The following is a 144179-nucleotide window of genomic DNA, read 5'->3' as shown; positions in this document are numbered from 1 at the left end:
CCCTGGAATGTTGATGAGTTCCTGAAGTGACATCACCCTTAAAAGCATTGTACAACATGTTTTGCAGGCTGGTTTCTAAATGCAGCATCCTTTCAGACTTGTGGTATGTTGGTAACATTTCTGCCACTTTATGCTTGTACCGAGGGTCTAGTAGAGTCGCGACCCAGTACAGGTCCTTCTCCTTAAGCCTCTTGATACGGGGGTCCTTCAACAGGCATGACAGCATGAAAGACCCCATTCTCACAAGGTTGGATGCAGAGGTATCCATCTCCGCTTCCTCGTTATCAAGGACTGCATCATCCACGGTCTCCTCCCCCCAGCCACGTACAAGACCAGGGGTCCCCAAAAGGTCACCACTAGCCCCCTGGGAAGCCTGCTCCTGTTGGTCCTCCTCCTCCACAAAGCCACCTTCCTCCTCTGACTCCACTTCTGACACCTCTCCCTGCGTTGCAGCAGGTGCCTGGGTTCGTTCTGGTGATTCCGACCAGAAATCGTGCGCTTCCTGCTCCTCGTCACGCTGGTCTACAGCCTCATCTGTCACTCGTCGCACGGCACGCTCCAGGAAGAAAGCGAAGGGTATTAGGTCGCTGATGGTGCCTTCGGTGCGACTGACCATATTTGTAACCTCTTCAAAAGGGCGCATGAGCCTGCAGGCATCGCGCATAAGCACCCAGTAACGGGGTAAAAAAATCCCCAGCTCTGCAGATCCAGTCCTACCACCCAGTTCAAACAGGTATTCGTTGACGGCTCTTTGTTGTTGCAGCAGACGTTCCAACATGAGGAGCGTTGAATTCCAGCGAGTCTGGCTGTCGCAAATCAAACGCCTGACTGGCATTTTGTACCGCTGCTGAATGTCAGCAAGGCGTGCCATGGCTGTGTAGGACCGTCTGAAATGGGCCGACACCTTCCTGGACTGCCTGAGAACGTCCTGGAATCCTGGGTACTTTGAGACAAAACGTTGTACTATTAAATTCAGAACATGTGCCATGCAGGGCACATGTGTTAAATTGCCCAGTCTCAGTGCTGCCAACAGATTGCTTCCATTGTCACACACCACTTTTCCGATCTTCAGTTGGTGTGGGGTCAGCCACCGATCGGCCTGTGACTGCAGAGATGACAGGAGTACAGATCCGGTATGGTTTTTGCTTTCCAGGCACGTCATCCCCAAGACAGCATGACAACGGCGTACCTGGCACGTCGAATAGCCTAGGGGGAGCTGGGGGTGCACAGGTGTGGAGGAGGAGGACCCAGCAGCAGAGGACGAAGAAGAGGAAGAAGACGAGGTAGAGAGCGAAGGAGGAGTAGAGGTGGTGGCAGAACCGCGTGCAATCCGTGGCGGTGACACCAACTCCACTGTCGTTGTTGAGCTACACATTCCCTGCTTCCCAGCCATTACCAAGTTCACCCAGTGGGCAGTGTAGGTGACATACCTGCCCTGACCATGCTTGGAGGACCATGCGTCAGTAGTCATATGGACCTTTGGCCCAACACTAAGTGACAGAGATGCGGTGACTTGGCTCTGCACATGGTGGTACAGGTGTGGTATTCCCTTTTTTGAAAAAAAATTGCGGCTGGGTACCTTCCACTGCGGTGTCCCAATTGCTACAAATTTGCGGAAGGCCTCAGAGTCCACCAGCTGGTATGGTAAAAGCTGGCGGGCTAAGAGTGCGGACAAGCCAGCTGTCAGACGCCGGGCAAGGGGGTGACTAGCAGACATTGGCTTCTTACGCTCAAACATGGCCCTCACAGAAACTTGGCTGGGGGCAGATGACTGGGAATGGGAACTGGTGGTCAAGGTGGAAGGCGGAGTGGAGGGTGGTTCAGACGGGTGAAGGACAGCAGAGGTAGAGCAGTAAGATGCTGGACCAGAAGGAGGGTGGCTTTTAGTTTGCCTGTTGCCTTTGAGGTGTTGCTCCCAAAGTGCTTTGTGCTTGCCGTTCATGTGCCTTCGCATAGAAGTTGTACCTATGTGGCTGTTGGGCTTCCCAAGACTCAGTTTCTGACTGCACTCATTGCAAATGACAACGCTTTTGTCAGAGGCACACACATTAAAAAAATCCCACACTGCTGACCTTTTTGAGGCTGGCAATCTGGCGGTAACAGTAGAAGTCGGCGGCGTTGGCGGCAATGGCGGGTGCGTTGGCCGGCTGACCATGCCGATACATGTTGTTGCCCTACTGTTCCCTGCGAGCTGTCCTCCCTGCTTCTTCTAAGTCTTATTCTCCTCCTGCCTCTCTGACTCTCCGTCTCTCCATCTGAACTATCCTCCTCTTCCTCTCTTCTACTGGGCACCCATAAAACATCAATCTCCTCATCCTCATTCTCCTCAGATGCATCAATTTCTTCTAAGAGCTCACAGAAGGAAGCAGCAGCGGGGACCTCCTCGTCATCACTCATTATGTCCATCTCTGTTGTGTTCTCTGCCAGAATTAAATCTGGTGTAACGTCCTCATCTCCTTCATCTTCTTCTGCCAATAATGGTTGCGCATCACTCAGTTCAAGAAACTCATGTGAAAATAACTCCTCTGACTCCAGTGAAGAAGGGGCGCCGGTGGTGGAGGAAGTGTTACGTGGGGTGCCCATAGCAGTGGAGGATGAGGATGTTGTGGTAAAGTTAGAAACGGTAGAGGATGGGGTGTGCTGTGTAAGCCAGTCAACTACCTCTTCAGCATTTTGGGAGTTCAGGGTCATTGCCTTTTTAAAACTGGGCAATTTCCTAGGGCCACAGGATAGCATAGCAGCACGGCCCCTTGTGCCTCTGCGTGGCGGCCTGCCTTTGCCTGGCATTATTTTTAAAACAACAACAACAACAACTCAGGTGGTGTTTCTAGAGACGGTATTATTATTGATATTTAGACAGAATGTGAACAAGCTCACACAGCTAGATGGGAGTTGTTTTGCTGCCTGAAAAACGTCACTCGGGTGGTGTTTCTAGAGACGGTATTATTATTGATATTTAGACAGAATGTGAAAAAGCTCACACAGCTAAGTGGCAGTGGTTTGAAAATGAAGAAGAAGAACACACTGGGCAAACAAGGCCTACAAGGTCAACGTATACACTACTACAGCAGTGGATACGGAATATATTATTGCTGCCTGAAAAACGTCACTCGGGTGGTGTTTCTAGAGACGGTATTATTATTGATATTTAGACAGAATGTGAAAAAGCTCACACAGCTAAGTGGCAGTGGTTTGAAAATGAAGAAGAAGAACACACTGGGCAAACAAGGCCTACAAGGTCAACGTATACACTACTACAGCAGTGGATACGGAATATATTATTGCTGCCTGAAAAACGTCACTCGGGTGGTGTTGCTAGAGACGGTATTATTATTGATATTTAGACAGAATGTGAACAAGCTCACACAACCAGATGGTTGTTGTTTGAAAATGAAGAAGAAGAACACACTGGGCAAACAAGGCCTACAAGGTCAACGTATACACTACTACAGCAGTGGATACGGAATATATTATTGCTGCCTGAAAAACGTCACTCGGGTGGTGTTTCTAGAGACGGTATTATTATTGATATTTAGACAGAATGTGAAAAAGCTCACACAGCTAAGTGGCAGTGGTTTGAAAATGAAGAAGAAGAACACACTGGGCAAACAAGGCCTACAAGGTCAACGTATACACTACTACAGCAGTGGATACGGAATATATTATTGCTGCCTGAAAAACGTCACTCGGGTGGTGTTTCTAGAGACGGTATTATTATTGATATTTAGACAGAATGTGAAAAAGCTCACACAGCTAGATGGTTGTTGTTTGAAAATGAAGAACACACTGAGCAAATAATGCCTACAAGGTTAACGTATACACTACTACAGCAGTGGATACGATATATATGATTGCTGCCTGAAAAACGTCACTCGGGTGGTGTTTCTAGAGACGGTATTATTATTGATATTTAGACAGAATGTGAACAAGCTCACACAGCTAGATGGTTGTTGTTTGAAAATGAAGAACACACTGAGCAAATAATGCCTACAAGGTTAACGTATACACTACTACAGCAGTGGATACGGAATATATTATTGCTGCCTGAAAAACGTCACTCGGGTGGTGTTTCTAGAGACGGTATTATTATTGATATTTAGACAGAATGTGAAAAAGCTCACACAGCTAAGTGGCAGTGGTTTGAAAATGAAGAAGAAGAACACACTGGGCAAACAAGGCCTACAAGGTCAACGTATACACTACTACAGCAGTGGATACGGAATATATTATTGCTGCCTGAAAAACGTCACTCGGGTGGTGTTTCTAGAGACGGTATTATTATTGATATTTAGACAGAATGTGAACAAGCTCACACAGCTAGATGGTTGTTGTTTGAAAATGAAGAACACACTGAGCAAATAATGCCTACAAGGTTAACGTATACACTACTACAGCAGTGGATACGATATATATGATTGCTGCCTGAAAAACGTCACTCGGGTGGTGTTTCTAGAGACGGTATTATTATTGATATTTAGACAGAATGTGAACAAGCTCACACAGCTAGATGGTTGTTGTTTGAAAATGAAGAACACACTGAGCAAATAATGCCTACAAGGTTAACGTATACACTACTACAGCAGTGGATACGGAATATATTATTGCTGCCTGAAAAACGTCACTCGGGTGGTGTTTCTAGAGACGGTATTATTATTGATATTTAGACAGAATGTGAACAAGCTCACACAGCTAGATGGTTGTTGTTTGAAAATGAAGAACACACTGAGCAAATAATGCCTGCAAGTGCACTACTATTGGTGCACTACTATGAAGAACAGCAACAGCACTGTACACGTTAAAGAACAGTAAGATAAGTAAAAGAAAAAAAAATATATGTATATTAAAAAAAATATTTTTCTCGGGTTGGTGCTGCTGAACTACTAGGAGCAGCACAGTAGCACACCAGTCCCACTCCCCAACACTGCTAGACTAATAGCACTGGGCTTATAGTAGCAACTAGCAAAGTAAAAAAACAAAAAAGAAAATAAAAGCAGTCCTTACAAGGACTATTGGGTTATTACAGCAGTCAGCAGATGAGATCAGAAGAGATCAGTGCCCACAGCAGGCAGCTACATACAGAGCACTGCAGTAGAAGGTAGATTACTAGCCAGCAAAGCTACCCTAAAATGTCCCTCAAATCCCTGCAGACTTCTATCCCTCCAATACAGAGCAGTATCAAGTAGATTACTAGCCAGCAAACTTACTATCAACTGTCCCTCAAAGAAATCAGTGAAATCAGTAACAGCTCTCTCCCTACACTAGCTCTTGCAAGCACACACAGGCAGAATGAAAAAACGCTGCAGGGCTTCAGTTTATATATGGAAGGGGAGTGGTCCAGGGGGTGTGGGGGTGGTCCAGGAGGGAGAGCTTCCTGATTGGCTGCCATGTATCTGCTGGTCTGGGGTGAGAGGTCAAAAAAAAGCGCCAGGTAAGGCGAACCCAAAATGGCGAACGTCGCGCGACGTTCGCGAACATTCGGCGAGCGCGAACAGCCGATGTTCGCGCGAACAAGTTCGCCGGCGAACAGTCCGCGACATCCCTAGCGGTGTTCCAGACTATTTTTGTTTAGTGGAAGAGGGGGCAAAATGGCTCTTTTGATAGTAAAGGTTGCTGACCCCTGTGGTATTCGGTTTCAGACCTTTGGAAAACCCATCTTGAAGAAACTGAAGAATAGAAGAAATTTGTACCATCTTCACATCTATTTTCTTCCCTAAACACCATCTCTGAAAAACTTTCCATACTCTGGAATATATTTTAGAAGTAGACGATTTTCTTGAACAAAGTAAGGTACTAATCACTTCTTCTGAAATGATCACTTGATCTAAAAGGATCTCCTTGTCAAGTTCCATGCTGTGAGATTCAATCTGTTGGGATCTGGATGTTTCATTCTCCCTTGAAGTAGAATGTCCTCTCTGATTGGAAGCTTCCAAAAGACCCCCTTCGACAGGTCCATCAGATCGGAGAACCATGTCCTCCTGGGCCAAAAGGAGCAATCACAATAATCGATGCTTGCTCCTGCCTGATTTTCCTCAATACCCTCTGGATCATGGGAATTGGTGGGAAAATGTAGGCCAGATTGAAAGTCCATGGGATTGACATCGCATCCAAGAAGGTCGGTTTGTCTTATCTCCTCAGAGAACCGAATATTGGAAGTTTCTTGTTTTGACTTGAGGTCATCAAATCTACTTGAGGAACTCCCCACTTCTTGAAAATCTGAGGATGAAGCTCCCATTCTCCTTGATCTAAAGTCTTGTGGCTGAGAGAATCTGCCAAGGAGTTGTTCACTCCCTTGATATGAACAGCATTTAGGATAGATAAATTGTTCTCTGCCCAGTGCATTATCTTCCAATACTCCTTCATCAGAAGACCGGATCTGGTACCCCCTTGTCGATTCAAGTAGGATACAGTCACTATATTGTCCGATTGTATAAGGACCTCTCGATTTTTATCGAACAAGCAAATTTTAGAAGCATCAGACAAACTGCTCTGAGCTCTCGGAAATTTGACGATTGGATCCTCTCCCAGTGTGACCGCTTGCCTTGAACCACTCGTTCCGATAAATGACCTCCCCACCCCGGGGCTGATGCATCTGAGGTTAGTATTACAAACTGAGCAGGCCGAAAAGAGTTCCCCACTGATAAAACTCCTGGTTTCAACCACCAGCTGATCTCTTTTTTCAGCCTGACAGTCACCCCTAATTTTAAAGTGTCAATAGCCACATCACATAAGAAATCCGTGGCCAACTTAATCGGATACATCATGTCTAACAAATCGTCTCTTGATGTACCAGCATCTATTTCTTCTTCTAAAGAATTACACCAGTACTTTAGAGACCTTGAAACAGACACTGCAGATAATGCTGGTTTACAAATATTTGAACCTGCAACGTAAGAGCTCCTGAAGGCACACTCAGCTCTTCGATCCATATTATCTTTTATAGCAGTCTCTTCTACTGGAATGGTAGTTCTTTTTGAAAGTCTGGCTATTGACACATCCACCTTTGGCGGGTTTTCCCAGACTTGAGCATTTCCTGCTTATCTTTTTAGTCATTAGAAGTCTTTCCTTCACCAATAATTCTCTTAATTTCCTTTATAAGCTTTGACACTTTCTCGACTGGAGAAAGAAAATAATCTTCCTTTGATTTATTATGAGCGGAAGAATCGGAAGACGTCGACATACAATCATCTGAATCAGATTTTTCAACCCTGCTTGAACCACCAGCTAAGGAAGGGTTAATTGAAGACTTAATTTCTTCAAAGGATTTAGACAGCATGTTTTTAAACCAGTCCATAAACTCTTCCTCCTTATTTGCAGAATTAGAGGTTCTAGAGCATAAAGAACAGGCTGTTCACAATTAACACACATATTGTGCCTAGATTTTCTTTTTCTTTTGCCCATTCTGACATTATCAGTTATCTAGGGAGACAAGAGAATAATATTGAAATTAATCACTATTTATAATGATTAAAAAAGCTGGCAAGGGATACCAATATGTACCTTAGCAGCCTCAAACACTTTCAACAGCCTGTCAGCACAGCAGCAGGAACTATTGAATGCAGGCAAACAAACTTCCTTCCATGGGAATAAATAGGCAGCTGTTAATAAAATCGCACCTCCCATAAGGTATAAAAAAAACATTTCCTTACCGGTTCTCCCCTTTTCAGCTGCCATTCCGCTCACAACACTCTGCTGGAACGCGACTGCGTTCCAAGCCGAAGTGATGTCATCAGCCTGCGCCTGCCAACAACGCAGCAGAAAGGATCCGACTTCAGGCTGCCACCAAAGCTCGTTTGTGGTGCCTGAAACTGCAGCATACCTAAGGGGCTCGTCTTCTCCATGCCCCCGGAGTGACCCACGCTGACGTGGTCAACCCCTACGGTCTTCGAGTCCTAGGTCCCTGATTTCAGACTAGTAAGTCCTCCACACTGTCACTACCTGTTTGAGGACAGCAAAAAACACAAGGGGCAGTCTGGAGGGGGAGGTTTTATGCTCAAAAAAATGAATCAAGATTTTTTTCTGTTCTATCAGGTTTAGGTGTGGGAATGCTATTACCCATAGAGGTGCTGCCTGTAGGACGCAAAGAAAAAAACAAAAAAAAAGACGTACAAGTGTACAAATCTGACAGCATCCTGCACACCCGGATATATACTAAAGATACTGACAGAAATACGTTGCTACACTATACGAGTCATCACCCTAAACATCTCTTGAATTCACTCCCTAAGTCTCAAATGATAAGGGTAGTTCACATAGACAGCAATCCTAAACAAAAAGAGGAGGATCTAGTAAAAATGGGTAAAAAGTTTTTGGACAGGGGTTACCCACATACGTTGATTAGGGAAACCATAGATTTGACCATGTCCTTAGATCGTAAGCAACTAAAACAAAGGGATGATCAAGTGGTAAGGAACAATATGGGTGATATGTACTGTGTGAGTAAGTACAATCCTTACAGTAGCAACACGAAGAGGTCAGTACTGGGAGATAGTGGCTAATGATGATATTCTATGTGACAAAATCCCAGGCAAGCCTAGACTCAGTTACAATAGGAACACCAACCTTAAAGAACATCTTAGCCCATCGGACCCGGTAGAAAAATATACACCATCACCGGCTACACATTTTCTAACACCACGTCCCAGGGTACACAGATGTACTGGGTGTGTGGTATGCAAAACCCTTATCTTGGGATCAGAGTTCAGGCACCCTAGGACGGGTAGGAAATATACCACAGACACAGGATGTCATGTACCTCTACCATGGTGGTGTATGTGATTAAATGCCCTTGTGGTCTTATCTATTGCGGTGAGACAACTCAAGGAAAGGATCAATATGCACAGGGCCAGCATTAGGGCAGCACTGGACCCAGACAGGAAAGTAGAACCTGACAAACAGGACATTGCCCAACAACCGGGTGCTAGACACTGGCACGAGGCTAGGCATGATCCTTCCCAGTTTAAGTATATGCCCATTGACCACATACCGAAGTCTCCTAGGGGTGGTGACATTGAGAAACTATTGTTGAAACAGGAAGCTTTCTGGATTTATGAACTGGTCTGTGTAGCCCCCAAAGGGATAAATGGGCAGCTACAATTGAACTGTTTTCCGACTTAGTATTGCAGGCTATCTTTATGCATAGTTCTTTAGTTGTAACGCCTGATTCAGGAGCTTAAACCTACCAGGGCCGGAACTAGGGGTAGGCAGATTAGGCACGTGCCTAGGGTGCAAAGCTGGGGGGGCGCCAGGCATGTACCGCCTCTGTCACCTACCTCTAGTCCGGTTCCCTTCTCTGTCCAACTATCTGTGGCTTTTTAGCATTTTTTCGCTTGTGCGCATGTGCAAGAACTCTAATCAGCGCATGCGCACGTGATCGGCCATTCGCGCATGCGCACGCTAAGCCGGCGCCGCGACTGGCCGGCTTGCCTAGGGCGCCTGGCCAGTGCGGCCCGACTCCACTGAAACCTACTATTGTTTCACTTCACAGAATCACATTGAATTGAATACTCTTTCATCCCTGTAAGTAAATGTTGCCTTTCTTTGTTCTACATGCAGTAAGAAGTATCCAAACCAGTTTTTTTAATACAAACCAGTTTTTAAGATAAAATGTTTCTTTCATTTGATGGACACTATTCATCAGTGTGAACACTGATACCTGGTGGTGCAATTGCGAAATTACACACAAATTTCCAAAGGAGAATGGAAAAAGAAAAAAAGCTTTGATTGGACACTTCTAATTGGACTTATGATGTCAACTTGGTGCCAGTATTCACTGATGGAGGGTGGGTATTTAAGGGTTACATTATTAACACACAATATCCTTGAGAAAGGTCCCCATGTGGGACCGAAACAGATGATATAGGTTTTTAAAGTTATTTGTAAATATAAAAATCTGTTACAAGTAGTATCTGCCTCTGAACTCCTTGTAACAATATCACAGCCAGCTGATTAACAGGCCTGGGGGAGAATTGACTCGTTACATTTTAAGTCAGACCCTGAGAACAAAAATGAGTTAACAATGCTTGCAACTCCAATTACAGTTGCAGATAACTTAAATACAAATTAATATGTCCAATTTATATTGGAAAGTTTTGTATAATTACACAGATTTTTTTATTTAAAAAAAAAGCAAGAGTTTATGGGTGGAGGGTTCCTATTCTTATTGCTGGTGATGGTGAGGCGCAGTTATCATTTTAATTGTTTTTAATGTTTTAGTGAGCAACATGTTGCTTTTAGCCACTGCTTGGGGACCACTGATCTAGTCAAAAACACAGATGGAGAAAATACCAGTGTACTCTGATTTAAGTGCACCTGCCAGGTTAACAACTTACACCAGCCAATATCTCAGCAATGCAGAAGCCCCAAATTGTCCCTTTTGTGGTACATTCATTATGGTGTCACCTGTCAGTGCACAACCAGGGTGGATTTTGGCACAAAAAATTGTTATTCCATGTGTCTTTAGCCTAAAGCTGGTCATACACATGAAGATTCATTGTATCATAACTTTCCCCCAACATGCCCATACTGAGCTGCCGAAATTGAACTGATGAAATTCATGCTTTATGTTTTTTCATTTAATACATTTTACAGGATTACAGGAGGCATGTTGTTATTGTTGAACAGTATCTGATTCCAAGTTCTGGTCAGCACTCCAAAATGATATCTTCATATGCCTTTATTTAATTGGCACAGACCATTATGTCAGCAACGTTTAAGGTCCACATTGACACTTTGTCAAATTAACCATATGACCGTATGGTCATTCACATAATGACCTTTTAACCATATAAAGATATAATTTTGAAATGCTGGCCAGAATTTGGAAGCTTTATGACCTTTGGGTGAACACAGTGGGATGTGTACCCATAATAAAAGGGATCTGGTGTGGTGCTGACTGCCAACTTTAATACAGAACAGTATCTGATGCCAAATATAATTTTTCAAGTTAAGTAAGTATTCCATATTTGCCCTTTTATCTCTGGCTGTAGCTAACATACAATATAGATTACACATTTCCTCAGGTATCAGACTCACAGTAGTCAACGATCACCTTATTTTTTATTCTGTAAACTGTGATCAAGGAATGTTAAATAGCAGCCAATGTTTATACAGCAAACTGAGCCCTTATAACACAATGTATAAGACCCAAAGCTATTTATCAACATCTGTTGACTAGTTTTCAACTGTTTAGTATATGGCTTACAAAAATATACATTTTATGTTTATTCCATTACAGATTTTACCACTGTAAGACTTTTTGTCTAGGCTCTTTTAAAGCGACTGTTACACATTTTTCAGGAATGTTTCATTACTCCAGAGTCACTTCTCCAGTCCATAATGAACATTGCCACCAGGCTTATACACCTCAGCAACCTCTCCTCCTCTGCCATGCCTCTCTGCAAATCCCTGCACTGTTTAACTAATGGCACCCTAAATCCAGAACCCAAGCTAAGCTCCCTGGTCTAGGCTCTCACTTCTGCCTATAACTGCCGCCTTTCACCTAGGGAGGAGCCCTCGGCTAATTGGATGCCGCCAGGTCTTATTTGAGAGTGGAGGAGCAAAGCAAACGGTTCTGGACGAGTAAAGGGGCATAATCGTTTTACCAGGATGGAGGAACGCCACTTGGAACAGGCAGGCCGGGCCAGCACAAGCAGAGAATAGTCAGATAGGCTGGAATCAGGGTTGGAGAGCATAGAATAGTCAGTGGACAGCAAATGGTCAGGATTGGAGAGTTCGGAGTTAACAGACAGGCAAGGGTCAGGGCTGGAGAGATCAGAATAGTCGAGTAGGCAAGCAAGGGTCAATACACAGAAGATCAAATAGGATTCACTAAGAATATACACCCAGAAACTTTACTAATAGAACCTAACAACGGGCAATCTGCAGTAGACTGAATTCCCCTTTTATACTATTTGAATTTCAGCCATTGCGTGTGACGTCATCACGCCAGCGCATAAACCCAGAAGCGTGCGGGCACGCACGCCATAGGGAAACTGGCGCAGCAAGGGGAAGCGGCAACGCGGCGGGCCTCCACTCCGAAGGAGTGGCGGTGGACCCCGCTGCCCACTAGACCATCAGGGTGAGTCCTTACACACTGGCTTCCACTATCTTTCGGAATAAAATTCAAACCAATGACACAGACATTCAAAGCACTTCATAACTCTGGCCCATCCTACATCTCTGAACTCATATCTAGATACTCGCCCAACCGCTTACTACACTCCTCTACTGACCTGCTCCTCAATGATTTTCTCTTTACCTCCTCACATGCTCGCATTCAAGACTTTGCAAGGACTGCATTCCTCCTCTGGAACTCTCTCCCACAGTCAGTCTTACTTTATCCCAACCTTTCAAAAAATCTCTTAAAATTTTTTTTAGATGCCCAAAAGAAAGGAACTGCCAGAAAAGTTATTAGTTTAACCCTAATAACTCTTCTGGCAGTTCCTTTCTTTTGGGCATCTGAAAAGATATTCATGGAGTCATTAGCAAGTCCATAATTCTTGGACTTATAATTGTCAATGGTGATGTGTTAGGAGGTGCGTATAACATAAGCATTGTATACTCTCTTACAACACACTTATTTAGAGAAGCCTAATCTTACTCTGTTTAGTTACCAAATGCAATACCATATGCTACATCTCTCACCTGCTTATTTCTGATCTTGCCCACTCCCATGCCTTTAGGGAAGGGAATCGGCTTCAACTATGCATGCACAAATTGACGTTAAGTTAAGCGCCAGAAGATGGGGTTTAGTTCTCCTTTAAAGGAGACATAAAAGACAAGTAAAAAAAACTAATACTGTGGCAATAATGAGTAATATATGGGGCTGGCTTTACTTTTGGCTAAAAAATAATATGTCTTTAAAAAAATTCCCCCTTTATTTGAGTTCCCTATAGATTTGCTACATTCCCTGTCTGCATTTCAAATGAAAGGTGAGCGTGTTCTAAAGGTCCCTGGCAGAAGCACAGTAGGAGGTGGACAGCCATTCACAGCCCTGCAGTCCAAGCACAGCCCAAGCAAAGAAAGGTCAGCCTAGCTGCTGATTGGGTCCTATCCTACAGTGCAGTCAGTGTGCTGAGTGCTGCAGGCTCCCCTGCACAGCCTGGGAAAGGAGGCAATTGGATTAGTAAGGATTTTGCAGAAATTGTAATAAATCAGCCGAAACACTACTTATTTTAGCACATTTCTTCTATATATAATAGAGTATAATGCACTGGACATTCTTGTTTTTAACGCAATGGAGGTCATTTATAAACACTGAGCAAATTTGCACCTGGGCAGTAACCCATAGCAAACAATCAGCTGCTTTTTAACCTGCAGCTGGCTAAAAAAAAGCTAATCACTAATTTGTTGCTAAGGGTTACTCCCCAGGTAACTGGACCATGGATGCATTAAATGAGATGGTTAATGAAGCAAATGGGTCACACGAGACTATACAGCTTACGGTTGAAATGTCCGATAAGGAGTTACACTTCCTAGATGTTCAACTCACTATTTGTAATGGGGCGATTAGTACTAACTTGTATAGAAAAGGAACGGATAGAAATAACTTACTCCATGCCCAGAGTTTTCATAACCCAAGTACCGTTAAAGCAATCCCTAAGGGTCAGTTTCTAAGGGCCAAAAGGATTGCCTCTACAGATGATGATTATAGAAGGGCTGGCCAGTCCTTAAGTGAGCGGTTTGTACAAAGGGGATATGAGTCTAAGCATGTCAAAAAAGTAATGGAGGAAGTAAAGTCTATACCAAGGAAAGAACTGTTACAAAAAAGTCGGCATGTTAGACAGAAGGATAACCGGAGTATGTTTGTGTCCAAATTCGTTAGACATAGTAAAAATATAGAAAAGGTTATAAAGAAATATTGGCCTGTTCTCCAACGAGATAAGACTTTTGGGAAGTTATTTAAGGATCCCCCACGGTTCTGTTACAGGAAGGGAATGAGTATTAGGGACATGCTATGCCCTTCAGAGTTACCTATAGAAAAGAAACAGATGTTCCTGGGAATACAGAAGAAGGGTACCTTTCCGTGCTTGAATTGTGTCTGTTGCGCCTCGATAATAAAAGGGTCAAGCATTAATCACCCCACTAAAGGCAATAAACTGAATTTGAATGACTATGCCACATGTGAATCGAAAGGGGTCATATACATGTTGAAGTGCCCATGTGGCCTAGTCTATGTGGGGCAAACAATGTGAAATGTAAAAACTAGGATTAAAGAGCATAAAGGGGACATAAGGAATTATAAACCAGGATCTCAGACAGATACGACTGTAGCCCGACATTTTAATGAGGCAAAACATAGCCACGGGCAATTGAAATGGGTGGTCCTCGAAGTAGTACAACCATTAAGTCGAGGTGGTAACTTTAAGCAAAAGATGCTACAACTTGAAGCCAAATGGATTTCTAAATTGAATTCACTAGCCCCAGTTGGGCTTAATGATGCCTGGAGTTTGAAATGCTTTTTATTAGAATTGTAATATTGTACTCTTATTTATTTCAGATATTAAGTGGTGCCTATCCTCTCAGCTGGGGGTAAGGTAAGGGAGAAGCGATTGCTTTAAGACATAAATCGTATTGTAAAGTGTAATAGTCTAATACAGTGATCCCCAACCAGTAGCTCGCGAGCAACATGTTGCTCTCCAACCCCTTGGATGTTGCTCCCAGTGGCCTCAGAGCAGGAGCTTATTTTTGAATTACAGCCTTGGAGGCAAGTTTTATTGCATTAAAACCAGGTGTACAGCCAAACAGAGCCTTAATGTAGGTTCACATTCCACATAGGGGCTACTAAATGGTCAATCACAGCCCTTACTTGGCACCCAGGAACATTTTTCATGCTTGTGTTGCTCCCAAACTCCTTTTACTTCTAAATGTTGCTCACGGGTTGTAAAGGTTGGGGATCCCTGGTCTAATATGAATGTATCTCTAGAATAATTGTGGAAAAGCACAGTTATGCATGTATTCTTGGATTGTCAGGACAGGTAGATCCAAAAAAAGGATAGTACCACCTTTCTTATGTGAATATTTATTTTAAATGTTTTTAAATTAAATAGCGGTTGTCCATTTTTAGTGGACTAAGGTGATGTGGGTTTTTTGGATTTTTTGTCTTTATTATAGAGTGTACCTGAAGATATTGAACTTTGGCACTTGGACACTACATGTTCACTGGAGATCACTGGGACTTTTAAACGTTTTATACGTTTTATGTTTTCTACCTGTTTTACACTTTTACTCTGGACTAATGAGTTAATTGGTGGGAGGAGGAGCACTGTTTGGCAATTAAGGTTATAAGATGTGGTTTGATCATGTGATTGTTACACTTGAGAAAGGGTCCATGTGACTCGAAACATGTCGTGTGTACAATAAAGCACTAACGCAGCAGAGCTCTGCAGTCTATGGCATCCTTTCACTATTCTTTTGTTGATGCTAATTGAGGTCTATACGGTGTGACCTTTGAAAGGAGTGCCTGCTATTGCAAAGATTGGGGATAAGCTGGTAATTCGTTTGTTGGAGATCGTAGAATCTACTTTCTGTGGCAAAGTAACTTGAAATGCCACAGATCGTAGATTCTACGTTCTGCAGCATTTGCAGGTTCGGGAACGGAGAAGCGGCTTGTAAAGCCGCTCGCTCCATTCCAACTTGTTGCCCAGCCCCTAGGCAACGAGCCTAGACGGGGAACAAGTGGCCCCTGGGTTGCAATCGCCCAGGGGCCCCAAGGCAGCAGCAGGCACATGCAGCACATGTACCCTGCTGCTGCCTGCACTTTCAGAACGGAGGAGTGGCTTTACAAGCCGCTCGCTCCGTTCTTAGTGTTCCCAGCAGGAAACCCCAGCCCCTAGGCAACGAGCTTATGCGGGGAAAATTGGACCCCTGGGTCGCGATCGCCCAGGGGCCCCAATGCAGCAGCAGGTATGCGAAATGTACGTGCTGCTGCCTGCATTTTCTGAACGGAGGTGCGGCTTGTAAAGCCACCCGCTCCGTTCCAACTCATCCCCCAGCCCCTAGGCAATGAGCAGAAGTGGGGAACGAGTGGCCCCTGGGGCGCGATTGCCCAGGGGCCCCAAGGCAGCAACAGGCAAGGAAAATCTAGGTGCCCTGCTGCTGCCTGTGCTTCCTGATCCTCAAGCTCCGCCCACTCACCAGTGCCAAAAAAGAAGACGGTCTCCAACTGTTCCAACTCTGCCTCCAGCCCTCCTGGACTACCTACAGCCTGCAACCCCAGGTTAGTGCCCCCCCACACAAACACACACTTGTTGTACTAATAGACTTACATTCACACACACACATTCAATTTTGGGGGATCAGGGGGGGTCACACATATTCACAGCATTTACACACACTTGCACACGCATACAACCCACATACAACACACAATTTGCCTATTGTACACACACATACACTATTTTGTGGGTTTTTTTCTTTTATTGCATTGTCTGTTTTTTCTGCCTGTAAAAACTCTTTTATTGCCATTTCGAATAGCGTATTTGCTAATTGCACTGCACAATACCTTTTGTATGTTATTTTGATGACTATATTGCAATTTCAGTGATATTGGTGCATTTTTAGACATTTTATTGCATGTTTAGCCATTTTATTTCAATTTTAGTTTTGCAGAGAAGCAAAAAAGGTTAAGTTGTTCGCTTAACCTATTTAGCCATGCTAAAATAATCAAACTTTGATTCTGACTGCTAATTACATAGGCTAAAAAAAAAAACATTGATTTTTGTGGTTTTGTTGGATTTTACTGATTTTATACCATTTGGCTCAGTTCTTTGTTACTTCATTTTGCCCATGGAAATTTTGTCTGCTATCTATTCATTTGGGGGTCTCTGTGCGCAACATAGTTTGGTTTATCTATGCATATCAGGCATCAACCTGTTCAATAGACCCCTGGCGTTCATACTGGATGCCTTTTGCTGGTACGTTACAAAATGTGGGGTATATAATGGGGTAAAATGCAAGCTTTGTGACTATTTTTAGAAATTTCATAAAAACCATTATGTTTAGCATAGTTTTGCTTTAGATTACCTGCTTTAGATTCTTCAGAAAGTGTACATTTGGAAAATGTATAGTTTTCTAGGGTCTCCATACTGTTAGGGGGTCTTATTGTGCATAATACACATACCGGGTGCTTGTATTGTAGCAGTAGAGTGTCATACATGAAAATTCATATGTACTATTTTCATTTGGGGGTCTCTGGTAAATCTTTTCATATCAGGCATCAAACTGTTCAGTACACCCCTGAATTCATATTCAGGATGCCTTTTGCTGGTACGTTACAAAATGTGGGGTATATAATGGGGTAAAATGCTAACTTTGTAACTATTTTCAGAAATTTTAAAAAAAAGCGTTATGTTTAGCATAGCTTTGCGGTTTGGTAGTTTGCAGTAGAAAGATGTCATTACCTGCTTTAGATTCATCAGAATGTATACTTTCGAAATATATATGGTTTTCTAGGGTCTCCATACTGGTAGGAGGTCTCATGGCACATAATACACATACTGGGTGCTTATATTGTAGTAGCCAGAGTGTCATACATGAAAATTCATACACCCTATTTGGATTTGGGGGTCTCTGTATGCAACATAGTTTTGTAAATCTATGCATATTGGGCATCAAACTGTTTAGTAGACCCTCTGCATTCGTATTTAGGATGTTTTATGCTGGTAATGATACATGCACAATACGATGCTGGAAAGTTGAAGCTTTGAGGCAATTTTCAGGTATTTCACCAAAGCCACCAATTTTGGGAAAGCCTTGCGACTCAGTAGTTTGGAACAGAAAGGCATGGGGACCCATTTTAGATTCGGTAGAATGTGTACTTTCCAAAAATATAAAGTTTTGGTGGGTAAACATATATTTCTGTGTTTTTACCCCACAAAAAATGCAGTCAATGTGTTGATTTTTCATTAGCTGAAATTACCCACAGGATTATTTGTATGTGCTAACTTCATTTTGGGGCCTCTAAATGCCTGATACTTTGGTAAACCTATGCACCATGGGCACCAAACTGTTCAGTGGACCCCTGGAAATAATATTTAGGGTGTGTTTTCTTGGTAAGTAATGATTCATGGGTGATATAGTGCTGGAAAGTTGAAGCTTTGAGTCAATTTTCAGATATTTCACCAAAACTGACAATTTTAGGAAAGCCTTGCGACTCTGTAGTTTGGAGCAGAATAGGCATGGGTACCCATTTTAGATTCGGTAGAATGTTTACTTTCCAAAAATATATGGTTTTGGGGGGTAAACATATATTTCTGTGTTTTTACCCCACAAAAAATGCAGTCAATGTGTTGATTTTTCATTAGCTGGTTACCCACAGGACTATTTGTACGCGCTAACTTAATTTTGGGGTCTCTAAATGCCAGATACTTTGCTAAACCTATGCACATTGGGCACCAAACTGTTTAGTGGACCCCTGGCAATCATATTTAGGGTGCTTTTTCTTGGTACGTAATGATTCAAGGGCAATATAGTGCTGGAAATTTGATGCTTTGAGGCAATTTTCAGATATTTCAACAAAACCGACAATTTTGGAAAAGCCTTGCGACTTGGTAGTTTGGAGCAGAAAGGCATGGGTACCCATTTTAGATTCGGTAGAATGTGTACTTTCCAAAAATATATGGTTTTGGGGGGGGGGGTAAACATATATACAGTGGTGTGAAAAACTATTTGCCCCCTTCCTGATTTCTTATTCTTTTGCATGTTTGTCACACAAAATGTTTCTGATCATCAAACACATTTAACTATTATTCAAAGATAACACAAGTAAACACAAAATGCAGTTTTTAAATGAGGGTTTTTATTATTTAGGGAGAAAAGAAATCCAAACCTGTGTGAAAAAGTAATTGCCCCCTGAACCTAATAACTGGTTGGGCCACCCTTAGCAGCAATAACTGCAATCAAGCGTTTGCGATAACTTGCAACGAGTCTTTTACAGCGCTCTGGAGGAATTTTGGCCCACTCATCTTTGCAGAATTGTTGTAATTCAGCTTTATTTGAGGGTTTTCTAGCATGAACCGCCTTTTTAAGGTCATGCCACAACATCTCAATAGGATTCAGGTCAGGACTTTGACTAGGCCACTCCAAAGTCTTCATTTTGTTTTTCTTCAGCCATTCAGAGGTGGATTTGCTGGTGTGTTTTGGGTCATTGTCCTGCTGCAGCACCCAAGATCGCTTCAGCTTGAGTTGACGAACAGATGGCCGGACATTCTCCTTCAGGATTTTTTGGTAGACAGTAGAATTCATGGTTCCATCTATCACAGCAAGTCTTCCAGGTCCTGAAGCAGCAAAACAACCCCAGACCATCACACTACCACCACCATATTTTACTGTTGGTATGATGTTCTTTTTCTGAAATGCTGTGTTACTTTTACGCCAGATGTAACGGGACGCGCACCTTCCAAAAAGTTCAACTTTTGTCTCGTCGGTCCACAAGGTATTTTCCCAAAAGTCTTGGCAATCATTGAGATGTTTTTTAGCAAATTGAGACGAGCCTTAATGTTCTTTTTGCTTAAAAGTGGTTTGCGCCTTGGAAATCTGCCATGCAGGCCGTTTTTGCCCAGTCTCTTTCTTATGGTGGAGTCGTGAACACTGACCTTAATTGAGGCAAGTGAGGCCTGCAGTTCTTTAGATGTTGTCCTGGGGTCTTTTGTGGCCTCTCGGATGAGTTGTCTCTGCGCTCTTGGGGTAATTTTGGTCGGCCGGCCACTCCTGGGAAGGTTCACCACTGTTCCATGTTTTTGCCATTTGTGGATAATGGCTCTCACTGTGGTTCGCTGGAGTCCCAAAGCTTTAGAAATGGCTTTATAACCTTTGAAATTGAACTCAGGTGTGATAAACCACAGTTAAGTTATTTTTTAACAAGGGGGGCAATCACTTTTTCACACAGGCCCATGTAGATTTGGAGTTTTTTTTCTCCCTTAATAACGTAAACCTTCATTTAAAAACTGCATTTTGTGTTCAATTATGTTATCTTTGATGAGCAGAAACATTTAAGTGTGACAAACATGCAAAAGAATAAGAAATCAGGAAGGGGGCAAATAGTTTTCACACCACTGTATTTATGTGTTTTTACCCCACAGAAAAATGCAGTCAACGTGCTGATTTTTCAGTAGCTGAAGTAAAGTCCTGAACAATTTGGATGTGCTAACTTCATATTGGGGTCTCTAAATGCCAGATAAATTGGTAAACCTATGCACAATGGGCAGCAAACTGTTCAGTTCATATTCAGGGTGCTTTTTCTTGGTACCTATTACAGTGTGGGATATGCGGAGCAGCAAAATAAAACCTTTGAAGTGATTTTTCAGAATTTTGATATATTTTTATAAAAACTACTACATTCAGCAAGCTTTGATGTTTGGTAGTTAGGAGTAGAGAAAAATAGTTGGAATCAGCAGAATGTGTACTTTTCAAAAATATATATACTTTTCTGGGGTAAATCTAATGTTTCAGGATTTTGTGGCCTTGGAATCTAAAGTATGCCGTTTTCTGCCTTCTGCTTTCAAAATTCGGTAATATACTGCCAGGAGTTTTTGCTGTACAGAAGTCCTAAATTTGCCTAAAACTATACATATTGGGTATTGGATTTTCATGCGTAAAATTAAATATTTTTCTGGTATAAATGATATATTGTGAAAAATAGAAATTTTTCATTTTTTTTGTATTTAGCGCTATAAATCTTTTTGCAGAGGTGGAAAAACATGAAAACTCAGTCAGATTTAGAAAGCTCAGTTTCTCCCGAAAAAAACAATGTATAGTTTTCCTAGGTAAACTATAGGTTTCCCCTCAGAAAATGCCCCTAAAGTGAGAGAGCACAAATGTTTAAAAAATGGCTGGCATTTGTGAAATTCTGCTGGCACTTAAAGGGTTAAGTGCCACATAGAATTTACAATCTGTAGGTAAAAGGACTCAAGTGCCACAGATCATAGATTCTACAATCTACAGCTTGGGGAGCGTATTTACAAGCTGCTCTCTCTGTCCCCTCTCATTCCCCAGCCCCTAGGCAAAGAGCAGAAGAAGGAAACCAGTAGCCCATGGGGTGCCATCGCCCAGGGGACCCAAGGCAGCTTCAGGCAATGAGGAATCCACATATCCTGCTGCTGCCCGCACTTCCTGGACATCCACCCCCCACTGGATCCAACGCAGAAAACGGTCTCTCCCAGTTCCTGTACCCTCTCCAGCTCTCCTGGATGGATCCTCAGCCTGCCATCCTGGGTTAGTGTCCCACACACACAATTATTACACTACTACACACTTACATTCACACTTACATTCACACATGCATACATTTTTGGGTGATTGGGGGTCACACACATTCACAGCACACATACACTTGCCCATGCACACACAGACACATAACATGCAATTTGCCAAGTGAAGACACAATTGCACACACACAATTTTGAACCTTTTTTATTGCCATTTCGAAAGCGTTTCACTAACTGCACTGTGCAATACCTTTTTTATGTTATTTCTGTGATTATATTGTAATTTTGGTGATATTGGTGCATTTTTAGCCGTTTTCTTGAAATTTTTAACCAGTTTGTTGCATTTTTAGCTCTGCATGGGTGTTGTTCAAGTATTTCTGTCCATATTTGGCTAAGCTAAATATTCAAAATGTGATTCTGACTGCTAATTACACTAGGTAAAAAAAACACATAAATTTTTGTGGTTTTGTTAGGTTTTGTTTTGCCCGTGGGAATTTTGTCTGCTATATATCCATTTGTTGGGTCTCTGTGCGCCACATTGTTTGGTATATCTATGCATATTGGGCATCAAATACTAAAATACAAGCTTTGTGAATATTTTCATAAACTTCATAAAAACTGCTATGTTCAGCATTGCTTTGCAGTTTGGTAGTTTGCAGTAGAAAGACTTATTTAGCCATTTTGTTAGAATGTGTACTTTTCAAAAATATATGGTTTTCTCAGGTCTCCGTACTGTAAGGGGATCTTATAGCACATAATACACATACCGGGTGCTTATATTGCAGCAGCCATATTGTCAGCAGGGAAAATTCATATTCATGCCACATAATTTGGGAAATCTATGCATATTGGGCATCAAACTTTTCAGTAGATCCCTGGAGTTCATATTTAGGATGTTTTATGCTGATACTTTACTAAATGTGGGGAATATAATGGGCTAAAATGCAAGCTTTGTGACAATTTTCAGAAATTTCATAAAAATCGCTACGTTCAGCTTAGCTTTACAGATTGGTAGTTTGCAGTAGAAAAAAGTATTTACCCATTTTAGATGTTAGAATGTGTACTTTCCGAAAATATATGGTTTTCTATGGTCTCTGTACTGTTAGGGGGTCCTATGGCACATAATATACACTGGGTGTATATTGCAGAGTGTCAGCCGTGAAAATTTATATGCATTATTTGCATTTGGGGGTCTCTGTACACAACATAAGTTTAGCAAATCTACGCATACTGGGCATTATACCGTTCGTTAGACCTCTTTATTATATACTGGTTCTTATATTGCAGCACCCACAGTATCAGCCATGAGAATTAATATGAACTATTTAATATGAACTATTTTAATTTGGGTGCATATTGGGCATCAAAGTGTTCAGTAGACCCATGGCATTCATATTTAGGATGTTTTATGCTATGTTATGAAATGTGGGGCATATAAAGGGCCAAAATGCAAGCTGTGTGACTATTTTTAAGAAATTTCATAAAAACTGTTACATTCAGCATTGCTTTGCAGCTCAGTAGTTAGCAGTAGAAAGACGTATTTACTCATTTTAGATTTGTCGTGTGTATTTTTTTAAACATATATGGTTTTCTGGGTTCTCCGTACTGTTAGGTGGTCTTATGGCACATAATACACACACTGGGTGCTTATATTGCAAAGTGTCAGTCGTGAAAATGTATATGAATTATTTGCATTTGGGGGTCTCTGTACACCACATAGTTCGGTAAATCTATGCATACTGGGCATCAAACTGTTAAGTAGACCTCTAGCATTAATATTTAGGGTGTTTTTTTCTTGGTACCTAATGCTAAGTGGGAGATAAGATGCTAGAAAGTGGAAGCTTTTAGGCAATTTTTAGCTATTTTCTCAAAACTTAAAATTCAGGGAAAGTATTGTGAAAGTCATGGTTATCCAGTTTGGATTTGTCTGAATGTGTACTAAAAATATATGGTTTTGGGGGGGTCAATGTATTATTTTGTGTTTTTACCTTGCAAAAAATGTAGTAAATGTGTTGTTTCAAGTGACTTCCAGGACAATTTGAATGTGCTAACTTCATTTTGGAGTCTCTAAACCATTACTTTGGTAATCCTATGCACAATGGGCATCAAACTGTAAAGTGGACCCCTGGAGTTCATATTTAGGATGTTTTTTCTTGGTACCTAATGCTATGTGTGAAATAAGATGCTAGAAAGTGGAAGCTGAGTCGATTTTCAAGTATTTCATCAAAACACTTTTGGGAAAGCATTGTGACTCAGTAGTTTGAAGTAGAAAGAAATAGATTTTTGATTTACATGAATGTGTTTATTCAGTAGCTGATGTGTCTTCCAGGACAAAATGTATGCATTAGCTTCATTTTGGGGTCTCTAAATGCCAGATAATTTGATAATCCAATGCACAATGGGCATCAAACTGTTCAGTCGACCGCTGGTATCCATATTTAGAATGTTTTTTCTAGGTACCCAATGCTATGTGGAAGATACAAATTTACAAAGGTAAAGTTTTGAGGTGATTTCTCCCAAGTTTTCATACATTTTTATAGAAATCATGAAATTCAGAAACACTTTGATGTTCGGTAATTAGGAGTAGAAAGACATGGTTACCCATTTTGGATTTGACAGACTCTGTACTTTTCAAAAATATATGGTTTCCTGGGGTAAACCTACTGTTACAGGATGTATTGGTTTTGGAATCCATAGTAAACCATATTCTATTGTAGTGCTTTGAAATTCTGTAATTTACTGCTGGGTGTTTTTGATCTATAGAAGTCTGGAATCTTCATAAAACTATACATATCTGGAATTGACACATTCAAGACACTTGAGGCTTTCCAAATCAATTCAACTTTTGTGCATAAAATTAAATATTTTTCTGTTTTTTGGTGAAAATTTCAATTTTCAGAAGTGGAAACACACAAAACTTCAGGCAGATTTAGAAGCTCAGGTTCTTCTTCCCCAAAATGTATAGGTAAATTAAAAATCCTCCCCCCCCAGGAAATGTCCCTAAAATTAGAGAGCACAAAATCTTCAAAAAACATCTGGTACTGAGTGCAAATGAAATGCAAAATTCTGCTGGCACTTGAAGGGTTAAAAAGAAATAAAGAAGGAAGGGTTTCTGAAAGGTGTCTATGAACTGTTGGCTAGCAGGCATTTCTCTTTGCTCAAAATTGTACGTTGAGGATAGAAAGTGTAACAACTTTATTATTAAGCAGGTCATGAAGGGGTGGTATAGGAAGGCAGTGTCAAAGGTTTACAAAAGGGAACCAATTAGAGAGAAGATATCATTGTTGTAATGCCAAGGTTTGCAAAAAATAGCTAATTTCTCTTTTGCCGACGCACCCCAAAACTTTGCGAAATGGTCAGGGAACCGGAAACCCTTCAGTTAGCACGAGATTTTAGTCATCTACTAAATTATCCTTTGTTCTGTCCATAAATGACCTTGTTCACACAAAAAACACTAGCAGGCTCTGATGCCTGAAACGAGCCTAATACACAAATTTCGAAATACATTTTTTTAAAAACAGCACCAGTCCTCACAGATGCACTTTTTGGACCCTGGACCCCCTTTCTGCTGTAGAAGTGTCAGGGAACATGCAAACTTCAGTTAGGACCAGAGTAATTTCACCCATTGTCTACTGCCAAATTTACTCCAAATTATGAAAAATCTGTCCCTAGTTGGCTCATAGGGGCAAATTCAGTAACCTCTGAAAATTTGCCAGTGCCGGCTTCGCTCACATCACAACAATTCGCCAGGTGTAGATTCGACAGGACAACGCCAATTCACTAAAATCCGATTTTGCATCCAGGGCGCGAACTTTGGCAAAGTTGCGCTAGCATTACTGCGCCACGTGAAGCGAAGTTGCGCTAGCCTTGGCTAATTGGCATAAGGCTGGAAGTAAAAGTTGAATGGACATATACTGTATGTTGCAGCAAATACATTACACTACACAAGCCCAGGGAACCTTAATAAAATAAAATAGAGTTGTTATATTGCCCTACACATGTGGCCAGTATATAGTTTATGTGCCATATGTTTGGAAATGTATGGGGGTACCCAAAAAAAATTTACGATCTTTTGCAGCCTATCACCCTGAAAAAGTAAAAGACGTCAGCGTTTTTTGGGACTTAGAAAATTTTTTAACTAAAAATTGAAGAAGCCCTATACATTCCATTGCACTTCGCCTGGTCTGAGCTGGCAGAGGCAAGTCTGGCGGAACAGGTAACGTTGAGTAAAAGGCGCATCTTAGTGAATTTGCAAAGTAACGCTCATTCGCCAGAGCGAAACTTTGCCTGGCGTAAGAGTGCGATATAGCGATAGAGTCTATCTCCTTCGCTAGCGAAGTTACGCCTGTGCCCGTTCGGTGAAGTCCCGAAATTACTTCACACTTGCGAATTTTCGCTAACGTTAGTCACTTCCCCCTTTAGTGAATTTCCCCCATAATCTCTTCCCTTTTTGGTCAGATTGGGAGACAGAGCTCTGGTCGCTGCATGTGCAGTCTGAAACCATTAAAAAAGTTTTTATTTTTTTGTTTCTGGGAAGAAATAGAAACTGTGGGCACACATGATGAACTATTGGCAGCAGAGACTCTAGGGGTCACTATCAACACAGGCTGCCGCCTGTTTCTACCAGCTTGCCCTTCAACAACAACAAGCTCAATTCCTTCCTCAAAAGCAGCTACGTGCAACGTCACTGCGCTTACATACGTGGAGTGTCTGCACAGTCTCGCGAGAAGAGGCTTGTGACATCTGGATTAGCTGTCCGGAAGGATTCGAGGAACTAAATGTGAACGGCGCTGCGGTACTTTTAACCAGTGATTTGGGCAGTGGGCTGTATTAAAAATATCGGGACTGTCGAGCGGTATGATTTAGAGTAAGTAGGAATTGGGTTAAAAAAGAATGCCGCACTAGAATATAATCACCTTCATCATATGAACAACAACAACAGCATATTTGGCACCACTGGTTTGTATTCCTTCGACTTTTCTGCAGGTCATGATTGGGGCTGCTGACTGACACCCTGCTGGGCTAATAATGATGCTGATGATAACTACTCAGCAGTCCAAAAAGAGCCCATCTGTATAAATAAACCTGTATGTATAGATAAACCCCATTCTTCTCTTCTGTAGCTTGATTGGCTGTATATAGAGTGCTTGTCACTGTTGCTGATTTGTTTTGATTGGACTCATAGGGATCAGGAAGTAGAATGTGACTTTAGGTTCAGATTTTACCCTGTTTAGTGCAAGAAATAACAAAATCCATACATATTTGCTAAAATAAAAAAAAAAAAGGCAGTTTAGCTGAAAACCTGTTTTTTGAAGGAGGCTACTGCCCCTTTAAAGGAGAAACAACTACCCCCTATCCCATATAGACCCCCCCCTCCTCAACCCCAGCCTAGCTGCTACCCCCGGCAAATGCCCCTAACGTTTTACTTACACCTCAGTGCAGATTCAGGGATCGGAGTTTACGGCAGCTATCTTCCGGGTCTTTGCGTCTTTTTCCGCTGCTTCAGCAATGTCTGTCCATTTTGGCCCATGCGCAGTTGTCGCCACTCCACCGGTCTCATTCTCAGATTACTGAAGACACGGAACTGGCTGCCGTGAACTCCGGTAAAAATACCCGTGAGTGGATGTTTTTTTATTTGGTCTTAGAAATAGCATGTCTTGGTGTTTTAATGAACCTGTTGTTTAACAAATTGAAGCTATAACATCTTGAAAGAGAGCAACTCGACTAAGAATATTTGTTTTATCATAAAATGTTTATTTTATTTGCCTTTTTCTTCTGACTCTTTCCAGCTTTGAAATGGGAGTCACTGTCCCCATCTAAAACCAAATGCTCTGTAAGCCTACACATTTAGTGTTATTGTTACTTTGTATTCCTCATATTTTTATTTAGACCATCCCCTAATTATATTCCTGTCTCTTATTCAAATCAATGCATGGTTGCTTGGGGAATTTGAACCCTAGCAACTAGATGGCTGAAATAGCAAACTGGAGAGCTCCTGAATAAAAAGCGAAGTAATGCAAAAACCACAAATAAAAAACTAAAACAAATAACAAATTGTCTCAGAATATTACTCTCTACATCAAGTATATTTACTCTCTTTTTTTTTTTCAACATAAATCTAATGGTCTTGATTTAGAAAACGAGCTAAAGCTGTGTTTTTGACTGTGACAGATTATATCTTAATGTCTGTTTTACAGTCCAGGATTTGGCTTAGAAAGGATACTGTGTCTCATGTTAATTGTTTTCTATGATTCGGTTTAGTATGTTAAAAATGAAAATCATTTCAAGGTAAAACTTTTTTTAAGGATAGGTTTAAGAAATAAGAATTGCCAGCTTTCTAACTTCAAACAGGTAATGCTAACAACTACATCTAGGGAGTTATTTACTAAAATCCGAACTTCTCATTTTTTTTTTATCAAGCAAAGCTTGACCAAACTCCCATCCAGGATTTTGCCTTATTTATTATTAAAATAACTTGAATAAAACAGATTGGGGAAAAACTTGATAAAATCGTGAGAAATCCCAAATCTTACGCATTTTTTCGAACATTTCTCCTGAATTGCTTGATTTTTTCGGGTTATGCGCCAAAAACGCTGAATTTTTCGTATTATCAGGCTAAACCCATCCCAAACCACTTTATCTTCAAATTGAGATAGGGATATCAACCGTTGACTTATACGTGACATTGACAGGTTTGAGATCTTGGATTTTCAGATTTGAGGCTTTCAAGGTTTTTTTTTTCCACAAAACAATTAGAATTTTTGCCCCAAAAAACCTGACTAGAAAAATTTGAGTTTTAGTAAATAACCCCCCTAGTATGCTTTATGAAAATGACCAAAATAAAAACTTACAATGATCTTTTCTAAAGCTGTAATACTATGTTGCAGAATGTTTTAGGATGAAACAAATTTTCTTAGCCCATGTTCTCTTCCTTGTCCAGTTTTGCTAATTCTGGCAGCTCAGAGACTTGCTCATCAGTTTAGAAAGTGAAACAATTAATGAATTCACAGTGTGTGGGGACTTATTACAGATTGGATCCCTTGCTAATGCATTTAAAGGGGACAGTATACCTATTTTTCAACATGAGTTAAGTTTTAGTTAAGACTTGTGTTAAACATACTTTTTGCCTATTGATTTAACCATATGCAATCTATAGATTTTGTTATTTCGTAAACTAAACAAGGAAATTGAAGCTGGTCCATGTTTGGTCCTAGCAAATTAAATTGTCCATGTACCAATCCTGCTGTACAATGAGCTTCTGAAAACAAAACCGTTTCAGCAAAGGGTGAAGGGAGCAAGGCATTATTAATTCTAACTTAATTATATACCTCACAGAACCAATTTTTTGGCATGCGTAAATACGATGCGGTCAGCCGCAGTGCGAACTGTGCCAAAAACACTTCACATATGCGCACGTGTGTCCATAGCCTTACGAACAAGACATCCAAAAGCAGTGCAGTTCTTACTCAGTGGGATTTTCCAGCATACTCAAATAATATCTGATCTGTTTATTAGATATTGATCAGCAATACAATTGTATTAGATCCAAACACAGGCCAATTGTCAGGTCAGCAGCCAAAATTTTCCCTTATATGATCTGATTTATTTGGAAATATGTATATATACATTTTATAATTCACTTTGTAGGTTTTACTGCATATATGTTTATGCATTGATTAAGTGTATTTATATTCTAATTTTCAGGTTAAGAATTTTTACTCCTCCCTCTTTCCAGAAGAGTACAAGGAATCAGTTTAACTTGCATTTCCTGATCCTATCCTAGACATTAATTCAATGGCCACTTGCAAGCCGTTGTCATCAGGGCAGGAAAGTGCCCCGTCCAGCAACAGCAACAGCAACAGCAGCAGCAGTAGCAGAGGAGAAGCCGATGATTTGGAACTTACTGAATTGGGTCCTCTCCTGGAAACCGGAAGAGACAGAATCGGACAGACCTCTTCTAGTGTATGTATTAAAAATAAGTTTTGATTTGTCTATTTCAGCACAAAATCAATTACTTTTTTTATTAAAATTCATGAGCATTTCACAACTTTGCCTCCGTTATGCATATGTACAAGGTATTAGTAAGCCAACAATGTATGTGTAAAAAAATAAACTCATGTTTTTCTGCTGATTTGTAACATGATAATAATAAAACAAGTGAATATTGAGTGACTCGCTAAAACATATGTGGGTCCCATCATTTCAGCAAAGGCAGTGGAACGCAACCAGGAATAAGAGGCAGGCACATAGCTAGACACATTAGCCACTTGGTGAAAGTTGGTTGTACTAAATCAAGTGGCCCAGCTTTGTCCTTGCCTCTGCACCTGTTCCTGTTTTGTAGCCTCAGCAAAGTGGAATGTTGGAACATATCACATGTGGCAGTAAACTAACAATTTTTTAAAAAAGCTCTATATTTTGTACAGGCACCTTAGTTCTTTGAGCTGAATCTGCTTATGCTTTTTTTTTTCTTTACGTCTTCAATCCTATCACACATTTGTAACCCACAAATGTATAGTCTGTATTAACAGAAAGTTAGTTGATAGTTTGTAACATTTAGTTGCTTTACATTGGTGATACACTGGTATTTCATGCTGTGATCTGTAGGGAGATGATAATCAAGCAGGAAAAGTGTCTCAGGAAGATGAGGAAGAGGAAGAAGTGAGGGTTTTGACTTTGCCTCTTCAAGCCCATCATGCCATGGAAAAGATGGAAGAATTTGTGTACAAGGTAAGGAAACATATTGGCCTTTTTGTTTTGTATGTCTCAATATTATTTGTTCATGGTAAAACAGTTAGTGAGGGGTATTACCTACTGTCCCTTGTTGTGATCGTGTTATCAGCCCTTATTTCTTTGTACAAAGTGCTTTGAACCTCACCTTAGGCAGCGTTCCTGCAGAGCCAGGAAACGTTGCTCACACTCCAAAGGGATGCAGAAGAAATGTAATTGCTTTTTATGAGAAGTGTAAGCACTTTAAGAGCAGATTTATCAGATTTTAAGAATTTTTCTTTCTGGATATAGCCACACACACACAAGTAGCCTTAATTGCTTAAAGAACCATTTTATATGTTTATTATTACACTTCTTTTCCAGAGAGTCTAAAATTGTAACGGAAAAAGATATCTTGAAGATTTCAATGACATTTTTTTAAACTTTCTATCATGCAATCCATGGCAGGTAGCAGGTGTTTTCAGATAAGATCTGTTAACCCTGTGCAACTGTAAGAGCTGTAAAACATAAAGTATTTTATTAGTGTTGATCAGCTAGACCAAATGTAGGTATATTTACAGGTTGATTCCCTGACATCAATAGAATGATCTATGAGTTGCTATTGGAAGGTAATTGTAACCTAAGAAAATGGATAACCACATAGGAATTTGTCTAAGAAATTGCCCTATTAGAATAGTGTATTCAAACAGGCACCGAATAGATTTATCAACCTATGTGCTACCTTAAATTAAGTACTGATAATATTGTTATTATCTTTATTGATGTACTGCTGACCAGTTACTTAGCAGTTTGCAGAGCTTGTCTATCACAACTGCACAAACCACATACACAAATAGTAGGGTCAAGTTCATCTGTACCCATTTAACCTGCCTGTATGTTTTTATAGTATATAAGGAAACAGAGTACCTAGAGTAAATTCTTTGCAGTTATTGCCCAGATTCAGGACAATGCAAGGCAGCAATGCTAGCCTTTCTGCAGCCCAATGTTATAGAATTATGTAGAATACATTTAGTAGCAGTTGTAATGGAAGTACAGAAAACAGGAAATATAAATGTACTCTATATTGAATCGAGTTGGTCAACTACTCTCTAAGGCCAGGAGGAAAGCACTGAGCATAGCAGAGGCAACCACATAATTTCCAATGATAAACACACATATCTTCTCCTATTACCATGCTAAGAGCTAAAGTACGGCATGCCCTAGTGGATATGGACTGGAACAATGATTTAGATGATTTCTTACTAGCCAAAAATATCACTTCCAGAGCTATTGCAGGAGCCTATAAGATTCACAATGGCATCACAATAGCAAATGAAACTCACCACCCTAACCATACCTGAAATCTTGAAGACAACACGAGACACAACTTCTTCCATAAAAGTGGCCGCTTACACTAAAATGATTCTGAAAAATCTTCACAGGGGTTATCTGTTCCCACATCGTAGACCCCTAATATATCTTAATATCAACTTAACTTGCCAAAGTGCACAACACAGAAGCCACACTTGTTCCACTGCCTATGGGACTGCCCACTCATAAAAACTTTTTGGACAAAAAGAGATTGGGCCACGAATGCTCTAGTGAACTATTTTCCACTGTCTCCTGAATGGGCAATATTTAATTCTTATACCCAGTAGCAATTAACAAAAGGCAGTAAAAAACTTCTGACAATTATATTAGAAGCAGCAAAAACAAAAAAATAATTCTACAATGGAAACGCACCAGCCCACCTCCGTTCACATTTTTCCAGAAAAGTTTGAGAAAGTTTTATAAGACCCACCAATTAATTTACTTGCAGACTAAAGGGGAGTGCGGGATGAGAAGTTTGGATCCAGGTCCTGGCCTATTTTCTTCCTCTGAGGGAGCAGATCAAAGCCGTGTGGTAGTAGAGCAGGCACTCAAAGAGCAGTCTTCCAGACAGACATGTTGAAAGATTGTAGTTTATTAGGTAAACATGGAAATAGCCTTAGCTTGCCTATGATTAAAGGGGAACTCTGGCTTCCAAACACAGAAGCCCCTAATATACCCATCACAGTTCCCTAATTATATCTTAGTTTGGATCAAGTACAAGGTACTGTTTTATTATTACAGAGAAAAAGGAAATCATTTTTAAATGTGGATTATTTAGATAAAATGTAGTCTATGGAAGATGGCCTTTCCATAAGATAGACTTTCTGGATAACGGGTTTTTGGATAACTGATCCCATGGCTGTAAAATATATATATATTTATATAATTTATATAAAATGTGCTCGAGTCGCAGTAGCAAGACTGCAACATATATTGTAGCCATTTCCTTATCCCCCGCATATGTTTTTTTAATAAAAAAAGTTCCTCTGTTGGGGGATCGGGCACGCCAATGAGGCTTCCATTTTTGCCTCATCATATCCTAAATTGGCAAGGCAAGAAGGCAGCTTTAAAGAACCTTGCCAATCTCTGGTTGTAATACTGGGAAACATTTTCTCCACTGTAAAAAATAATGTTAACTCAAATACATTTGAATAGATTGTGCAGTTTGGTATAGGATCAGTGTAAAGGGTGACCATACTGAGCATGCACAGTCCTGCAAAATCAATACATCTTGTTTAGGTAAACTATCCCTTCAAAGCAAGTATCAACTTTTGTTTCAAAACAAAAAGAGGGCACATAGAGGAGGAGTTAATTGTTTATAGTAATAAAAGTGTAAAATGCCTCTGGCAACTTTGTGTTTATAAACATGCAAAGTAGCAGTTTGCGAATCTCATGGCTTTATTCTGACAGTTTTTTTTAGACTTGTAAGTCCAGTTCTGAATTACATTTTTTTTTTTTTTACTCCTCTTCAACAATTGCTTAGAAAATTGCCTGCAGTTCTAGTTCGTCATATTATGTTACTCAGTATAAATGATTGTTCAGCTGCTGTATTCATACAGGGCCCAGGTATTGCACAGTGGATTCCCAAGGGATAATATTTTAAAGTTCTGAATACATTGATACATTTATTACTTCTCAGTTATAAATAAAAAAATATTTCCATTTAATACCCTTTACCTTCAGGTGTTTTTTGTGTGCTGGCGCTTGCTCACACATTATCTGACAGAGAAAGTAGAATTCTGTGTAACGGAAAGAAGTAAGGCCGCTGGCAGATGGGAGCTATTCCTTGAGATTCTCCAGAATCAGCAGATCCACTGGCCTCTGCTCCCTCCTGTGTACTCATTTCCACACCAAAATCTGCTCTGTGTGTCTGCCTCCAAGCCGACGCAGTCCCTCTAAGTGTATTTTTATAAAGACCTGCAATCAATGTTCAGGGCTTCAGTTTCCCTGTGGTTAATCTTATATAGATTAGTTCTTTACACAAGCAGTCATTCCACATTTGGGAAGCATTATATATGTAAAAATAGCTGCAAGCAGAAATTTGATCATTAAATTCATTAAATGCGTTACCAAGTAATGTCTTGTGAAAAAGTCAGAAATAGATAGGATTTCCCTCATTTTACTCTGGTATGAATTATATATAAAAAAAATTTTTTTTTTTATATCCATAATTAGTCTCAGTTATATAGCTTTGTCAAACATCTCAAAAACTGAATGGGTCCTTTTAGTAAACCATTTAGTAAATTTAGTAAACCATTATTAATAAAATTTTCAGCATGTACAATCGCAGGAAAGCTACAAATGACAGGGAATGCATAATTCCGATCATATTCGTACATTATACTATACATTTCAGTGGTTTGCTGCAGATGGTCCATTTATGCAGTGTTCACTGTATAACTTACCATGAGCGTACCAGACCATCAAGGGGGTTTTCAATGTTTGGTATCACATTTTTGGTACCTTTTGGTGACCATTTTCCTTACTGAATTTGGTGGCAGATACTGATCTTTCTATTCAAACAAGGCATATGGACAAATTTAGAGGGCACTGTAAAATAACATTCTTATCACTTATAAGTAAACAGTGTCTCTTTTTTTCCCCTTGATTAGGTGTGGGAAGGTCGCTGGAGGGTCATCCCATATGATGTGCTTCCTGACTGGCTGAAAGATAATGACTACCTTTTACATGGACACCGTCCTCCAATGCCATCTTTCAGAGCATGTTTCAGAAGCATTTTCCGTATACACACAGAGACTGGAAACATATGGACTCATTTGCTAGGTATGAAATTGCCAAGACATTTACCCATAAGCAAACTGAAACCACATGAACAGCATGTTAGCGTGAGACGTGTATTCAGAGGGCTGGTATCCCGGGAAGCAACAAGTTTGATTATCATTGAATAGATTGAAGCTCACTCACTCACTCCCAAGACTGCTGATTAGACAACTTGGGTTTAAAAGCACAATCAAATACATTCTTCTTTCTATATTGTGTCAAACGGTGGTTCAGTAGTATTCCCTGTATTCCCATATTCCTGTTAAGATTGAGAATGTCTGGACTATATAGTCTAGTCCAGTACTTGAAATGTGTATCTTTTTTGCATGCAGTTCATCTTTTGCTGCTATGTAACTTCCATGTAGTGACAAATAACATACACTAATTTGAACTTGTCATTATAACAATGTTTTGTGCAGAAGTAATTTTTTTCCTTCTTGCGTGTGAACTGTAATGGAAACTTGTCTTCCCTGCAGGTTTTGTACTTTTTCTTTTCCTGGGTGTTCTAACTATGCTCCGACCCAACATGTACTTCATGGCTCCTTTGCAAGAGAAGGTTGTATTTGGAATGTTCTTTCTAGGTGCTGTATTGTGCCTCAGCTTCTCTTGGCTTTTTCACACAGTATATTGTCACTCTGAGAAAGTATCTCGCACCTTCTCAAAGTAAGTGGAGGTAGAAAATGGGTTCCAGAACTTGCCAAATAGATTTGTATTATGAGTGGCAATATATAATTCATGTCTTAAAACTATTATTTCTTGTGTGGTTACTACATCTCTGGTGGCTACCAGCCCAACACAGAGTATAGCTACCAGCCCAACACAGAGTATAGGCTTAATAATAATAATAATAATGATATTAATAACAAGTATAAGAAATGTGTAAGGCCAATAGTCTAGGCACCCCCAGTTAATAGAATCAACACATTTTTATCCCTGGGCCGGTCCTCCTTTTTGGAAAAAAAAATGCACCAATCCTGGGGGAAAACGCTATTTTCAGATGCAAGAGTCTGATAAAGAGCCATGGGAAAGTTGAGTAAAATGGCAGCTACACCCCCCTGCTGATTCCTTTTTTAATCAAGCTTAGTGACTGGGGGGAATGCCTAACATTCCCCCCAGTGAATCTGAGTTTCTTTTTCCTTTATATTGCAAAGTTGCACCCACTATAGGCATGCATTAAGTGCAGAGGACATCTTTATGCGTTGTGCTGAATATTAAATGCAAGATAGTAAGAGTGTTCTGCACATGTTATGTGTACAGGGGCAGATGCTATGTGCATCTTGGTGCTGCATCAGTTGTGTCACCATGGTAAAAAAACCCTTGTGTCTCAACAGCTGCAGGGAAATGTATATCTTATGCTTAATTTAAAGCGTATGCGTTTCTTGCATGATCTGTAGAGATATTACTTCTTTTATTTTATGTCTTTAATTCCATTTCCTGGTATTTATAACTGACCACATCCCCATTTACATGATATCCTGGCCGCATCACTATTTATATTATACCCCAACCTTAGCAAGAGAAAGTGCAGTGAAAGGTCCTTTATTGGAAATGCCTTCTTGCAGGGGCATTTCAGGCCCCTATGCTGAGGCAGCCAAGACGATGGTGCCCCCCTCGCTTAATCTTTTCGTTTTGGAGCAGGTAGCATCACTAGTGCATATAGTGCAAATTCCAATTTAAATATTGGAATTTTCACTCTTTAAGTTGCCATTTTGTGGGCTGCTGCTGCCCGAGGCAAGTTGCTCAACTTACCTCATTGTCACAGCACCCTTGCCTTCTTGACCAGAACCTGTATTTTTTATTCTTTTGTATTGGCCATTTAAAGTTGACATGGGTCGAGCCACAACACCACATACTGTTACTGAACATGTCCCTGATCTGGCCAAAAATGACTAAGCTCCCTTCCTTTGTGGCACCCAAACTTGTCTGTCAGGACAGTCACCTGTCGCCCCCCCCCCCTTGATTCTGATCCTAACCCCAATTCATTTATTATAGATCTCTTAATAAAGCTCATATTGTCTGTTTGTTTCACTTATTGCAAGCAAGAATGTGATAATGAATTTCTGTTCTGTAGGTTGGATTATTCAGGGATTGCTCTGTTAATCATGGGAAGCTTTGTGCCATGGCTCTATTACTCCTTCTACTGCTCTCCACAGCCACGTCTCATCTATCTGTCTATAGTCTGTGTGCTGGGCATTAGTGCAATTATTGTAGCACAGTGGGATCGTTTTTCAACACCTAAGCACAGGCCAACAAGAGCAGGTAATGTGTTTCCTGAACAGCTTCATAAAGCCCAGCATTAGGATTATTTGTGTCCGCTGTCATGCTCTCTACTCATGTACTTATGTCATGTGTACGCGTGTATTAGTGGGTGTTGATATCCTGTTGTAATGAAAGATGTCTATATTGCTTCATAGTAACATGTTTTGTCCTGCAATTATAGGTGTGTTCTTGGGGCTTGGCCTCAGCGGCATTGTGCCAACCCTTCATTTTACAATTGCAGAAGGTTTTGTGAAGGCTACAACAGTGGGTCAGATGGGCTGGTTCTTTCTAATGGCTGTCATGTATATAACAGGAGCTGGACTTTATGCAGCACGAATCCCTGAACGTTTCTTTCCTGGCAAATTTGACATCTGGGTGTGTATGGAGATTTTCAGAATACCATTTAGTGTGTTATCTTACAGGGCTAGTACATTTAACATTTCTTTAAAAAAAAAAAAAAAAAAAAAGTCATCACTGCGGTCCTAACCTCAATGGCCGGTATCCTCATTGTTGTGATCCAATCGTTTGGCAATGTTGGGGGAAAGATCTGCTTGTTAGGCAACCTCACCAAACAAGTCAATCTTCCAATATATGACCAGCTTCAGGTCTGGGTGTTGACTATGCTAATATATGTGGCCTGGGTGGGAGATACTTAAAGGAAAACTATACCACCCAAACAATGTAGATCTCTATTAAAAGATACTGAGTAAAACAGCTCATGTGTAAAACCCTGCTTCATGTAAATGAACCATTATCATAATAATATACTTTTTTAGTAGTATGTGCCATTGGGTAATCATAAATAGAAAATTGCCATTTTAAAAAATAAGGGCCGCCCCCTGAGATTGTAAGATTCACTGTGTACACATGCAAACCACATGTAAGGTCACATGAGCCAATTAACAGACAGAGTTCTGCCTTTTGCTTCCTCACTTCTTCCTGTTACAGTTAGTGTTGTGCTATTTCTGGTCAGGTGATAGAGTCACGAAATGCTGGTTCAAGGCGAGAGATGTAAAAGGGCAATATTTATGTAAATATATATTCTAGTTTGGTAAGATTCTTTAATATGTCATTCAATTTGATATAAACTATCTGTTGCTTGAGTATTCATTTTGGGGGTATAGTTTTCCTTTAACTACCCATAACCAACCAATATTACAGGCTTTTTGTTGTCCGTGATTAATCTTGGGTTCAGCGGCGTCAAAATGTCCCCCAACCAATATTATAGGATATTTTGTTGTCCATGATTAATCTCTGGTGCATTGAGTGTCAAAACGTCCCCTGTTTCCACTCTAGCAGCTTACATGGGAATTGGCAGTGGGGAAACATATGTGCCACAAAGTTGCCCAAATTTTCTTTGTAAGGAAACTTCAGGCTACTTCGCTCCACATATGTTTCCCCAGTGATTGCCATGGTTGCCTCTGGAGTGGAAAACAGGGAAGTTTAACCTGCTGTAACAGAGATTGCGAGCTGCAAAAAATTCTGTCATTACTCTTAAACATCACCCACCATATTTCATGAGAAAATTAGCTTTAATGGTTCCAACCAAGCCTTATAAATATGTATTCCATAAATTGCTCATAAAGGAGTGGGTATGTTAACATTTTTTCTCCTTTCTCCACAGTTCCAGTCCCACCAAATATTCCATGTCCTGGTTGTGGCAGCAGCATTTATTCATTTATATGGCATTTCCAACCTTCAAGAATTTCGATATGCATTAGAGGGTGGTTGCACAGATGATTCACTTTTATAAACAGCAGTAACAGATTGAGACATACTACATCTGGTGACCTACAGTGGTTGTACACAAAGTGAGCAAGACTGATCCACTAGCCACCTCTTTTTAGATCAATATACAGTATGCCCTTAAAGGTCATTATCTCTGCTATCTCCTTGTTTACAGTAGGAAGGTGCCTAATGTAAATAAGAAAAGAGGAGTAAAGAGCTGGGATTTTTTTGTACATCAGTGAAATACCTCTTGGGACAAAAGAGATGCCATAAGCACTTGTTGTATATCTTGGTCTCTGGTCAAAAATTACAAAATGTAAATTCCACAAATATAAGCTAAACAGCTTGGAGTCGCATTTGAATGGAACAAAATCTTTGGTAAGCTGCTAGACATGCACATTACCCCTTATACAATTCAGTGGCTTTACACAAGTCACCAAAATGATTAGATTTAGACATTCATCATAATATATTGGTATATTGAAAATGATGTTCTGGAATACATTTTCTTTCTTCCTAGCTTAAAATGTTTCAGAACTAGGAATATGTGGTTGGTGCGGTGGATGTATATAGGGTATAAAAGTACCATAAAATGTGATGCCTTAGTTGTTTATTATAATGGCTTAATGGCTTGTTATGGTATATTTAGTAGCATAAATAACTTTAGAACTAGGGCTGATGATTTCTATTCACTGTTTTTAGTTTTTTCCGGATTTGGTTTCATTTCCATTCTTTCTAATATGAAACACATATTACACAGTATTTCTTATATAAGCAGCTATAAATTGGGCTTACAGCTTTCTTTGGCATGTTCTCTGAAAGTATAGTTAGGTTGTATATTAATGAGGAGTATCTTAGTATATGGAGTAAACATCTTGCACTTTATAATAACAAGTATTTTTATACATTGGTAAATATATACACAATTGGTCTGGACACTGATACTGAACCAACAAAATTCTAACCAACCATTCTTTAATGGCGGAGATCCTTTTCTGTAGCTATACAGAGTTTTTCAGTAAACACCATACCACCACTCCAGTATGTGACTGCACTGCAAATTTCTGTTCTCTTACAGTGAAAATGTTAATATTTTATATAATTAAGTATTATAGTGATTCAATTCATTTTTACGTTTATATTTATAGTATTTAGACAGTACTATAATATGGAAGTGGTGCCCCATGCAACGATAGCTATAAAATCTCCATGGTCCCAAAACTGGTTCTGGATTTCCTTTATAATCTAATTTTGAAATCAAAGTAAATGCCCCATTACCTAATTTTCTATTATAATGTCTTGTTTGAAAAAAACACCAGTCTGTTTATATGAAAACTGTATTCAGCAAAAAAAAATCCAAACAGTGACATTGAAATCTAGCATCTACTAACAACGTAGAGGAAACATTTTGGCTGTACCATTTAAAGGTACAGGATAATGAACAAATGGGTAAGTTGAAGCAAAGAAATTGTGTGTTTGGGGGGGGGGGTAATAGGCTCAGTGGTTGTTTTATGCGGATAAATCTTAGTAAAGGTCAAAAACTGCTGCTTTCATTCATTACAAAATATGTGTTATAAAGGTATTATGGGATGACTTATCTACTGCTGTATATTGCTCACTGTTACGGTTTGTCCTTTTTTATCATAAGGTATTGCCTTTATTCTGTCATGGGGTTATTTCATCCAGCATTACGGGTTCAATGCCCAATACTCAGGACTAGTTTAATAAACAGACAACAAAAACTAAAGGGACCACCATCAATTATTTTATTTGTAATCATGATTGAAGTATCCTTTACTAAAGGCTATCCTTTACTAAAGACTCATTAAGAGCTCCACACTGCAGAGTAGTCTATCATTTCAGGTGCACCACATGGGACCAACTTTGTCCATGCAAGGCCTGGTAAAATGAATACATACTGCATATATATAATAATTGAAATATTTCTTTCAATTTCATATTTCCCTCAAGGACTTCCTGCTCTCTCTACTAAAAAAAATGCATGGTGGGTGTTTAAATAAATAATGATAAAATGCTTAAAACAATATAGATTCTGAACAGAGTGATGTTCTCTTTCTTCAGGTTGTCCTTTATTACAATCTTCCAAAAGAAAGGCACACACTTCACTGACTTCCGGACAGCGATGCAGTTTAAAACAGCTTTATTTCACTAATACATTTCTTGACGCGTTTTGTGTGCCAATACACTTAGTCATAAGTACCTATGACTACATGTGGGGGCACACGAAACGGGTCAGGAAATGTATTAGTGAAATAAAGCTGTTTTAAACTGCATCGCTGTTCATGAAGTGTGTGCCTTTCTTTTGGAAGATTGTCTGGTTTCCCCCTTACTGCAGGTTCGGGGTGTTGCACCCGGACCACCAACCTGGAGTGGTGAGTGACTCACAATACACAGTTATTTGTTGGAAAGTGAGAGGTTACAAACCGACTTATGAACATGGTAAGCACAAATTAAGGGGTGCAAAAATTGTTAATGTTGGCTATTTGCATCTGAAGTATAGCATCTCTGTTGAGTGTATTAGTAATTGTCCTTTATTACACATGCATTTTCTAGCAGAGCACCCTGATATATACAGCTGTCTCCAGCATGTAAATGTGTGTATGTTAAAAAAAAGAGGTGAGTTGTAGAGTGCGAGCTGCAGGGCCCACCACGTATGAGGTGAAACCACTTGCCTTCATTTATGAATGCTGGGCAACATAAACAGCAAGCCAATGAGTGATTAACATTTTCTGCAGACTGTAGGTATAACATTGAAATAAAACCTTTGATTATGGTTGCCATGGGTTACTATTCAGATGCAAATTTGCCTTGTGTTAGTAAACGACTTCAGTGGTATAGACTTGTAGCTTTTTCCCTATTGTTTTAATCTCAAAAATATTTCTTTGTTTTTCCTTGAGCTAAACAGGTAGACTGATTTAGATTTTAGAATTAGGTTACATGGTGGAACAGATGTCCATTATGCAGGAGGATTACCTGTGCTCTGGTAATCTCATTATCTACTTTGCAAGGACCAAGAATAGAGTAGATTTCTGTTTCCCCTGTTTAGTTTAAGAAATAACAACAAAAAAACCCATAGTTTCTATGTTGTGTGATTAAAATAGTAGGCAAAAATATGAACGTTATAGTGCTATAAAGGCATCTAAAAATGAAAATCTTGTTTCACCCAAGATGCTGCTGCATCAGTAATGTTGGGGGTGGGGCAAACATCCAATTGGTTGGATACACAGTTTATCAAGTCTCACGTTTAATTAAAACAACTTTTTTTTTGCACAGTTGCATTTGTACTACTCTTGAGAAAAGCAGCCACATTCTACTTTTATTGTTTACTTTTAATTTAGGTTAAGAAACATTGTAAAACATTTTCTAGCTACAGAATTGGACCAGAAATGCCATATTCCCAAGTAATTAAACCAATAAACGTTTAGTTTGAGCATGTCATTTCTTCTTAATGTCTTTTTTTTTTTTAAGATTAAAGGGATACTGTGGTGGGAAAGCATTTTTCTTTTCAAAACGCACCAGTTAATAGTGCTGCTCCGACTGAATTCTGTACTGAAATTTTAATTTTGAAATTTGGCATGGGGCTAGACATATTGTCAGTTTCCCAGAAGCCCTCAGGTCATATGACTTGTGCTCTGATAAACTTCAGTCACTCTTTACTGCTAAACTGCAAGTTGGAGTGATATCACCCCCTCCCCAGCAACCTATCAACAGATCAATGGGCAGGTAACCAGATAGCGGCTATTTGACACCTCTGCTGAAGGATTTGTTTGCATTATTAAAATCCCTAGTGGTAGACATAAGAATAGCACCAAAGCAAAAAAAACCCTGCTTTTTTTCTGCTAACACAACCCATGTTATGGTATATTCTGTACCATTGGAGAGCTTCCCCACCAATATATGCAGTGATTGTCCATCACAATCTTAAAGGAGAACTAAATCCTAAAAATTAATATGACCAAAAACACCATATTCTATAAATGGCAAACATCAAGTTCCTTGATGAAGGCCAAAACATTGGGTACACGAGTGATGTTTCAATAAATCGGTGATTTAAAAATTGGAGTGCTGGTCCATTTTGAAGATTGTACATAACATTTGACAAATCACCCACATGTGGATCAAAGTGTAAGATTACGGGTACTTTCAGAACAATTATATATATAGAGAGAGATATTAGGTGCACACCATAGACAGTTGTTTCAGCTGGGTGCCCAAGCTAGGAAACAACACAAGCAATGCAGAAGAACGGCACTCACAGGACTTGCTGAATCAATCTTCCAAAGGTTTATTTGGGTCTCCGGAACTAATTCGAAAAGTGCAGCACAGCCAGGCCCCCCTTTAGACCCAGGATTGTACCCCCTGTGCCCCCCTGATTGCAGCCCTTTTTTTAAGGGTACCCCAGTGTCAATAGGTGAACTTAAGTACAATTTGCAACACTAGGCAGGACATATGCCAGTCACAACTATGTTGAAGTCCAAGGAGTGAATTTGGATTCAAGTACTTTTAATGCCATTCATTGAAATACTGTCACTTTTTGTGTGACCTGAACGGAACGGCCCACCTATGGCAGGTAATTGTCTGTATAAAGGGACAAATAATATAACATGTCAACTGCACCCCCAGTTCCTTAATATGCAGACACAAAACCTAAGCCAGGACCAATGGTGGTCCAATAAAGTAATATAAAACTGTGCTCATATAATGTCAAGGCCTTGCTGCTAGAGACCAAAAGGGTTAACATCAGTTGGAACATGAGATAGAATTGTAGCTACTAGGGATGCACCGAATCCAGGATTCGGCCTTTTTCAACATGATTTGGATTTGGCCAAATCCTTCTGCCTGACCAATCCGAAACCTCATTTGCATATGCAAATTAGGGTTGGGAAAGGAAATTGTGTGACTTTTTGTCAAAAAAACAAGGAAGCAAAATTTGTTTCCCCTTCCCCACCCTAATTTGCATCTGCAAATTAGGATTCGGTTCAGTATTCGGCCGAATCTTTCACAAAGGATTCGGGGGTTCGGCCGAATCTAAAACAGTGGATTCGGTGCATCCCTAGTAGCTACAAAACTGCATATATACACCCTGTCTGCAGATGGCAGATATAGACCACAATGCTTGCACCATTCGTGCCTGGGAAACTGATTGAGAAATACGCATTCCAGCAACTGTGCACTAGCCCTGTTACAAGAAGTGTTTTTCCATTTATGGAAATCCATATACCCCCTTTTAACGGTAAATGCCCTGTAAAAGGTATAAAAACTTGGTTCTAGTAAGCAAATTACCAACAGACCTTATCTGCAATTATCAATAATTGAGCCCTATAAAGTTTAGGTAATTCAATCAGGATTGAAAAATCAATTGATTTTTTAACAAGTAGACATTTAAGAGAAAATTAGGCATGAATACTGGCCCTTGTAAACAATTATGCAACCAAATGGGCAAAATAATACTTGGAATTGATACACATACCGTTGCTCCAAAGTCTGGGGGGAAAAGTAATAAGACACTAAAATCAGTAGCTCTTATTTTCTTATCTCCTTTTTTGTTTTGTAAACATCAGCATGTTGATGTGGTGTGAAATAACAAAATGCCACCGGCATTTGGACTCTACTTGCATACCTCTCAACATTTGAAAAATGTTTTGGCCACTCCTGGTTTATAGTTTAATTACCATGTCCATTTTTACAAAATTTGACAGGTTATAAAAGTTTGAATACATTTCTGGGAGTTTTGGTGCAATGTTTTATGTATTATGTTTTCCTAATGAAAGTGAATTGCCCTTTAAGCTGTAAGTCTCGGTTCTCCAAAGAGACCTGACTGCAGCTGCTGACTGTTCTAGGCACTCTGACAAAAAGCCTCTTATTTTAATTGCGTTTCAGAAACTTTGTCTCTTTTTCTGGCTGTTCAGTGCAGGAGATCAAAGCGAAATAAATTTTTCTCAGTGCTACTCTGTGTTGCTCCCATGTATAGTGTTATCTAGGGATGCACTGAGAATTCGGTTTGGGATTCTGCCAGGATTCACCCTTTTTCAGCACGATTCAGATTCGGTCGAATCCTTGTGCCTGGCTGAACCGAATCTGAATCCTAATTTACATATATAAATTTATATATATATTCAATTTTATATAAACATTTACAGTATATCATTGAAACTATAAAGTCTAGACAAACATTTTGCCAATTTATAACTTTTTACAATCATTACAAAGTTATGGCACATTATTGAAGGAGCCTCCCATTCCCCACTCCCCAGAATCTCTGGCTTCCTGGGTGGTGTCAGTGAGAAAGGTTTGAGTGACAGAGCAGAGTGATAGCTGATTTGCTGTGGCGTGCCATGGGCCCCCCAACAGCAACATGTACCAGAGGAAGTAAAGGAATGGAACCAGGCTGGGCTGGGTGCTGATGAAATTGCACTTGTACATATAACAGTAAAGAGACTTGCTCTATACCAGTGACAGTAACACATCTCATACTCATCAATTCTTACACCTTCTAAAAGCCCAGGACAGCTTAAACTTTGTTTTCTCTTTATTATGACTATTGCAGGATTTATAATATCTTTGAAAACTCACTTACTTATAACTAGGAGTATTGAAATGAATAACACATTGCAACAACATTTCTGAGGTAGTATGGCAGCTCCCACAGAGTGTCGAGACAGCAGATGTCTCTTAAAGAAAAACAGTTTTATTTCAGCCAGCAGCAACAGGTTGAAAACCAAAGTTTTCCCGCATAAACAGATCAAAACAAAACAATAGCTTTCAGCAGCAATAGCAGTTCAATGGTGTGTGTGTGTACAGGCACATAGACTCTGTTTGTTGGGTTCACAGACACCTCTCTATGTCTCAATTAGAGCTCTTCTGTAGACTGACTAATCAGGCTTGATTAGGCAACTGAGGCTAATCAGGCCCAGATTGTCAGCGTGTATTTACTCTGCTTCAGGGAGGGATTTCTGCCCAGCCCATTAGGCCTTGGGAGAGGCTTAACTGTGCTGGACATTAAATAAAAGCAAATCAAAGAAACCTTTGCACAAACACGTTATTCCTTACTAGACATGCTGACTTGCATAAGCAAAATGACTGATGTCTGTCAAGAATGGCTGGACCACTACTCTCTGCTCAGAACACAAGCTGTTTGTCAGTACTGGGCCAAGTTAAGCAGATTCCCATTCATGATAGTTCCCCTTTAACTTGAATATTTCAGAAACAGTTCAGAATCTTTAATTGACTATATTTAGAAAACGTCTTTTTTCAGTATGACGTTTTAAATTTAAATTTTTGCGACAGTTCCCCTTTAAATAAAAAAATCCTAAAGCAGTAAGATTGCTAGCTCTCAAATGTAATTGAAGTCAATTGGATATAAAACATATCACGCAATATTTACACACAGTATAGCTTTGCATATACTTCAATACATCAAACCTATTGTTTCTTCAGAATGTATAAAGAAACATATGAAACAATTGTATAATATACTTAATATTTAGGTGTGTGTAATATATATGTATATGGTATATAGATAATATAAATATTCACTGAGAACATGGATACCATTTCTGTACAATTTTATCTTAGGTGTCAAATGAATGTTTCACATTCTAATTAATAGACAAAGCAGTTGTCTTCTTGATATCCTAGTAAGCTGAGGTTTGGTTTACAAGCCAGTTGAATCATGGTGGGAGGACCACAGAGTAAAATGAAGACATCATCAGCTGGTTGTGGGAGATGTGCTTGAATCATCTCACAGTTAATAAAACCTTCACTGTACTCCCAACCTTAGTAACAACATAAAAAAGTTGTAAGAGATTAAGTATATGGAATTTGTATTGTATTTCACATAAATGCATTTATAAATTTGTTGTTCTATTAGGTGCTATTCTTTTTCATGAGTAGTCTTATTGGAATATTCCCCTTGAGAAGAATCCCTTAGATTTTTAAAGAAAATATGAGAAAGACCTGCTTATGATGGAGACCCATGCCTAACCCGGCCACACCCAATTACGTGCTTTCTTATCCTTATTCATCTCAACCCAACCCACGACCCACTCCCCCACGTAGACCAGAATTGACATTACATGAACTGGAAGTGGTGTCACATACTGAAGGAAACAAGTATATTTTCATTTTCCCCCAAAACTGGTAGCCTGTAGCCCACCCCACTGCAGTGGGTACCCCTTGGACATCAATAAGCTGAGGATGTCAGTGAGAAGGGGTATGATCTTTAGACATTTCTAAAGACCTCAGGTATTCCAGTATGGCTAAGGTGGGGTGAAAATACTAGATCCTCACAAGCATGTAAGACTTAATTTCCCCATATAATTTATAAATGATAATCCACCATATCCTTGCATACACCATAATGCTTAGTTCCTGTTATATTCAGCTATGCTCCCGGTCTGTGCCCATCCCTCTATATTTTTAATAAATTTCATGAATTTGGACATTCTGGCATAAGGAGAGAAATTTGAAGGTATTGACATTATATAAAGTTAAAACTCAATTTTTCAGGGAACCATGGACATTACCTACATTTAGGGGGTCATTTATTAAAGTCCAAATGCCAAAAACTCAAAAAATTCAAGATTTATTATACCCCAAGGATGAAAAATGTCCGACCTACCGAGGTTGTATATACAGTAAGTCAATGGGAGAGGTCCCTATCCTATTTGGAAGTTTCTGTGGTCTGAGCTGGAATTAGCCCGAAAATCTGACTATTTCAGACTTTTTGGGAAAAAATTCTAAAAAATCGGGGTTTTCAAGAAAAGACCTGAAAAAATCGAGTGATTTCTGAAAAAACTCAAAAAAATTGTACAATACGGATTTCCCTTGATTTTTTCTTGTTTGTCCCCCATCTGATTAAATAGTGTTTTTTTCTATATAATAAATAAGGTAAAATCGTGTATTCTTGTTTGGTCTGACTTTTTTATTTAAATAGTCAGAAAAATTCAGATTTTTATAAATAAGGCCCTAAAAATGGAAGATGGCAATGATTCAACATCCTGCCACTTGTTTTGCTAACATTTTTGACACAAACAAGTACGATTTGTATAGAAATATGGTAGTTTACAGTCTCCATTTTCTAATTTCTTTATGGCTGCATTGATAATTAAAAGTATGTATGCCTTTTAAAAATATTACCCAGCCTACATGCAAATTAACAGGATCCACAATAAGCATGAGCTAACCTACCACTATTTCCTATAGTAAAATTGAATCTAATTAAAATATAATTACTACCTAAGCTTAGGTAATAATCTGTGGATTCCAGAAACTTCATTTGAAAATATCACACGCAGCATATTAAAGGGACTGATTTTCAGGTATGGCATACAAGATATGTCCTGCCAATGCCTGACCTGGTGAACATCTCAAATGTGCAAAACCAGTAAGGCAAAAGATGATAAAGGTTGTAGTGGGATTAAATCAGATATTTAAAAAACATCCATATTACAACAAAGCATGATTGGGAAATGAAAGTTTCACTGTCAGGATAGCTTTATAATTCTTGTCAGGTTTAAAAAAAGTTTTTTGGAAATTTTTATAAAAAAAATCCAGCATCAATTCTGCAAAAGATGCTGCTTCATGCTTTGCACATCTAAGGTCTACCATCATGGGACAACATCTTTTAAGGCAATTTAATAGAAGGAGCTAGGTTTGCCCAGGTTTAGTAGCCCACTGGATGTTTGTTTTCAAACAGCTGACCAGTACTGATGATTTATATGGGTTACTATACAAGTAGCAAATGATGCACCTTTTAACACACAATCTGATTTGTCTCATTTAGTTGGCAGCTGTGCAGCAGTATAGAATAATATTTTGTAAGTAGACTGCTTTGACTAATAGTTGGACCCAACCTACATCTCATATAAACTGTTAATATAATGTGAATATTGTATTTCTGTTGTGGTACTAATAAGAGTGAGAAACAGCTAGTGTAAGCAAGGGTGATGCGCCCATGGTGCGAGTTGAGAAACTCAATTCAGGTAGCAGAGCCCCACTGGTTACCAGGGGTGGCAAAAATGAGTGTTAATCAGTTAAAAGTCAAATCAACCTTACTGAAGCTTTTACTGAATATCTTTTTACAGGTGGTGATGTATCGGAATAAACACCTTTAAGGATAGCCACATAGACATAACGCTACTGTATATGCAGGCACACCAAGACATTAGGTAAGAGTAGTAAAATATAACTTATAAGCCTTGTATGTTGTATGCTTCTCTCATTATGGGATTTAGAGGCAGATTTATCAAGGGTCGAAGTACAAAAAACTTCGAAATTCAACCATCGAATTCGAAGTTCTTTCAACAAATTTGACAATCCTACGATCTAATAAAAATCGTTCGAATCGAACGATTTATAGCGATCGATCGAAGGATTTCTATTCAACCAAAAAAAACTTAGAAAAGTGCTCTGGAAGGTCCCCATAGGCTAACATTGCACTTTGGTAGCTTTAATTTGGCGAAGTATGAAGTCAAAGTTTAAAGAGACAGCACTTCGATTATCGAATGGTCGAATAGTCGAATGATTTTTACTTTGAATCATTCGAATCAAAGTCAAATGGTCGAATATAGCCTATTCGATGGTCAAAGTACCCAAAAATTTACTTCGAAATTCGAACTTTTTGAAATTCGAACCATCACTCGAGCTTAGTAAATCTGCCCCTTAATGTACACTATGGTAACTTGTAATTGTCTTAGTTAATTGTGGGAATAAAAAACTTTTATGTCCATAAGTTACCAGAGTCCTTTATATGTTATATGCTGGTCCATAGCAAGGGAAAGTCTGACAGGTTACAGTCGCAAACCCGGTATCTAGAGCGGGGGGGTTTATATAGTGGTTCATGGTCAAGGAAAGTCAGACAGTTTAGAGTCGCAAACCCGGTATTTAAAGGGGCTTTTTACATCACCTTTTGATAACTACGACCCAATGCATGTAGTTCTTTCTTTTATGGTCTTAAAATATTTATTGTATTACAGCTTTGTAATATATTAGTGGATACTTTACAAATATGTTCATTCACAATATACTTCTATTTTGAGGAGGCCAAAGCCATTTGGCTTTTTATTAGAATGGACTTTTATGTTTTGAAATTACATGAATACTACTATCTATTTTTGATGCCAGGCTACAATATATGGCAATTTCTCCATTAAAACTGTTCATTGGTTGCATCCACATACAGGTCCTCCAGATGAACAAGCTGGCCTATAGTAGCTAGTAGCTAAGGAAACTGTCACTTGTTCTTATGTATACAGCTATTCTAAAAAAAATTATATAATCATACTGTACCTTCAGGAGCATTTTCCACAGCAAACCAGACTTTAAAGCGGCCAGAGTGTTTACGCTCCAGCTCCTGGAGTTCTTCGCGAAGAATAATATCATTCTCTGACTAAAAAAAGAATCAAATTGATATAACAAAAAAAAGGCAAGAGATCAAAACACAATTATGTGACTAGCAGGGGTGCTTCGCCAATGAGGCGAGTTGAGGCTGTCACCTCAGGCGGCAGCACCCCACTAGGTACCAGGGGCAGCAAAAATGCTGCTCCTGGTACTTTAAGAGCGAATTTCCGGGGGAGGGGGGGCAGCAGCAACTGCTGCTGCTTCAGGCGGCACAGGGGCCAGGATCGCCCCTGGTGACTAGGTGTTAAACATTGTTCCAGTGGACACACGACTTTAAATTATTGAATCTGTGCCGTTTCGCCGAAAAATTTGTGATACGCATTGAAGTCAGTGGGCATCAAAACGATTTTGATGCGAGCAACAATTTTTTATTTGTTGCGGCAGATTTTTCGCCGGCAGTTTCGCAAATTTATTCACTGGAAGCAAACACAGAAATTCACCACGAATTAGTGCCTGCCGGATTTATTCGCCTATCACTACTTTAAATGTATAATTATTAAACTAACCTTGTTGGCAAACAGTAGGGAGCATTCAGTCAGATCATCAGGGTCTTTAAGTATTGTCTGTATCAGCTGCACCATGGGGGTGATACCTGCAAGCACATGAAAAATATAAGGAACTTGATTGCTATTTGACTTTTTTCTTACCATACAACAGGATTCAAAGATATTGTCGCCAATTTCAGAATTCCTCAGATGATTTTTTTAGGTTTGGGAATTTTCAAACAAATGCGAATCCACAGAACTGGATGATTCCATCGGCTAGCAGCTTCTCATTCTTAAATGGATACATTACATGCAGAAAAATGAATGTTGCACTGGCTATTAGAATAATAATAATATAATAATATATAATAATTAGAAAACAAAGGTGAGAACTGTTGAGTTCCTGTTGTACAGTGACACTTTTTTTTACCTGAAACGGTAAAGTCAAATAGTACTATTAGTATTTTGGTTGCAGTGTTTTCATCACAGTATGAGAATTGCTTTTAAATGTTCTTATGTTTACAATGTTATCTTTTAGTACAGATTATTAAACATGGATGAAATGCAGTATGGTGTTCCTATCCCTTGGAACTCTGGTTTTTGCAGTTTTCAATTACTATGTTAATCGTCAATACTGATAATTTTCATTTGCTACACATGATATGAACAAATTACTGTTTATCCCTTAGGCTTGACACAGGATTTATTCTATATTTTATGTATGTGTAAGTATTGTTATGACATGGTATCAACTGTTCATTGAGCACTGTGGGTAAGGACTGCAATGTTAAGGTGGCCATACACGGGCAGATTAACTGGCCAAAAATCGGCCAGATATCGATTGGTCAAGTTAGATTTTTCGTACGATCTAGGACCGAATCTGCTAGTTGATGCAGTCCTGCGACCCGTCGTAGCCCATTCGTAGTATTGTAATCCGATCGTTCGGCCCCAGGGCCGAATGTTTGGATTCATCCGATATTGCCCAGCCATTAGTGGGCATATCGGGTTAAGATCCGCTCGTTTGGTGACCTTGCCAAATGATTGGATCTTATATTGTATGGCCACCTTTAGTGTAGAGTAATGTCTCCCATTCCTGAGATTTCCATATTACTTATAGTGTTCCAGTTTGCATTTTCCAGATACTGGGGTCTTTAGAAGGGTTACAATTCATACCTGTTCCTCCTGCAATCATTCCAACCTGGCGTGCAAATTTCTTCTCAGCAGCAGATTTCTTGTTTGTTTGAATTTCAAACTGACCTGATAAGCACAATACAACCTGTTGGAGATCAATACTAAAATACTATAATGTACATAGTTGGTACCATAAATGTATCTGCCTGCATCAGCAAATCAGCAGCCTATTGTTCCAAGTATGGTCCCAAAGTGGTGCCCTCATCTACAGAATTCTGATTGGGGCTTGCTCCCCAATATACAAATATACAATAAATGTATAAATGTATATAAAGACAATTTTTCACCTTCCACTTCATAGCCAATACCCACAACAACCAATTTAGTCTGGAGGAGTATGTCGGTTGCTAAATTCAGCTGTTTTTGGCCAGTTTAAGATTGTTGATAAACTTGCTATATGTTGTTTAAAGGGATACTGTAACAGAAAACAGTTTTTTTTGCAAAACTTAATAGTGCTGCAGAATTTTGCATTGAAATCTGTTTTTGTGCAAATAGTTTTTTTAAAATTTAATTTTGAAAGTTGGCATGGGGCTAGACATGATGACCATTTCCTAGGAGCTGCCAACCATGTGACTGCTACACTGCAAATTGGAGTGTCGGATGACTGGTGAAACGTCTTCAAGAAAAACACAGCAAGTCCAGTTGATCTGACTTATTTCTACAGATACCATGACTTGAATGAATCAGAATCTTCAACATATAGCCCCTCCCCCCCAGCAATCAGCAGCCTTTCAACAGAATAATGAGCAGCTATCCAGATAGCAGCTACCTGACACCTGTGCTAAGAGCTTCACGAGGAAACTTCAGGTGACTTCGGAAACCGAATCACCTCAAGCACATTGCTGCAGGCGATTTTTCATTTTAGCAGGCGGAAGGCCGGGGGCAGGCAGATCGGGGAGATTGTCGCCCCAAAGAAGAGGCGATTAGTCGCCAGGCGACTAAATCTCCCCGAATCTGCCCGTGTGCTAAAGCCCTAAAGGATTTGTTTGCTTTTTCCTGATTGGGTGCTGTTCTCCTGTGTACCACTAGGTGGTACAACTTATTACAAATGATAAGGGGAGAAACAATAGCTGTCTCAAAGCAGTTCCATCCTGAACTGCTGGCTCCTTCTCAAAGCTCAGAATCAGGCACAATGCACTGAGATGGCTGCCTCCACACCAATATTCATTTGTTGGTTTAAGAACAACATTTTAAATGGTAGAGTGAATTATTTGAAATGTAAACAGTGTAATTTAGAAATAAAAAGTAAACCACAAAATTCATGACCGAATCCCTTTAATGTGTACCAAAATTGGCCATCATCATCATCATCATTTATTTATATAGCGCTGTCAAGATACGCAGTGCTTTACTGCAGTTATAGCAAACAGGGAATAAATAGTGGATAACAGACAAGGATTACAGAGTACAATAGGGTTTACAAACTAAAAGGTAAGGGTACAATTGAGACATTAGGATTGTATAAACACTTTATGATTAGTTAAGGTACATCGAATAGGCCTCTTTAAACAGATGGGTCTTTAAGGAGCGCTTGAAAGTTTGGAAAGAAGGAGAAAGTCTGACAGCTTGTGGCAGAGAGTTCCAGAGAAAAGCAGAAGCCCGAGAGAAGTCTTGTAGACGAGAATGGGCAGAAGTGACCAGAGGAGAAGTGAGGCGAAGATCAGAAGCAGAGCGTAGGTTTCGTGAAGGAGTGTATTTGGAGATTAGAGATGAAATATAGGGAGGGGTTTCATTATTAAGGGCCTTGAATGTGAGTGTAAGTAATTTGAATTTGATTCTAGAAGAGATTGGGAGCCAGTGAAGGGACATACATATGGGAGCAGCTGATGTTGAGCGGCGAGCTAGATGAATGAGTCTAGCGGCCGCGTTTAGAATAGATTGGAGTTGTGAAAGGTGACTTTTTGGAATACCTGTGAGGAGTAAGTTGCAGTAATCAAGGCGGGAGATGATGAGAGACTGAATCAGTGTTTTAGTTGATTCTGAACAGAGATATGGTCGTATTCGAGCAATGTTGCGCAGTTGAATACGGCAAGATTTTGCAAGTGTTTGAATGTGTGGTGAAAAAGACAGATGAGAGTCTAAGATGACTCCTAGGCAGCGTGCCTGTGTGGTGGAATGAAAGGTGGTGTTGTTTACGGTGAGTGATATCTGAGGGACAGGGGAAGATCTTGGAGGAAATATGATGAGTTCTGTTTTAGAAAGGTTCAGTTTCAGGTGGCGCTGTGACATCCAGGAGGAGACAGCAGAGAGACAGTCTGTGACTTGGGAAAGGACAGAATTAGAAAGATCAGGAGTAGACAAGTAGAGTTGGGTGTCATCAGCATAAAGGTGATACTGAAGTCCAAATGACTGAATGAGTTTTCCTAGTGAAGTTGTATAGAGCGAGAACAGCAGGGGGCCAAGAACAGAGCCTTGAGGAACTCCAACAGAGAGTGGGAAAGTAGTAGAAGTAGAGTTAGAGAAGGAAACTTTAAAGGAACGGTCAGACAGATAAGATGTAAACCATGAAAGAGCAGTGTCCCGAATGCCAGATGAGTGTAGAATGTCAAGGAGGAGTGTGTGGTCAACTGTGTCAAAGGCTGCAGAGAGATCTAGAAGGATTAGAATGGAATAATGACCTTTAGACTTTGCCAATAGAAGATCATTGGTTACTTTGGTGAGTGCAGTTTCAGTCGAGTGTGATGGGCGGAAGCCAGATTGCAATGGGTCGAGAAGCCATATATGGAGCACTATGCAGGTGCTATCTAGTCAGTGTTTTGGCCCCTTGGGTGACACTCAGTCAGTTAAAAAATCCTGATTACTCCCTGCAACTAATTCAGACCTGGCAAGAAACCAACTCTGTTATAAACTTTTTTATTAAAATGAATATGTTAATGGGGTATCCCCAGAAATACTATAATTTAAAACTCACACTTTAATCAGTCCACATTAACCATATTTCGCAGTGAATCCAAATATTTCTCCAGGAAATAAATTGTATATACATATATACATAAAATTATTTAAAGGGGTTGTTCAATTTTTAGTATGTTTTAGAATGGCCTTTTCTAAACAACGTTTCCAGTGGTCTTTATTTTTTTGCTATAGTTTTATAATTATGAGCTTTTTTCTTCTGCTGTTTCCAATTATAAAATGGGGGTCACTGAACTCGACAGCCAAAAAACCATTGCTCTGTCAGGCTGGAATGTTATTGGAACTTTTTATTATTTATCTTTTGATTCAGACCCTCTGCCATTCATCTTTCAGTCTCTCATTCAAACCACTCACAGGTTAGAGCAGGGGTCAGCAACCTTTACTATCAAAAGAGCCACCTCTTCCACTAAATGAAAATATTCTGGAGCCGCAAAACATGACACAGCTTATAAACTTTTAAAACTATTAACCTTTTTTTAATTTTAACTATTACAACAATAGAATACAACAAACAGTAGCGTAGTGTGTATGTGTGCGAGGTCTGTATAGACGACGTGACAGGCAAAGCTGCAAGAACAGCAAGCAGAATGAAGAGCCGCATGAGGCTCTAGAGCCGCGGGTTGCCTACCCCTGGGTTAGAGTAAATTGGACCCTAGCAACCAGATATCTGCGGAAATTCCAAACTGGAGAACTGCTGAACGAAGAACTAAATTTTCAAAAACCACAAAAAATAAAAAATGCAGACATTGCAAATTGTCTTAAAATGTTACTTTCTACTTCATACTAAAAGTTAATTTGAAGATGAACTACCCATTTAGGGGCAGATTTATCAAAGGTCGAGTGATAGAGTATCTTTTACCTCAAATGAACTTGAATGACCTTGAATGACCTCAAAACTCATATGGTTTCTTATTTAAGAAACAACTCGAACGTCTAAAATTTGAACGAATATAACTGACCCAAAAACTCGAATCGAATTCGAATGGAACTCGATTCAAATTTTTACTTGAACGTCAGGAAGGCTATTAACATCTTCAAATGGGTCAACGGATCTCTGCCATTGACTTCTACGTGAACTCGGCAGGTTTTAGGGGGCATCGAATCGAGGGTCGAGGTAGGCTAAATCTCGAATTCAAATTAGAGTTTGGATTTTTCCCAACTCAAATTTGTGAATTCAACTCGAAAATTCTAATTCAAATTTAACATTCAAAGCTGCCCCATATGTATTATCTACTTATATTCCCTATTCAGGAGTAGAATTAATGTTACTGTTCTGTAAATGTTTAGTAACATAAATTGGATACTAATTTATCTTCATTTTTATTTTTATTCAGTGGAATCAGCCGTGTTGCTCTGAAGCAGAAACATTATCCAAAACATTTATTACTCTCTAAATTCATAATTTGAATCAGCAAAGTTATTGCATAAAAACCTTATTGGAATAATGTAATCATTTAGTACATTTTTAATAGCCCAGTGCAACCAATCAGCAATAAGCATTTACTGGTCACCTGCTTGTAAGAAAACAGCTAATTGATTCTTGTGGGTTACTAAGGGCTCTTACAGACGAGCGTTTTTAGCTGCGCTCCCCTGCGTTCCGTTTTTATGTGTTCAGCCGCAGGGGAGCGCAGGAATAGATGCATTACATTTTTTCCAATGGGGCTGTACCCACACCGGCAGGTGTAGGCACCGAACACAGGAAAAATGCAGCATGTTGCGTCTCAACCTGAGTTTGGCGCCTACACGCGCCTGTGTGAGTACAGCCCCATTGGAAAAAATGTAATGCGTCTATTCCTGCGCTCCCCAGCGGCTGAACGCAGAAAAACGGAACGCAGGGGAGCGCAGGTAAATACGCTCGTCTGTAAGAGCCCTTAAACAGATTAACTTTGCCCCCTCAGATCAGATATGCCTTGTCTTGTCTTGGCAAGTGTACCAAAAAACTCATAAGATGTTAATAGCATATTGCTAAAATATTAAATTACCTTGTAAAACTAAATCCTTTAAATGAGTGACATTATTAATCATGATTATGATTAACTGTTTTTATTTGGTAAAGAACACGTTGTTACCTTTTCCGTTATATGCAAGAAGCCCTCTTGGACCTTGGAATTCAATTACATCTCCTATGGAAAGATTATCCAGGTATTGCGACATCTTGCCTCCTTCTGGGAATGTGGGATTTTCACCTCTGTAATATATCTTTAAAATATAATCAAAATTAGCTAAAAATATTCCCCAGTTTTCTGCTACCTCAGTTTTTTCAGCCAGTACCCTCTGGGAAGCCCGTAACCCTGTGATCAGAGGTCTGCTTATTCAAATTGGCTGCATTGAAGGAAAGCTAATTTGCATGGATTTAATACCCATACTTAAACAGTGCCGGGCCAGCCTGGCCAGGTGCCCCAGGCACATAACCTGCTTGCACATGCACTAAGAACACTTGTGCATGCTCGAAAAACCGTGCACATATGGTGGTACATATTGTAACAACTTCTCCACAGCTTACAGAGAGCATGCAGGAACTACATAACCCACAATGCATTGCACTATGATATTCTGATCCTTATTGAAATCACACGTGCAGGTAATTTTGGGGTTTGGAGGATGCAGTCTAAGGAGAGCTGGCTGTTGATACAAAGTAACAGAAGTCAGCCAGCTCAGCATAGTAGTCAGACAGATCAGCATTCAGCAGAAAAGCAGGGGTTAGGCTTAGGGAACTGCAGAAATCATGAAAAGTCTGCATATTGTTTAATTGATGTACTGTATATTGCAAAGTTGCTTGAAATTATGTTTACTTATCAAAAAGCTCATGTTATGATTTTGTGGAGTTCCCCTTTAACAATAAATAATCTGTAGGAGACAGACCATTCTTACTACGGTTTCTGTTTTTGAGATCAGTTTTCTAGTGGTTTTTTTTAGCATTCAGTTTTAGTTTTAATTTTACAGTTGCCTTGGTATTTCATTGCTGCAATAGCTTAATAGAATTGTTTTCTTTTTTGTGATAATACAACCTTTTATGATATGAATATAAAATATATATATATATATATATATATATATATATATATATATATATATATATATATATATATATATATATATATATATATATATATATATATATATATATATATTGTAGAAGCTGGGGGGGATATATTGTAGATGACCGGTATATATCCCCATTCTTTAGGTTTTAAAATTACCTCTTTAAAAGACACCATGGGGTTAACCAGCCAGAGGTGGGCTGGACATCCAAGGGGTGTTTAATGGAGGTGAGCAGCAGGTGAGAGGGGGTGTGGAAACTCGCTGCTGTGTTAAACTGAAAAGTTTGGTTTTCATGTGTGGCTACTCACTGTGGAGTTGGAGAAAGTTCCTTTCTAAAAGACTAGGGAGTTCACTCCCGGCAGACTGGACACTGCAAGTTTTCGTGGCAAGTACTTGGCTCTTTTGTTGGGACTTATTTTGTTGCTGAACTGAAGCTGTTTTGATTTTTATGCCACTGCTTGTCTGTGAGAGATTTATTTGAACTGAAGAAAATAAAGTAAATGTTTCCCTTAACGTGGAGTGGCCTGCATGTTTGGTGAAAAAACCCCGCTGTGATCCCCCAAACATCACAACTGGTGCTCGGATGCGGGCAGGCACTACCGAAGGGTAAAGACATTTTTTTTTCTCTCTGACTGACATTTAAAGAGCCAGTAACCCATTTTGCTAAGATGGAGGAACTGTTGCAGCAACAGGCTCGAGCTACAGTTCAGCTACAGCAGAGCATGGTCGTGCAGCAGCAGGCTACAGATGCTCAGCAAAAGAGTTTGGAGGCCCAGCTATCGGCCATGGTGTCTCAACAGCACTCCACAGATGCTCAGTTGCTTGCTTTGCGAGAGTCTGTAACTTTACAAGCCACCGCCTTACACAATGCTACAGTTGCCCAAGCCAGGGCATTGGCTGAGGCTGTAAAGCAGTGTGCTCCAGGACGGGAGACCGTTGCCGTGGCTCAGGAGAACCAGGTAACCACCCGAGCAACTCATTTTCTCCAAAAGTTGAGTCCCACGGATGATGTGGAGGCCTTTCTTACCACGTTTGAGAGGACTGCAGAGCGAGAAGGGTGGCCCCGAGATAAATGGGCTGGCCTAATAGCTCCATTTCTGTCTGGCGATCCACAGAAGGCGTATTATGATCTTAACCCAGATGACGCCATGAGTTATGATCGGCTAAAGGCAGATATCCTGGCCCGCTTAGGGGTGACCACTGCAGTCAGAGCCCAAAGGGTACACAGGTGGAAATATCAAACCAACCTACCACCTAGGTCACAGATGCACGACCTTATCCATTTGGCCACCAAGTGGCTGCAACCCGAAGATCTGAATGGACCCCAGATTGTGGAGCGAGTTGTGACAGACCAGTACCTTCGGTCCCTCCCCGTTGACCTACAGCGTTGGGTGAGTCATGGGGACCCCAAAACAGCGGATCAGCTGGTCGAGATGGTTGAGAGGTACACGGCTACCGAGGAACTACTTGCTCCCAACCGTCAGCGACCATTCGCCAGTTCACGTCCGGAGAAATCTACACCGGCCAGGAAAACTTCCCCGCAGAGTCCTAGGCTTAGTGTGAAAGAAAGTGGAGAAGTGCCATCACCGGCCCAACAAGGGGCACCAACAGATACCTCTTCACCCTGGAAAGGGGGGAACGTGCAGTGTTGGAAGTGCCAAGCCTGGGGGCACACTAGAGAACAGTGCCCGTGGAAAGACGAGACCATGGAGTGTGGGGCTCTCACCCAGCTTTCTTGTTATGTACAGAAAGTTTACACTGCATGCCCTGACTTGTTTGAGGGGCAATTTGAGTGTGATGTTTACATCAATCAGGTTCCTGTCAAGGCTCTCCTAGATTCGGGGAGTATGGTAACCCTGGTACTAGACAGTGTTATTGGAGAATTCGAACCAGCAGCCAAATCACTCCGGGTAATTTGTATCCATGGGGATATCCGGTCCTACCCGCTAGTCCCAGTGACCATCACTATTGCCGGTGAATCCATTGTGCATGAAATTGGGGTGGTGAGTAAACTGTTGCACCCCGCTATTTTGGGACGTGACTTTCCAAAGTTCTGGGACTTGTGGGAAAGTGTGGGGAAGGAAACCACTGACTTGAGGGTGGGATTGGGTCCCCAAAACCCAAGGGATGTGATAATTGATATACCCAGTGATATTGAAAATGATGTGATGTATGATTTTCAAAATGATGATGTGTCACTGCCCCAAACTCAGGAGAAAAGTAATAAGGCAATAGAGGATCCCAGTCAGAAGACCGAACTGTCCTCTGAGGGGGGGATTTCTCTCCATTACAGGTAATGCTAGGGGAGGATGATGAGAATGATTCATCAAATCCCGTATCTCCTGATCTGGATGTGTCAAGGGGAGCCTTTAGCACGGCCCAGATGCAGGATCCCACCTTAGTTAATGCTAGAGAGCAGGTGGTGGTGATAAATGGTGTTCCCCAAGAACCAGGTGCAGATAACCGATGGCCACACTTTGCTGTAAATAGTGATCTGCTTTATAGAGTCACCAAGGTCCGTGAGGAGGTTGTTGAACAATTGTTAGTTCCCCGGCCATACAGACGAATGGTACTTGACCTAGCGCATAATGATGCCCTGGGTGGTCACTTGGGGGCAGAGAAGACCGAAGCAAGAATCACAGACCGGTTTTTCTGGCCAGGTTTAAAGTCTGAAGTAAAAACCTACTGTGCGTCCTGTCCCACCTGCCAGTTAACAGCCCCGGCTTCCCATTTTCGTAGCCCCTTGGTGCCCTTACCCATTATCGAAGTACCATTTGAACGTATAGCCATGGACTACTCCTTGGCTATACTCCCCACAAAAGTGTTTTGGAATATGTCTCTCAAATGAGGGAAAGAATTGCAGGAGTGATGCCACTGGTTAAGGAACACATGCAAAGTGCCCAAGAGGCTCAGTGCCGGGTATACAACCGGTCCGTTAAAGTGAGGCAATTCCAGGTGGGAGATAGAGTAGCAGTGTTGATTCCCACTGTAGAGAGCAAATTCTTGGCCAGGTGGCAGGGCCCATTTGAAATTGTAGAAAAAGTGGGTGAGGTGAACTATAAGGTTCACCAACTTGGTAAGAGAAAGCCCTACCAAATCTATCACATAAATTTGTTAAAGCATTGGAGGGATAGAGAACCAGTTTCGGCACTGGCTAGTGGGAAACTTGAGTCTCAGGTTGGTGCTGACAGTGTCCGCGTGGCAACAGCATTGTCAAAAGCTCAGACCCAGCAAGTCAGGGAGTTTCTGCAGAGAAACAAAGATATTTTTTCTGATTTGCCTGGGATCACTAATGTCATAGAGCATGACGTAATTACAGAGCCGGGAGTAAAGGTGTGTCTCAAGCCTTACCATATTCCAGAGGCTTGCCGGAAGGCTGTCTCAGAGGAGGTAAAAAAAATGTTGGAATTAGGAGTTATTGAAGAGTCACAGAGTGAATGGTCGAGTCCTATTGTGTTGGTACCCAAGCCCAACGGTACTCTGCGATTCTGCAATGATTTCCGAAAGCTCAACGAAATTTCCAAATTTGATGCCTATCCCATGCCCCGGGTAGACGAACTTATAGAGAGGTTGGGTCCTGCCCGGTATATCACCACTTTGGACCTCACGAAAGGGTATTGGCAAATACCCCTAAATAAGGCAGCAAGGGAGAAAACTGCATTTTCCACTCCAGATGGCCATTTTCAATATAGGAGAATGCCCTTTGGTTTACAAACAGCACCCGCTACGTTCCAAAGGGCAATGGACAAGCTTTTGAGGTCCCATCACAGGTACACCTCCGTTTACCTGGATGACATTGTCATCTTTAGTAGGGACTGGGAGTCCCATTTGCCTAAAGTTCAGGCAGTTCTTGACTCCTTGAGAGAGGGAGGATTCACAGTGAACCCAGAAAAGTGTGCCCTAGGTATGGAAGAGGCAAGGTACCTTGGGTACATCGTTGGAAGAGGGCTAGTAAAACCCCAGTTAAATAAGATAGATGCAGTCCAGAACTGGCCCCGCCCTAAAACAAAAAAACAGGTACGAGCCTTCCTGGGAATAGTTGGGTACTACCGTAGGTTTGTCCCCGATTTTGCCACTATAGCTGCTCCATTAACAGACCTGACCAAAGGTCGTAAGTCAATTATGATTGAGTGGAACACTGATGCTGAAAAGGCCTTTCTGGAGCTCAAGTCCGCACTTTGTAATCACCCCATCTTGGTGGCTCCAGATTTCTCCAAGGAATTTATTGTCCAGACCGATGCTTCAGATGTAGGTTTGGGAGCTGTATTATCACAGGTCATTAATGGGGAAGAGCATCCCGTGGTGTTCCTCAGTAGAAAGTTGACTACAGCAGAGAAAAACTATGCAATAGTTGAGCGAGAATGCCTGGCCATCAAGTGGGCCTTGGACTCGCTCCGTTATTACCTTTTAGGTAGAAGGTTCAGGCTGGTTTCTGATCATGCCCCACTCACATGGATGAAGCAGAAAAAAGGGGCAAATGCCAGAGTAACACGGTGGTTCCTGGCACTCCAGGAGTTCAAGTTTAGGGTAGAGCACAGACCCGGAAAACAGCACCTGAATGCTGATGCTCTTTCCCGAGTCCATTGTTTGGGCTCTTCTGGTGCCTCCACCTCCCCTGGGTTGAGGCAGAGGGGGAGGATATGTAGAAGCTGGGGGGGGGGATATATTGTAGATGACCGGTATATATCCCCATTCTTTAGGTTTTAAAATTACCTCTTTAAAAGACACCATGGGGTTAACCAGCCAGAGGTGGGCTGGACATCCAAGGGGTGTTTAATGGAGGTGAGCAGCAGGTGAGAGGGGTGTGGAAACTCACTGCTGTATTAAACTGAAAAGTTTGGTTTTCATGTGTGGCTACTCACTGTGGAGTTGGAGAAAGTTCCTTTCTAAAAGACTAGGGAGTTCACTCCCGGCAGACTGGACACTGCAAGTTTTCATGGCAAGTACATGGCTCTTTTGTTGGGACTTATTTTGTTGCTGAACTGAAGCTGTTTTGATTTTTATGCCACTGCTTGTCTGTGAGAGATTTATTTGAACTGAAGAAAATAAAGTAAATGTTTCCCTTAACGTGGAGTGGCCTGCATGTTTGGTGAAAAAACCCCGCTGTGATCCCCCAAACATCACAAAATATATATATATATATATATATATATATATATATATATATATATATATATATATATATATATATATATATATATATATCTGTTTAAAAAAAATATAATTAGTAATTTCTTAATTTCAAAAATTAAAATTCATAAAATTTTTTATTACTGCTGTCCTATAAGCACTGCAATGATTTTATTGTTGTTTATTGTTATTTAACCCAGACCGCCATTATATTCATTATAGTCCTATCTTCTATATCATGATATTGTGAGTGAATGGCATCACTTTACTTTAGCATGATGATAAAATTACCTTTACCACCAGATCCACAAACCCTCTTTTATCATCAGTAGAGACTGGAGTGTACGGCCTCACTACAAGACTCCCATTGATTTTAGCTGAAAGATACACATGTTTGCCTGAAAAGAGACAAAGTGGTGGTTTGAATATGTAGTAGGTCTAATGGATTTTTACCATTTATTCATTATGTTTTTTATGATTTATGAATGTTTAGGTTTAAGACTAAACAGGTAGCATTTACTTGTCAGATGCTTAAAAAAACATTTGATTCGTAGCCATGGGTGACTAGAACTGAGCAAACATTGTGCAATTTATTACATATGGGGGTGTATTTGAAGTTGTCATTTTATATAATGCATACATGTACGTCTATATATTCACTTCATATATAGGCAAAAGAGGAGCTGCAGGCAGGCCCGGATTTGTGGAAAGGCAACCTAGGCCTGGGCCTAGGGTGGCAGGATTTTAGGGGGGCGGCATGCTGTCCAACCACACCCACATTGGTCCAGATGATGAAAATTTGCATGAAAAAAGGGGAGTGAATAGGGGCAACAAACGACAGTGGGCCTAGGGGCGCCCACTATGTAAATCTGGCCCTGGCTGCAGGTCAGTACCTACTTTAGAAAAGAAGTAAACAAGTGATACTAGAGGAATTAGACAAAAGCAAAGTCAAGTAAGGCCAGTTCAGTTACTGAAATCTGTTACAGTCACTTATTAAAGTCAGGAAAAGCTGGGTCATACCACTGGCATAACTACCTATACAGCAGACCCTGCGGCCATGGGGGGGCGGGACCTGGCAATGGGGGGGGCAGGCAACAGGGTGGACCATGATGTTGGCTGCATTATAGGTCCCCCCGACCCATTTTTTACCTTAAAAATATTGTTGCTGTGTGACCCTGGAGGTGCGACGCAAGCAGGTTGGGAGGGGGTCAGAGCAAGGGACTGCTTGAACCGGGCCCCCTCAGTAGACTTTTTTTGGCTGGGGTGCCCAACACTACCAAGCTACACCACTGGTTCACCGAGGTATAGTTTACAGGGATAAACAAAAACACTTAGAGGTAGATGTATCAAGGGTAGAATTTCGAAGTAATGGGAGTTTTTTTTGAACTCCCATAACTTCGAAATTCGAATAAAAAAGACCAACTGAAATGCATTAAAAAAATGGAAGTTTTTTTTGCAGGTGAATAAGCTGTATTTGATTGTTCAAATCAAAGTAAGATCGAATTAGTTTCAAAGTATTTTCAGTTGACTCCATATAGGTTCTAGGAGTCCCCCATAGGCTAAAACAGCAATTTGGCAGGTTTAGATGGCGAATGGTCGAAGTCAAAGTTTTAAAGAGACAGTACATGATAAATTTCGATATTCAAATATTTTTTTCAAATTCAAATCAAATTTGGACTAGTCTGTTGTCGAAGTACACAAAAATAGCACGGAATTCGAATTTTTTTACTTTGAATTTTCAATTCGACCCTTGATAAATCTGCCCCTTAGAGCAACATTTAAGAACGTTCAAGCATTTGGCTAGTAAAATCATGCAAGAGTTCTTAAACTCTCACATGGTTTCCTCATTCGAAAACTTCTTCATCATGCCACTTTTTACCCTGAGCAGGTATTTAAAAAAAAAAAAAAAAAAAAGCATGGCATCTAAAACCTACACCTCACATGTTTTTACTAGTCAAATGCTCAAGCCCAAAGTCTAGGAAAAGCTGGGTCATACAGAGAAAATAAAGACAAGAGTATCATCTAGGACATCACTAATTCTCACTAGAAAACTATAGAATCTTTTTGCTCAGGCAACAAGACTGAGGGGACACAGTCCATAAAAGGCCTCTCACTCTTTGATTGATTGATTGAGGAATTTACCTCTTCCAGTGCTGGAAGGAATTCTAGAGAAACCAGGAGGCTGCCAGTTTACTTAATAAAAAAGTTCATTAGCTCATAATAATTTTGAGTCTCACCAGATGGAAGTCCCAAGGTATGAAAAATGGATGGAAGTGCAAATCGCATTCTTCGAGTATTGTAGTTTATAACCTGTTGTAAAGTGGAAACATTTGTAAAAGCCAATATGTGAAAGAAAAAGCTTCAAACTTAGAACATTTTACCAGGGCTTTTTTTTTCCATTCTCATTTCAATATAGATTTAAAAAAACGGTGTTGTAATAGCATATTTGGGAATGTTTGTGTGCCTCAACAAGTATTGTGTTACCAATTTGATACACAAAATAAGGCACATTAACCTGTTCACTGCCAGCTAATTTGGTCACTTGGTCAGACAGTTCTTGAATATTTTGTGCTCTTTCACTTTAGGGGCCCTTTAGTTTACCCAGGAAATATGTGTATATATATATATATATATATATATATATATATATATATATATATATATATATATATATATATATATATATATATATATATATATATATATATATATATATATATATATATATATATATATATAACCTTAGCTTATAAAATGAGCAGGGGGTAACTCTACTTTTGTAACAAGAGGTAAACTTCTAAATGTCTAAAAAAATAATCCATAATGTGAACACATATATCAGAAACATAATTTGCATGAAAATACAACTGATATGGAAAATCCAATGTCCCTGACATGGATATTTCTGACTTGTATAGGTCAAAAACTCCCAGCAGTACACAACCAAATTTCCAAAGCTCTGCTCCAGAAATCTGCATACTTCAGATATCAAGGCCAAAAATTCCATCAGAAGTAGGTTTACCTTAGCAAACCATACATTTTTGCAAAAACACATTCTGACAAATCCAAAATACGTAAATATGTCCTTTTACTCTAATCTACCGGGTCACTGTGCTTTCTGACGCTTAACTGATTTTGATAAAGTTCTTAGGATTTTTTGAAAAATCTCCTACAGGTTATTAGGTACCAAAATAAATAACCTTTAAAATAAAGGTCAGGGGTCCACTGAACATTTTGATGCCCAATGTCCATAGGTTTACCTAAGTATGTGGCCTGTAGGACCCCCAAAATGAAGACACTCCATATGAGCTATCATTTCTGTCATTTTAGCTACTGCAAAATCAACACAATTACAGCATTTTATGTGGTGTAAAGCTACAAAAAGGTACACTAACTTTAGAAAGTCATTATTTTTGGAAAGTACACAATCCTCCGACCCTAAAATGGGTACATGAGTCTTTCTACTCTAAACTATCAAACCCCAAAGCTTTTCTAAATTTGGTGATTTTGATGACATTTCCAAAAATCACCTCAAAGCTTCCACGCTGCAGCATCTATACCAAGATAATGCATCCTAAATATAAACCAAAAGGATCTACTGGACAGTTTGATACCCAATGTGTATGGCATTTAGAGGGCCCAATAATTTACCTTGGGAATACTAATTTCATGGCTTATATTTACACTAATTCATAAACACACCACCAGTTTGATATGTGGTAAAAGCTACAAAAAACCTACAGTGACCTCTGAAAACCATATATTTTTGGAAAGTACACATTCTGATGAATACAAAATGGGTAAATATGTCTATCTGTTCCATACTACTAAATGGCAAAGCTTTCCTAAATTTATAAATTTTTCCAACATTTCTGAAAATCACCCTAAATATGAACACCAGAGGTCTACTGAACAGCTTGATGCTCAAAATGCATAGATATACCAAAGTACCAAAGTATGTGGTATGTATAGACCCCAAATGAAAATAGCGCATATGAATTTCCAAAGTATGTGGAACAGAGTGCATATGCATTTTCTTGCCTGCCAACTCAGCTTCTGCAAACTGAGAAGGTTTAACTAAGTATGTGGCATGCAGGGGCCCAAAATTTACCTTGGAAATACTAATTTCATGGCTTACATTTACACTAATTCATAAGCACACCAGCAGTTTTACATATGCTAAAAGGTGCAAAAAACATACAGTGACCTCTGAAAAACATATATTTTTGGAAAGTACACATTCCGTCAAAACGCCATGGGTAAAGACCTCTTTCTACTCCAAACTACCAGTTTTCTTAAAGCGATTCTGTCATGATTTTTATGGTGTAGTTTTTAACTTAAATTACACTGCAAATAATTCACTTTACCATTTAAAATGCCATTCCTGAACCAAAAAGTATATTCTTTTGTAGTTGTAATATTGGTATACAGGCAGCCATCTCAGGTAATTTTGCCCGGTCATGTGCTTTCAGAAAGAACCAGTGCTGCACTATGGAACTGCTTTCTGACAGGCTATTATTTCTCTTACTCCAAAGGAGTAACTGAAGGAGTTGCAGTGAGACATGGATTTTTACTATTGAGTGCTGTTCTTATAGCTACAAGGAAGCTGTAATCTGGTTACCTTCTCATTGTTCTGCTGATGGGCTGCTGGGTGGAAAGGGAGGGGGTGTTATGACTCCAACTTGCAGTGCAGCAGGAAGGAGTGACTGAAGCTTATCAGAGTACATGACTGGAGACACCTGGGAAACAATATGTCTAGCCCCATGTCAGATTTCAAAATTAAATATAAAAATCAGTTTGCTCTTTTGAAAAACAGATTTCACTGCAGAGGTCTGCTGGAGCAGCACTATTAACTAATGTGTTTTGAAATAAACATGTTTTCCCGTGACAGTATCCCTTTAAATTTAGTGGTTTATATAACATTTCTGAAAATTGCCTAAAATGTTGCAATTGCTGCATTTATCTTACACAATTTTATACATACATACATACATACATGTCACCCTAACTATGAACACCAGAGTGTGTTGCTCAGTATGCATAGCTATACCAAAGCATGTGACATGTACAGACAAAGGAATATAGTGCATATACAGTTTCTCACCTACTAACTCAGCATCTGCAAACAAAGGCCCTACCTGCATATTTTTTTTATGTAAGACCCCCTAACTGTACAAATTATATCAGTGTCCTCTTGTCACACTTCTGAAGCTGTAAGACCTGCAGTTTTTATATGTTTACTTACCAGTGGCTTGTGAGCAACATGTTGGATGGCTTGGATGTTGCTCCCAGTGGCCTCAAAGGAGGTGCTTCTTTTTGAATTCCAGACTAAGAGAAAAGTTTTGGTTTCATATAAAACCAGGTGTACTGCCAATAGAGCCTCCTGTAGGCTGCCAATCCACATAGGGGCTATCAAATAGCCAACCACAGCCCATAATTGTCACCCCCAGGAACTACTTGCATGCTTTATGTTTGTTTGTGTGTTGCTCTCCGACTTTTTATTTATATTTGAATGTGGATCACAGGTAAAAAAGGTTGGGGATTCCTGCTCTATACATTCTATAATTTGTTATATAATCCTGGCTAAAAATATTAGCACCTATGCACTTTTTATAAATAAGTGGTGAATTGTATGGCATGAGTGGGAATTGGGGAAAATATAAATTCTATGATAGTCATATATGAAATTTTATTGTTTGCATTGGAACCAGTGGTGTAACTAAAGAGGAAGCAGACCCCGCAGGCTTAGGGGGGCCCTGGGAAATGGGGAGGCCTGGACCACTGGTAGGGGGGCCCTGGCGCGCTTTGGTTATGCCCCTGAAAAATCTGATAAATGAAAATCTGGTAAACAATAAATCTCCAGTCATCTGCAATTAGAAGGGGCTTTATGGTCGGAGATTAAGGAAGACCCAACTGCTGATGGCCAAACACACCATAATACTTCACACTTCAAAAAGTAGCCATAAATGGTTAAAGGCAAGACATTGGACAGTTTTGAAGAGGTCAATGAGTCCAAATCTAAATCCTATTAAACTCTTGTGGAGAGGCATCCCTCAGATCTAGGGCAATTAAGTGCAAACTGTCAGTATAGAGATGACAAAAGCTTGTTCATTGGTAGTACTTCATTTTAACTATTCTTTTCAAAGTGTTTGTTACTAAATATTAGGTCTAGCGTGCCAGTGTCATTTTTTTGTAATTTGAAAAGGTATATGTTAAGATCTGAATGGATATGTAATCATAATAATGCAAGGAGTTGTGAGACCTTGTTTTTTAAACTTTCAACTATTTTTGTAGTATATACATTTTATTTTAAATTATTTGAATAAATCTAATCTTTTGGCCACAATTGTATAATTATATATATTTGCTTGTAAATTTGTGCTGATTTTATTTAATTTTAATTTGTTTTTACATACTCACTGATTTATAAATAAGACGTAATTTGTATTTCTTGTTTGGATCCAGTAGGGTGACATATTTCCTTTTGTGTAGTATAAGACATCCAATAGCCAATCCAAATCCAGTCAGCATCACCATGCCCATTGCTACAAACATCCCTTTGACCTAAAAGAAAAGGCATGCAGAAGTACCTTAGATCAGCTCTCAAGACTCCAAACTACAGGTAAGTGATCCATTATCCCTAAAACCATTATCCAGAAAGCTCTGAATTACAGAAAGGCAATTTCCCATAGAATCCATATGAATTAAATAATATAAATGTTAAAAAATTTCCTTTTTCTCTGTAATAATAAAACAGTTACACAGTTACACTACAGTATCTTAAGGGGATGCTCAGTGGGCATGAATACTGTATATGACCACTATAGTTTCTTAGACAGGTTGAAGGACTGATTTATCAAATAGTCGAACTATGGAATCCAGTGTCAAAACGTAGGTACATTAAACGGAAATATATGAATTGAATAGCCAGGTCTGGATTTGTGGGCAGGCCACAAAGGCCTGGCCCTAGGGTGGCAAAAATTGTGTGGTCTGCTGCGGGGAGTTGAGAAACATGCTTCAGTTGGCAACTCCCCTACGGTTACCACGGGCAGCAAAAATGCTGATCCTGGCAGCTTTAGGAGTCCTATTTCTGTCTTTCAAACTGGAAATTTAGCTCTTCTAGTGCATATAGCACAACTGTTCTTCTCTGCACTAGCCATGTTGGACCCCCCAGACCTCCTCCGGTATGGGGGCATCAAAAAAAATTTCAAGAGCCAATATTTTGACACTCCTAGGGGCAGATTTATCAAGGGTCGAATTTCGAGGGTTAAAAAACCCTCTAATTTGACCCTCGAAGTAAAATCCTTTGAATTCGAATATCGAATTCTTAGGATTTTAGTGCAAAAGGTTCGATCGAACGATAAAATCTTTCGGATCGAACGATAAAATCGTTCGAATTGAACGATTCGAATGATTTTCAGCGATTGATCAAATGATTTTTATTATTATTTAGGCTAACATTCATTATTTATTTATTATTTAGGCTAACATTCAATTCGGTTGCTTTTAAGTATTGAGTCTAAGGTTTTTTTAAAGAGCCAGTACTTCGATTATCGAATGGTCGAACGATTATTCCTTCGAATTTTTCGAATCATTTGATTCGATCAAATTCGAACTAATTTGACCGATTCGATGGTCGAAGTACCCAAAAAATTACTTCGAAATTCAAATATTTTTGGATTCTAACTATGCACTCGAGCTTAGTAAATCTGCCCCCTAGTGAGGAAAGCGCAATTTCACTCTCTGCACCAGCGATGCACCAACACAGAAATTTTTTTATGGAGCCCATTCCAATGATGGCCCAGGGTAAACATCCCTCTGCTCAACCTTAATAGTTCACCTTTGAATTAAATGATGATGTAGACATCATAGTACATTGATATTCTGAGACAATTTGCAATCAGTCTTAATTTATTTTGTGGTTCAGTTAACCAGAAAAAAAAATTAAGACCATATGCCAATTAACTAGGAATAGGACATTCTACTAAAAGTTAACCTAAAGGTGAACCACCCAGCCCAATTTAGCCACACTCTAAAATAAATAAACTACTAACGTATTCATAGATTAAGGTGTAAACACATTATATAAAAATACATATAAAGTTCTTAATTGTACCTGAATCCAAGCTCAACATTGTCTCATACATATTATATTAGCCACAGATACATGTACACTTACATGCAAACACAGACAAATAAAATCACAGAGACGCATGGAAACACACACATGGAAACAAGCAAATGCATTTTTTAAAAATATAGCTTACCTGCAGATGCCCCATAGTTGTAATAAATCCCTTTGATATATTCAGAATCTTTCTCTATTTTAAAGAATGATGTCTCCCTGATAGCGTCTTAGAAGATTTCTAGAAATACTCTCAGCCTTAATAAAAATGAACCAGTGAGCCGCAATGAGCCAGCTTATTAGTTTGAACTAAACTATAAATAATTTTATGAATAGCAAGATAGACTATAAAAGTCTTCGACAGTGAATGTCTTTAAATGGAGACAGGACCCAAGATTGCATGTAACTAAGAGCATGAAAGCGAATTAGGCAGTAGAGTGGGACAGTGTGCCCCTCCCATGCAGCTTGGGAAGGATCTTTCTGTCATTTTGCATTGATCTCTGTCAGTCTGTGTAACTAATAGAGATGCAGGAAGGGAAATAACCACATTATTCTGATGCCACCAAATAAAGCAATTGTTTGTAATAACATTTTGGAGCAACAAAAAACAGAATGTTCCTACATATTTTAATACAACTTAATTTCTGGTAATGATGTTTAAACATAGTCAATAACAGAAATATATACAGGTATAGGATGCGTTATCTGGAAACCCGTTATCCGGAAGCCCATTATCCAGAAAGCTCCGAATTACAGGAAGGCTGTTTCCCATAGACTCCATTTTATTCAAATAATCCAACTTTTTAAAAATGAAAGCAAACCTTGGAATTAGTGCCAAGCCTAGACTTATGGTACAGGTATGGGATTCCTTATCCAGAAACCTGTTATCCAGAAATGTAAAAAAAAATATTACCTTTTTCTCTATAATAGTAAAACAATAACTTGTACTTGGTCTAAACTAAGATATACAGTAAATAATCCTTATTGGGTTTATTAAATGTTTAAAATTATTTTCAAGTAGATTAAAAGTATGAAGATCCAAATTACAGAAAAATCCCTTATCCAGAAAACCCCAAGTCCCGAACATTCTAGATAACAGGTCCTGTGTCTGTAGTTTCAGGATTCACAGGCATCCATGTGTAAAATAACTTGTAGTTCGTCAGAGCAGGCTACAAGGCACTTGATGCAAGTTATTAGGAGCAGGTATGGACATGAAGTACCACACTCAATATTACATCCATTATAGTACTTTGCTCTTGCATTTGTAAATGAGCCCCATTGCAATGTCATTTCTATTATAATACAACGTGATAACTAAAAACACAAGGGGCCATTTATATTAAAAAATGCAGTTTTTAAAGTGCAAGAAACTGTCGCAATTGGCCGATTTTTGCACTTAGCAAACTGCATTCTGCTCTTGGCCGCTTGCCCTATAGCAGGTGGTAAAGTCAGAACTCATCTGTGCCTCCTTCTCGCCATGGATATCCCATCACAATGAGCAGACTGCAGATTTCCCCTGGGTAAACATAAACGACCACTACAGTATACAGTAAACTTGTGTTTTATACTTGGAAACAGAATATTTTAAACCTTGTTGAATCTTTCTATGATGTCTAGAGAAAAGAATACAGGTGTGGGATGCGTTATTGAGAAACCCATTATCCAGAAAGCTCTGAATTACGGAAAGGCTATCTCCCATAGACTCCATTTTATCCAAATAATAAGACTAAGATATAATAAATCCTTATTTGAAGCAAAACCAGCCTATTGGGTTTATTTAATGTTTATATGATTTTGTATGATTTAAGGTATGAAGATCCACATTATGTAAACCCCCAGGTCCCTAACACTCTGGATAACAGCTCCCATACTTGTCTTAGGTAAAAAAGATAAAAAGAAAGAGAGACCTATTTTGTGACTACTGTTGAGTGTCACTAGAGGGCAATTTATGTTGTGTCCAGAAATTTTGTTTGCAGGTGATGTGTCTGAATAGTTTTCTGTCAAAAAATGCACACCCGATCTACAGAGGCAATAGAGTTCTGGGCTCCCAGGAAACTGAAATATTTAGGAGATCTAATATGTGACTCTTTATTCATTGATAAAGCAAAGCTAGAACAGACCCTGGGTAACGGTTAATCTGTCGGAAGTCTCTTAACTATGCCAGGAACATCCCTCAAAAGTTATCTCATTTTACAAAATTTGGCAGATTATGAAAGTTTGAACATATTTCTGTGTTTTTTTTCAGTTATTACAGTTTTGCTAATGAATGTAAAATACACGATGGTTCCTTCTGGCACACGGTATGGACTTGTCCACTGATAACAAAATATTGGACAGACATCTGTACATATATAACGAATACCCTAGAACTACTGAACTTATCCACACCTTAAATCTGCCTCTTGGGAATTGTGGAAATATTTCCCGCACATCACACTAGGCTGATGTGAGATCCCTGCTGTTCTATGCAAAAAAATGCTAATAATGCAATGGATCTCCCCAGTACCCCCAATAGGACGGAATGGATTAATTTTTTAACCAAAATGCTTCCATTAATTAAACTTACATATGAAGCAAGGGGATGTCCATCTAAATTCCCTAGAGTGTCTGGGAAGCATGGTTTAACATACACTTAGGTAACAACTTATACTTATGTACTTATGACAACTATATGATCAAAATTATGAAGCTGTCAATGTGACATTGTACCCCCCCCTTTTTCTCCCCCCCTTTCCCTTCTGTACCCCATTTGGTTTGAAACTCACTAAAAAGGAAACCTGTTAAAAAAAATGCACACCCACAGCTGCTCATTATGAGAGTCAAAAAAGGATCACTTCATTAAGGCTGTAAAACAGTAGGAATCTTGTTAGGTTTCACTCATAAAAATAGCATTTTCACAGAATCTCCTACTGGCTGAGGCTCATCCACTGAGTTTTAAAGCACAGACAGGGTAGCTGCTAAACAGATCCCAACTGCAGGCTGTTTTTGCCCTTATTGAGTCTCATAAGAGTAATGTGAGACTTGTGCTTTCTTTTTGAGTTTTCCCTGTGGTTTTGCATCATTATAGTTATAACTTGCCTTTTATAGCACAGCTTCTTATGAAATAGATAATGGTAAAAGTAGGATGGTAGGGAATGTATAGTTAGGAGAGAGCTATAAGTTTGAAAATACATATTCAGAATACACCAATTCAGTTAAAATAATCATAATCAGGCTGAATGGCTAGGTCCTACAAAGTAATTATAGCGAATTTTGTCCTTATATGACAGCCTTACAGGGTGAATGTATGAACTTCATTATACATACAGTCACATTTACAAAGCTGGAGGGAAACATATAAGCACAAAGAAAAATAGCGCAAAGTGCACCTTCTTGAATGCAGTGCTGTCTGCCTTCCATAGCACTGTGTTCCCTGGGGCAGTTGGGGGGAGCTACATAGGTGTCCCTCTGGAGAGCCCTCTTGCCTGTGGATCATTTAAATGTGTAAGTTAGGTTATGCTAGACGCAGTACCGCTTTGTACACCTTGCATCTAGAAGCAATTATTCTGTACACGAGCACTAAGGGGCATGAATTTGCTCCACCTAGTGGTCTTCTGGGGCAATAATAAGTGAGGTCTGTAGTTGAAGCACATATATTCTTAAAATGAACTGGGCCTTCCACTTTTTTATGGGGCTGCTGTATCTACAATCATACATTGGAGTTCCATGCAGCCATCTTCCGGGTCTTTGGCAAGCTGAGTGGGAGATCGGCATGTTGGAGCATGCGTAATTGGAGCAATTTGCTGGTTTGTGACAACTGCGCATGTGCCGAAACGCCCGAAAAAAGAAGACATGAATACCCGGAAGATGGCTGTGTGGAACTCTTATACCAGAATCTGTGCGGAGGGGTAAGTATAAAATATGGGGCATTTTCCGGGGTGGGGGGCAGTTAGGCTGGGTGGGAGGGTCTCTGTTCTCCGTGGGGTTGGGGGTACGGGTTTTTTTCTGAAAGGGTTGAATTCTCCTTTTAGCCATTATTCACATTCATGATTTTAGCAGAACAGATTCAAATAGTGTAAAAAAAAATAAGACATTGATAAATAACCCCCTTAACATGAGCAACAGAATCATGGCAATCTGGTGAAAAATAAATATTTACTTTTTGGGCTTTCTGATGCAATCTAAACATTCTCATTTGTTGCTTCCGTCTTGTCTGTTCAATCTGTAACCATGTGCCTCCCTGGTTGTCTAGGAGAGCACAATCACATACGTGCTCAAGTCCACACATTCCATTTTTAAATTGTGCAGGGAAGGCAACAGAACTCAAATGGATGGGCATGAAGGGGTCAAGCATAAATGAGTTTACCATGTATCATATTTAGGACATACAGTAATTCAAAATCAAACACAACGTATAGTATGCTTTACAGGAGTTTCACCCCGTCAGAGAGTGTAGGATTTCAGTGTAGCCTTAGATCACAGCTGTCTCATAAGTCATTGTGACATGTTTACTCTCCTAATGACATTGATCTGAGCCCACATAAGGTGTCCTGATAACCTGAAATGCAGCTAGGCAATGTCTGAGAAATATATGGTTGTTTGGAACAAAAGCTGTAAAAGAAACCCGTTTTCTTAATTAACACAAGGGCAATTTGCCGCTATCTGCTGCTCTAGAGAATTTGCAGGCAGGGTTGACATCTGACTGGTATTTTTCAGTGAAATGATGCTTGATTCCAATGTTATTAATAGGGGAGGAAAAATAAACATATAGGATGGCCAGTATTTTTTTCTAGAAAAAATGCTGAATCTATTTGCAGGTGACTAGGTAGTAGTTTCCCCATAAATGCAGTTTCGGTCTAATAGAGAATGTAAAACACATGCTACAGTTTCTCCCATATACATCTTTAACCATCGACAACAGGGTTGTCCAGCTTGTGATCTGCTAAAACTTCATAGCATATAAATTACTATACCATAGAACCTGCCCACATATACCTTGACCCACAATCCATTAACTGCAAAACCTCTTACATTCTGAAAACATGGAGCTTGTACTTCATTACGATTACTTTGAATTTTACAAGCAGGAATTGTGGCAGTCTGCAACTATAATCTGATTCAATTTCTAATTGAATCTAAGTATGTATGGTAGAGTGCAATCATTCATCCGGATGATAAATATAGGCATTTGTGTGCTTATTTAAAGATCTTAAAAATGTTTCATTATCCCTCCTTTCCAAATCATGTAGGAAATATCAGACACTTCTACATTTGTTCTGTGTTTATGACTCTTTAGAGAAAATCTTTAGAGAAAGAAGCTAAGTGGCTTGTGATCATTAAATATTAAAAGATCTAAATGCAAAGTCTTGTGAAAAGCTTTTAATAAAACTGCAGATGTTACCCTATTAGTGGCAAATGGCATGTCCTTATTTGTATTGCTCATTAATTAATTAAAACAGTAAGTCAAATACTGTAAAAAACACACTATGCTTTGTGGGCAGTTCAATGAAAAATATGTTTTTCAGCTAATTAAACACCAAACAATTATAACAAATTAATTATAAAACACCACATATTTGGCATGTACAAAAATGTAATTTTGACTAAGAATTCATATTTAGCCATGCATACACTGTAAATATATGATATTTTTTGTTTGGAGACTGTATACCTTTTTCATACTTCTGCTTCAGCAAAAAAGCACAAGAAAAGATAATGATCAAAAACCACCAGAAATCTTATGAAGATCATTATTTCAGTTTAATCTATATTTAAATATATCACCGGATTACAAGCGGGCGAAGGGGGAGATAGGGTTAAAAAAACCAACGATCAATAGTGTCCATGCTGAATACAGATGTATTCTCTTTAATACAACGTTAGAGTCCTACACAGAACCAATTTTGAGACCTCTACCCAACCCAAAACGGCAACCTGCATTTTTACCCACTTAGACTCACTACCCTACCCACAACTGCCTTATCCACAACCCGATCCACAACCCCCTGACCACCATTAAACAGGAAGTGCTGTTGCTGCAAACTGGAAGTGACATCATCAGCAGTGGGTGGGGGAAGAAAAAATGTTTATAAAAACGGTTAAAGGATTAAAAAGTAGATATACAGATAATATAAGATAAGACATTTAGATTAGACTTGTGACCTGACCCACAGACCTGCATTTATACCTGCACCTGTAGGGTACCCACTATTTTTCTGGGTAACCCTCAGGGATGCGACCCGCTGCAGGACTAACTAAACGTTATTCTGTATTATATAAGCTAATACTGCAGTGACATTGTCAGGCTTACCGGAGTCTTGTTGAGATGACAGATCCTTTTTCGAAGAAAAGGCTCCACAATCGGCTCACACAGCACAGAACCCACCCAAGGATGATACAGGGGGAGGAGTGAGTGGAGAGAAGCCAGTGAGGCTCAGTTGAAGCACAGTACGAGGGAGAGACGAGAGGCAAGTCAGCAATTCTGGGTCAGGTCAGGCAGCGCACATGCCACAATGAGAGACAGGTGTAGGTCTGGACAGGCAGCGAAGTTTCAGGCTCAGAGGCAAGCAAAAGTCATACACGGATAATCAGCAATAATAATACACAGCTAGACTTTCAACAAACAACCTTTATAACCAGGCACAGAGGGAATGATGAACGAGCATAAATACCTGAGGTATTGGCGCCAATTTTCCAGCATCGAGACATGCTGTGACGTGCGTATTGATGCATGCACGAGCTGACGAACTAACGATCGCCAATGCGTCTCTTCGCGCGCCCACAACCAGCCGGGACGTGACGTCACAGAGGAGTACACCAAGGGATAACATCAGTAATATTCTTACATTGCCTTGGATGAGACTTGTGAAACTGTGACAAAAATCTAGGAGCATGTATATTGGAGGACGGTTCCCAAGAGTTCTTTTCCGGACATACCCCTTCCACTTGACCAAATATTGCAGCTGTCTACCCCTTCTTCGAGAGACCAACATTTCTTCTACCACAAATTCCTTGATAGTTGACAATTACTGGAGGCGGAGGAGGACAAATATGACCCGTGAAATGATAAGAAGACACTGACTTGATTAAAGCTGCATGAAATACAGGATGAATGCACCAGGACTTGGGCAATCTTAACTTGAAGGATACTGGATTGTTCTGACAAATAATAGAAATAGGTCCTAAAAATTGATATCTCAGTTTCTTGCTCGGAAATGATATCTTGAGATTAGAAGTGGATAACCAAACTGAGAGACAGGTGTAGGTCTGGACAGGCAGCGAAGTTTCTGGGTCAGAGGCAAAAGAGGTCATACACAGATGACTTTGAAGATTCGCATTCAGGTCATGGTAATCTAATATAACTAATTCTAAAACAACTGGACTTGCTGAGTAATCACTCTGAAGAGTTGCAATGTGCCAATCCAATTGTGATTGGATTAGTGGAATAGTTTATATGCTAAGGACTTCCCACACCAGTCAATTGAACTGAAGAAGCTGCTTGGTTGAGTAGTGAAACATCTTCAATGATTACTCAGCAAGTCCAGTTGATTTAGAATTAGTTATATTAGTCTTACACAAATAATCAGCAATAATAATATATGGTTAGGCTTTCAGGAAACAACCTTGAATATCTCAGAATAGTTTGTGTCAGGGAGCCGGGATGCTCCCACCAGGGAGGTTGTCAGGATCAAGGAGGAAGCCCACAAGGGAGTCAAGGTCGCGGTGTCCAACAAGGGGTAAACCAGAAGAATAACCAAAGTCCAGGCAAGGGTTCAAGGGCAGGCAGAATATCAGCAAAAGTCCAAAAGTCCAGGCAAGAGGTCAGCAACAAACAGGAACAAGATAAGTCTTCAAAATAGCAGACAGGAAACCCAGGAAACACACAGGAATGAATCCAATACTTGGGCGCCATTCTGGCGTCTTGGTGACGCCATAGTGACGTCATTGGCGTCCTTGCACCGACGTCGACGCTCTGGCGTCATCGCGCCGTCGCCGCTACCCTAGTGGCTGCCATGGGCGCCGCCATTTTGGGAGCGATGCCGGCAGGGGAGGATGCGCCTCCGGACCACCAGGACTTGGCTTCTGGGGAAATTTGGAGTGGAACTCCCTCACAAGACGAGGGGCATGGACATCAGAGCGTCCTTCCCAGGAGCATTCTTCAGGGCCAAAGCCTTTCCACTTTATGAGGTACTGAAGAGAGCCCTGGAGATTCTGGAGTCAAGGATCTTCTCTACCTCATATTCTTGTTGACCATCCACAGAGATAGTAGTAGGAGGAGGCTGGACAATAGAAAAGCGGTTGGAAGTGGCGGGTTTCACCAAGGAGACATGAAACACGTTGGGAATTCGCATTTCAGGGGGAAGCTGAAGTCTGACAGCCACAGGATTGATCACCTCCGAGATGGAGAATGGACCTACGAACTTCGGACCCAACTTAGGAGATGGTACCTTCAAGTGAATGTTCCTGGAAGACAACCAGACTTTATCACCGACCTTGTAGGGAGGAGAGGGTCTACGTCTACGATCTGCAAATGTCTTATGAACTAGAGCGGTCTTCTCCAAGTTTGACTTGGTTGCAGCCCAAATAGCAGACATGTGGGCTGCATGGTCATCAGCGGCCGGGACATCAGACAACACAAAGTCTTGTGGGAAGGCTTGAGGATGTTGACCATACACCGACATAAATGGGGACCTTCCAGTGGAAGTGTGGCAGGCATTGTTATGAGCAAATTCTGCCCACGGGAGGAGATCAGACCAATCATCTTGACAAAGGGAAACGTGGTTCCTCAAGAACTGTTCCAAGGCTTGGTTCACTCGCTCAGCCGCTCCATTTGTCTGGGGATGATAAGCTGAGGAGAACTGAAGATTAATACCCAGATCTTTGCACAGGGAACGCCAGAACTTTGCCGTGAATTGGGACCCTCTGTCAGAAACGATCTCGGCCGGGAAGCCATGCAGGCGAAAAATGAACTGGATGAACAACTGTGACAACTCCACTGCAGATGGAAGCTTCCGTAGAGGGATGAAGTGGGCCATCTTGCTGAAGTGGTCAATGACAACCCAGATCACGGTGTTCCCACTGGAGGGAGGAAGTTCAACAATAAAGTCCATTGCCAAATGCATCCAAGGACGAGAGGGAACAGGCAACGGCTGTAGTAACTCACTGGGGCGAGAATGGCTGGACTTGGAAGTGGCACAAACGGTACAGGCAGAAACAAAGTCTTTGACATCTTTACGGATTGTCAGCCACCAGACTAGACGCCGTAAAAGTTCAAGAGTTCTAACAGGACCAGGATGTCCCGCTTGTTTGGAACTATGAGTCTGTTGCAGGATAGGCAGACGAAGCTCAGGAGGTACAAAAGCCATTCCGATGGGGGTATCAGGAGGGGCAGAAGATTGACCAGCCAGGATTTGATCAGCAAACTGAGGGTACAATGAAGCGATGATCTTGACAGGAGGAATAATTGGCTCTTGTCTTTCAGGAGAACGATCCACCGGAGAGAAACTTCGCGACAGAGCATCGGCCTTCCGATTCTTGGAGCCAGGGCGATAAGTCAATATAAAGTTAAATCGGGAAAAGAAGAGAGCCCACCTTGCCTGCCTGGGGTTCAGCCTCTTGAGAGATTGAATGAATTTGAGATTCTTATGATCGGTGAAGATCGTGACTGGAATCAAGGAACCTTCAAGGAGGTGACGCCACTCTTCCAAAGCGAGCTTGACAGCCAGGAGTTCTCGATTTCCTACATCATAGTTATGATCAGCAGGAGAGAACTTCTTAGAGAAATATGCACATGGGTGCAGCTTTCCATCAGAGGGATGCCTTTGGGACAAGATAGCTCCAGCTCCAACTTCAGAAGCATCCACCTCAATGAAGTAAGGTAACCCCGGATCAGGATGGCGGAGAACCGAAGCGGAAGTGAAGGCATCCTTCAGGGATTGAAAGGCTTCAATAGCAGATGGGGGCCAAGAGCTGGGTTTACCCCCTTTTCGGATGAGGGCCAGGATAGGAGCTATACAAGAAGAGAACCCCTTAATGAATTGCCGGTAGTAATTGGCAAAACCAATGAATCTCTGGATCGCCTTGGTGCTCAGCGGAAGGGGCCACTCTTGGATTGCAGACACTTTAACGGGATCCATCTCAAAACCCTCTGGGGAGATGATATAGCCCAGAAAAGGAATCTTGGACACTTCAAATACACATTTCTCCAGCTTGGCAAAGAGAGAGTTCTTCCTCAAACGAGAGAGTACTTCCTTCACCTGGGAGCGATGGCTTGCAAGGTCCTTGGAGAAAATCAGGATGTCGTCTAGGTATTCGACCACAAACTTTCCCAAGAGATCCCGGAAAATGTCGTTCACGAATTCCTGAAAGACAGCGGGGGCATTGCAGAGACCAAAGGGCATTACGAGGTACTCATAGTGCCCATCACGAGTGTTGAATGCTGTCTTCCATTCGTCACCTTCCCGGATGCGGATAAGGTTGTACGCCCCACGGAGATCCAACTTAGAGAAGATTTTAGCCCCCTTCAGTTGGTCGAAAAGTTCTGCGATCAGCGGCAAGGGATACCGGTTCTTAACGGTGATTTTATTTAGACCCCGGTAGTCAATACAAGGACGTAGGCCTCCATCCTTCTTCTCCACGAAGAAGAATCCAGCCACTGCAGGAGAAGTGGAAGGGCGAATAAACCCCCGCTGTAGATTTTCTTGAATATATTCTTTCATGGCAGAGGTCTCTGCTGGGGAGAGAGGATAAGTGCGACCTCTAGGAGGCATGGTTCCAGGCAGGAGATCAAATGGACAATCATAGAGACGATGAGGAGGGAGAAATTCTGCAGACTTTTTACAGAAGACATCAGCGAACTCCTTGTAGAAGGAGGGAAGCGTCTTCAAATCTGACAAAGAAATATTCACCCTCTGGATGGGTTCAGCAGGAAGGCAGTGCTGTTGACAGTATGGACTCCAACGGGAAACCTGCCCCGAGGACCAATCAATAATAGGGTTGTGCAGGCGTAACCAAGGAAGCCTCAAGAAGACTGGAACAGAAGGACAGGAAATAATCAGGAACGATAACTTTTCTTTGTGTAAAGTCCCAACCTGTACAGGCAATTCCCCAGTCGTCATAGAGATAAACTCGGATTCAAGGGGTCGATCATCAATGGCGGTTACACGAAGTGGAGGAGTCAATGGAAACAGGGGAACATTCATATGCTTGGCAAAGAGAGCGTCCATGAAATTACCGGCAGCTCCAGAGTCAATAAAAGCAGAGCCAACAATGGTCTTAGAGGACAGACGGATCTGTAAAGGCAGAAGAAACCAATGAGAGTTCTCTTGTGACTTGGGAGTAACACCCCCTACATGAGTCTTTGCAAGGTTACCTTGAAGAGGGGAACTCTGAGGCTTCACAGGACAGGAGTTGGCAAAGTGAGATTGACCCCCACAGTAGAGACAAAGTCCAGCCGTACGTCTCCGGAGTTTCTCCTGTTCAGAGAGACGAGCTCTTCTGACTTGCATAGGTTCCTCAGGAGGAATAACAGAAGGTTGCTGGGAGGTAGGAGGTAATATAGGTCTTTGAAAGCGAGGAGCCAACATGGGTTGAAATTTCTTGACTCTGTCCCTATCAGCTTGATGTTCTCTCTGACGAGTGTCCACCTTGACAGACAAAGCAATGAGGTCTTCAACCTGCGTGGGTAATTCACGGGAGACCAGGTCATCTTTGAGGCGGATAGAGAGACCATTGTAGAAGGCAGAATGATAGGCATCATTGTTCCAGCAAGTCTCTGCAGCGAGGGTACGGAATTCAATGGCATATTCCGCTACACTGCGATTTCCTTGGCGGATCTGGAACAGACGAGAAGCAGCGGTCGCCACCCGACCGGGAGCATCGAACACCGTCCGGAATTCATGAAGGAAGGCTTTGGAATCGTCAATTAAGGGAGACTCCTTCTCCCAGTGCGGAGATGCCCATTTGAGCGCTTTCCCCGCCAGATGAGTGATCACGAAACCAACCTTTGCTCGTTCAGAGTTAAATTCCGCAGGTTGCAGGGCGAACCGAATCTGGCACTGATTCACAAAACCACGACAGGCTTGAGGGTCGCCACTGTAGAGAGGCGGTGCAGGAATTCGCGGACCAGAAGTGGAGGATTGTGTAGCCATATCGGCAGCAACTAGCGTGGGCGTCGCCGGCGTTGGAGTAGTTGGCGTTAGCATGGATAACTTTTCCAAAATCGCCTCCAGCGTGCGTCCGACATAATTTTGCCGAGCTTCGTACGCCTCCATGCGGGTATGCAGACCTCGAAAGGCCCTGCCGAAATCCGGCTGAGCTTCCTCAATGGGATCCATGGCCCAAGTATAATGTCAGGGAGCTGGGATGCTCCCACCAGGGAGGTTGTCAGGATCAAGGAGGAAGCCCACAAGGGAGTCAAGATCGCGGTGTCCAACAAGGGGTAAACCAGAAGAATAACCAAAGTCCAGGCAAGGGTTCAAGGGCAGGCAGAATATCAGCAAAAGTCCAAAAGTCCAGGCAAGAGGTCAGCAACAAACATGAACAAGATAAGTCTTCAAAATAGCAGACAGGAAACCCAGGAAACACACAGGAACGAATCCTTTACTTGGGCGCCATTCTGGCGTCTTGGTATGGCTTTTATATTTGAATTTGGTGCGCTGACGTCATCGCGCCGGCGCCGCTACCCACGTGGCGGCCATGGGCGCCGCCATTTTGGGAGCGACGCCGGCAGGGGAGGACGCGCCGCCCGGAGCTCCTGGACCTGCTCCAGGCGGCGATCGTGACAGTTTGTTACTGCAGGTAGTTTTTAAATATTAGTAATTAGTAATATAGGGCCCCAAGGGTACTGATGCTGGTCATGTTTAGGAATTAAGCAGGCCACACAAAAGCAGACAAATCACCAACGTGATCGCTTTTGCCCAAATCAACAATCTCATACCTGTAAATGAACTCAAAATGCTGGATCATATATCAATTAGCCTTACACCGAGCATGCAGGCTAATTTGTCCCACCACGTGGGAGGCAAAAATTTTTGTTTTGTACTACAAATTGAAATGGATACCATGGTTTCACGGTATTAAATGTTACAAAATGTTGTCTGCATGAAGTTCCTCCAGGAGTGAATTCTAAAGGCAATGTGGATGTATGCCAGATGTAAAATATATGAATTTAATATGTATTTTTATCAATTGAATGTATAAATGCCAAAGCAGAAATGTTGAACATGTTGCATGTACAATAAATCAATGAAATGCACCTGGGCACAAATTTAGCTTGTGTGTTTAGGCATATGACACAAAAAAATCATTTGTTTTCCATTGCACTTTCTTTTAATTCAGTGTTTACTTATCAACCTTAAAAAGTGCATTTGTCCCGAAGACCCTTTAGAAAACAATACCAAGGGAGGAAGACTTGATGGAAGACTAAAATAATGCTTGTAGTTATATGCTGTTACTTTTACCCCAAGGAAAGCATTACTAACTGCCTCAGGGACATACTGCCATCCCTCTATCCCCAACTACTGTTAGGTGGCAGCCTGCCAAAGAACAATGCTTTATCTTTTTATCCAAATAATTCTTATGAATGCAGTAGCTTGTGCTCAAATGGGTTTATAATATCATTTATACTGTATGTGTGAAGATGCCTTTTGTTTGATTCTACCATTAACTGACACAGATAAACTCAGTGAATTTGTCTTCATGCATTCTGATTAAGTAATGTAAATAAGCAGGAGCAGTAGAGTTTACTGATTACTACTGAAACTAAAAAAACGTATTTATAAATTGAAGGCACTGGTAAATAAATAAAATGATTAAAAATTAGGGAAATGATTCAAAAGAGTGCCCAAAAGACCATGTCTACATGCTTGTTCTGTCCACCTCAGGCAGTTCTCGATTCAAGGGGCATGCTGCAGGGATCACAGAGGAATGCAGAGCATTCTTCAAACACCTCCGGATAGTGTGCAAAGTGAAAAATATGTCCTTTTGGGGCATTTTTTGCACATTGCCTTTTATCAAAATAAAAAACTGTTATTTAATAGTAGGCCAACATTTGTTATTTTTAATCAAACGCGGTTTCTTTTTTCTCCTAACAAGGAATTAAGCAGGCCACACAAAAGCCGGCGAATCGCCAACGTGATTGCTTTTGCACAAATCAGCAGTCTCATACCTGTATATGAACTAAAAATGCTGGATCATATATCAATTAGCCTTACACCTAGCATGCAGGCTGTGTTGTTGTTGGACCGAAGGAAAAAATATCAGTCTGATTTGTCCCACCACTTGGGAGGCAACATTTTTTGTTTTGTACTACAAATTGAAATGGATACCATGGTTTCACGGTATTAAATGTTACAAATGTTGTCCGCATGAAAACATTTGGTGATGCCACTTGTCCAGTTTTGACCAGGGCTACCCATTTTTAGGAAGGGCTACCCGTGTGTTAGAAGTACTCACATATTGTGGAGTCGAGATGAAGAGACGCCTCTCCTGCACTCCCACAATGGAAACAGCACCTGGAGCTGAAGACAGAGCTGACCAAGTGGTTGAGTTGCAGAAGTGCTATAACAGTGAGAGCACCTCCAAGTAGCAGTAGCCGATGATGAAGACAATTCTTGGTCAGGGACAGGCAGAAGTTCAGAAGTGAGGCAGTGAGGTTCAGGGTCAAAGTCAGGCTGAGGTCAAATAGCAGACAGAAACAAGTAGTAGCTTTCTCAGTGTCACGCTGGGAGCAACAATCACAAACAGCATATCGCATGAGCGTCAAATGACTTGTCCACAAAACTGCTACAGGCTCCAGAATCAATGAGAATGATGGTCTCAAGTTGTCTTCCTTGGAGCTGCAAGAGAAGTGAAGGAGTTAATAAGGGACTGTTCACAGAGATGTTAGTGCTGAGAAAGCCCTTGGTAACATCCAAGTAAATCCAAAAGCTCCTGATTTTCCCAAGCACCTCTCCCTGATACAACAGTCAATCTGGATAACGAGGTCTATTAAGGTTTCAAGAGAGCCAAGAACCCCAACACAAGCCAACCCATCTTTCTAAACAAGCCAATTTGGTTTATTTTATATTTAAATAAGTTTTTTAGGAGACTTGGGGGCAGATTTACCAAAATGTGAGTTTAGAGCTCAAGCTATGGGATTTTATGAGTTTTAACGTTCACCCACTGATAAATACAATTCTAAAAATCCCATAGGAATGAATAGCTAATTTATTAAGCTTTAAGTTCATATTTTGATAAATCTGCCCCTTAAGGTATGAAGATCCAAATTATAGAAAGATTTGTTATCTGGAAACCCCCAGGACCCGAGCGTTCTGGATAACAGGTCTCATACCTGTTAGTAGGTTCAATTGGTAGATTTGTAGTTAATAGTTAGATGTGTAAATGAGAAGTTTTGGATGCTGGATGTTGGTGACATTTGCTCACTAGTGAAAATTAATCATGTCATTCTGATGTTGAACAATGAGAAACCTGTTTTTTTTTTACACTTGTTGAATTTCGTTTTAATATTTAATAGAGTAAGATTTAGAACATGAGTGGGGTGACATGAATTGACTGACAGAGATGGCACAGTACTTAGTTTCTCATTAAAACTGAATGTGCATTTTCATTTTAAAACAAAATTAAAACAGTGAGGATCTCCTTTCTAACATGATATTTTCCAGCAGCTTAGTTCTTTGAGGAGCTGCTCATTTTCTCAGCTTAAAATATCAAATTAACATTAAGGCCTATTCTGCAGGTGATACCTGACATACTATCACACAAACAAACATAGTAAGTGGACACCACCTATAAAATGACAGATAGTAACACACTTATTGCTCATGTTTATATTACCACACAGACATAGTGACACTCTTAGGGGCACATTTACTTAGCTCGAGTGAAGGATTAGAATAAAAAATACTTCGAATTCCGCAGTTTTTTTTTGGCTACTTCGACCATCGAATTGGCTACTTCGACCTTCGACTACCACTTCGACTTCAAATCGAATGATTCGAACTAAAAATCGTTCGACTATTCGACCATTCAACAGTTGAAGAAAAAAAACTTCGACCACCTACTTCGCCACCTAAAACCTACCGAGCACCAATGTTAGCCTATGGGGAAGGTCCCCATAGGCTTTCCTATCTTTTTTTGATCTAAGGAAAATCGTTTGATCGATGGATTAAAATCCTTCGATCGTTTGATCGATGGAAATGCGGTAAATCCCTCGACTTCGATATTTGAAGATTTTACTTTTTGTTACTTTTTTGAAGATTTTACTTTAATTAACCCTCTATATTCGACCAATAGTAAATGTGCCCCTTACAGTGTACAGTATACTGTGTATGTATGCCTTTATGGGTTCCCAAATATCTTCTGAATTTAAAATTTCATTCTCATGCTATCTGATCCTTCTGAACAATTTTTCAGTAATATTAAAGGGGATCTCTGCCCAATAATGTTTTTTATTTTTAGTGGTTTGAAATTCATAGCAGAACCATTGTGTTACATTTTTTAGGGGACCAGGAAAAATAGTGTAAAACCTGGGAAAATGTAAATTAGGTAAATGTGTTAAAACATTTTCAAGTACTATATAAGCACAGGAGTTAGTTTTATTTAATGTGTTAATGACAAGGGCTTAGCAATGCTAATACACTATGAGCGGCATGTGCAAAATCTCTCTGACCTCTCAATCTCTGTCTTTTGATAAAGCTGGGTATCGAAACACGCGCCAGGGCAGTGTGAAGACTAATGGCTCAATCTAATTGAATTTTTAAAAAACTTTTTAAACCTTCTTTCTAAAAGTGTTAATCAGAAGCTGAGTGAGGGTAAAGTAGGAGTTTGAAGTTTGGCTACATATTTTTAACCAATTATGTTGTAATATTCTCCTTACTTTTTAAATCTTCCTTCCTTTCCATCATGCTTCGTGTTTGTGTTTTTATGGTTAAATAGTCTCTTATATCTGAAATAGATAAGGTAACAGACCACAGATCCCGGGTTCCAGTCTTCTCTTTTACTTTGTGGTATAACAGGGCAATAGATATAAAAACAAATATAGTCAGTAGATTTCTGGACTTTGAACTTTCCAATTTCATATCAAATTTTTAATCAGGGCAAATTGTAATTGTGATTACTGAAACATCAATTCAATTAATTTATTAATAACTTTGGTTACCTTATATCCTGTGATTTATTAAGCACTAAGTCACTTTGTGTTGAGATATAAATTTGGTGCCTAAGTCACTAATTATTTATAATTAACTTGAACACTTGCACTTTATTTCACTTTCTTTTCAATTTTGTGATGAACTAAATATCTTTTTTTGCTATATGAACTGTGGGAAGGAACAGTGAGAGTGATGTTTTTTTACGGTGTAACAACAAAGAAAAGGATTGCCCGTTCCTCTTTTCAGATTTCACATACATAAAATAAAGCAATAAGTTATTTGTGCATGTCTGTATGAGGTGCAGACTAAGGGTAAGGGCACACCTGGAGTTTCGGGGAGATTTAGTCACCCTTAGTCATTCTAAATTATAGAAATAATAGAGGGATGCAGGCCCATAGTGTGTACCATTAAACAATTTATTCAGAAAGAATTTGAAATTGCACTTACAAGTGTCTCAAATGCAAAGCATGACTATAATTATCCCAGTACACAAATCCCAAGATCCCTTGATGAATAGATGGTACACACTGTGCACTTTATCAAGGTAGGATCACAGTGTATGTAATGGTGTAGATATGTCCAGGTCCTATGCATTTATTAGCCTCAACTGACCAATGCATTTCATTGGAGTCACTCCAACTTCCTCAGGGTCAAACAGAGAACAATACCAGGTTGGATCAACCTATACCTGTGGTTTAAAGAGACCACTTTGGGAATAAAGCATGCTCCCACTTCTTGTCCATATTAACACCAAACTCTTCTTTGTAGACCTAACTGAGTTTGTGCTGCCATGTTTTGTTTGACATCCGTACATTACTGTACCTGAATTCAATAAATTAGACATAATGAAGGGAGGCATCGCATATACCTATCTGGTGCTGAATTTGCTTTAAAGCATACCTCACCTAAATGCACTTATACCACTGAATTCTTGATAGGTCAAACTGATCCCAAAGCTGAAAATGTACCATCATTCCAGTCTTAGACACTATTTACAATATCAGCAGAATAATGTAAATCCGACCCTGTTTATATATCTCCTTATACAAATTGGTTAATATAAAACATGTTAATTGCCATCATCCAAATTTGAAGAATAAATTACAGTATTTTATATGTTTTAACAATAATAAGAAAGCAGCGTCCTTTTGTTGAAAGTCTGTCTGTAACATTATTCTGCTGATGAATTAACAAATATAGACCACATGGCATGAAAATCTATTTAAAGATCAACGCAAGCAAAAATAATAGAATAGAATAATAGAGCTTTAAAAGCATTGTATTTGCGTACCAGTAAAACAATTAAAATTCTCTCTATTATTATTTATTATTTGTGTTATTATTATTTATTATTTATTTAGTGATACCACTTTGCAAATATGAATTATTCCAGATATTATATCCTATTGGTTACTTGGTTATCTTTATCTTAACCTTCTGGTAAACAAATTGTGAATATTAATATTTTAAGGGTACTACATAGAATATTCATTAGGGCTTCCCTGTTATATCAGTGACACCTGAAATACTCAAGTCAACCTGTAAATGACTGTGCAATTAATTAAACTATAGCCTCTCACAGTGAGATCAGATTCTATTGTGAATCCATGCGTTATTATTTAATGACCTCTTGCATTATGAGCTTTTTTGGACAGGTTCCCAGCTGCATTTCTCTAGCTCATTAATGACACTAATAGTTAGCTCCTGTTCCATGATAATGAGAAGTTGCCTATTCATGAAGATCTTTGTGATGTTCTTGTGAAGGGCTGACTCAGACATGTGACAAATATTTCAGTATCACAATACAAATGGCTGGCACCCTGTGCTGATGGTTAGCAGATCTTCTTTAAGGTATGTCTTGATAAATTAATTTAAGTATCTATAAAGTATATAATATATAAACCAGTAGGCAACTTTTTATTAGATCACTGCTACTGCTATTTTATATCAAGTTTATGTTATATTGTGATTTAAAGACAAAAAGATCAGTTGTAGAGATTTTATGGCCAGAGGAGTTTGGCTGATGTCTAAAAACAAACCTCTGAGATATAACAATGAAAATAACAGTTGTTCCTATATATTTTACTGGAATGTATCTATCCCTCTAGAAAATAGTTAATTTGAATTATATTCTAGGTTTTAGACAACAACCCCCTTCCCTCATATCAGCACCATAATATTAAGATACATGTTATTTAGCATCTGTATAGGTATCTGAATATTTCAATGTATATAACTGGTGCAGTATAATAAATGTGTCATGTAGGCAGAGGAGATTGTTCCTGATTTCCACTTTATTTGGGGGTAACTCTTCTCTTGAGAAAATGTGACCCCCCCAAACATTATGCATTGTTGCCAACTAACTTGGTGTAACCTCCTTTATATTTCACTTGAAAGCAAAATATGTTTATTTTTTAAACTTTTAATTGTAACTGTAACAATATGAATTTTCCTGCAATGTTTTCTGTATGAGGGCAACAGTATTCAAAGAACTCAGAAGACTGAAACTATAACAACTGTCTTACAGGATTCATTTCAAAGATGGGAGTTTTAAAGCTAGTGACATACATGATGTTTCTCTTCAATGTTCTTATATTTGTAAGTATATATTTCTATAAATTCATTTTGTAGACTACTTAAAATAATGTCACTGAATGGCCTGACAAACAAATATATGGATCGAGGATAGGCAGCCTTTGGTGCAGCAGCTGCTGCAAAAGCACAACTGCAAAGTAATTATGGGAATTGTAGTTCCTGGAACACTGGAAGCTTTATATTCATGAAACAGGTACTGTTGTTAATTTATTAAATGAATATGAAGCAGCTGTCCAACCTAACCAAAATAGTATATAAAGTTCCCATATAACAGAGAAGGGAGTTGTATCTTTTAGGCTCATTTAAAAACAGCAAGGAAGGGTACAACATAAAGAAAAACAAATACAAAAAATATTGTAGAAGTGATGCCTATATTAGCTAACAATAAAAATACATTGCAAGCTTTCGGCGCACCACGGCCCCTTCGTCAGGCAAAATACAAATGAAAGCTGGAAAGGCACAGCATGTGTACTGTTAGATTAGTGAAACGGTATTCATGGACAATAAGTTACAGATAGACAGAGATACTGACAAAGGTACTTCTGATAATTTCTGGGTGCAAAATAGTGATGTGCAGGTTGATTCGAAATCCACAGTGACCCGCAGGTTGACCACCAGTTGGCCAGGGTCAGGTTGAGATTTGGCCAACCATTGCAGGTTAAGGTTGGGCGCAGGTCAGACTGGGGAAGGATACTTCTCCACTGCTCTCAAAGATCCCCTGTTTTGGAACCAGAGGCATGCATAGAAGTAGCGTACAGAGCGAGAAGACACAGGTAATGTTTTTTTTTAAAAAAAAAAATACTTTCATCCTTTTTTCTGGTTCACTTTTTTTCCCTCTGGCTCTGCTCTGAAATATTTGCTGAGATCTCAGAGTAAATATTTACTGCACAATACCTCTTGTGGGGGCTTTTGAAATATTTGGTTTGGGGTATAGCTTCTTAAAGCAACAGGAGTACTAAACAAAGCACAACCTATTTATTACCTATGTATTTTGCTGGATCAACCAGGACTTGACTACTAATTTTGCTTTAAAAATTACCTGGCTGTTTACAGTTCAAAATATCAGTCTTATGCAGAAAGTTTAACTACTTCCCAAATGTCAGCAAAATCACTTGGTGCCAGAGCTGACACACTCAGGCAAGCAACAATATCCTTCCATTGCCCTGTACCAGCGATGTGTCTCTCTGCAGTAGGTTTAATCCCCAAGGTTCCTATACAAATTATTTGTCTCAAATATTCCCATTTCAGCTTCACATAGCAGGCTTAACTGTTCTAAAGTAGAGAAAAAAATATCTCATAGACTATCATTTTAATTTGTACTCCATCACCTATGCAACATTTATGGTAATACAGTTGTGTAACTAATGTAGAAGTGGCTGCTTGGGTTAAAATTTTTATACTGATAGGGTTAAAGGTTGGCACTAGGTACAGAGCCGGGGGGTATCACTCTGTTACCTCTTCTTTCATTTCACTCACAGAAATTGTAATTTGTAACCCTAGATAGGTATCTAATAAATAATTTAAAAAAATATTTCCTATTTCACCATGTAGCTGGCAAGGCTATAACAGCTGAAACAGCAAAGCCAGTGGTTTCTGGGGGCACAACCAGACATCCCAACTGTGTGGGGGGATAGGGTGCCCCAGGTATGGGATCCCTTATCCTGTTATCCAGAAAGCTACGATTTACAAGAAGGCCATCTCCCATGAACTCCATTTTAATAAATAATGTAAACATTTTTAAATAATTATTTTTTTCTCAATAATAATTTTAAAACAGTACCTTGTACTTGATCCTAACTAAGATAGAACCAATCATTATTTTAGGCAAAACTGGGTTTATTTCATGTTTAAATGATTTTTTAGTAGATTCAAATAATGGAAATTTGGACCCAGCAATAGTATTCACAAAACTCCAGGTCAGGTGAAAAATAGGATACACAAAATGAGAATATTCTAAATATTCAGGGAACTAAACTGCACCCACTAATATGTTTGTTCTTTTCCAGATTGGAGGTATCTGCCTTTTAGGGGTTGGAATTTGGCTTGTTACAGATCCAGATGGGTTCCAGAGAATTGTCACCTCTAATCCATTACTTAGTGCCGGGGGATACATTTTGCTGATTTTAGGGCTTGCTCTTTCTCTGCTTGGATTCCTGGGATGCTTTGGAGCTATTCGAAAAAATAAACCCCTACTTGTAATGGTGAGGTGAAATTAATTCAAATATGGAGTAATGGAATATTTCTTACAGAAATGTTAAGCTTTTTAGCGAGGAGTCTATCAGTAAAAATGACAACAAATATAAAGTTCTTTTAAAGAAATGCTGAATTTATTTTTAAAGCATTTTGTGTAATCCAAGTCTTCCTTCATAGCTGGTTATATAGATATCAATTTCATGGTGTCCTACCCAGAAACATGTGTATAAAGTTGTCACATGCGTATGAAGATATCCTAGTTACAGTAGATACAAACAACACTAAACAAAAAATGTTGTCACCATATCTTCCTAATACCACCCCGATGCTTGACATATTTTCCATGATATGCCACCCAAAGAGGATTTAGGTTTTAACTACCATTACATAGGTGTTAGTTAACAGATACACATTTAATATTATTAGTGACGGATAAGTGCAGAGTAAATAGGTAGGAAATTCCTTACTCACCTATCTTTCATAAATAACCTTCCCACACCATAGGGTATGGGGAAGAGGGGTGGGGAAGAACCGAAGATTTGGTTTGAAGTCATATTGACTAAGGCAGCTTTTTTTGGGTACTGGTATTTTCCTTTCTATTCTAGTTGTCCTGTTTTTCTTATGCCATTGTATCATCTGGTGCAATAACTGGGCAGCAACTAGGCTGCATCATCTGAAGCTGTAAAATCTCCTCATTGAGCATCACATGATCTACTCCCAACTACAGTCTCTGCCTTTTGCAAGTTCAGAAATCAGATTTCTTTAGCACTAGTTTAGCTCTGTATTGAACGTACACCCCTTCCCTTTTTATAATTTTGGGTATTTGTAATTGGGTATTTTATGGTCACTCAGTGCCTTCCAACCCTGTTGAAAAACTTTTGTACCTGAGTTTTAAAACACTTATTTAATTTTTAATTTTTTAATTTCATTTTTATTATAGACTTAAATCATAAAATCTACAAAATAAACAAACAAATGCAACAATAATTTTATAAATACAAATCAACATGTACATCTTTATTACAATGTTGACAATTAGCATAAGAAAAGAGTAGATCCAATCAGTGGTTTGAATATCAATTAAAGCATCACTGCTGATTGATCCTTGCAACTTAGTAGCCAGTATGGGATTTTCAGTACACAGTGGATAGGACAGAGGTTTCTAACATCTAGTGGACAGATAACTGTCTGTCCTATTACAATAATATTATGCTCAAAAAGTCAGTCATAGTACGAACAAAAATAACTCTGACCTAATCCTGTGCTTTCTTTTGCAGTTCTTCGTGCTGATTTTACTCTTCATTATTGTGGAACTTATTGGAGTTATTCTTGCACTGAACTACCAAAAAATGGTACTTTATAAAAAGCTGATGGTCTGCATTTTGCTTATTTGTTGTGCATATTTGTATAATACATACAGTATTTATTTTGTTGCACTTTTGCCACTCATTTGCTACGAATTGCCATCTATAACCGAATGCTCAGTCAGGATACAAAAGGTCTTCAAAGATTCTTCAAAAGTCTATTTGTAAAGGGGTGGAAATATTTATTGTTACACATGGGCAGGGAACTGGGGATGGCATGGCTCTGCCACCTTGGGTGACTTTTTTTAAAGTAAATTTGAGCAGTTTGAAGCATTGCATATTGCTGGAAAATGCAGGACAAATTTTAAAAATCGCTTATTCCCTGTGTGCAGTAGTGGAACTACCAGGGGAGCAGGGGGTGCAATTGTACCAGGGCTCGCTTAGTTCGCGCAAGCACATAGGTGCTAGAAAAATGCTTCTGGAGGGGGTGGGGGCCCAGCTGTATTGTCTGCACCAGGGCCCAACACTCCATAGTTATGTTACTGCCTGTGTGAATGAGTTTATTAGCTCTCTGCCTTTTTAATAGTGTTAATGTTCATGTTTTAATGCAATATGTGACATTGTGCATGCTGATGCCTTCTTGTTATCTCCATTGTCAGTTATAGGGGTAATTTCAGGCATTTTGACTGTGTGTTTTGACAAACTGACTGTGCAAAATGGCTAAAATTGCTATGTGTATCATAGGCCTTAGGAATGGCTGAGCATGGTTAAAGGGGCTGTTCACCTTGTAAACACTTTTTCAGTTCAGTTGTTTTAAGATTGTTCTCCGGAAATAAAGACTTTTTCAATTGCTTTCCATTTTTTATTTTTTTTTACTATTTTTCCAAAATCTTAAAAGTTTAATGTTCCTGTCTCTGCTGTTTCTATCTGGCTGTTACAATTTTGCAACATTTAAGTTGATACATTTCTCAGTAGAATCTATGATATATTAGCAACTGTTGTATCAATTCTAACACCTGCCTTTAATGAAACTTAGGGGACAAAGATAACAAATGTATCAACTAAATGTATCAATTTAGAACAGTTACAGTGTCGCAACCCCCTTTAGAAAGACAAAAGAAGGTGAAAAATGGAACTTTACACTTCAATATTAGAAAAATGATCACACATAGAAAATAGAAAAGTCTTTATTTCTGGTAAACCATATGGAATCTGCTGAACTGAAAAAGTACTGGAAGGTGAACAACCCCTTTAATATCACAGAGATACCATCCCTTTTATAGATTTTTCGGTTTTACCTTTTTTTTATTAATTTGTCTTTTCACCTTTGACTCATAAACTATATCTGGGTATTTGTAAAACATACCTTTATGCAATTTTGGTGCAGGTCAAGCAAGAACACTTCCTGGTGGAACTGCAAAGATTTTACAAAGGGGATAATGCATCTGAAGTCTTCAGTCAGTCCTGGAATACCATCATGATAGCAGTAAGATAATTTATAAGGTACACTTAATAACACACATACCAAAGAATTAAATATAAGTCTTTGGTTAGAACTCACACAATGCAGTTTGTGGTATTAATTAAGAAATTCCCGACTCATATTTATTACTGCGACTGAGTTTTAAAGGAACCTTCTGTTCACATGCTATGTTATGTCTGCACATATAGTTACATAGTTAATTTGGGTTGAAAAAATATAAAGTTCCACTACCCAACCTTGTTTACTTTTACATGTCCTAGGGGGGTTATTTATCATGGTCTGAAATTATCTCAATATTGGGTGCTACAAAATCCGATCTAAGCCGCCCGGGTTTTTAACGCTTATTTATTATTAAATCTTCCCAAAAATTTGCTTTGCGGTAAATACTCACGATTTTTTTCCCGGCCTTACACCTGATTTTCACGATTTTCACGTTTTCATCCAAAACCTCCAATTTTTGCCCGAAACCTCCGAAAACTTCGGGGTTTGGCACGAGACCCAGTGCAAATCAATAAAATCATTGGGACTTCTCCCATTGACTTATATGCAACCTCGACAGGTCTGAGATGCTGGGATTTCAGATTCAGAGTTTTCTAGCCTCTGGGTTTTAATTTTATAAAAAAAAAAAATCACGAATTTTTCATGATTTTTGCATTCAGGGCTTAGTAAATAACCCCCCTAGTATCTTTTGAATTTTTTCCTGAGCCAACCAGTTGTCAACAGTCACATTATCAAAATATGGTTCTATTAAACGGATAGTTCACTGTTTTAAACTTCCTCTTTCTTTATTTCTGACCATTTTTATAAAATTGCATTTGAAATGTAAATGTTCCTCTCTCTAGTGTTTCAGTCATTCTCAGATTCTGAAATGTTGCAATTTGTTGATAAATTTGTTGATAAATTTCTCAGCAAAAATGTTTTACTCTTCCCACCCCTAATTTGCATATGCAAATTAGGATTTCGATTCGGTTTGCTATTCTGACGAGTCTTTCGTGTGTTTGTCCGAATCCGAAATAGTAGATTTGGTGCATCCCTAATTTGAAGTACCCCTTTAAAAAAGAAATCATTAGTAACTTAGTTAAGAACAGAATAACCTTTTGAAATCTCTTTTTAACTTTTCTCTCAAAAAACAATTTACCTCCAATTTACCTTGATCCTAAGGATCCCACCCTATCTTGCTTAATTTTATTAAAGTTTAAATATTAACATTTACATATTTACAAAGCAATTCCTGATCTGTTTTACTCCTTGCTGCAATACCCTTTTCCTTCTCTATCTTAGCGTCTCTGATTGCTTTTTGCATGCTTTATTTGCTGTCTCATACACCTAATTGATTGGTCCAAGACAAATTAGAGAGGTCTTGCATTCCTGGATTAGCAAGCAGTTAGGTAGGTTAAATATCAACATGAAAGGTTGAACTTGATGGTGTCTCTTTTCAGCCTATCTTATTATTTTACTATCTAATAAAAGTTTCAGCAGTAAGTTTCAGAATGTATTAAATACTCCTTTTCCTCTCCAACCTCAACTCAGTAATATATTGCAGATATGCCCTTATACTGTTTGCACATATAAAAGTTAACGGGTTATGTAATAAAAGAAGAAAAATTTACTACATCTTAACAACCAATCAGCAGGTAGCATCTATTGGTGACCTGTTTAAAAGCAAAATTTATTGGTGGCTATGGGTTACTGCAACTGGGCAAACGTTGTACCTTTCAATACCCTAGCTGGGCAATGTAATATATTTTGTTAGCACAAAAAACGTTCGCAAAGGTCATTGTGAACTTTAGCAACCAAGATTTTAATTGTTTGCATCCTTTTTAATATTCCCTAGTCAATGATTTTACATTGCAATCAGTGCTAGACACAAAAATTCAATTCTAAACGTCTTTAGCAATTTTTATTACGTTCCCCTAAAGGGGTTAAGTGTTTTAGTTAATCCTTATACAGTTGTCTCTGCAGCATAATCTCAAAGGAGACCATTTAGACTGTAAACCCTACGGGGTAGGCTCCTCTAGCCTTTTGTTTCCTTGACACTGAGCACTTAATCTGCATTGTAATTATATGTTATATTTTTGTGAATTGTATTCTAATAATGCACTTATTGTTACTTTTTATTCCAATGACCCCTTGTTTGTTACTATTAATTTATTGTTTTGTTGTACAGTGCTTTGCCCTCAAGGAGCGCTTTACAAATAAAAATATACATACATACATACATACTTACATACATGTTATGACCACTGTTCCCTAAATGCTTACCGACACTAGTGCTGGAGCTAAATTCTGTATTGTTATAGAAATGTTTTGGATCATGTAAAAGTTTTGAAGCCTTTTCCATTTGTTAATATAGCTGGGCTCCATTTTCCTCTGGGTGGTGTGTAGAATTCAGCAAGGCTAATTTTTAGTAACCTTTAGTTCGGCTGAAATCTCTGTCCATAAGGCCCATACCCATTCCCATAATATTTATGAGTACAAATCTCTACCGATAAGGCCTATCATGCACACTCTTTTACATAAAGCAAACCTTCTCCACTTTTTAAAGTCTTTCCCTTGTAAAATGGGTGCATCCATCTAAATTCACAGTCCAGTCAAAGTCATCCCACTAGGTTTCAGAAATACCAATAATATCATAATTTTATGTACTTGCAATTAACTCTGTGCAAGTACATACAAAACCGTGTTCTGGTGTTTGCTTATATAGATATAATGTGCTGCATGGTGCATTGAAAAATACTAATACTGTAAACTATATAGTGAATAATGTACCCCCTATTGTAACATATAAGGATATTATAAGTCACCATATTATAAGTCACCATGTAGTTCAATGACCATATGAACTCACTAGGTCTTTGGCCTCGTGCTTTTATAAAGGTCATGGAATGCCATGGTGACTTCTAATATTCCAATATTTATAATATAATAGGGGGTACATTATTTAATATAGTAAAAAAGTTTCAGTGAGTCATGACAGAAATGGCATCACTAAGCACCGATTATAAATGCTGGAAAATGACCAAATTGTAGATCATATGTTTGCAAAATAACCATGGATACCCTGTAAATTATATCCTTTAAAAATGCCTAGTCATGCCAGTTATAATTGGCTCTGGAATGTTTGTATTATTAATATGATGTACTCCTATGAGAAATTAAGTGGATATTAAAGATTAAGGATAACCTGTATAAAACCACTTGGCCTGCATTCTCATGTCAATTACTTGTTATACCCTATATTTTACATTTGGAGGTGTATTATTTTCTATATAATACTCCAGTAACCATTTTGACCCATTTATTTGTCTGCAAAACAGCCCTTTTAATGGAATGAAAGGAGGGATTTATAGTTATTATTGCAACAATGTACTATACAGTATAATACACCCCTTGCTGATATTGAGAAAAAGTATAGAAAGGATCTCATGGTTCAATCAATTTTTTAAATGCACTTAGACTATGATCTTGTGTCTTTATGTGATTGTTGAACTCCTTCTTGACTTCTTAAATCGATAACAATACATTTTTCTTCAATAGAGTTTATTTTTCATTATTTTATTGATATTAATTTGTTTTAAATTGTGTTTTTAAGTTATATTTAAAGCTCCTTTTTATCATAAATTAAATTATGTATTTATTCTCCTTTCTATGGAGAACTTTTCCTAAATTAGCAATAGCTAGTAAAGCAACTGTATAGAAGGGAAAGTAAGCAGACATTGTTTTTTTCTAGGTTTGAAGATATTAGCAATTTTAATATAATAAATTTGAAACAGCAGCACCATCTGCTGGTCATTTAACCCAACTGACAATTGGCTAAAAATGAATTTCCTGGAATGCCTTGTTATGTTGCTTAGCACTGACTGAGAAACATGAGACGACTCTCCTCTGCTCACTAACTTAATTTGCTGTTTGTGAATTACGAATGGTAATGTAAATGGCAAAAGTACTTAGAAGAGTGCTCTGAGAAATTTTGCATTAATTTCTCTGCGTACTTTACCTAGCAATAAACATAGCAAATATATTTAGGAAATGTCCTTTCTATTTTTAAAGCTTTCGTGTTGTGGTATTTCTGGATTAAATGATTTTGATAACACATCTCATTTTCATGAGATGTATCCCTTCACCCCATGGCCTGATGCATGCTGTCGACGTGATGATCCTGTCTCCGGAAAAATCCTAGATAGAGAAAAATGTATGCAAAACACACCAGGCTTCACCAATAATCAGGTAAAATACTTGGGATTGCTTTCACTGTCACACACAGTATACAGTCAAACAAGCTGCAAAAATCTAACTCATGCAGTTCTTGTGATATCTTGATACCAGCGATAAACCACTGCTATGCCTGCTTCTACACAAATCTAATAAACTTGTGTTTTTTACTTGCAACATTGCAGTCACATTGTATTACTGGTATGGGATCCATTATCTGGAAACCCATAATTTAGAAATCTTCGAATAACAGGAAGGCCATCTCCCATAGACTTCATTTGAATCAAATAATTAAATTTTTAAATTTTTTAAAAATTATTTCCTATTCCTCTGTAACAATAAACCAGTACCTTATACTTGATCCCAACTAAGATATAGTTAATCCTTATTGGAGGCAAAACAAGCCTATTGGCTAAGGTATGAAGAACCAAATTACAGAAAAATCCATTATCCAGAAAGCCACAGTTTCTGAGCATTCTGGTTAATAAGCCCCATACCTATATTAATAAATACAATCTTTTAACCAGTTTTCAAAATGTAAGTCATATTGTGCAATAGTACACAATTTTTTTGAGAAATGTCTCATAACTAGTCTACTTCTGCCATCTAGTGGCTAGTTATGTTGCGCTTTAATCTACCTGTATTAACATATATATATATATATATATATATATATATATATATATATATATATATATATATATATATATATATATATATATATATATATATTATTTATATTTTATAATCTTTTAAAAATATGTAATTATTTTATTTATTTATGCTGTCATATATAGTGCAGATAGTCGTGTTCCAAGGAATGACGCACTCCAGGACTTCATAATGAGATCAAGCAAAGTGAAGTTTATTTGTCAACGTTTCGGTCCAGTCTGGACCATGAAAAGTCTTGAGAAAGGTCCAGACTGGACCAAAACTTTGACAAATAAACTTCACTTTGCTTGATCTCATTATGAAGTCCTGGAGTGCGTCATTCCTTGGAACACGACTATATATATATATATATGTATAAATATATATATATATATATATATATATATTTACATATATTATAATTTTTAAAAATATGTAATTATTTAATATATATATATATATAATTATTAATATATATATATATATATATATATATATATATATATATATATATATATATATATATATATATATATATATATATATATATATATAGTATATCATGTTTTAACATAGTTCAGCATGGGCTAACCAGAGCCCATTGACTACTGTGCATTTTGAATATTTTTATTCTCATTTAAAATTAGTATAGATTTTCAAAAATTCGTTTTCAGAAAAGTAGCTTAAATCAGACCTAACACTGATTATAGTTAATAACATAAATTAATAGCCTGCAAATGACAAAGGTGCTATGTTGTTTTTTCACTTCTAATAACCAACAACAACCAATCAACGGGTAGCATTTACTGGTCAGTAGTTTGTACTGGGTTAATGGGGAAGATTTATCAACGTTCAACTAAATTTGATTTTCTTTGTGCTAAAACTTGGGAATATACTGTAAATCAGTGGTCCCCAACCAGTAGCTCGGAAGCAACATGTTGCTCATTACTCCCTTGGATATTGCTCCCAGTGACCTCAAAGCAGGAGCTTATTTTTGAATTCCAGGTTTGGAGGCAAGTTTTGGTTGCATAAAACCAGATGTACTGCCAAACAGTCTCCTGTAGGCTGTCAGTCCATTTTTATTTATTTACTACCCCCAGAAACATTTTTCATGCTTATGTTGCTTCCCACAACTTTTTATATTTCAATGTGGCTCACAGGTAAGAAAGGTTGGGAAACCCTGCTGTAAATGATGCTTTCAAAAAACTCATTTGTGCAGCATTTATTAAGTGCAAAAAACTTGAATGTAAAACTTTGGAATCTAAAAGTTTATGTAGAAGAATGAGATTTTCCAATTTTCTGACACATTGAAAATTATAGAGTTAAAATTCAAGGTATTTGAATTTTTTTCTGAATTTTTTTGTATTAAGGTTTTTAAATAAAAAAGAAAACTTGGAATTTCATCTGTAAAAATAATTTTTCTGTAAAGATTGTATTAGGTGTAGCATCTGTTATACACCCCCTTAATATACAAGTTATAACACATGCATATTATCTTCACAAGAATCTTCATTTAAAATCAGTGGCTATCTCAAATTTTGCTTCCTTTGTTTTAGGGCTGTTTTATGACAGTTTCCAGAGGATTAAAGAAATATATTTCAATCTCGGGAGCCATTTGTTCAGGCGTTCTAGTAACTGAGGTAAGAGGTGGATTGAAGATGTATAGGACACGGATAGTCTTTCTGGGCAGATAAAAATAATAATCATATTGATATTAAGTATCATTTTTGCAAGATTTTTTACAGTTACTTGTGACAACCTTAGGTCACAGTCAGTAATCACCTAGTAATTCCAAAGACTGACTGATCCAGAACAAGTGTGTAATCCCTACCAATCCATACCAACACAATTTATCTGCTAGTATATTGTTTAATATTTGGGGCAAAGTTCCAGTAATTGCAACAACATTAAGCTCAGGATGAGTTCTTACCCTAATCAGGTATAGCTATGATTTGTGAAAGTTTAAATAGTTATTGTGTCACACTTCTGTCACAGGAACTAAATAAACTACAGTGTCAGATAGTTTTGCCCCTATAGTTTCAAAGCAATAAGGATATAATTCTCACTATTTTCCCCTTTGAAGTTATAGAAAAAAAACCCTCTCTTACATAATGATAAATGATAATATCTGGATCATACCAGAAAGTACAAGTATCTTACTCATGCAACTTTTGTATTTTCAGGTATTTGCTATGTTTACTGCAATTTGCCTTTATTACAACTTTGATTAAAGGAACTATCTTGATTGAAAATAAGCAGCAAATCCTGCTTGGAAGAAAAAGGCAGTCTTTTTACACAGTGAAATTCCTAGAAATGTGGCCCAGGGAGGGTGTTCCGACATGCTTTTATAATTTAACCATATATACTGTAATACATGTCCAGAAGGAGGCACTGCCACCATCAAACAGTTTAAAGCAACCAAAGGACAAATACTGGATTATATGTTACATATATATACAGTTTAGAAGATATGTTCTGCATCTGTACAATGACTAGTGCAACACTATGATAAAAATAAAATTTGTATTTGTGCCTGAAATCAACATGTAATGTTTGGTAAGGTGGAATAGGTTTGATCAGTCTTTTGCATACAGTACCCTAAAAGTAAACTGTTTTCCAGGGACAATGTGAACTATTTTGCCATCTGCCAAGGGAGTTGTTATGGGAAAAGTATTTCTCCTGCACATTTTTTTATTGCATTACCCCATAAATAGTGGAACAATATAAAGAGGAAATTTTACTTACCGTAATTTATTTTTCCTTCATGTCCCCCTCTACATTTGGTAGGACAAGTGAGCACCAATAAAAAACATTATCATCTTATAATAACCCTTCCCATCAGTTCTACCTAGTGTTATAAAAAAGTACACCGACACAATGTCACTCAATTTATTAGGTTGGGAACTAATTGTGCTGCTGTATAGACTTGAAGGAAAAATAAATTATGGTATGTAAAATTTCCTCTTTCCTTCACATCCAATGCCGCAGCATATATGGGACATAGCAAGTAAGGGTGGGACATAAAACAAAGAACTCTTCAATCTTTGTGATATACTGATTGGAGAACTGCTTTTTCAAAGGCTGCTTCCTGCAAAAGATCAATGTCCAGCCTATAATGCTTGGAAAAGGTATGCAGGCTTGACCAAGAAGCGGCTTTGCAGATCTGAGCTGACGCTCTGCCCAGGAGGTTGATGTTGCTCGCATTGAATGAGCTTTTATGAAAATTTTCGGGGACAACTTTGCCGCTATGTCTGGATAGTATCCTTTATCCATCTAGATAAGGTTAATTTTGATGATGCTAGAAGTTTATTCTTTCCAGAAAAACTCACAAACAGGTTTTTTGATTTCCTGAAACTTGAAGTAGTGTTCTGGCTTTTATGTTAGAAATCCAGTTACTCCAGCCTTTATACATTACATTTTTGGCTAACTAACTATATTAGAAACATTTTTTATTTTGCACAGTCTATCTATTTACCCAGTTTTTATTTTTACACTGAACAATTTCTTTAAGGAATCTCTGTATAAGGGGTTCTGTATAAGCACCCAAAAATGCTGAAATTGCCAAGACTTGTACCCTTAGGGTCAGACTTATCAAAGGTCGAGGTGAATTTTCGGATGAAAATAATTTTAATTTCAAGCAATTTTTTGTGTATTTCGACTAGGGAATAGTCCAAATTCGATTAGAATTTGAAAAAATTTAATGTACTGTCTCTTTAAAAATCAGACTTCAACCATTCGCCATCTAAAACCTGGCGCATTGCTGTTTAGCCGATGGTCTTTTTGAATTTCCAAGTTTTTTCAATTTGAAATTCAACCATTGATAAATATGCCCCCAAGTGTACCTGGACTTCCATTTTTGTCTAATCCCTGCTGCAGAAGTATATTATTAAGAGATGGGGTTATTTCCTCTATTCCTTCCGAAGAACACCATCTCTGGAAGACTTTAAAGACTCTAGAATAAGGCCTGGTAGTTGTTGGCTTTCTGGACTAAAGCAGTGTATCGACCACTCTATCTGAAAGGCCCAATGAAATTAATAAGGGCCTTTCAACTTCCATGCTGTCAGCTTCAGATGACTCAGCTGGTGGTATTAAAACTGATTCTGAGAAATCAGGTCCCTGATCTGGGGAAGAACCTAATAGTCCCCATGACACATTGTCATTAACTGGGAAACTCTCTTTGGCCAGCATGGAAGAATGGCAATCACTGAAGCTTGATCCAGGCGAATCTTCTGGAAGATCCTGCTGATCATGGGTATGGGGGAAAAAACATATGCTAGATTGAAATCCCACCTGATTGCCATTGCGTCTTGAACCCATGGGTGATCCGGTTGAAAAAGAGAGCAGAACTTGGGGAGTTTCTTCCTTGTTGCCATTAGATCTACCTCCATAAGTCCCCAGCGTCTGACTAAAGCTGGCCATAGACATAAAGATCCGATCGTACGAATCATTGTACGATCGGACTTCCCCATCAAATAAAGTACAAAAGAACAGATCAGCCGATGTTCTGCCCCTGACAGCAATCGTACGAAAGTTATGTCCGACAAAAGCTAGTGACAGTCTCCCTCTGAAAATAGTACGATCGGCAATACATGCAGAGATATTATCGGCATCGACCAAACAACTGATCTCCGCGGGACGAAAAATGTCAGGACTCTCCACACACGGTCCGAAAATCTTACCAATCCTCGATTCGTACAATCAGATCTTTGTGTCTATGGCCAGCTTTATTCACTGAATATTTCTTCCTTCAGGGACCATTCCTTCAGATCCAACATTTCTCTGCTTAGACAATCTGCAAGAAGATTTTCTGTCCCCCTGATGAAAATTGCAGAAATACAATTTTCTTTGCCCAGTACAGGATTCTCTGAGCTTCCATCGGGAGAAATTGGGATCTGGTTCCCCTCTGCCGGTTCAGGTTAGAGACAACGGTTGAATTGTCTGACTATATCCTTATAGCCTGATTCTTGATTAGGTTGGAGAAGAACACAAGGGCATTAAAAAGAAGCCACCAATCTAGGGAATTTATCGTTTCTTGAGAAATTATCTAAATGGAATCTAGATCTCTGACCAGTCCCAGCATCTCAGTATTTCTTGCTGGAGAGGGCGCATGTACAGTCTCGCCCATGAAAAAGGCACTATGGAGGACGTCATTAGCCCTATAACTTTCATCAACTTTCTCACGGAGATGGGTAACTGTGTCTTGAGGTGACTGACAAGGTCTATGATCTTGGAGGTCCTCCGGGGGGTCAACTTAACTATTATCATCTCTGTGTTGATGACCATACCCAAGAACTGCTTTTGTCTTGAAGGAATTTGCGATGACTTCTTGTTGAAAATACATCCAAGGTACTGTAGCACACTCTGATGTTTCTGAAGGAGGGCAGCCAAAACTGTTCTGAGCAGCTAGTCATCCAAATAAGTTATAACATATTCACTCCTGACGAACAACCGCCGTAACTGAGGCAACATTCTTGGTGAATACCCTTGGGGCAGAAGTGATGCCAAAGGGCAGAACCCGGATTGAAAATGATGAAGCTGACCTTCCAAAAAAACAGCTATTCTTAAAAACTTCCTGTGTGCTGGAAATATGCAGCTAAGCATCCTTCAGTTCTATGATTGAAAGACTGCACATCTTAAAGTTCTATTTTGTAAACACTGTGTTGCAACACCCACAGATCTGAAGTCTAGGTTACCCAGTGGTCTAGAAAAAAAATATTCTTCTACCCACTGGAAGATCTCTGGTGTCAGAAGTCCCATCTACGATTTGAGGATAGAGACTTACCTCTACCTCTTGTGCCTCTCGATGAACCACCACGTGATCTGTAGGGCTGGGACTTTTCCTTGTTCTTTTCACCATATTTAGGCTGTCCAAGTCTATTTGGAGACCTCTTTTGCCATATTCTTAGATGCTAGTTTTAACGACTCAATGGAAGAGTCACATAAAAATTCTGAAGCTAACATAATGTCTTTCAGGAATTTTAAAAGTTGATCCCTAGGAACTTTGGAATCAACATCTTCCTCTAGTTGTGTAATCCAGCTCCTTAAGACTCTAGATAATGCCGTAGTGGCAATCAGTGGCTTGCACTGGGCTTAAGCAGAGGTATAAATCCGCAAACATTCAGCTCTTTGGTCCATGGGATCCTTAAGCCCTGACCCATCCTCCACCGGGATTGTAGTGGCCTTCGAGAGGCGTGCTATGGCCACATCCACCATGGGAGGAGCTTCCCATATCTTGATTTGCTCATCAATGGGAAACAAGGACTTTTATTCAGTACTGGTGCTTTATCCGGATTTTTCCACTCAAATTCCCTTAAGTCTTTTAGCACCAGATGTAAGGGAAAAACTTTTTCCCTACCAGACTGATCATGAAGCTTCTGGTTATCCAATAACTGCCCCTCCTGAGTTCCAATAGCACCTTTAACAGCTTTTATAAGCTTAGTAATATTATCTGGTTGAAAAAGAGAGGTATCCACCATTTCTACCTCCGAAGAAGAGATCTTGTTGGAGGTGGTTGGTGCCTCTGTCTTAAAGGGACCAAGGTGAATATTTACCAATGCCAATCTACATAGCAGTTGAGCAGTATTTTTTTATCTAAAGGGTAAAGTTCATTTTACATGCCTAGCTCAAATCAAAGTTATCTCAGGGAGCCTATCTGGCATGTTCTAACTCAGGGGTCCCCAGCCTTTTTACCCGAAAGCCACATTCAAATGTAAAAAGAGTTGGGGAGCAACACAAGCATGAAAAAGTCCCTGGGGATGCCAAATAAGTGCTGTGATTGGCCATGTGGTAGCCCCTATGGCAGCCTTCAAGAGGCTTTACTTGGCAGTATCCTTGTTTTATGCAATTAAAACTTGCCTCCAAGCCTATTCCAAAATAAGCACTTTGCTTTTGGAGCAACTCCCAAGGAGTTGGTGAGAAACATGTTGCTCCTGGGCCACTGGTTGGGGATCACAGTTCTAACTAATACAAACATCTATTTAATACATTTTTAGGAAATGTCTTGGCAGTATCACAGTTATTATATAGTCTCCAATTCTTTAACAGTAAGTAACAAGAACAGTTCACAACCACTCTCCCCCATACCCAGTTTGACCCTTTCTCTCTGCTCTCTGAGATACCTGACTGCTGCTTCTTCCAGGTGTCTTGTGCACACTTTCGAGATATGAGACTTCTCATAATGCTTTGGCGCTCCCCCTCCAATAGACTTGTGAATGGCTGTGTAGCACATCATTTGATGGTGTATACCAGGAAATTTGGGCAAGCAGTCTGTTGTTATATGTAAGTCAAAATTTTGTGGGCCCTTCCTCGAGATAAACATAGCACTGACCAAAACATGCATCATTTAAACATAGTCATCAGTTACTGACAAAACCAGTGCATGTTGGGAGACTATCAATGCAGTGGTGATGATGCAGGGAGATGTGGAGGGCAGTAAGGTGGATAAAGAGGTGGTACAAGTGGGCACCTGCAGCACCCTAGCTGTGTTACTGGCAAGTAATTAGAAAGAAATACTTGGTACCAAGGCTGCAGATGAACAACAGTTTAACATGAAAGGGGATGCCCAAATAATACAGAAGACCTCATTCTTATAAACGAATGTCAAAAATGTGCATGCTGCATAGCATCAGTGTTGCAAAATATATAAATATCATCCTATATATATATATATATATATATATATATATATATATATATATATATATATATATATATATATATATATATATATTTGTACAAAATGGAGTGGAGTGCAGACCCGTCCGTGACTTAGTCCAAATAGGACAAATTATATATCAAACAAAAAAGTCCAGACCACTTGCTTAATGAAATAAAAAAGATTTTTACCAAGCAAGAAATTGCAACGTTTCGAAGCTCCCGCTTCTTTATCAAGCATAAATGATTACAATGACATCACATCCTATATAGGGTCATAGGCATAAGTTCCGCCCACACACATATGTAGAATAATTAAACATAACCCCTTGGTATCACATAACATCACCCAGAATGAGCATAATTAAGCATTGCTGGCATAATTCTTATAAACATCAGGTTATGCATCAAGTAAATAGTAACAATTAAGTAACAATATCATATATTAGTTTTCACTCAGATTATCGAAACAATGTAACAAATAGGATATGTATTATCAATCAGTCCCAAAGTTACCCCATCTCACTCAATGGTTGTAACATACTCATATAAACGCATATAAATCATATTCTCTATTGAGTCCCTTTGGATGTAGTGTTTGTAGTGTATGGATCCAAAATTTCTCCCTTTTCGGGAGTTGCTGGAGTCTGTTGCCCCCCCGGCGTGGGGGGGCAACAGACTCCAGCACAAGAAACCTCAAGGTTGCTACCGAATGCCGTGCTGCATGAAAGTGCGCCGGAACAGGTAATTTCAATACCTCCTTTCTGATGTTGATTTGTGCTGGCTTATCCTGTCACGTATAGGTTGAATGGTCTCCCCTATGTAGGCCAGCCCGCAGGGACATTTCAGCATGTAAGCCACATACTCAGTGTCACAAGTGTAATGATCTTGTATTTCGAATTTCCGCCCTGTGTGGGGATGGGTAAAGGCATTTGTACGTATGTGTCAGGGAGCCGGGAGCTCCCTCCAGGGAGGTAGTCGGGATCAAGGAGGAAGCCTTCTTGAGGGTGCAAGGTCGCGGTGTCCAAGGGGTTAATCCAGAGAGTAGTCAGAATCCAGGCAAGAGTTCAGGGGCAGGCAGAAAACAGCAAAGTCCAAAGGCCAGGCAGGGGTCAAGGATAATAATCAGGATCAGGATAAGGAATATTAGCACACAGGGAACCCAGGAAATACTTAGGGCAAGGTTTCCTATACTTGGGCGCCATCCTGGCGTCTAAACAGGCTTTTTATTTGAATTTGGCGCCTTAGTGACGTCATTGACGTCCTTGCGCCGACGTCGGCGCACTGACGTCATCGCGCCGGCGCCGCTTACCCACGTGGCGGCCATGGGCGCCGCCATCTTGGGAGCGACGCCGGCAGGAGAGGACGCGCCGCCCGGAGCTCCTGGGCCTGCTCCGGGCGGCGATCGTTACAGTACCCCCCCTTCACGGGGGGCCTCCGGACCACCAGGACTTGGCTTCTGGGGAAACTTGGAATGGAACTCCCTCACCAGACGAGGAGCATGGACATCAGAGTATCCTTCCCAGGAGCATTCTTCAGGGCCAAAGCCCTTCCACTTGATGAGGTACTGAAGAGACCCCCTGGAGATTCTGGAGTCAAGGATCTTCTCCACTTCATATTCTTGTTGACCATCCACAGAGATAGTAGGAGGAGGAGGCTGGACAACAGAAAAGCGGTTGGAGGTAGCGGGTTTCACCAAGGAGACATGAAACACGTTGGGAATTCGCATCTCAGGAGGAAGCTGAAGTCTGACAGCCACAGGATTGATCACCTCCAGGATGGAAAAAGGACCTACGAACCTCGGACCCAACTTAGGAGATGGTACCTTCAACCGAATGTTCCTGGAAGACAACCAGACTTTATCACCGACCTTGTAGGGAGGAGAGGGTCTACGTCTACGATCTGCAAACGTCTTAAGAACCAGAGCACTCTTCTCCAGATTGGACTTGGTTGCGGCCCAAATAGCAGACATGTGGGCTGCATGGTCATCAGCGGCCGGAACATCGGACAACACAAAGTCTTGTGGGAAGGCTTGAGGATGTTGACCATACACCGCCATAAATGGGGACCTTCCAGTGGAAGTGTGGCAGGCATTGTTATGAGCAAATTCCGCCCACGGGAGGAGATCAGACCAATCATCTTGACAAAGGGAAACGTGGTTCCTCAAGAACTGTTCCAGGGCTTGGTTGACACGTTCAGCTGCCCCATTCATCTGCGGGTGGTATGCAGATGAAAACTGAAGAACAATTCCCAGGTCTTTGCATAGGGAACGCCAGAACTTGGCAGTAAACTGTGTGCCTCTATCGGAGACGATCTCCACCGGGAAACCATGCAGGCGGAAGATGTACTGGATAAATAGCTGGGACAACTCCACCGCAGAGGGCAACTTCTTCAGAGGGATGAAATGGGCCATTTTGGAGAAACGATCAATGACAACCCAGATCACCGTGTTCCCACAGGAGGGAGGAAGTTCGACAATGAAGTCCATGGACAGGTGGGTCCAGGGACGGGAAGGAACTGGCAAGGGCTGTAGTAACCCACTGGGGCAGGAGTGGCTTGACTTAGATGTGGCACAAACATTACAAGCAGCAACAAAGTCTTTCACATCTTTGCGGATATCAGGCCACCAGACCAGGCGTCGTAAGAGTTCAAGAGTTTTAGCTGGGCCAGGGTGTCCGGCTTGCCTGGAGCAATGGGTCTGTTGCAGGATAGGCAGACGCAGCTCAGGAGGAACAAATGCCATCCCAATGGGAGTACCGGAAGGAGCAGAAGACTGACCAGCCAGGATTTGTTCGGCAAACTGTGGATACAGGGAGGCAATAATCTTGACTGGAGGGATGATTGGCTCTTGTCTCTCAGGAGAGCGGTCCACCGGAGTGAAGCTACGAGACAAGGCATCGGCCTTCCGATTCTTGGAGCCTGGGCGATAAGTCAAGATAAAATTAAATCGAGAGAAGAAGAGAGCCCACCTTGCCTGTCTGGGGTTTAGCCTCTTGAGGGACTGGATGAACTCGAGATTTTTATGATCGGTGTAAATCTGAACAGGAATCAGAGAACCCTCCAAGAGGTGACGCCATTCTTCAAGGGCGAGTTTAACAGCCAAGAGTTCTCGGTTCCCGACATCGTAGTTCTGCTCTGCGGACGAGAACTTCTTGGAGAAATAAGCACAGGGGTGCAACTTCCCATCAGCGGGGTGTCTCTGAGACAGGATGGCTCCGACTTCAGAAGCATCAACTTCGATGCAGAAGGGTAGTTCAGGATTGGGGTGTCGGAGGACAGAAGCGGACGTGAAGGCCTCTTTCAAGGACTGAAAAGCATCAATGGCAGATGGAGGCCACAAGCTGGGTTTACCCCCTTTCCGGATGAGGGCCAGGATAGGTGCAATGCGGGAAGAGAACCCCCGGATGAACTGCCGATAGTAATTAGCAAATCCGATAAATCTCTGGATTGCCTTGGTACACAGCGGGAGAGGCCACTCCTGGATGGCAGACACTTTCACGGGATCCATCTCAAATCCCTCAGGAGAGATAATGTATCCTAGGAAGGGGATCTTAGACACCTCGAAGACGCACTTCTCCAACTTGGCGAAGAGAGAGTTCTTCCTCAAACGAGAGAGTACCTCCTTCACCTGGGAGCGATGGCTTTCTAGGTCTTTAGAAAAGATCAGGATGTCGTCCAGGTACACGACTACGAACCTTCCTAGGAGATCCCGGAACACATCGTTAACAAACTCCTGGAAGACGGCAGGGGCATTGCAAAGGCCAAAGGGCATAACGAGATATTCATAGTGCCCGTCACGAGTGTTGAAAGCCGTCTTCCATTCATCACCCTCACGGATGCGAATGAGGTTGTACGCCCCACGGAGATCCAACTTAGTGAAGATTTTAGCCCCCTTCAATTGGTCAAAGAGTTCGGCAATCAAGGGCAAGGGATACCGGTTCTTAACCGTAATCTTATTAAGACCCCGGTAGTCGATGCAAGGACGAAGGCCTCCATCCTTCTTTTCCACGAAGAAGAATCCAGCCCCGGCAGGAGAGGTAGAAGGGCGAATAAACCCCCGCTGAAGATTTTCTTGGATATACTGCTTCATAGCAGTGGTCTCCGCTGGAGAGAGAGGATAAGTACGACCTCTAGGGGGCATGGTTCCAGGCAGGAGATCGACAGGACAATCGTATTGTCGATGTGGAGGAAGGAATTCTGCAGACTTCTTACAGAACACATCAGCGAATTCCTTGTAAAAGGGGGGTAGAGTCTTCAGATCAGACAAAGAGATATTCACCCTCCGGAGGGGTTCAGCAGGAAGGCAGTGCTGCTGGCAAAATGGGCTCCAACGGGAAATCTGTCCTGCGGACCAATCAATGGAAGGATTATGCAGGCGCAGCCAAGGAAGACCCAACACAACTGGAACGGATGGGCAGGAAATAATTAGGAACGAAAGTCTTTCTTTATGCAATGTCCCAACCTGCACAGGCAATTCCCCAGTCGTCATGGAGATAAATTCAGCCTCCAGGGGTCTGTCGTCAATGGCTGTAACTCGGAGAGGAGTAGACAATGGGAATAAGGGAACTTCCAAGTGTTTGGCGAACAGAGCGTCCATGAAGTTCCCAGCAGCTCCAGAGTCAATGAAAGCAGAGCCAACAATAGTCTTAGTGGCTAGGCGAATCTGTAAAGGAAGGAGAAACCTGTGAGTGTTCTCTTGAGACTTTGGAGTAGTGCCCCCTACATGTGTTACCCTAGATATACCTCGGGGAACAGAACTCGTGGGCTTCGCTGGACAAGAATTCGCAAAATGAGACTGTCCGCCACAATACAGACATAAGCCAGCCATTCGTCTACGGAGTCTTTCTTGTTCGGAGAGACGAGCCCTTCCAACCTGCATCGGTTCCTCCGGAGGAGAAGGAGGAGCTTGAGCAGCTGGAGTTTGCAAGAGAGGTCTCTGGAAGCGAGGTGCCAACACGGGTTGAAATCGTTTACAATGCTCCCTCTCTACTTGATGCTCTCTGAGACGAGTGTCCACCTTAATGGACAGTGCAATCAGATCTTCCAGCAGATCAGGGAACTCCCTGGAGACAAGATCATCTTTAATGCGAATAGACAGACCTTGATAGAATACGGCCTTATAGGCATCGTCATTCCAGGAAGTTTCAGCCATCAAAGTTCTAAAGTCAATAGCATAGTCACTGACGCTGCGGTTTCCCTGTCGGAGTTGCAGGAGACGAGAAGGAGCATTAGTGACCCGACCCGGGGCATCAAACACAGTACGGAATGTTTGCAGAAAAGCCTTGGCATCAAAAGTCAGTGGAGAATTCTTCTCCCAAAGAGATGTTGCCCACTCAAGCGGTTTGCCCACCAAACGAGACATTACATACCCCACCTTGGAACGTTCATTGGGGAAGTGCGAGGGTTGAAACTCGAACTGGATCTGGCACTGTGTAGCAAAACCTCTGCAGGCCTGTGGGTCCCCACTGAAGCGAGGAGGAGGCGGAATACGAGGCTCACCAGACGAGAAACCTGTGTTAGATGAGACGTCCGCCAAGGGAGGATTTGCAGCCGCTTGGGAAGCAGGAGGCGCTGGAGGCACTCGGGAGAGAAGGGTATCGAGTGCCTGTGCAATGTGGTACTGCTGGGCTTCATATTCCTCCATGCGGGATGCCAGTCCGCGGAGCGCTCGTCCGACATCAGGCGTAGCTTCCTCAGTAGGATCCATGGCCCAAGTATAATGTCAGTGAGCCGGGAGCTCCCTCCAGGGAGGTAGTCGGGATCAAGGAGGAAGCCTTCTTGAGGGTGCAAGGTCGCGGTGTCCAAGGGGTTAATCCAGAGAGTAGTCAGAATCCAGGCAAGAGTTCAGGGGCAGGCAGATAACAGCAAAGTCCAAAGGCCAGGCAGGGGTCAAGGATAATAATCAGGATCAGGATAAGGAATATTAGCACACAGGGAACCCAGGAAATACTTAGGGCAAGGTTTCCTATACTTGGGCGCCATCCTGGCGTCTAAACAGGCTTTTTATTTGAATTTGGCGCCTTAGTGACGTCATTGACGTCCTTGCGCCGACGTCGGCGCACTGACGTCATCGCGCCGGCGCCGCTTACCCACGTGGCGGCCATGGGCGCCGCCATCTTGGGAGCGACGCCGGCAGGAGAGGACGCGCCGCCCGGAGCTCCTGGGCCTGCTCCGGGCGGCGATCGTTACAGTATGACGCTAGAACACTGATTGCATCTACCACAAGGGTACATGCCATTTCTCAGGGGTGCTAAAGTCCTCTGCGGGTTGGTCCGAGTGGTACCTAAATCTGCCTTAACAAGTCTGTCCCTCAGACTCCTTGGGCGCTTATACGACAGGAGAGGGGGTGTTTTAAATTCCAAAATATCAGGATAGGCTTTTTGCAGTAATGGCCAGTGTTTGTAGATAATATGATGTATCTTACGTGCACTTGGGTGATAAGTATGCACAAACGGTATACGTCTTTTTTGTGACACCTCTGGCACCTTTCCCTGTATAATGGAATCTCGATGAAGCTCTCTAACCCTTGCTACTTCCTGGTTAAGCATTGCATTCGGGTACCCCCTCTGTGTAAATTTAGTGAGATGACAACTAAATTTACACAGAGGGGGTACCCGAATGCAATGCTTAACCAGGAAGTAGCAAGGGTTAGAGAGCTTCATCAAGATTCCATTATACAGGGAAAGGTGCCAGAGGTGTCACAAAAAAGACGTATACCGTTTGTGCATACTTATCACCCAAGTGCACGTAAGATACATCATATTATCTACAAACACTGGCCATTACTGCAAAAAGCCTATCCTGATATTTTGGAATTTAAAACACCCCCTCTCCTGTCGTATAAGCGCCCAAGGAGTCTGAGGGACAGACTTGTTAAGGCAGATTTAGGTACCACTCGGACCAACCCGCAGAGGACTTTAGCACCCCTGAGAAATGGCATGTACCCTTGTGGTAGATGCAATCAGTGTTCTAGCGTCATACGTACAAATGCCTTTACCCATCCCCACACAGGGCGGAAATTCGAAATACAAGATCATTACACTTGTGACACTGAGTATGTGGTTTACATGCTGAAATGTCCCTGCGGGCTGGCCTACATAGGGGAGACCATTCAACCTATACGTGACAGGATAAGCCAGCACAAATCAACTATCAGAAAGGAGGTATTGAAATTACCTGTTCCGGCGCACTTTCATGCAGCACGGCATTCGGTAGCAACCTTGAGGTTTCTTGTGCTGGAGTCTGTTGCCCCCCCACGCCGGGGGGGGCAACAGACTCCAGCAACTCCAGAAAAGGGAGAAATTTTGGATCCATACACTACAAACACTACATCCAAAGGGACTCAATAGAGAATATGATTTATATGCGTTTATATGAGTATGTTACAACCATTGAGTGAGATGGGGTAACTTTGGGACTGATTGATAATACATATCCTATTTGTTACATTGTTTCGATAATCTGAGTGAAAACTAATATATGATATTGTTACTTAATTGTTACTATTTACTTGATGCATAACCTGATGTTTATAAGAATTATGCCAGCAATGCTTAATTATGCTCATTCTGGGTGATGTTATGTGATACCAAGGGGTTATGTTTAATTATTCTACATATGTGTGTGGGCGGAACTTATGCCTATGACCCTATATAGAATGTGATGTCATTGTAATCATTTATGCTTGATAAAGAAGCGGGAGCTTCGAAACGTTGCAATTTCTTGCTTGGTAAAAATCTTTTTTATTTCATTAAGCAAGTGGTCTGGACTTTTTTGTTTGATATATATATATATATATATATATATATATATATATATATATATATATATATATGATATACAGTATAAATATCATCCCACGTAGTTTACACAGTACAATACAATACACAATAAAATCTGCACAAAGATTTTGTTTTAGATGTAGTCAATGATTTACTAATCATACAAATACAAATCAGTATGTATACTGTACGCTGTTGAGCACCAATGGAAATGGCCAGATATAGATGATCAGATGGATATGAAAAAACTTTTTTGGCTGCATCAGACTAGAAACCTTGTCACAAAATAATTGTAAAGTATCTCACCATTAGTATAACCAATATAATAGAGGCCTACTGTTGGCTCTATCACCCTGAGTTCAGGAAGGGTAACATGCCAATGTGTCAACATAGGCCAATAATCTGAAGGAGCCCTGTTAGAACTCTTAGTGGGATAGAAATGTATGAGTATAAAGCAAAATGAACAAAATTGAGAAGTTGTCCAGATAAAACAGGAGGCCTTGACTCATACAAAGTCAAATGTCACATGTCACATAGTATCAGCAAAGCTGAATGAATTTACTTAGTGAATAAGTGATACTAGGGGGCAGATTCATTAAGGGTCGAATTTCGAAGTTAAAAATACTTCGAAATTCGACCCTCGAATTGAAATCCTTCGACTTCGAATATCGAAGTCGAAGGATTTAGCGCTAATCCTGCGATCGTTCGATCGAAGGATTTTTCGTTCGATCGAACGATTAAATCCTTCGAATCGAATGATTCGAAGGATTTTAATCCAACGATCGAAGGAAAATCCTTCGATCAAAAAATCACAGGCAAGCCTATGGGGGCCTTCCCCATAGGCTAACATTGACTTCGGTAGGTTTTACCTGCCGAAGTAAAGGGTCGAAGTTTTTTTTAAAGGGGAAGTACTTCGATTATCGAACGGTCGAATAGTCGAACGATTTTTCGTTCGATTCGTTCGATTTCGTTCGAATTCGAACGAATTTAACCAATTCGATGGTCGAAGTACCAAAAAAATACTTCGAAATTCGAATTTTTTTCATTCGAATCCTTCACTCGAGCTTCATGAATCGGCCCCTTAGTGAACAGAGCCTCTGAACCATTAAAATATTAACACATGTAGTTTACATAGTATTCATCAGTAAAGTGTTGGCCATGTCTATTATGATTATGAATCTCCATTGGCTGGTTACAAAGATTTTCCCAATTTAAGAGACATGGGGTACATTCAATCTCATAACCCATGGAGAGATTACAGTGCCCGCTTTATTCCCCTGATGGTGGCCCTGCTGCTTTTGTAAATACAATAGAAGAAGAAGAAGAAGAGAAGAGGAAACATTTAAGATGAATGTAAAATGTGATGTGGAGAAAGACCACATTTGTGCAAAGGATCCAGAGAGTGATGTGAGTAAGGGAACCTAGTGAGAGCATTATTGCAAGAAAAAGAGCAATCAATGTAAATTCAGTTTACTAAATATCTGAAATGTATGAAAATTACTGTTAGGTGGCTAATGACTCATACAGAAAACTCACCAGATTTGTACATGACAAATAAGCATGGATGGACAGCTTACCACCTGCCAGTGAACAATTACAATAAGTTGGAGTTAAATTAATCTTTTAAAACTCACTGTTTCTAAGGATAACTTTATTTTAATGGCAAATACTTAACAGCCGTGGGTCATGGCCATGGTATTGAACATCAATATGTCATATGCCAACTTTTTTTTTTTGATTCCTTTGTTGACTTTTACAGTTGAAAGAACACTTGCTTCTTTGTGGGTTTATATGTTTAATATAAATTGTTCTGTTGCTCAGAACAGACAGCATTAGGAGTGAATTAAAAAAAAAACATGATAATAGATTAGAATAGAATAGTTGATCTTGCTTTTTCTTGTAAGTATGATAATACTGGATAGTGGTTTTTTTAGTAGATCTTGCTTTTTCTTGTAATTATGATAACACCTGACATAAATATAGCCACCTGTTAAAGGAGAAATATTTAATGACAGAGACTTTTCAGTATATTGCACTAGCATCATATTGCTATGGGAACTCTACTGCAAATATTTGATATGGGTCTCATTGGACATTCTGGGGTCTGACTGGAGAAAGAATGTCTCCTTGTCTAAACTGCACCCAATGTATTGAAAGGTTTCTACATTAAACATATTTATAGTGGTTGGGAATTTAAAATAATAGGCATTATACTTGCAAAGTCAATTTTGTTGAGTACATATACAGTATGTGTAGGGGAATGCCCAAAACATTCACTATAGGATCTCCCAGCAGAGATGTCAGGATCAGCCCGGGACTTGAACTCTGGTGGTGCTGTTCTGCTCATTGTAGCACTTACCTCATGAGCCACTGGGGGCTCTCGGGACTGGTCCTGAGCCATTGAGTGTATTGTTTTCTGTTATATGCCTGTTCACAGTGTTTTCCACCCACCTCGTTTACCCTCATGTGTTTCCCATTTCCTAATCACCTTCCCTTTATAAACCCCGCCCTGAGCTTTGCTCAGTGCTGAGTCATTGATTGTATCCTGTTTGTTCCTGACCTGCTATTTTGGAATCTGAATCTGAATCTGAACCTGAACCTGAATCTGAACCTGAACCTTGAAAACCTTGTTTGTCTTGTTCCTGAAAACCTTGTTACCTTGTTTCCTGAGTGAGTACTTTTGTTCCTGTGTTCCCCTTTTTTCCCTCACCATGTGGATTCCTCGATCAGCCATTCTGCTTGTTCCTGCCTTTTGTGTTTCTGTGTTCCGTCTGCAATAAACCTGCTATAACTTCATCACCATCATGTTTTTGCCTACTATTACCTATGGCTACACCCCTGGGCGTCCACCATATCCACTCCCCTTGGAGTGGCTATCCTCGGTCACAACAGTTCCTAGTTGTGAACGTTACAGAATGACTCAGCCCAACTACAGGAAGCCTTTGGGAAAGCCCTCCATGCCTTCTGACTCTGTTGTTAAACTGCAACTCCCTTGGGATGGAGAGGGTAAGGCAGAAGACGCCATCCATTTCACTGATGATGTCTGGCAGGATTTTGTCTCCGATGATGAGTGGGAGGATTCAGCCTTCGATGAGGACTGGGAGGATCTAGACTCGGATGAAGATGAACTACAAACCGCTATCTGGCCTGTGTCAGATCGGCCACTTCCAGTTTTTGGGCCCTTGTCTCCTCCACAACCTTCTGCTCCTGTGGCAGCTGCCAAACCCAGGTCACCCTCTTTTTCTCTCAGACCTGAACCCCAGTTTATTAGTTTTTCTACAGTTTCCCAGCACCCTCTCCAGTCTCCAGCTCGTGTGCCGGCTCTTCAGTCACCTGCTCGTGTGCCGGCTCTTCAGTCACCTGCTCGTGTGCCGGCTCTTCAGTCACCTGCTCGTGTGCCGGCTCTTCAGTCACCTGCTCGTGTGCCGGCTCTTCAGTCACCTGCTCGTGTGCCGGCTCTTCAGTCACCTGCTCGTGTGCCGGCTCTTCAGTCACCTGCTCCTGTGCCGGCTCTTCAGTCACCTGCTCCTGTGCCGGCTCTTCAGTCACCTGCTCCTGTGCCGGCTCTTCAGTCACCTGCTCCTGTGCCGGCTCTTCAGTCACCTGCTCCTGTGCCGGCTCTCCAGCCACCTGCTCCTGTGCCGGCTCTCCAGCCACCTGCTCCTGTGCCGGCTCTCCAGTCTCCCAGCTTTGGTGCCGGCTCTCCAGTCTCCAGCTTTGGTGCCGGCTCTCCAGTCTCCAGCTTTGGTGCCGGCTCTCCAGTCTCCAGCTTTGGTGCCGGCTCTCCAGTCTCCAGCTTTGGTGCCGGCTCTCCAGTCAGTCCTCTCTCCTGTGCCGGCTCTCCAGTCAGTCCTCTCTCCTGTGCCGGCTTCCCAGCCAGTCCTCTCTCCTGTGCCGGCTTCCCCAGCCAGTCCTCTCTCCTGTGCCGGCTTCCCAGCCAGTCCTTGCTCCTGTGCCGGCTTCCCAGCCAGTCCTTGCTCCTGTGCCGGCTTCCCAGCCAGTCCTTGCTCCTGTGCCGGCTTCCCAGCCAGTCCTTGCTCCTGTGCCGGCTTCCCAGCCAGTCCTTGCTCCTGTGCCGGCTTCCCAGCCAGTCCTTGCTCCTGTGCCGGCTTCCCAGCCAGTCCTTGCTCCTGTGCCGGCTTCCCAGCCAGTCCTTGCTCCTGTGCCGGCTTCCCAGCCAGTCCTTGCTCCTGTGCCGGCTTCCCAGCCAGTCCTTGCTCCTGTGCCGGCTTCCCAGCCAGTCCTTGCTCCTGTGCCGGCTTCCCAGCCAGTCCTTGCTCCTGTGCCGGCTTCCCAGCCAGTCCTTGCTCCTGTGCCGGCTTCCCAGCCAGTCCTTGCTCCTGTGCCGGCTTCCCAGCCAGTCCTTGCTCCTGTGCCGGCTTCCCAGCCAGTCCTTGCTCCTGTGCCGGCTTCCCAGCCAGTCCTTGCTCCTGTGCCGGCTTCCCAGCCAGTCCTTGCTCCTGTGCCGGCTTCCCAGCCAGTCCTTGCTCCTGTGCCGGCTTCCCAGCCAGTCCTTGCTCCTGTGCCGGCTTCCCAGCCAGTCCTTGCTCCTGTGCCGGCTCCCCGAAAGCTGCCTGTGCCGGCTCCCCGAAAGCTGCCTGTGCCGGCTCCCCGAAAGCTGCCTGTGCCTGCTCCCGAAAGCTGCCTGCAGCCCAGACGGTTCCAGTCTCCGTGCCTGCAGCCCAGCCGGTTCCAGCCTCCGTGCCTGCAGCCCAGACGGTTCCAGTCTCCGTGCCTGCAGCCCAGCCGGTTCCAGTCTCCGTGCCTGCAGCCCAGCCGGTTCCAGTCTCCGTGCCTGCAGCCCAGCCGGTTCCAGTCTCCGTGCCTGCAGCCCAGACGGTTCCAGTCTCCGTGCCTGCAGCCCAGACGGTTCCAGCCTCCGTGCCTGCAGCCCAGACGGTTCCAGCCTCCGTGCCTGCAGCCCAGCCGGTTCCAGCCTCCGTGCCTGCAGCCCAGCCGGTTCCAGCCTCCGTGCCTGCAGCCCAGCCGGTTCCAGCCTCCGTGCCTGCAGCCCAGCCGGTTCCAGCCTCCGTGCCTGCAGCCCAGACGGTTCCAGCCTCCGTGCCTGCAGCCCAGACGGTTCCAGTCTCCGTGCCTGCAGCCCAGACGGTTCCAGTCTCCGTGCCAGCAGCCCAGCCAGACTCCGTTCCCGTGTCAGCTCGCAGAAGACTGCTTCTTCCCGAGCCAGTTTCTGTACGGTTTGCCCTGGCCTCCGGGCCTGAGGACCTGTTTGCCCTGGCCTCCGGGCCTGAGGACCTGTTTGCCCTGGCCTCCGGGCCTGAGGACCTGTTTGCCCTGGCCTCCGGGCCTGAGGACCTGTTTGCCCTGGCCTCCGGGCCTGAGGACCTGTTTGCCCTGGCCTCCGGGCCTGAGGACCTGTTTGCCCTGGCCTCCGGGCCTGAGGACCTGTTTGCCCTGGCCTCCGGGCCTGAGGACCTGTTTGCCCTGGCCTCCGGGCCTGAGGACCTGTTTGCCCTGGCCTCCGGGCCTGAGGACCTGTTTGCCCTGGCCTCCGGGCCTGAGGACCTGTTTGCCCTGGCCTACGGGCCTGAGGACCTGCCTGCCCTGGATAGTGCCACTTTCCCTGCTACTGGACCTGGTAGGGCGGTTAATCCTGTCTCTATCAGGTCTATTGCTGTAGGTGTTGGTATTGCTGTCCTGGCTTGCCTCTTCCTATTTCTAACGGGTGCCTGTGCTCCTGGTCCGCCACCTGTGATGGGTGCCTGTGCTCCTGGTCCGCCACCTGTGATGGGTGCCTGTGCTCCTGGTCCGCCACCTGTGATGGGTGCCTGTGCTCCTGGTCCGCCACCTGTGATGGGTGCCTGTGCTCCTGGTCCGCCACCTGTGATGGGTGCCTGTGCTCCTGGTCCGCCACCTGTGATGGGTGCCTGTGCTCTTGGTCCGCCACCTGTGATGGGTGCCTGTGCTCTTGGTCCGCCACCTGTGATGGGTGCCTGTGCTCCTGGTCCGCCACCTGTGATGGGTGCCTGTGCTTCTGGTCCGCCACCTGTGATGGGTGCCCGTGTTCCTGGTCCGCCACCTGTGATGGGTGCCCGTGCTCCTGGTCCGCCACCCGTGATGGGTGTCCAAACTCCTGATCCGCCACCCGTGATGGGTGCCTGTATTCCTGGTCTGCCACCCGTGATGGGTGTCCAAACTCCTGATCCGCCACCCGTGATGGGTGTCCGAACTCCTGATCCGCCACCCGTGATGGGTGCCTGTATTCCTGATCCGCCACCCGTGATGGGTGTCCAAACTCCTGGTCTGCCACCCGTGATGGGTGTCCAAGCTCCTGGTCCGCCACCTGTAATGGGTGCCTGTATTGATTTTGTCTGTCTTCATGTCCTGGTTTCCCGACTCTGGCTGTGATATCTTGGCTCCTAATTCTGCCAATGTTCCTGTTCTGGCTCCTGACCCCAGCAATTTCTTTGTTTTGTTTTCCAATCCTCAAGAAGCTCCTGTTCTCGTTTCTGGCGAGGCTTCGGCCCATTTCCCCAGGATTTGGACTAAAATGGATGGGGGACCATTTGATCCTGGGATCGCCCGGAGGTCGATCCTCAAGGGGGGGGTAATGTCAGGATCAGCCCGGGACTTGAACTCTGGTGGTGCTGTTCTGCTCATTGTAGCACTTACCTCATGAGCCACTGGGGGCTCTCGGGACTGGTCCTGAGCCATTGAGTGTATTGTTTTCTGTTATATGCCTGTTCACAGTGTTTTCCACCCACCTCGTTTACCCTCATGTGTTTCCCATTTCCTAATCACCTTCCCTTTATAAACCCCGCCCTGAGCTTTGCTCAGTGCTGAGTCATTGATTGTATCCTGTTTGTTCCTGACCTGCTATTTTGGAATCTGAATCTGAATCTGAACCTGAACCTGAATCTGAACCTGAACCTTGAAAACCTTGTTTGTCTTGTTCCTGAAAACCTTGTTACCTTGTTTCCTGAGTGAGTACTTTTGTTCCTGTGTTCCCCTTTTTTCCCTCACCATGTGGATTCCTCGATCAGCCATTCTGCTTGTTCCTGCCTTTTGTGTTTCTGTGTTCCGTCTGCAATAAACCTGCTATAACTTCATCACCATCATGTTTTTGCCTACTATTACCTATGGCTACACCCCTGGGCGTCCACCATATCCACTCCCCTTGGAGTGGCTATCCTCGGTCACAACAGTTCCTAGTTGTGAACGTTACAAGAGATCAACTATTACTTAGGATCTGAGGTTTTTTGTGACCGATTCTGTAAATCTGTTGATTTATTTAAGCCTAAAATTAAATGAACTAAATGCAATAAATCCAGCAATACACTATAATACAATACATTCATGAGCAATGTAACCACAGGTGTCAGCCACAGCATATTGAATTGACCAATTCTGCTCTAAGGCTTTCACTAACTGGTCCTCATTTACAGTATATGGTCCCTGTAGCCCAGACTCTAAGGATATTTATACACCCTAAGATTCCGGCGAGATTATTACTTAGGATCTGAGGTTTTTTGTGACCGATTCTGTAAATCTGTTGATTTATTTAAGCCTAAAATTAAATGAACTAAATGCAATAAATCCAGCAATACACTATAATACAATACATTCATGAGCAATGTAACCACAGGTGTCAGCCACAGCATATTGAATTGACCAATTCTGCTCTAAGGCTTTCACTAACTGGTCCTCATTTACAGTATATGGTCCCTGTAGCCCAGACTCTAAGGATATTTATACACCCTAAGATTCCGGCGAGATTATTTGCCCAGCCAGGCCCGGATTTGTGGTGAGGCTACAAAGGCCCGGGCCTAGGGTGGCAGAATAATAGGGGCGGCATGCCGGCCAGCCGCTTACTGGGGAGCTCAGCTCCCCATTGATCTCGTGCTGGCGCACACGTGCACTCGCACTGGAGGGAGGTATGCAGGCGGACGCTAGGACCGCACGGCTTCGGGGCGCCTGCCCACTAAATCCGGCGATGTGCCCAGATTCCTCAGAATCATTGTGTGTGTCACCTCCATCAGGGACCTGTCTTATATAAGTCAAAGGGAGCTGTGCAGGTCCTACTGCACCATTTTTGTAATCATTCATCATTTAGAGATTTTAGGATTTTTTTCCGCAAGTAAATTTCAAGGTTTTGGGATTTTTTTGTGGTTTTAGTGGTTTTTTTTCAGTCTTGCTTTTTATATTTTGATCTTTTAATAAATTACAAGGCATTAGTGATTTTAGAGAGATAGAGTTTAATCGTAGTTTTACAAAAAAAACCTCTTAAAACCACTAAAATGTTGATATAGGTAAATGGGCCTCTAAGGCCTTCATGCTCTACAGCAACATCCATTCTTTTCTGAAGTGGAATTCTACAGAAAGTGAGCACATGGTGACTTCACTTTTTAACTTTAACCTAGAAAGGTAAACAGCTCCCCCTCCCAACGATAAACAGGCCCATCCTTGGCTGGATTGATCGATATGGGGACTGTGAGCAAAACAATACCCTTCTGCACAGGATTAATTGTTCATCAATTTTATCCTGTTGATTTCTATAGTTCTACAAAAGTGTGTGACCTTGGGTTGCATTTAACACCTTAAGGGGCCTATTTTCTAACATTTCTATTTTTTCCATGAATCTGGAAAAATCAAGGTTTTTCTATTTTTCTTTAAAACTCCAAAAATGTTAGATTTATTAAGTGTAAAAAACACAAAAAAACTCAATTCAAAACATTTGGCAGGTAAGTTGTCACATAAAAGGTCATATAACATTTAATGGCAGCTGTGCTGATCCTATTGGACCATTTTTAATCAAGTTGGACCTGTAGAGGCTTTGGGTTTTTTTGGGCTACAAATTGTCAAAAAATGCAAATTTTTTGTAGTAAAATGCAAGTTTTTCTTAATTTTAAGCATATTATTTTCTGTTCATACTTTTTTTATTTGGCACATTTAATAAATTTAATAAATTCCATGACATTAGTTTGGTCATGGTTTCTAAAACTCTAAAACCACTAAAATCTGACCTTTGATTAATTGGCCTTATGGTCCTCTAGTAGCCTATGTGAATAACTGTGGCTGTGACTTCACATTTACCAGTTTTATTGACACTAACATGTTAGTCTTATTTGTGGAAATTTCAGCATTAATATTGACAAGTGGGACTTTGAACTATATGATGTTGGAAATCCGACACAATTTTGTATCATCGATTGCTGTATGCATCTATTTTCAATGAATTGACATTCAGGGGGTTATTCATCAAAATCAGATTTTTTCTGTTTTTTTTTAAATAAAAAAGTCCAATCAAACTAGAATCCACAATGTGACCTTATTTATTATTTAAAAAACGAAAACCTGAATTGTACGATTTTAACGATTTTTTTCCCAAATCGTCAAATTTTTAAATTTTTGACCACAAAAACTTCCAAATAGGATAGGGACCTCTTCCATTGACTTACATACAACCTTGACATGTCTAAAGGTGGCCATACATGGATAGATCCGCTCGTTTGGCGATGTCGCCAAACGAGCGGATCTCCCTCCGATATGCCCACCTTGTGGTGGGCAATATCGGGCAGATCCGATCGTGGGCCCTAGGGCCCAACGATCGGATCCTAGCATTCGGTAAACGGGCGGTCGGATCGCGGGACCGGATCAACGAACAGATGCGGCCACGATCCGACGGGATTTTCTGTCCTATCCGATCGATCGAGATCTGGACGACTTTCGGCCAGATCTCGATCGGGGAAGCCCGTCGGGGGCCCAGGGGCGCTCCACCAATGAGGCGAGTTGAGACACTCGCCTCAGGCGGCAGCGCCCCCCTGGTTACCAGGGGCGGCAAAAATGCCGCTCCTGGTAACTAAGAGCCGAATTTCCGGTTTTCAACCCGGAAATTCGGCTCTTCTAGTGCAGAGAGCGCAATTGCGCTCTCTGCACTAGCGTCGTGCAGCGCCCCGACCCCCTCCTGCGCAGAAAATGTGAGCGCCGTGAGGAGGGGTCGGGGCGGCAACGGAAGGCCGCCTCAGGCGGCATAAAGGCGCGGATCGGCGCTGCGGGGGCCCCCATACACGGGCCAATAAGCTGCCGACACAGTCTGTCGGCAGCTTTTATCGGCCCGTGTATGGCCACCTTTAGATGCTGGATATTTGGACTTTAATAAATCCCAATGTTTTGAGTTTTTTTCCATTCTGACTTAAATAACTCCCTTAGCATAGCAGGGTTTTTCCTGTTTGGATTTAGCTATACAGTATATATACATAAAAAGGGAAAATTGTGCTCACCACTAAACAGTTTTGTTATAAAGCCATGAATGCAATGGGGGTGTGATCACCATTATCACTACACCTTTTTAAAATATGAGGTAATGTTTGTCCATATAGTATATGTATATGTCTAGACTGGGCAGCTACACCATTCATATTTATGTTACCTGTAAGTCAGAAACATACTGTAATCAGAAAGTTACAGTGCCAGAAGGATATTGATGTGTTGAAACTTGTCTAAGAAAAATTAAACAATGAGACAAAAGACCATTTTGCTAAAAATTATATCACAGTGCCAGTTTTCTAGAAGTGCTATAACAGATGAAAAGCTGAAGACTCCTGTTGACCAAACAGCTTGGTGAAACAAAACAAATGCAAACAGTTCGATTACCAAACATTGCCTAGGGGAAGCTGTCAGCTAATTATTGGAAACAAATGATGCATCCCCTTCTCTATTATTTTGATGAATATTGCATCCCCTCAACAGCTGATTATTTAATTAAGGCTGTTTGTTTTTAGCATGTTCAATAACGGCTTGTTAGATGGGAGTAGGTGTCCAATGAACTGCTTCTGCCTGAAGCTGAGAGGCAGAAAGAGTGTTCATAATTAAGCTTCCAATTAATTTTAGAAAGTCATGTGTACAGACTCAAAATCATTTTCAAGGTTAAAGTGCAGGTTAGGGTGCAAAGTAAACTGAGATTGCATGATATACACAAAGGATGAATTTAAGCATTATCTTAAATGTGCTTTCTTTCAAGCTGGCACACTGGGCAATGTGATTGAACGAGGTGTAAGAAAAAAAGGTTGGAATTGTGTCCCAATTTACGCTTAAGAACAAAAATATATGTTGATGTTTTATCTGCAAATAATGAAGTGCATGAATTTTCAGTACAAAGGAAGATTTCCCAGATACATTTCTAAGACTACAAATTGCTTTTTTTAGCCATTTTTGTAGACATATTTAGGTTAATTTGCTTGCATATAAAATATTTTCAAACGGGTACCTGGGAAGTAGCTACTTAAAAAACAAAAAAAAAATCGTTGCTTATAAAATACATGGCAATCACAATGTATAAACTTTAATACCATGTTTTTCTTGTAATTATGCATTATTGTACTCAGCAAGAAGAAAGTAAACCCTACATTACTTGTTGGTTTGATGCCACTGAGTATAGTTGTCTGGACAGATTTTCTCTGAGATGGAACACAACTAAGGATTTTCCCAACTGTTTTCTCTACTGACAGTGATAATGGAATGGTCATGGTTAGTGGTCACAGTCTAATCATGTGACACGTTTTCTACAGCCTAATCTCCCTCTCCTTCTATACAGGGATTCCACATTTATCCAATAGGCAAATTCAATGTGATGAAAAATCTAATTTAATTAAGTGTCATTGATTTCTTACCTAATCTGCTTGTAAAACACATTTTGACTTTTTGCCTTCAGAAATGCTCCAGTCCGTATCATAAAATTGTTACATTTTTACCATGCCAAATTGAGATCTAATATGAAAACTTGTGTGGTGATACTATCATCTCAAAATATGCCTTTGTTAGAATTTTCTGTTTGTTCTTTTACAGTTCTAACTATTGCTGAACCATTATATCTCCATTGCGCTGATAGTAGCTCTGTTAAGGGAACAATAAAGGGAACATGTGTGAAGGAAATGAAGAAGATTAATTTACTATCGCAGCCACAAGTGCGGTCTTGCAGAAATGGACGCAATTGTTGTTCATACTGATATCATTGATTAGCCCAGGCTGCATCAAAAGGGGCAAAATACCTGTGCCTAAAGAATCAGGCACTGGTGTAATTTTAATCCTGAATGGCAGAAATGATACATGCTAAGATAATTTTCAATTGGTCTTTATACTTTATTCTTTCTGATATTCAAATAATTAGTAGTGATGAGCAAAATTCTTATGTAGGCATGACATCTTCTGTAAAATTCTGCATTTTGCCATTGGTGGATTTTTTTTGTGAAAAGCAAAAATGTTTCTGTGAATAAACACCCGAAAAAAGCAGCATCCATTGATTTCAATGTATGTGTGAAAAAAAGTTGCTGAAAAAATGCCTCACTAACTTCAATGGGTTTTGCATTTTTTTGCTATTTCGCTATTTTTTTGGCAAAGCAAAATGGTACAGATTTGGTTATCTCTACTTCTTAGCCTTCTTTTTCTGGCTGTCTCCATCATGCTGTTGAAAATACTGGCCTTGGTAATGATTGACAAGATTACAGAAAGGAATATCACAAGATATGTTCTGCGCCACTCCCTTTGGAGGGTCAGTGCTTAGTCAAAACCATATACTGATACAATATTTATATAGAAATGCACCCATTATAATTAAATAAAAAGTGTAAAAGAAGTTTTTTCCTAAAACTGTGTTCTGTTTCAAGGGGCTGGGCACTAGGCCTCACCCTTTATAGAGAGGGATGTTTCTACTTGTATCATATAGTTGGCCTGGGTTTTGATATTTTGTGGTTTTATTTTTTAATAAAACTGAACATAAGCAAGTTGTACCTGATTTTTGGAACTCCTGTGTCATTGTGGGTGTCCGGGCCCAGTCTGCCCCAGGAGACCATCTTCCCTCTACCTTAAGATATTTTAATATTATATATTGAAAACATACAATAATAATTGTGACCCTCAAGAAGATGCTACAATAAAGTAATGATTGTAGTTTAATCATTTGCTTATATGTGCTGAAGCCTAAGAGAGGGAAGCAGAAAGAGTGGCTCTGAAAACTGCAAAGTACAACTGCAAACTGCACTGACCTGGTGAGACCAGTGATAATCTGTTCCACATATGGCACCTAATCAAAGATTAACATCAAAAGCAAATGCAAAGGTTATATGTAGATCCTACATTACAACTGACAGGTTTTGTTGGTTAATCGGATCTGATTACCTTATAATTAAACTGTTTTTGAATTAGTTTCTTAGTTATTTTACCTTTTGGTACCTTTTTAAATATTCTTTAGTCTCTACAATATCTGTAACTACTAAAATATATTTTTATGGTTGCATTGTTATATGCTATTTTTTTTTATTATATTGCCAGTTTGTCCTTCATGTGGCTCTCTTTCTTGGATAGAGAGCAGGTGGAAAAGTAACTAATTACAATGCCCTTTGATATCCTTTTCACAGATTTCAATCAAGCATCTTCATCAATTGCTTCCATCTTGTGAAAAGCTTATCTTGCTACCTTCTTTTTGTTTGTGTTATGTGATCACACAGACACACACACACATCATACAATCTTTGGTGGTATTACATCCAAGAAATCATTTCTGGCCCATGCCATGCAATTCACTTCTATAAAGGATTCCATTCTTTTCTGTTTCTTTTCTTTTGATAAAGCCTTCTTTTAGACAACGTGCATTGGGTGGGAGACACTTCTGTGTTACGACATGCTGAGAGGACCATGAATGGCAAAGAATCATATTTATGCACATATAATTTACTGACATTGCTAACTTATGTAGGTTTGAATTGTCCATTTCATGTTATTTCCTATACATTAATTTATTACATTGATGTTAGTGCCAAATTCTGCATAGTTCCAAAATATATACAGTTATGACATCTATTATACAGAATGCTAGGACCTGGGTTTGAGTAATCACCATGCCTTAAGCTTAGTTAAAAACATAAAAAAAATGAAATAAAGGTAATAGGATTGTTTTGCCAACAATATGATGTATGCAGCTTATGCATCAAATGCTTTCATCATTATAAAGAAAAATTAATAATTTAAAAAAATGTAAGTACATGTGTCATAACGCACCACCCTGGTGGTCCAGTGGGAGGGGGTCTGCAGGGACGCCTGCAGCCTCCTCGGCGGGGACACCCGACACGCTGTGTTTCTTCTTCCTGAATCCTTCCCTAAGGGCGTGCGTGCCGCGCTTCTTCTCTAATTTTAGGCGCATGCACGCTGGTGTCATTACATCAGCGCGCAATGACGCAAATTCAAATGTTTAAAAGGGACATTCTATGTGTAAATGATTGCCCATTATAGGTTTCTGATTCTAAGTTCCTGGATGCGCTTGCTGTCTGGTTTTCATGTGTTCTGATATACTGTTGTGACCCCTGCCTGCAACTGAGGATTCTGACTTCTGTATCCTGACCTGACCCTTGTCTGGTAACCGACTCTGCTTATTCTGTATCCCTTCTGATTGATCTCCTGGTTTGACCCTTGCCTGCCTGACTCCGTTTGTACTCTGCCTGCCCCGACCTGATCTGACTATGATTTCTGCCTACGCCTGGTACAGTGACCTTCTTCCCAAAAGACTTTGCATTCCCGTTGTGCCCCTTTGCTCGTTCAGAACCTTTCGCTTGCCACCTCTCTTAGTAAGATCTGGTGGCATCCGATTACCCAAGGGCTCCTCCCGAGGTGAAAGGCGGCTGTTAAAGGCGGAAGCAAAAGCAGAGAGCAGGGTGCTTAGCATTGGTTCTGAATTTAGGGTGCTGACCCTGACAACATGACTAAAATTTAAATATTGAGTTTCTGGATAAGAGATTCAATACTTACTTCCTATTCTATCCCTTCTCAAACAATTCCTAAGACAGTGCAGTAACTAGGGGACCACAGGCATGGGTGCAAATTCTGCACCAGAGCCCCCCCTTGGAACATGTGCCAGGCACATGATCATACCTTCAGGTCTCCATGTGACTCTGGCGGGTCCCCCAGTAGTTATGCCACTGTACATAGATCTAATTAGATCAGAATCACTTTAGAAGTATATTTTACTGTTCCTTTATATCTTTTAGCATATTCTCACCAAAATATGAGAATTCGCCTTGAAATAGATCATAATTTTTTGTGACATTAACTACACATGGGTGAACATTGTCTTTGCACTGCCAAAAATGAACATCATTTCTTTAGGCGAAAATTCTCTAGTAAATCTTTGCCAATTTTCGAAGAGCTCAAAAATTAATTTTCATCAAGAGAAATTTCTCCATGTTCAGGTTGGGGAATTTATAAGACAGAGAAGCTATTTTTGCATCTTGTGATCTAAATCACCTCTTCCATGATAATATCACATACAATTTTTCATGGCAAAGATTCTTTAGAGTTGCATGGGGATAATACACTGACAATTTTTTATAGAAGTTTCAATGTTGGCACATTTCTAGTACAACAGAAAAGTTATGATTTTTAGTAAATATAAGATGTGTTGTGAAAACATGCCTGACAAATTGAGGTGTAGTTAGAGGAGGAGAAATTTCACAATTTAGTAAATTTACCCCTTTGGAGGAAATGTAATAAAAGTTGCAAATGGAAAAAATATTCACAATCTAGTCTGATGGGGTCACTAAAAACTCTGTATTCTCTGAAGCTATATTAAGTTTACAGGGAAAAATGGTTTGCACAATTTTGCTTTGTGAATATTTTTCCAATTAAAAGGGTTTTTCACATTTAAATTAACTTTTAGTATGACGCAGAGAGTGATATTCTGAGACAATTCCAAATTGGTTTTCATTTTTTATTAATTGTAGTTTTTGAGTTATTTAGCTTTTTATTCAGCTGCTCTCCACTTTATACTCCAGTGCTTATAAATGGTATTGCAGAATAATTATGTTTTATTTCAAAATTATTTCTTTTTGCAGATAAGAGGGACAGCAATGGGATCGAATGTGGCCCTGTCCTATGCTAATATTTAAATGAATAGCTTTGAGGAATCTATTGTGTATACTAATGAATTATTTGCAAGCTATTGTTGGCACTGGGTTCGCTTCATTGATGATATTTTTGCCATCTGGACGGGGCCCCGTTGGACACTTGACAGATTTTTTTGATGAGATTAATTTTGCATCACCCCATTTCATGTTTACTTTGAATGCTAATTTAGAGAGTATTTCATTTTTGGATACCTTAATCATTTTGAGAGAGGGTGTTCTCTGGTCAGATCTATATGTGAAACCCACTGATAAAAATACTATGTTACATTTTAAATCATTTCATCCTCCACACATCAAGAAGTCTTTAACTAAGTCTCAATTTACACGGGTTAAAGCGCATTGTATCTGACCAGGGTACCCTTAAGGACAGAATGGATGAAATGACTGTTAAATTTCAGGAGAGAGGTTACCCTTTATCCTTACTTAGGGAACAGCGTTCCCTAGTGGAAACTCCTGACCGGAGCCACAAACATCCTAGTAAACATAAAAATGAAGGGAGACATTTAACATTTGTTTCCAAATATAATTCTTTGAGTTCACAAATCACAAAGATTGTCCATAAACATTGGGGGCTCCTCAGAGATGGCATACCTAACATCCAGGAATTTCAATCACCGCCGATGATGGCTTTCGAAAAGAATAAGACTGTGGGTTCTTGTTTGGTGAGATTGGATTTAGGGGGTGGTATAGAAACACAGCAGTTGTTGAGACCAGTGAAAAATGGTACTTTCCCCTGTCTAACATGCAATTGCTGTTCACATTGCCAGCGAGGGGAAGTGATCTATCATTCACATAAAGGCACTCCGATAAAAATTAGGGGTCATTTCACCTGTTCCTCCACGTTTGTGATAAAGTGCCCGTGTGGCCTGCAGTATGTGGGACAGACCTCCCGCATGGTTAGAGATCGCATACGTGAGCATAAGTCAGCCATTAAAACAAAAAAGACAGATCAAGCTGTGGCCTGTCATTTCATTGAGAAAGGACATGGAGTCCTTTAAGGACATGTTCCAGTGATTTAAACAGGATGAACTCATTACAATTTGTATATAATGTCACATATTTGACTTTGCAACATTGTATAACTTTTGTAGATTTAGTATTTATAGGAAATTCAGCTATGGTTTATTGTAAATTATTTAGCCATTAGATGGCGCTGTGATGTAAGATATAAAAGGTGTTCACTAATCAGCATTTAGTAGCTTGAGGAAAGGCTGATGTGAGCCTGAAACGTCGCTGTTATATACCTGTCCATAAAAGCCCTTTTCAATGAAAGGCTTTTTAAAGAAAATAGTTTGTGTGTGGTGCTGTCTACTTGCCGATTGTGTGTACAGAACAGGTGGAAGTGATCACCAAAGATCTGCACCTTCTTCTACTGAATTTCGTGGGTGAGTGCTGACTTCTAATTCCCTGCTGCTCTCCAGTTTGCAATTTCAGCAATCTGGTTGCTAGGGTTCAAATTACCCTAACAACTATACATTGATTGGAATAAGAAACTGGAGCATGAATGGGAGAGAACCTGAATAGAAAGATGAGTAATAAAAAGTAGGAATAACAATAAATGTATAGCTTTACAAATCATTTGTTTTTAGATGGGATCAGTGATCCCCCATTTGAAAGCTAAAAATAGGCAAACAATTAAAAAACTAAAAAAATAATCAAGACCAATTGAAATCTTGCTTAGAACTGACTAGTCTATAACATACTAAGGGGAGTATTTACTAAAATCCGATTTTATCTTGTTGTTTCAATAAAAAAAGCTTGACCAAACTCCCATCCTGAATTTTGCCTTATTTATCATTAAAATAACTTGACTACTTACCTCATTTCAGACACCTACTAGACTCTACCTTTTGGCCCTGACCAGAATATTAACTGCCTGGGGTACCTCCTAGAGAACCGCACCTTTCATACATATCCTGCACTTCAGCAAAAGTGCCAAGCAGCTCAAATTCCACTTTTCAGATACCTCCAGCTTAGACATACATTTTACTCCCAATTCACTACCCTTACCCCCTGACAGACCCACCTCGCTATAGAAGTGACTCTTCTTGACCCCTCAAAGTTGACATCCAGACTATATCAACACCTCCTTCTGTCTAGCCCTAAGCCCTTTCGAACTGCACAACAGTAGTGGACCAACAAAATTACAGGCCTTGAACAAGACTGGGAGGAAGCAGAATACGCCTACACCTGTCTTATTTCACTTAAGGACAAACTAATACAATTTAAGATTTAACACCACCTATATATAACCCCCATAAGACAAGTAGGTCAAATCCCTGACAATTCCTGTCCTAGATGCCAAGAACCGGCAACTGAGTTTTTCCTCCTGATGTGGGATTGCCAGCATATCAAGTGGAAAACTATCTAGCAGACAATCTGGACTTCCCGAGGGTAATAATACCAACTATCTGCCTTTTGGATGTCTTAGAAGAGATAATCTCAGCTAAATATGCCAGACTTCGATACCGCATCCTACTCTTTTATGCAAAAAAAAAGTAGCAATGGGTAACTCCTTACCTTCCCTTGGATACAACTGGTCAACAACGCAGCACTACTCTTTAAGCTCATCTACGAAATTAGAGGATCACCAACTAAATTCTACAAGGTCTGAGGCCCGTGGCGGGATATTGACTCGATTTACCTCTGAGGCAACCTGAATTAGGGAAACCCTTGTGCATATTGAAAACAGGAAGTTAACCCACCCCTACATACACCACAGACCAGACTGGGCCTTAAACTTTAATGGACAAAATCACTTGCACAATACTTGATTACATGAACTTATATGGGTAAGTCTGCTTAATTGTTTGTTTTGGATGTATAATGGATGTATAAAATAAAATAAAACGTACCTCTAAAATAAAAAAAAAACTTGTCTAAATTGGATCTGGAAAAATCTCGATAAAATTGAGCATGAACCCAAATTGTACTTTTTTTTCTGACTTTTCTCTCGTATTATCAGTCTAAACCCAGGACAAAACACGATATCTTCAAATTGGGATAGGGACATCTCCCCTTGACTAATAAATGACCTCGACAGGTCTGAGATGGCAGATTTTCTGATTCTGGCTTTATGTAGCATTGGGATATAATAAATCTGGAAAAATTTGAGTTTTCTTTTTCAAGAAAAATTTGAGTTTTAGCCTCAAAAAGCCAGACCAGAAAAAATTGAGGTTTAGTAAATAACCCCCAAAAATTAGACTAAAGGTGAATCACCCCTTTAACATAGCATTTCTTGCTTTGTACAATAAGGGTTAACTAATCCCATGATATTCAAACAATACCTTTTAATATTCATTAAAAGAAATACAACATAGTCAACTCACTACTGTTTCTGCTAACTTGATCATTGTTGCAGTGATACAACAGAAGTCTATAGAGCCTTGCTCTTGGGTCCAAGCAATCCGCTCCCTTCTAAAAAAAAAAAAAAGAGTTTGTGATGGCATTTGTACCTAACAAAAGGCATAGCCTGATTCATGAAAACACGTTTTACATAGCTTCTGACCTTTATTCCACTTTTCTATTTGATTGGTTGCTGAGGGCTAACTTTGTAACTATTATTTTAATAAAAAATTTTCTAGTTTGTGAAATAAATCACCTTGTTATTGCTGTTTTAAAAATATGCCTTACTCCTTCTTTAATTTCCAACATAATCTAGATTATCTAGCTAATTTTGGTACAGCTGGGTCAGGTGCACTGTGGTCCTATCTCGGTTTAGGGGTCTTGTTTTAAATAAGACAATATTATTTGATTTTCCATTAAATTCCTTCTAAATAGAAATATTTCTCTGTCCTGCTCTGCCTCAATACCTGGATACCATTGGTATCCTTCTACTGGACATTTCATTAAATTAAGTTTATAAATACTAATTATTGCAGTTATTATAATGGCATTTATCTTAGAGAAGTGTAAATTTGGATAGTTTAGTTTCAGTGAGTCTTTGTAAGAAACCTACCCTGGCGATCTAATGGGCAGAGGGGTCCACGCCGCGTCCTCAGTGTGGACGCCCGCTGCGCTGCTCCTGTTCTCCCTTTGCCGGCACCATCTTGGATCCCTAGGGCGTGCGCAGTGCGCCTGCGCGTCTCTTAAAGGCATTGGCGGGATTTCGCCAGCGCGCAACGGGGCAAAATTGCGCACGTTTTGGCGCGAATTGGGACCCTATTTAAGACCCATTCAGACCTGTAGCCAGTGCCCGTTATAGGATCATATCCTGTGGTTTCCTGAGCTTTGTGCTACCTGTTCCTGAATTTGCTATCCTGACTGATTATCTGTGTTTGACCCTGCCTGTTCCTGACTATTCTGCATTCTGTATCCTGACCCTTGCCACAACAACTCTTCCTGCTTAACCCCTTGATTGACAACCCGGTTCGACCCTTGCCTGCCTGACGATTCTGATATCCGCCCTGCCTTGACCCAGCCTGTCCGACCATCCTTCTGCCTTATCCAGACTGTCTGATTATCTGGTTTTGACCCCTTGCTTGCCTGACCAGGGGCAGCTGGGAAATTGACAAAATGTCTAGCCCCATGTTAGATTTTAAAATTAAATATAAAAAAATCTGTTTGCTCTTTTGAGAAATGGATATCAGTGCAGAATTCTGGTGGAATAGCACTATTAACTGATTTTGAAAAAAAAACATGTTTTCAGATGACAGGACCCCTTTAACCCTTTCCCTGCCAGCCCATTTGTCCTAAATGCGAACATCTACTGCCAAGCAGTTTTTAGACATTTTGCACTCATTACTTTTACTGAGGATTTTTGACAAGAAAACCTATGTGAAATAAGACACATTATATATCTTTTTTTTCGTAATGAATTGGGCTTGAACACTGAAACAAAATTTTGTACTTTTTCTGGAGATATAATGAAAATTTTGATTGAAATATGTAAAAAAAAAGTGAAATAAAGAATAAAATGTTTTTATTTTGTGTTTTTTTTCAAAGAAGAAATACATTTACTGACAAAAAGTTTACAGTTTGTAAAAGCCCTGATTCTGCTGAATCCAACAATACCAGATATGTATTGGTATCCCACTTTTCTTGTCCACAACACACCCCAATAATAAAACAGCATTTTGTACAATTTTACATTGAAAAACAATAGATAAGAGCATCTATAGGTTAACGTGCCATATCCAACGACAGAAGTGACGTACCCCCATAAGTTAGGTGTTTTTAGAAACTGCGTTCCTCTAGGTTTTTAGCTGTGGTATAGTTTTTGCTCTAAATGTAGCTGCCGTCACACAGTTCACCCTAAAACACAGCAATATTTTTGGGGATTTTTTTTTTTTTTGAAACACCATTACAGTCACAAAGTCAGAAGTGAATTTGACAAAATTACTCCACTGAAAATAGTCAAATGAACCCCAAATATGAAAGAAAAGGTTCTCCTGAGTAAAACAATACCCTTCATGTATGGGTGCACCTAAAGACACGGCCTCCAAACACCCCAAAACCGGCGCAATACATAAGGGAAATTTTAGCTGGAAAATTCGGCCTGCGCTCTAAGAGGACACCTTGCAGTTCTTCAGTCTAAACACCCCTTACCTGTGAAATACCCCCACAAACTATATGTTCCCTGAAAGTGCACACCTGCAGCTATTCAGCGGCACCATCATTGCTTTCCTGCATGCAGATCTGTGGGCACAGTTCTCCGTAGAATTTGCGGTTTGGCCTGAAATAAAGGAAAAAAAAGTTCCAAAGTTAAATTTCTCCCCAAAATTGCCATGACAACAAAAAAAACCTGGCAAATATCAATCTGCAACTTCTCCTGAACAAAAGGATACTGTGCATGTATGGGTGCACCTAAAGACATGGCCTCCAAACACCCCAAAACAGGCGCAATACATAAGGAAAATTTTAGCTGGAAAATTCGGCCTGCGCTCTAAGAGGACACCTTGCAGTTCTTCAGTCTAAACACCCCTTACCTGTGAAATACCCCCCACAAACTATATGTTCCCTGAAAGTGCACACCTGCAGCTATTCAGCCGCACCATCATTGCTTTCCTGCATACAGATCTGTGGGCGCAGTTCTCCGTAGAATTTGCGGTTTGGCCTGAAATAAAGAAAAAAAAAGTTCCAAAGTTAAATTTCTCCCCAAAATTGCCATGACAACAAAAAACAACCTGGCAAATATCAATCTGCAACTTCTCCTGAACAAAATGATACCCTGCATGTATGGATGCACCTAAAGACATGGCCTCCAAACACCCCAAAACAGGCGCAATACATAAGGGAAATTTTAACTGGAAAATTCGGCCTGTGCGCTAAGAGGACACCTTGCAGTTCTTCAGTCTAAACACCCCTTATCTGTGAAATACCCCCCACAAACTATATGTTCCCTGAAAGTGCACACCTGCAGCTATTCAGCGGCACCATCATTGCTTTCCTGCATGCAGATCTGTGGGCGCAGTTCTCCGTAGAATTTGCGGTTTGGCCTGAAATAAAGAAAAAAAAAGTTCCAAAGTTAAATTCCTCCCCAAAATTGCCATGACAACAAAAAAAAACCTGGCAAATATCAATCTGCAACTTCTCCTGAACAAAAGGATACCCTGCATGTATGGGTGCACCTAAAGACATGGCCTCCAAACACCCCAAAACAGGCGCAATACATCAGGGAAATTTTAGCTGGAAAATTCGGCCTGTGCGCTAAGAGGACACCTTGCAGTTCTTCAGTCTAAACACCCCTTACCTGTGAAATACCCCCCACAAACTATATGTTCCCTGAAAGTGCACACCTGCAGCTATTCAGCGGCGCCATCATTGCTTTCCTGTATGCAGATCTGTGGGCGCAGTTCGCCGTAGTATTTGCGGTTTGGACTGAAATAAAGAAAAAAAAAGTTCCAAAGTTAAATTCCTCCCCAAAATTGCCATGACAACAAAAAAAACCTGGCAAATATCAATCTGCAACTTCTCCTGAACAAAAGGATACCCTGCATGTATGGGTGCACCTAAAGACATGGCCTCCAAACACCCCAAAACAGGCGCAATACATCAGGGAAATTTTAGCTGGAAAATTCGGCCTGTGCGCTAAGAGGACACCTTGCAGTTCTTCAGTCTAAACACCCCTTACCTGTGAAATACCCCCCACAAACTATATGTTCCCTGAAAGTGCACACCTGCAGCTATTCAGCGGCGCCATCATTGCTTTCCTGTATGCAGATCTGTGGGCGCAGTTCGCCGTAGTATTTGCGGTTTGGACTGAAATAAAGAAAAAAAAAGTTCCAAAGTTAAATTTCTCCCCAAAATTGCCATGACAACAAAAAAAAAACCTGGCAAATATCAATCTGCAACTTCTCCTGAACAAAATGATACCCTGCATGTATGTGTGCACCTAAAGATACAGCCACCAAACATCCTAAAACAGGGGCAATAGCTTAATTTTTAGGCTGCACTCCAAGTGCCCACCTTGCAGTTTTTCAGTCCAAACACCCCCTTACCTGTGAAATACCCCCCACAAACTATATATTCCTTGAAAGTGCACACCTGCAGCTATTCAGCGGCACCATCCTTCCTTTCCTACACGCAGATCTGTGGGCGCAGTTCCCCGTAGAAATTTGTGGTTTGGCCTGAGATAAAGGAAAAAAAAGTACCAAGGCTAGATTTCTCCACAAAATTGCCATGACAACTAAAAAAAACCTGCTAAGTATCAATGTGCAACTTCTCCCGAACAAAACAATACCCTACATGTATGGGTGCACCTAAAGAAACAGCCACAAAACACCCTAAAACAAAAGCAATAGCTAAATTTGAGGCTGTGCTCTAAGTGGCCACCTTACAGTTTTTCAGTCTAAAAACCCCCTTACCTGTGAAATACCCCCCACAAACTATATATTCCTTGAACGTGCACACCTGCAGCTATTTAGCGGCGCCATCCTTGCTTTTCTTTTTTGCAGAATTGGATGCAATTCTTTGTAATTTCTCTAAAAAAACCCAAAGACAAGCAACAAAAACCTACTGAAGTTATTGAATATTCTCCTCACCATTATCCGTTTAGTGGACCATCTTCTGATCTGTACTCTTCAATGTCCTTTGGCAAGGCTGCTTTTTACTTTTAGAACACCTAGAAAATTAGAACTAGAAAATCTGTGCAATTATAAGAAAAAAACATTTGCCACTATATATTCATACTGCCAGAAACACAGGTGCCTTCTGTAACTGCACTGAAAGGTGAGCGTTTGAGATGCCAATAATAAGGGCAGAGACACACATGGAGATTCGGGGAGATAAGTCGCCCAGCGCCGGCTAGAATCTAAATCGCCGGTGGGATAGCACTCAGAGCAATTCGCTTTCCTGAAGTCGCCTGAAGTTGCCTCACAAGGAAACTTTGGGCGACTTGGAAAATGAAGCGCTCCAAGAGCCATCCCACCGGTGATTTAGATTCTAGCCGGCGCTGGGCGACTTATCTCCCGGAATCTCTATGTGTGTCTCTGCCCTTATTATTGGCATCTCAAACGCTCACCTTTCAGTGCAGTTACAGAAGGCACCTGTGTTTCTCCATGTGTGTCTCTGCCCTAAAGCTTGAGGCATTAGATAAAGAGGTGAAATCAACTTATGGATCCATAATTCGGCGCAAAAAAAAAACAAAACAAAAAGAAAGAGCTAAATGTCTACACAAGAACAAAGTATATATTGCCCAGAAGTAAAGAATCTGCACTGAAAGCTGGTGAGTTGTCAGTTCAATCAAGTGCCCTGTTTTTCTCCAACCATCTCAGCCATGCATTCAGTACTGTACTAACTACTAGCCATAATAAAGACAAAGATTAGATTAGCCTTTTGAAATGCAAAATGTTCCCATCTATCAGCAAACCATGACTTTCATTGTCAACTGCAAATAAAAAGCCAGAACAGGCAAAGATCACTTTACACACTTTGCAAAAATAAAAACTGAAGCCCATACTTCTCAAAATTCTAGGGAGACCTAACACAATATTGCCCCAAAATTCTGATATACTGATCAACCGCAGGGGAGCTTATGAGGTGACAGTAAAAAAAAGTTTTGTGGCATCAGAGAGAAGACATCATCAGCAGGCAAGATGAAATTATCTCAGAGTCATCACGCACCACAAATTTTTAGGCGCCCTTGACCTTGACCTAACACATCACTTGGCTACACCCCCTAGTGCTACTCTAACCATAGGAACAGTTTAGGGAAAGAAAATACCAAATTAACCACAACATAAAATGCTAGGAGTGCCCTGAATATAAATTTTGCACAAAGCGGGATGCCAATACTTATAATAAAGTCAATTAGTACACAACAATCTACAACATTTTCAGTAGTGCAGCTGAGTGTGGTATATTTCAAAACATGGTCTGAAACATAACCCGGGGTTGCGAGGGCACTTTGGGCAATAGTACCGTGTATCTCGTCTGATACCCCTTTTGTGGCACACCTTGCAGGCTTTTTGGGCTCTTGGTTTTCCAGGAGTTGGTGGAAGCGTGTCTATAAAATGCTTCCCCACCAATCGGGCCACGTTGTCACTGGCACGCATCTCAGGCACTGCCTCCTCTAGACCACCAAACAACAGGGCAGGGATTATCTGCAACTGGTACTTATAATAAGACAATTTGGGGCCTGGTACTGCTGCCTTATAGACAACATATGAATTTCGAAGGGCCATTTGAATAAGGTATATGCCAACTTTCTTGTACCAGGCCTTTGTTTTTCGGGTGGCATCGTAATAATGTTGGAGTTGATCTGTTCTGTCAACACCACCCATGTACTTACTGTACTCCTTGCTACAGAGAGGCTTAGATTTTGGGGGCCTACCAGCTCTCTGTTCTTCAATTACTGACGTGTCGTGGATGGTCGTCAGCATGAAAAAATTTTTTCTATCCAAAAATTTGATGGCAAGGAGCTCATCATTTCTTAGGGAATACATTTCTCCACGGTTCAGTTTTTTGTCGAGGAGTTCCCTGGGCAATCCTTTACGGTTACGATTTATGGTGCCACAGGCTGGGGTGTCTAAACAATGTAGGGTTTTGAATAGGAGGATGCTGGTGTAAAAGTTATCCACGTATAAGTGGTAACCTCGGCCTAATAGTGGAGTGATGAGCTCCCACACAATTTTGCCACTGACAGTCAGGTCAAGGGGACAACCAGGTGGGTCTAATTGTGAGTCCTTTCCTTCGTAAATCAAAAAGCGGTTGGTGTACCCCGAGCTGCTTTCGCAAAGTTTATAAAATTTGATCCCATAGCGGGCACGCTTGCTTGGGATGTACTGACGGAAGTGTAGGTGCCCTTTGAAGAGGAGAAGGGACTCGTCAATACAAATGTTTTGGGAGGGGGTGTACACTGTTGCGAATCGCTCAGACAGGCTGTCTATTAGGGGCCTCAATTTATGCAGCCTCTCATGGGAAGGATCATTAGGGGGTAAAGCCCTAGAATTATCATTGAATCGCAGAAACCGGAGCAGTAGCTGATACCGGTTTCTAGGCATTGTGGCAGAAAAGATTGGAATGGATAGCACAGTAGTGGTATCCCAGTAGGACTCCAGGGAATTTACTTTTATAAGCCCCATAGCTAGAGTAAGTCCCACAAACCTCTTCATTTCAGCAATATCAGTGGGATGCCACGCCTGAGCATATCTGGGGAGGGGATTTTTGGCAAGATATTGCACGGCATACACATTTGTGTACTGGACCATATCCTGTAGGATGGCCTCAGTCAAAAATAAATGGAAAAAATTTAATGGCTCAAAATTACTGGTGTCCACCTTAACGCCAGAGACTGCAGTAAATGGGGGAATTTCGGGGGTAAAATTACCAGGAGGCCCCCACGCAGGCTCTCCTCCAGTTGCAGCATCAGCCCTTCCACCCTCTTCCTGATCCTCAACCTCCTCTTCTACATCCTGCTCCAACTCCATGGGCTCCTCAAGGGCAGTAACCGTGCTACTACTACCTGGTGACTCATCAGTAGAAGAGTCACTTTCTGATTCAGGGGGCACATACTCAGAATCAGAGTCACTAAACTCCTCTGAGCTGGAGGCCATGCATAGGGCAGCAGCCTCTTCAACAGTAAAAAACCTTTTTGCCATGTTGCCAACAAAAATGATCCCCTAATCCAAAGAACAATCAGGAACAGTGACAAACAGAAAATCAAGTAAGTGTTTTCACTGCCAGAAAAAAATGTTAGCTGGATCACAATATGCAAAACTATTGCAACACAGGCAAGGCAGAGACTTTGAGAAAAAAAAAAACTGAAGCTCAGATTAACAAAACCGGTCAAGAAAAAAAGAACTGAATATAAGATAAACAAAACTGATTATAAGATAAACGAATCAAAGGGAAAAAAAAAAAAACACAACAACTATAAGTCCAACCCCCTGAACTCTCAAACTCCCTGAAACTTTCTAGAACAAAAAGCCTATGAATGAACACTAATCACACAGTATTCAAGAAAACACAAAAACTGATCAGCTATACAAAACTAAAAATGACAGAAAAGCAAAAACAAGGTTGAATCAATAAACCGCAAAGTAGAAATGGCAATGCAATAAGAGAACTGAAAATCAAAAAAGAAAAGTAAATGCAAAGCACCAACACAAACCAGCTAGAACAATAACCAACAGTAAAACACCACTGAAATGCAATAAAACCACTGAAAATCAATAAAGAACAATAAGCAAAAGCAACACAAAACTGAAAATGCAAATTACCAGCAAAACAAGCTAGAACAATAAATCAAAAGCAACGCAACACTGAAATGCAATAAATCAATGAAAATCAATAAAGAACAGTAATTGGCAGCAACACAAAAGAGAAAAAAGCAATAAAAATCACTAAAAATGAAATAAGCCAATAAAAGAAAAGACAAAAATAAAACAAGCAATATGGGGGGGTGGGGGGCAGTGGTGTGTGGGGGTGTGTGTGTGGGGGGGGTGTGTGGGGGGGGTGTGTGGGGGGGGGTGTGGGGTAAGGTTTGAGTGTGTCTGGGCAAAAGTAAGTGAAGGTAAGTGGGGAAAAAGTGAAAACTAAAATAAGAAAGACAAATTAGAAAAGACAAAAATAAAACAAGCAATAAAATCTAAAATATAATAAACAGAAATACAAATATGGGGGGGTGGGGGGCAGTGGTGTGTGGGGGGTGTGTGGGGGGGTGTGGCGGTAAGGTTTGAGTGTGTCTGGGCAAAAGTAAGTGAAGGTAAGTGGGGAAAAAACTAAAATGAAAACTAAAATAAGAAAGACAAATTAGATTAGTGTGCAAGTGTAAGTGTGTAAGTGAGTGTGAAAATGCGTAACCTGGGGCAGGCACAGAAGATCTCACAGGCAAGGATCACAGGAGGACCGCAGCTGGCAGCAGGAGGGCTCCAAATGACATCCACAACCAAGCAGAGAAGAGGAGGAGGCACTGGGGGAGATCTTATATACCCCAGCAGCTGGTGACATAGGTGGGGGGTCACATGTTAGAAGAATCCAGCCCCCATTGTTCATTGCCTAAGGTCAAACCAGGAAGGGAAGAGGAGCAGAAGAGGCAGTGTCCACGACCCCCATCTCCAGCTGATGTTTCTGCTATTTGGGGTCGCAGTGGGGGGTCATTGGGCACCTGACAGGTACATTTGACCCCATTGCTCGTTGCCTAGGGGGGGTGGCTGCTGATCTGCAGCTTTGTGCAGCCAGCAGCAGCCACCGAAAAACATGAGGCGCCTACTGATGACCCCCACGGCCTTGCTGATGTTACCTGTGGTTTTGGGGTCGCCGTGGGGGTCATCAGGCACCTGCCTAAATAATCAGACCCCACTGCTCGTTGCCTAGAGGTGGTGGCTGCTGATCTGCGGCATTCCGCAGCCAGCAGCAGCCACCATAGAACACGCGGCGCCGACCGATGACCCCCACGGCCTGGCTAGCGTTACTTATGGTTTTGGGGTCGCCGTGGGGGTCATCAGGCGCCTGCCTAAATATTCAGACCCC

At 40.6% G+C, this 144179-nt stretch overlaps 4 protein-coding genes across 10 annotated transcripts; 2 read left to right on the top strand and 2 right to left on the bottom strand.

Moving 5' to 3' along the window:
* Positions 1 to 25914: 25914 nt before the first annotated feature.
* Positions 25915 to 41507, top strand: adipor1.L (adiponectin receptor 1 L homeolog). 7 transcript variants are annotated; one of them, XM_018245295.2, is made up of 8 exons: positions 25915 to 26162; positions 28987 to 29165; positions 29808 to 29930; positions 33893 to 34064; positions 34538 to 34724; positions 36133 to 36320; positions 36502 to 36695; positions 37945 to 41507. In XM_018245295.2, exons 1-8 carry the CDS (start codon positions 26129 to 26131, stop codon positions 38071 to 38073), a joined length of 1206 nt encoding a protein of 401 aa, XP_018100784.1. In that variant the 5' UTR covers positions 25915 to 26128; the 3' UTR covers positions 38074 to 41507.
* Positions 41508 to 45568: 4061 nt separating this feature from the next.
* On the bottom strand, positions 45569 to 70659 carry cyb5r1.L (cytochrome b5 reductase 1 L homeolog). The gene is made up of 9 exons (XM_041581955.1): positions 70498 to 70659; positions 68651 to 68794; positions 64468 to 64540; positions 62522 to 62628; positions 56128 to 56257; positions 51128 to 51211; positions 49976 to 50061; positions 49359 to 49458; positions 45569 to 45844 (listed from the first exon to the last, which is right to left on the bottom strand). The coding sequence occupies exons 1-9, from the start codon at positions 70510 to 70512 to the stop codon at positions 45672 to 45674; spliced, it is 912 nt and encodes a 303-aa protein (XP_041437889.1). The 5' UTR covers positions 70513 to 70659; the 3' UTR covers positions 45569 to 45671.
* Positions 70660 to 90816: 20157 nt separating this feature from the next.
* Positions 90817 to 102448, top strand: LOC108707485 (tetraspanin-18). Its single transcript, XM_041581263.1, has 6 exons — positions 90817 to 90852; positions 93550 to 93624; positions 94964 to 95062; positions 99110 to 99286; positions 101479 to 101562; positions 102106 to 102448. Exons 1-6 carry the CDS (start codon positions 90817 to 90819, stop codon positions 102151 to 102153), a joined length of 519 nt encoding a protein of 172 aa, XP_041437197.1. The 3' UTR covers positions 102154 to 102448.
* A 38094-nt stretch (positions 102449 to 140542) lies between these two features.
* Positions 140543 to 142306, bottom strand: LOC121399717 (piggyBac transposable element-derived protein 4-like). Its single transcript, XM_041581262.1, has 2 exons — positions 142050 to 142306; positions 140543 to 141857 (listed from the first exon to the last, which is right to left on the bottom strand). The coding sequence occupies exons 1-2, from the start codon at positions 142304 to 142306 to the stop codon at positions 140543 to 140545; spliced, it is 1572 nt and encodes a 523-aa protein (XP_041437196.1).
* Between the last annotated feature and the right edge of the window lie 1873 nt (positions 142307 to 144179).

Source organism: Xenopus laevis, chromosome 2L (assembly GCF_017654675.1).
Source record: "Xenopus laevis strain J_2021 chromosome 2L, Xenopus_laevis_v10.1, whole genome shotgun sequence".
Classification (NCBI taxonomy): domain Eukaryota; kingdom Metazoa; phylum Chordata; class Amphibia; order Anura; family Pipidae; genus Xenopus; species Xenopus laevis.
The sequence above is the reverse complement of the archived record's forward strand: the minus strand, read 5'-3'. Positions and strand labels throughout refer to the sequence as shown.

Excerpts from the sequence above, each read along its gene's own strand:
- LOC121399717 (XM_041581262.1), bottom strand. The coding sequence starts at position 142,306 with ATGGCAAAAAGGTTTTTTACTGTTGAAGAGGCTGCTGCCCTATGCATG. Across the intron at positions 141,858-142,049 it reads GCAACTGGAGGAGAGCCTGC|ATATGCTCAGGCGTGGCATC; the intron begins GTGGGGGCCTCC and ends TCCCCTCCCCAG.
- LOC108707485 (XM_041581263.1), top strand. The coding sequence starts at position 90,817 with ATGCATAGAAGTAGCGTACAGAGCGAGAAGACACAG. Across the intron at positions 90,853-93,549 it reads TACAGAGCGAGAAGACACAG|TTCTTCGTGCTGATTTTACT; the intron begins GTAATGTTTTTT and ends TTTCTTTTGCAG. Across the intron at positions 101,563-102,105 it reads CAGGCGTTCTAGTAACTGAG|GTATTTGCTATGTTTACTGC; the intron begins GTAAGAGGTGGA and ends TTGTATTTTCAG.
- adipor1.L (XM_018245295.2), top strand. The coding sequence starts at position 26,129 with ATGAACAACAACAACAGCATATTTGGCACCACTG. Across the intron at positions 34,725-36,132 it reads GTATCTCGCACCTTCTCAAA|GTTGGATTATTCAGGGATTG; the intron begins GTAAGTGGAGGT and ends TCTGTTCTGTAG. Across the intron at positions 36,696-37,944 it reads CTGGCAAATTTGACATCTGG|TTCCAGTCCCACCAAATATT; the intron begins GTGTGTATGGAG and ends CTTTCTCCACAG.
- cyb5r1.L (XM_041581955.1), bottom strand. Across the intron at positions 56,258-62,521 it reads TTGTGGATCTGGTGGTAAAG|ATATATTACAGAGGTGAAAA; the intron begins GTAATTTTATCA and ends TATATTTTAAAG. Across the intron at positions 45,845-49,358 it reads TGTGGAAAATGCTCCTGAAG|GTTGGGAGTACAGTGAAGGT; the intron begins GTACAGTATGAT and ends GTTGTTACTAAG.